Raw genomic sequence first — 115,711 nt, forward strand, 5'->3', positions numbered from 1 at the left:
TCAAATTGAATAAATGCTCGCATTTAATAACGCTGCATTTGTCTGAGGTTGAGTGCAGCTACCGAACATGTGTATCTGGTTTCAGGTCAGAATTAACTGTGCAAGATTTCAAATGGCAACAACTTGTATGCTGCAGCCGGGCAGTGAAAGCATCAAAAGAGCAGCAGCTTCAGGCCTCCATCCGTATCTACATTGGATTTGTTCGGCCACAGTACTCGAGTGCACTCAGTCACTGTAGTTGCGTGCATAATTTCAAGAAAATAGACGGAAAATAAAGATGCAAGTGTGACAGTTTGTATTGATTAAAATTGAAAATGTATCTGTTACATATTCATTTGGGCGTCGCAACTGTATTTCATCATCTGGCACTTGCACCCTGAAAATTGACATTTCAAGTTTTCTCTTTTACTAAATCTGAATTTCAAATATCATCTTGCAATAGAATTAGCTGACTTCATTCAAACCAATACCACCATTGCTGTTGATCGCCGCTTTCTCTGGGATGCTATTAAAGGATCTGTGAACAAATCTATATTATTCTCATCCTATTTAAATAAAACCCAGCATCCAGAAATCCAGACCTTTGAGTTCCAGTTAGCTTCAGTAAAACTTCAACCGTATGTGGAAATCCCTTGTTCTTTTTAAATATGTTTATATGAATATATATATATATGTTTATATGAATATAATACTTAAAATACTTGTGAGACATCTTGCCCATCCCTGTCTATAGGTCAGTACACCCATACAGACATAAACACACATCCCACTTACATATACAGTACATCAGTACACACTGACATACAGTATCACACATGAGCCACACATTTTGCACGTGCACATGCACATAGTATTGTCATGTGAGTTCTGAAGCCAACTGGATGAAGTGCCAAACAGAATGAGAACCAATCAGAGCTCTCCATGCTCAGCCAATGGCAGCTGCTGATACTGAAACCTGAGCCAATAGGAGCTCTCACTGCTGTGAGGTGGACAAGAAACTGTGAACAAAGACCTTCCTTTTAATAAATATACTGCACTGATGATGGCAACGGAGACGAGGAGGACGAAGAGAGGACGAAGAGAACGTTTGCATGTCACTTTGAGTTTTTTCTTTCAAATGAACTTGTCAGCCTGAAGCTTTGTGCCTGGCTGCATTTTAGTGTTTAATAATTATAGTAATAAGAATAATATTAACAATATTAATTGCAGTAATAATGTGGTTCTTGTTATGTATAGTGTATGTTTTTAAGAACTCAAATTTGCTACTTTCTTTCACCAGGGAGCTGTTATTTGTGCTGTTAGTTAGAAGCAAGCCGGTTAGCTTAAAAGCTTCTCCCACAACATGATAAATGCCCAAGACGTGATCAACGTCTGGTTTAAGTTAAGCAGAAAATGTCGTGGGATCTACTTCCTTTTCTTCTCATGGACTCATATCATTTTTGCAATGACCACATGTTGTAATTATCAGAGGTATTTTGATGGTGTTATAATCAAGTGATAAGGGATGGCTCCCAAACATGTCAACCACTGAGAGAAATGTGGGAATCATCACCTTCACTTACAACTTTGCTTCTGGTATAATTTCATTTTCTATTAAACTCATCAATTTTGACCAACATCTTGTTAGTTGCTTTTCAACAGAGCAAATTAAGTATTGGATTAATGGTCACCCACATTTTTTTTTTTTTACAAATATTAACACATAATTTCTGTGTGATATGATCTTTTTCAGTATATATTAAACATGCTTGGGTGGTGAATTTGACATTTTATCTTTCCTTGCACCTTGCATATCCTAAAATTCACGAGAAGTTTTTGTGCCTAAACTTAACCAAACCTTTTACCGGTCTCGCACCAAATGCAAATAGTTTGCGAAAGGCAGTGCATAGAAGGGCAGCATAGAAGTACCACGCAGTTAACCTGGAAGCTACTCAGAATGTTAACAATTGCACGATATATTTTCTCACCTGGTATCCCCTCTCTGATCATTTCTGCCATGCTTCAGATTTTATACCTATCATATATATATATATATATACGCACTGAACTTTTCATCCATTCTTCTCTACTGTAAAATATTTGCTAACATAACTTATAAAGCCTTCAGTCAATGCCACAATCCCCATTAGATGCACTTTGTGACGGTCAGTCTTTGGGGAGACATCTCTGTGCGGATGAATTAGTGGACAGGTCTGTGGTGCATCTGACTCTTATGTAGGAGACTGGCATTCACATCCTGATGAAGACCATCAATTAAAGCTCCGCTGTGGAGTTTTTGTAAACTAATAAAGTTTCTGTTAATCTTAAGTGTCACTCACCAAAAGTATTGTGTGTATCCTTGGGGTCTAACAAATATGTTGAATGTATCTCCGTCATGAAGCAGTTAAAAATCTAATTTTAAATCCTGCATTATTTACTCGCTAGAAGTCTTCTCCTTCCCTGTTGTTGCATTTCTGCATTCTTTGTCACGTTACAGACTCCTGTAGATCAGTGCAATAGTGTTTGGCAGGAATGACCCACATGCTTGTGTGCGTGCGTGTGAGGACCAAATCATAAAGATTGCTCCATAGCACAATAGTGCTCTTTTCCTAATCTTAATAAGTTGCCTAACTTTAACAATAGTGTAAAGGATAAATGTGGAGTTACTCTATATTTGTCTTATTGTCAACAAATTCCCCAATATGGAGCAAAACCAACAATGTTTTGGTCCGTCTTTCAACACCCTCTGACTTCCCGAACCTGTTGGATTCTCTCAGCTCCGAGCACATTGCTTCCAACTGAAGAAACCTTTGAAAATGGTGCACAATTTTACAGTGTTTTAAAGGCGCAGTAATTTACAAACATAGCTGGTTACTGTAATTTTTAATTAAATGTTACTCAAACAGGGGGAAATTTGTTGGGGACTATTTTCAGCAGCGTATTAATACACATTTGGTGCTCTATAGTGAATATTTGGAGCAGCAAGTCTGTATGTGGGATTTAAATAAACTACAGTGTGTTCATGATAATGAAGGAATATGTCTCCCAGTGCAACAGTGTGGCTCATTGATGTGTTGTGGATCATTTAAACAACAATTACAGTTACAACAGTTCTAGGACACACAAGATATATCAGGCACAATTGTTGTTATATGATCAATTGATTCAGTTTCTCTGCACACGGAGTTTGTGGACAAGATGAAAAATATATAGAATATCTTCGGACTGATACTTTAACCAGTGGTCTATGCATTTAAGCCAACTGGTTATAATGTGATGGCAAATTATCAATTTTGAGATTAATACCTTTATTTTATTTTTGAGTGTTTTTGAAAAGCTTTCATGGAAACAATATACTTAGCCTACAACCGCCATGACCTCTTAAGAATCGGCAATACATGCAATCACCTTGTGTTTGACTGAGAGCGGATAACAGCAGAGATCGTCAGGATCAATTTGGGCCACTATCTCAGGAGGAAGACACCGGCGTTGTTGGAGGGAACAGAAGCAGAGAAAGCGAGCAGGCCTAAAGAACCTCTTTATTGTTGTGTCGGCATGCGCAGTTTGTAAGACAGCAGTCGTGTATCAATTCAACTGTCAAGTTAATGTTATGATAACTTTTGAAATATGGATTCGATGTGTTTACATAAAGTGGTTTGGAGCAAATAAATTAGGAAACTGTTTGGAAAAAGACATTTTTTAAAAGGCATTTAAAAAAATTCTCTCTGGTTCTGATGTAATTGATGCCATTGAAGCGTCTACGCTAACCTCTTTAGGAGCCGCCATTGTTGTTTAGAACAAACAGTCGCCTGTAAGAAGTAAAATAAATGTCTGTAAAATAAAACAAAACTTGAATTGGCTGACGAGCTAAACGTTACCTCACGGGCTTCTCAATTTAAACGTTATCCCTGTGTGGTGGGTTTTGCAGCTCTAAAGTTAGTGAATACAGCACCATGTGTAGTGTTGGTGAACACAGCCACAGGCCTGGCTCCTCCCCCCATCAATTCTCTTATTTAGAGCCAGATTCACCTGTTGGCCTATGCTCATCTTTTTGGCCCTTGACCTCTGTCTCTGTCGTGACTGGCAGTGTTTGCTGTTACAGGTGAGTGGCTAAAGTGACCACTTAACATATCAGCCTTTTTACACTGCATACTTAGTTTACTGCCTTCTGTTCTTGACGTGTTTGCTGTGCATATTGTTGTCCTGCCTATCTTTTTCCCATGTGATCCCATATGTAATTTAAGGTTGAGAATGAAGTCACAGAGTAAAATTGTATCTTTTCAGCCTGCAGCATGGTGAGCCCTGTTAACTAATTAATAATGTTCCCTTTTGTAGGTTCACCTAATGGTTACCGTTTTCTTCAGTGAAGCAGAGCAAATTGTTGAGAGGCTAGTTCCCCTGTGGTGAGGTCCCGACACCATTGCATTTTAAAGCACTGGGACATGAACGTAGGCTGCAGCGATGTTGCTTTCAGGATTGCTGTGCTGCACAGAAGGTGAGTGAGTGAGTGGGCTCTCAGTGTAGTCTGGCCCCACCACCACCACCACCATCACCACCACCACTGGCCAAAGCCAGCTAAGATTCTTGAGACCACATTTTTTGGGGTGTAATTCCGCAGGTGGCGTTCGTTCGTTTATTTCCTTCTCCTCGCCGTCGCCACAACTGGATTTCTAGGTCTGCAGGATGGGCTTTGCGCATCTCCATGGTAGTTGGTCCCCACCCCCACTCGCCACCGTACATTGTTGAAAGTAATTCCACATAAAGTCATAACCCTTATGGACACCTGTTGTTTGGCTAGCAAGAAGAGCTGCTCCTTTATCATGTTGGCTTTCATTGGAATTATCTTACTGGATGAGTATTTCTTATTTGAGTTGTGCTAAATATTATTCAGAAATCCACCTCAAAATCATATTACCATTCCCTGAATTGAATAGGTTGTCTTCATTATCAGATACTTCTCCAGAAATGTTGATCCAAGTTGGTGAAGAGTTGCTGTGCGAGCAGCAAAAGAAACATTCTGAGTAAAATGAAAAGTGCCTCATTGTTAGTAAGCCTTGAATTTACAAGCTAACTTGTAGATTCTGATGAAAAAAAATCTTCTGATGCAGTCAGACAATGTTAAAGTGTGTTTTAATTAAGCATTTAACTGTCAGTAACCTGTCATGGTCCTATCAGACTTATCAAAAATGGTGGTGTGATGTATTAGCGGTCAGTCATTTACAAATTCAATTGAAACCTTTTATTTCAGACTTCACTAATTAAAACATTTACTTCAGCAAGTATTAATATATTCCATTTATTAGTGACGCACATTTGTTATCCTCCATGGTATCACAGACTAATACTACACATTGTAATATACACAATATACAAAACAGTCATTAATATTGAACTGTTTTAATTGTTAATGTGAGTTCCAGGTAATTGACCACTTGCAAACTTGAAATGACAAGTATCGCTCAGATGGACAGCAATCCAGCTGTGACTCTGTCTCACCACAGTCCACACTTTGTTACAGACAACTGTCTCCAGCTGTGAAATGAACTGCAATCTTTGTTGAGACCACTACATTCATACAGAGCCCCGTGAACAACAGTAGTGTTTTTAAAAAAATGACACATGCAGTAGGTTGGACAGAAACACTGCAGGATCATTTACAGACCTTGCTGTCAACAGTTGAAAATATAATGGACAATTATACTCAGCCCAGTGAGGTCTGACACAAATGTATTTGTTTCAATGCTGTGAGTAACTCACGCAAACTTCAGATCGCTGATACGTTGTGGCGGCGGCGGTTGACAGCAGATAGCTCGGCAGATACATTTCTTTACATATGATTAGGGTAAAGCCGAGAAGCATGTTTTTTGAATTGGACAAACCAATCGGCCATACTTGTTACTACCACCAGATGGAGTCAAAGTAAGACAATATAAAGCCTTCAATCTTAAAAGAATTATACAATAACTCAACTAATAATACTTCATACATATCCTTTACCACGTTTAACTTTAATAACATGCTTATTATATTATTTTCCATTGAAAATAAACTTTGAATTAAAGCATAGTCATATTCCTCCGGTTTGAGTCTGATCACAGTGGACAGGTCTTTGTTCCTCTGTGACGTTGAGAGTTGTTTCACCGAGTCAATAGGATCTTGATGACTTTGGAGCGTCAGGTTCTCTGTGACCGGACCAACAGATTCCTACATATCAAAATGTTGGCCTTGATGTCTTCCCTAAAGTAATCAGTTTCTTTGAGTTATCAATATTAGTCTCGCGTTCTGCTAACAAATGTTAACATTAGCAGTGTGACAATTAGCAAGCTAGTGTTAAACTTAAACACAAAAAATGTAGTTTTTCACTACGTCTTTGATAAAGTCATTTTTTTTTAGGTTTCTTAAAAAGCTCACTTTTTTATTTCAAAGCTCTTTGGGATGAATTTCTAGTAGGAAAGGTGCCATACACATAAAGCTCGTTAGTCCAGCTCCTTTAGATCAGTCAGAGAAGCACTTGTTGTATTTGTATTAGTTTGTTGCACTTAATATATTCATATTAGTTCGTTGCACTTATTGTATTAGTTTGTTTCTGCACTGTACATTTGCTCTGGTTTATGCTCTTAGATGCTTGTTTAACAAAGGAGATGCACTTATGACTTCTGGTGACTAGTAGTTCTCTTGAATACCGATGTTGAATACACTTATTGTAAGTCGCTTTGGATAAAAGCGTCTGCTAAATGACTGTAATGTAGTGTAATATCTTATTTCACTGTGCAATAAAGCACCGGTTGTCTAAAAACTATTACTAACACAAACAAAGCCCCACTTTTGCACTAGACATGTCCCCTAACTACCATGAGCACACTAGTTTATTTTGTTGTTTTTTGTCGGCTATCGTTTGTTGGTTCTGTTGGTGAGCAACTCAGTTGTGCTTCTTTGTTACACGCAGTCGAACTCTTATCTATTCTCTCATCTAAATAGTCTTCATCTATTGCAATACAGCGGTGTTTCTTCAAGGACTGGGATCGAGTAAACAGTCTCTTGCACTGTGAACACCAGTATGGTTTCTCTCCGGTGTGCACGCGCAGGTGTCGGCTGTAACTATATGAGCTATTGAAAGACTTCCCGCATTGGTCACAGCTGTACGGTTGCTCTCCAGTGTGAATGCGGAGGTGACGCATGTAGTTACTTAGACGACCAAAGCCTTTCCCACATTCTTTACACTTGTACGGCTTCTCTCCAGTGTGCGTACGCACGTGTTGTTTGTACGTTTTCGAAATGGAGAAGCTTTTCTCGCATAGTTCACAGCGGAACGGCTTTTCTCCGGTGTGGATACGCAAATGTGATTTGTAATTACCTAACTGAGAGAAGCTCCTCCCACACTGGTTACAGCAGTATGGTTTCTCTCCCGAGTGAACACGCAGGTGTATCTTGTAACTACTAAGGTCACTGAAGCTCTTGTCACATTGGTCACACTCGTAGGGTTTCTCTCCAGTGTGGTTACGCAGGTGCAGACTGAAATGCCCCGACTGCGTAAAACTCTTTCCACAGAAGTCACACTGGTACGGCTTCTCTCCGCTGTGGCTTAGCTGGTGTCGCTTGTATGAACTTAAAAAACTAAAACTTTTTGGACACTGGTCACAGCAGTATGGCTTTTCTTTAGTGTGGACACGCATGTGTATCTTGTAAATACTGAAGTAACTAAACGTCTTTTCACATTGGTCACACTGGTACGGTCCAGTGTGGTCGCGCAGGTGTTTTCTATATGAACCGTGGTCGCTGAAATGCCTCTCGCACTGTTCACAGCAGTACGTCGTTTCTTCAGCGTGGGTCTGCAAGTGTATATTGTAGGCATTAAGCTGGCTGAAACTGCTACCGCATTGTTCACAGTCGTACAGTTTCTCCGCAGCGTGTGTGAGTTCATGTCTCCTTAGACTGCAAATCCGACTGAAAGATTTCGCACACTTGTGACACTGATGGGGTCTGCTGCTGTCTGTGTCCGTCCGTTTCACCTGAGGAAAAAAAGAGAAATAATAGTCAGAGCGGAGGACTTGATGAAATACTACGTACTATTGGAGTCACATGAATGACAGATTGTAAATACCTTATCTCACTGATTGGCGAGAGAACCGTGCCAAAAGACATGTTTCATGTCCTAAATTAGACGGCAGAGGAGGCGAGGCAGGTGATCAGAGAGGGGAGAGGACGCTCTTGCCAAAAAAGATGTAAAGGGGCTTCTTGTTTTCTTTTAAATGCTTACATTTGTCATGTTTGATACGATTGTCGATTAGAGTAGAAATCCATTTAGTAAATCAGTTAAACTTGTTTAGCTGCTCTTTCTTTTTCCGTCGGCTGACCCTCTTGTCGGATCTTACTCCTTTCTTACTTGCAACGCTCAGCATTGATGAATAATGGTTGATGCTCCTCTCTGACACGTTTGTTGTGGTCACTTTCCTTCCTGGTCTTTTTATGTTTTATGTTGGCTGGAGAACAATGAAGTAATGAAATACCACCGCCCACTGCTATGGTGCGTGTCTTTGCTTTTTCCTCAGAACATTTGTTTAGACCTTGTTTGAGTTGTTGTTAAAGAGAAACTCAGAGCAGCAGATGTGTAAGTAGAAAGTTGTCATTTCCTACTTACTCTGTCTGCATTGTGGAAATCAGTGATAGATATCATAACTTTATACTACTTATACTGCAACACTCCTGCTTTTCCGTTTTATCCAGACCGTCACAATGGAGGAAAAATGTTACATGATCAGACAACATGCAACAGACCTGCAGTTTGCTGCTGACAGAGTGGCTAAAGACACCGCTAGACTAAGCTTTACTTAAGAAAAAGAATAAGTTACTAATTTGTTTGCTTGGGAAGCTTCGTACACCACTGAAACAGCAGGAAGTGTTTAGTTTTGTTGACAGTTTCTTTACACTGATAGAAAGAATGGAAGAGTATAAATATAGCATGGAAACCGTGTCTCTGTTAAATAGAGAAACCGAGCAGCAGAGTATGAAATGAATGTTAAGCTGATTTAATTGGTGCAGCGGCATGATGGCAGACGTGGTTGCTGGGCTTTTAGTCTGTGGTGATGACATAATCCTGAATAATGTTAATTTCTATTTGATCTCACCTCTACTGATGAACTCATTTCACTGGCTTACTGGTGAAAGTCAATGTCCTCCCGATGCTTTTCCTCCCGTCAGCACGTTCCAGTTCTGAAATCATTAAAAAAAACGACAGGCTGGTCAGAGCAGGAACACCCACTATAACGGCAATAATACTGCAGCTAGTGGGGATGTACCAATCCAATCGCAGACTGATGGGTATCGGCTATATTGAGCCCAATCCGATCCTTCGTTTTACGTCAACTGTCACAAAAGTGTTTTTACTCACAAAACTTTTATAAACAGCAACTATGGAGTGCAGCAGTGGTCTACTCTTTAACTCTCTGCCGTCAGTCTCGCCTCCATGTCCCTGTGAAACACCACAGACAACAGCAATACGCAGTGTGAGGCTGTTTATTTGTTATTCACCCAATTTATGTGCAAAAAAAAAAGCCCTGCGAGCAAAAATCCAATAATGCAATCTGTGCAAAACATGTACAGCCAATGAAGACCAACACTCAATGAAATACAGCTCATTCACATAACTCAGGCAAACGCAAACAAGGAGACTTTTAAAAAGGGAGAGAGACAGTGACGAGGCCAAACTAATTACAGAGGATTCTTTATTTTGTAAAAGAAAACAAAAAAATATTGAGGAACTGCTTGGATGGAGGCAACGTTTTTCTTACTGCAATGCAGAGCTATTCCATTTTTATGCATATACACCGGAGTGATTTTGATAGCTTTAATGTACTTGAAGTGTGAACTGAGCAGCTGTATTGAAGTATCGGATTGGTACTCGGTATCGGCAGATACTCTATATTAAATGACGTGAATCGGAGGGTATCGTTTTTTTGAGGCTCAAGCATCAAACCATGCACTTCAATGACCTTTTGTTGTAGATTGTTCCCCGTCTCTCTCTACTCATTTCCTTAACTTTCTCTACAATCAGCTGTCCAATAGAGGCAATAAGATCCTATTAAAACAATTATTTCATACATGTATACATTCTTCATGATGTTTGTTGAGGTGGCTTGCCTTAACTAGAAAACACTGCTAAATCCCTGAGTTACTCACATTAAATGTACCAATGTTGGGCAGAGCCGACAGCTGAACATTGTTTTCATTTATGCAGAAGCGGCCTAAATAAATGACCAGATGTGCACTAAACACATTGAAATGATTGACAACAAGTGTTCTCAGAAGAAAGTGTATTTTTATCAGTTTAGCTCAAATATACTGTCATTCCTCACATAAGCCCAATTCCGTTTGTCATACTAACGACTGAATCTATTTGTTCTTTTCTGCATCAAATTCTGTCTGGATTGTGTGAACGGGGCTCTCCGATTAAAATGCAAAGAGGCGAGAAAATGCCGCGTGATCACCTACAGTGCAGCTGGAAGTTGCCAGAGTAGAGCCATACCTGCTTATTCAGATCTCAAATCCAAAGTGTTCTTGATGATGTTTATGTGGCTCAGTTATTAATCAGTAATCAATAATAAAAATAACAATCAGGGGAAAGGGAGCCGACTGGAACCAGGAGGAGAACCGTGTGTTGCAAGATTAATCTGCAAAAAGAGAAAAGATAATGCAAACATAAATATGATGTCAAAGTAGGGATGTTGGTTTCGGTTAATGTTGAGGCTGAGACAGTTATGCATGTCCTTATATCATGAGGGAAATGTTCACGGCAGAGAGATTGCTCGGAGAAGATTACACTTTTTATTGCCACAACTTTTAACGTTTAGCTAATCTGATATTTGAAAGCCATAACATTTTGTATACGATTAACACGCATGGTGTCAATGTATAGTAAGTTAAATGATAACGCCACAGCTTAAGGGACGTGACGTAACGCAAATTTATGATCACACATTTCTGGCACTTCAATATCAACTTGCACTTTTGCAGTTGCTAGTGAAATTTGCAGGGAGCCAAAGTGTATCCTGTGTAACTTTGGGCTGCGAATTTGACAGTGAGTCCCTATATTGGGACAGTCAGCTGCAGAAGTTGGCCGTAAAACTACTAGTGCGCTCTTCACGGTGCTGCTGACCCCGTGAATTTGGACCGTTTATTTAGTTTGAGTGGGTAAATATGGTGTTGGGCGGCAGGTGATAATTGTGCTCCATTTTGTCGGTTACCACCCAAAAAACGTGAAACGATACATTACTATGAATCAGCGCCTCCCCTCCTTCAGTTATATAAATAGGCAGAAGAGTGTGCAGGGAAGGAAGAGATTAACACTGGGGCTCGACATGTTGTAACGTTACAGGAATGAATCATTAGTAATTAATTAATTAGTAATTATCAACTGATTGCTTTTGTGAAAGTTTAAGTGCATTGGATTCTGTGCAAAAAGATAGTATGCAATACTGAAAATACCAAATCCCCACAATACAGCATTATTTATATTGAAAGTCGCTTTCACATTGTGTTTTGGTTTGTATGTTTGTATAGCAGTGGAAGAACAGAACAATGAAGGCAAAAGCTGTATGGAGAGAAAACCACTCAGAGATAACCAGTTGGGTTGAGAATGGTTGTTTCGGCCTGATGAATATGTAACAAAAGCCATGTACACACACAAAAAGCCTGAAGAAGCATGGACGACATTACCTCTGATGAAAATAACTTGAATCAGGTGTGTAATTATCAGTTTGTTTACAGAATCCATCTGGTATTTTGGGGCAGGCACAATGATTCACGATTGAAGTTTATCTACTTATTTTTCAACTGGTTCTCAATTCTATGAAATTTGTACTTAAAATATTTATTCTATAACACCCGTGTATGATAATGGATTTCAGAGAACAGAAAGGAATGTGAGAACTATGATTTGACAACCACGGATGAATGAAGCTGCTCAGGAGGAGCCCCTAAAGATTCCTTAAAAGAAGCCAAAGAAGACCTACCCAGACCACCACAAATGCATAGGCATCGGTTATTTCCTTAAAAACTCATCTCTGTCCAACCACATGACATATCTAGACTTGGGCGCATGAAAAACTAAATATGGCTTATATGAAACCACTTAGTATCGTATGTTTTTATGTAGAAGTCTAGTCTAGTGGTCCAGTCTTAATCATTCCAGTAGACAGTCTTACTTCATCTGCTCCAAAGTAGAGCTGCACCGAATCGACTAATCAAACTAATATTTCTTGGATTATTCTATACTAGTTTATTCATTTTTAGGATTATTTTTTAAATTCCACCAAAAGAAATATCAAAACTTGTCATTCATTTTTCAATACTTTATTCCGTCATCTTAGTAGTAGATGAATCCTCTCAATGTTGATGATCTATGACCTTTCCTCAAGCACCACCGTCAGACCAAAACATATAATCTCTACTCTGACTACACTGCCACCCCCCTTCAATATGACACGCAAGAGGTTGTGTCATATGTAGATGACATGTTCAGAGGCGGGTGGGGCATGGTACGCCCTCGTTCCACAGCCAGCATGTTCTAACCAAAATACTGCATTCAATAATCTAAACTTAAATATGTTTTTGTTTTTCAAAACTCAGAAAAATGCCATGATGACCAAGATAAGTGTGAAGGAGAAAGGTAAAAAGCTGCCACTTTCCCATGCTCTGCTCTGCTTTTATAAAAACGTACTTTTATAATAGGAGCAGGAGGAAAACTCCTACGGATATTTGTGTCATTTGAGATTGTTTTGTGTGTGAGATAATTCAGGCTGTACTTAACAAAATGACCAGGTAGTCACAACTTTGTTTGTCACCCTTTTCAGCCATGATGAGTTTGTTACATAGCAACAACAAAAATGTTTTTTCTCTCTTTACAAATCAAGAGTTTGCAAACGTTGCATTTCTTAACACACAAAGTCTGATTTTACTTGAACACATTTGATTGCTTTGACTCAGCTTTGGAAAATAGTTTGCAACGAAACAGGATGTTCCGCACGTGCAAAAAATAAATCACCTGCATTTGTGTCAATGATCTAACCTGGGGTTTGTCATCAGCACACAAAAGCAATGGGAGACCATGATGAACCAGCAGAGGATGGACAGTGGCAGCAAGTAATGCAGAAATCTGGCAAGCGGTAGCTGCCATACTACAGAGCAGCTTCTCTCCTCAGGCTGTAGGACTCAACTCATCCTCCATGCTTCATCAAATGTATTTGTCTTATTCAGCAGAAATGGGACTGGGGACTTAATTCTGTTGCGCATTGACAATAAATGAACCTCTAACCTCTCCCTTCAAGGCCCACGCAGATTATCTTTGTCATAATTTGTAACAAGTACCTGGAGTTTACCTTTATTGCTAGTTTTACTGCTGTTGCCCAAACAGATGCTCTTTCTCTCTCTGACTGTCTGGTAAAGAACGTATTTACATCAGAAGATACACTGTAACAGCTGCTTTCCTCGTATGTCTGCATGAAGGAGGTGCTGTTTATAGTCGAGCTTTAACAGTTATTTAGGTTTTTATTTTTTGTGTAAATTGCATATGAATAGTATTTTCAGTTATCAACAGCACGTTGCAAATGTGATCAAAACGTAAACAATTGCATTGACCGCATCGTAACGTTACATCATCCATTTAAACATGAGACACAACGTCCAACGGTGTCGATTATGTTAACGCGAGTTTAAGGTCCGTCAAAAGAAAACACAACGCTAATGAGGTTTATACCAACAAACAACAACCAGGCTCATCCATACGGGGCTAGTTTAGCACAGCAGCGGCCTAGCTTTACGCATCCAAGCTGACGCAAATGAATATGCGCGGAGCAGGAAGCAAGTCGCTCCATTGCATCCAGTGTGCGATCACTAATCACTGACAGTCCCAAACATAGCAAGAAAAACAGTGCAACATGTACCTTTCGCTCTCCCACAGTCTCTCTTCTGCTACCAATTTCTATGATGTTGCCACGCAAATATCGCCATCTTGGATCATCTTCTTCGTTGGTGTTTCACGGTAGCCGGCATTCGTTATGGTTCACTGCTGCCATCTTCTGGAACGTGTCTGTCACTGTGCCACTTTCATTCTAGATCATTTTCACTAACTTTATTCATTTGATTTACCTCCACACTCTGGAATGCTGGTTAATGCTCTTTATGTTGTTCCCATTTTCCCAATTTGAGTTGGCATCACTTCTCTTTAGTGTTTATTGATGGCCGGCAGAGCAGCTTAGAGGTGCATCACCACCATTTAGTGGATGGAGATTAGAGCAGTATTTTGATATTGAAAATTATTTAAACGCATATAATCCTTTGTGATGGTTGTAATTTCTGCATAACTTGACGATATTTGTATGTAAATTAACTGTTTTAATGATTGTTTGTATCTACCTTCTCATTTCCAAAGGAACGAGATATCCAAAGTAGCACATGAACAACTGCACTTTTTCTTTTTCAAAGCATCTCTATAATATTGCTCTCATGTTCTTTCTTTCTCTTTTCCCTGCTATAGAATGTCATAAAAAGTAATTAGTGGTAAGTAGTATGTCAAAAATAAGTCATACTATATAGCATGTTAAAAAATCATAAAAGGTCGTAGCCTATAGTGTGTCTAAATGAAAAAGTCAAAATAGTGAATGTCGAAAAAACATCATATACATTCATTTTTACACTATATTCTTAAAAAGGCCTTCACTGCTGAAATACCACCTTATAACCACATGATGGCGTCACAGCTCCGGTTATTATTCGTTTCTTGGGCTGTAACTATATAACGTTACGTATTTGTATTAAACCGTTTGGTACGAGGCTTACAAACCGAACAATACGTTTGAATAATACTAATGCATTTTGGAAAATACAGAAGCTTAAATTGTAGGAAATATAATGTTTCCTGCGCTTACTAGGAGACAACGGTCTGTGTGACCTCTGACCCGGAACAAAAAGAACCGCAAGAAAAAACAGCTGACGCTCCGCAAGTGTTCCGGGAGGCTAGGCTAACTAGCTTAAAGGAAAAACAACAGCAGTAACACGCATTCTGCTACACACTCAAGGGCCAGTCAGATATTAGATGTAAAAAAACGAACCAGTTGACTTACCAAATGCTGATCACATCCTCTTTTCTTTGTTGACAAAGATTAATCCCACGGTTAAATCCCAACTCACAAATCCATTTCTCCTCCTTCAGCCATTGAGTGTTAAAAAACAAAGCTAGGTAAAAAAAAATTTAAAATCTACACCAAGCAAAATACAAAAAATATCAGAATTTCATTCTTATCTTTCAATATGAACTCTTACTACTCCAACTAAGCCTCTGCTGTAAGTTTCGTTTCACGACAGTCACGTGCTCGCCCACTGACCAATCACAGCACAGAATCTCACTGCAGCGCTGCTGCTAATGCTGACGTAGCTGTAGGCCTGCAGGCCGAGCGTCGTGTTCACACCAAACGCGATGAATGCGGCGAGATTACATAAAAAGTCTATGTACAGACGCGATGAACGCGAATGGCGCGGAGCGATAGACGTGTCAAAACGCCGAAACGCCCCAAACGCAGAAGTTGAAATATTTGAACTTCTGCGAAAAAATCGGGTGACGCTCCAGCGCGATAGCCTATCAGCGTTGAGTTGCTCCCCATGTCATCAGTGAAGTCCTGCTGTTGTTAAATCAGCTGTAGCTGCCTATGGTCACCCAGAGCTCTATGATCCCTCATATCAGTAGAGACCGGACCAAACTATGTGTATACATGTGTGTCTTGCCTTGTGACAATGTGGGCTTTAACGTCAAGAATGCAGTTGCAGTTTATCTCATGCAGTTTAACCACTGTTATTTGTAAGCACTTGTTCATAAAAGTAAAGATTTTTAAACAGAATGTCTTTGTTGCTGGTATCATTGCTAAGCCTAAAGAACCTCACTCTTTCAGTGAATGATGAGAAAGCAAACGACAATCTCCTCATAGAATTTCCTTTATTGATGAATGAGACTCAAAGTTCACTTTCCATTACATTACAGGCTTCATTAATCCAACTGAGATTATTACGAGTGTGTAAATATGTGCACATAATTTAAATAAATTAAAAGACTCGAGACAGAATGTTAACGTGTTTTATGCCCTGTAGCAAAATGATCTTGGAACAACAACAAAAACGACAACATGAAATTCCTTAAGTCAGTAACATTTACAAAGAGAGAAAATGAAGACAACCATTTCTGTTCGGAGGAACCTAATGCACTTTTCTGGAAATTGTAGATATGGAGATGAATATGTACCACAAAAGCAAGGCACCAATATATTATACTTTATGTACTGCACATATTGAGGTCCTTTTACTTCTGATGCAATCAAGTTGAACCATACATAGTGATTTGTCTTAATGACATGGCATTCATTCTCAGTTATAGATTTGTATACGACAACCTTTTCATGCAAAATAAATGTAAATATCTGAAAGAAAGTAAAATCCACTAAGCAAATCCACAAAGCAAACCGACCCCAAGCCTCCTTCACATATACTCTGGTTCTGGATATGGGTCTTTGTTGAGGTACTGCTAGCTAAAGTTGATTATTCACCACTGAGGCTTTGGATGCTTTATTGGTAGTATTTACCTGCCGCTTGTGGTGCTATAATTATTCACCTGATTCTGTACCATGCAACAGGAATACATTCTGCAGCAAGTACACTTCAAGAAAGCAAAAATAATCCCACATTACACTGTATGAAAAAAGCAAACATTGACCATGATTTAAATAATATATCTTCATTTCATGTAAAAACAGGGTGGCAAAAAGCCAAATGCAATACACAGTTAAAATGTCTTAACATTTCTTTCAGTGTATCTGTTTCTGAACCAAAACAAAGTGCTTTGTTTATATTCTGACAAAACATCAAACTGATTATTATGAACCAAGAAATGACATTCAAGATGTGTTTCAATCCATGGCTGTCATCAGCTGGAAAACCAACTGGCTGGTGCATAATTGATGAGAGAATAAGCAACAACTGCTCCTTGTTCCTCTGAACTGTACCCAAGATAGTGCTGGGCGGTGTGACCAAAAATCTGTATCACAGTATTTCTTAAGATTCTGGTAGTATCACTGTTTTTTTCAGGGCATAACTGGGCCTTTATATAGGTTTATGTAGGCTTGTTCTACAGTCAGGAGTAAATAGAATATGTAAAAAATATATATACTGAAGGCTTTAATTATCATAGAATTAGCTTGGCCCCACAAAATTATGCAATATATGAAGAAATCAGAGTGCATGAAACAGTTGCAGAATGTATACTATTCCTATTGTGCAAACTGCAACATTGTAGAAACCAAAATGTTTTAAGATAGTTGTATGAACACTATAAACTGTTGTGGCGACTGTAGGTCGTGTGGTTGGTATAATGTTGGGACAACAGTTTGGCTGAAGTATTTACCCGGCAAAACATACATCGAATCCAGTGTTGTAATCATTGATCCCGTCTTTCTTTACTGTGAACACGGGGCACCTCATACTACAGCAGACAGTTGGCAGAAGTGACAGTGAAGCATCCAAATATTTGGCATTTACAGCAACACCGATAATTTTCTTTTCTGTCTGGTCTTTCCTGCTGTACTCCTCAGTAACAAGTTGTGGTTGTCCAAGAGTTTCAAAATAAGATACCCAACAATTCAGAGTATAACTAGAAAAAAATGAAAGGACCAGTCCTTTATCAGAAATGTGGATGTATTTTGTCTAACGTATTGGGTTTACAGACTTTTCAAACTGGCTTGTTTCAAGTCATTTATGTAACATTGACTTTGCTTTTTGTATTTTAAACCACATAACCACACAATGATTCTTTTACTGCTAAAATGACCTGATGTTCACTGTGACAAATTACACAACTCAAGCAAATGTCAGGAGTCTCACTGATTTACTGTACAAACATTATTGCTAACCTGAAACTGTAGAAAGAATACTTAAAATGTAAAACTGTATTGCCCGTATTCAGAAATTGTCAGCAAAAATACAAGAGCTGTAGCATACGAGCTAAACTTGCATGTACACTGGGTCGTTGTGTGTGGTATTTTTTGAAAAGATAGTGGGCAACCAAAGTCATTGGTTGAGGATAGTAATTCATACGATTTGAGCATAAAAAAAGATTTTCTAAAATAGACTGAATATTATAAAAATAAATAATAACCGAGAATCTAAAGTTTGGCAATGACAATGTAACATTACCTTCAATATGGAAGCCTATCATGTGTTTGGAGAGGCAGGTGGTGGATGTTGTACGGCCACATTTAGGAATGAAGTTCCATTTTTTTCCTTTACTTACAAAATATGCGAGTTGTGTTCTCAAAGCGTTTGATGTCCATGCCTTCCTACTTTAAGTGTAAACCGTTTCTTGCTAGTCTCAGTATCTTTGAATAAAAACATGCAATGCTGATGCTCTGTCCCAAGGTCACATATCAACCAACCGTTCGTCTTTCAGGAAGTTTAGTTGGCTTTGTCTAATAGCAAATTCTCATGTTTTGGGGGTCTTTGTTCCCATTATACAAGTCCTCATCTTTTATCTCAGATTTGTAAATCACACTCTAAAACTAAGAGTAACTCATGCAATGATATGCCATATGATCCGCCTGTATGAAAATACTGTGATTCTTATCAAATGGATCGACATGAAAATAAACAAAAAAGTTCCCACTGTTATAATCCCCCCCCTCCAAAAAGGACAAAAACAGTCTCTGTGAGGTGAGATTTGCGTGCCTTCTGAACAAGTACGCAAGTTTATTTTAGCCGCACGTGCGGCATGTCCAGCAAATCGGTGTTGCCAGCAGAAGGCGAGGATGTGTGACCGCTGGCCAGGCTACGGTTAGAGCCTCGGGACTCTGCCCCTACTCTGCTGTCAGTCTTCAGGAGCTCCGATGAGTAGGTGTGGGCCTCAGTAGTCCCCAGTGACAGGAAGTCAAATTCCTGCGCCTCTAGGTCCCTGTCGCTGATAAAGAGGTCCTCCTCACCCCATCCTCCTCCACCACTCCTTCCGATACCACCACCTCCCCCAGGGTCTTGGCTACAGCTGCGGAAGCCAATGGGGGAGTCACTGCTTGTACTGGGGCTTGGTGATGAGAGGCTGTGGCTGTGGTGGGCATCCTGGACAGTCCCTGGGGTTGACTGCATCAGGTCCTGCACTGACATGGACTTGCCCAAGCAGTCCATCTGGCTGGGACCAGAGCAGCAGCCCAGGGCTGGCGACACCAGGGGCTGCAGCTCCAGGCTCATATGTCTCCTCCAGGAGCCTTCTTCCTCAGTATTAAGCCTGCAATCTCTGTTGGTGCTGCTCTGCAGCTTCTGGCCCAGTCTGCCAGGCACCAACCCAAGGTCCTTCCCAAAACTGCTGCCCTCCATCTGCATTCCTAAACTTCCACAAAAGTCCTCCATGTAAGGGGACACCTCTGTGGAGGTCGCACGTGGCAGGTTGCTTGGGCCCCCACTCCGGCTGGGAGGGGGTGGTGGAGGAAGCCTCGCCAGAAGAGGAAACCCTCCATCTCCAACTCCTCCGCCCCCACCACTGCCGATACTATTTGGGGTGAGGATGGGTGGAGAGCTCCCCACTGCCTCATCAGTGCCACTTTCAGGCGTGGTGGCCTGGGTATGATGATGGTGGAGATGATGAGCGTGACGATGGTGGTGATGATGATGATGTTGAGGCAGCGGTGACGGGCTGAAAGAGGAGGATGCGAGGCCCGTGGATGACGAGGCATTGAGATTGAGGTTTAGCTCGTTGGGAGGCGCCAGGATAAGATGGAGACCTCCCTGGGAGAGGTGGGAGTTGCTACCAGGGGGGAGTGCTCCGCTGCCGCTGGCCTGGGTGGAGCTGGATAGGTCCTTGCCGAAGACAGGGGAGTGGTAGTCAGAGGTTTGCTCCAACTCAAACAGGGGCAGAGAGGAGAGTGTGAGGGCTGAAGACGATCCTTTGCGCAAAACCTGACGATAAATGTCGAGCAGGGAGTCGAGCTTTGACTCAATCGACTGGACCTGTGAGGAGAGAAAGGGAGGATGGGAGATGAGTAAGCAGGGACTTTTATATGTGATTATAACCTTTTCAAACTATTCTGGTGGCATAACGGGTGGGGTTCGGAGACGCGGTATAAAGTGACCGTTTTAGGCAGATTACATGCTACTATTTCTTGTGAAACAACAGCCGCTGCTTTACCCATTTAATCCCCATCAAATCCTTTTTTGGGAATCACACAATGGGCGACGAGATATGTAATTTGCAAACTATTTCAAAGTTACAAAGTATATATCAGTGCAGTATTTAGCAAAGTAATATTGTGATACATAACTTCACAATACATTTCGTAGGCCTCTGGTGTAATTAACTACTGTGACAATCAGTGACTGGCCACTGCCCTTCAATGAGAGGAATGGGTCTGTGCCAAAAACGCGTAGAGTAAATGCATCCTGGTTGTTGGTTATTTAATACATTATTAGAAAACAAGCAGAACACAGACCTGCCGCTCCACCTTACAGACTCGACCCAACATGCTCATGTCCTCTAAGATATCTCCATCAGACAGCAGCTTTTCTCGAATCTTCTTATCCAAAGGTATCTGGCCTCTCCCGAGGATCTGGTCCACTCTGGAATACACACAAACACGCGCACAGACGCACACACACAAGCACACACACAAGCACATGCAAATAGAATAAGACGTTAATGATGGAAAGAAAAAAAGTGACAAAGTAGAAATCCACAAGGCAGCCCACAGAAATGAAGAAAGGTTGAAACTGCAACAGAAAGATAGATTATCATAAGCATATTTTCTTTTTCAACAAATACAGGCAAATTAGAGGTTAGACTTCCTCACTGGATGAGAAAACATTACCAAACATGTAAGGATAGCATGTTACTAAATGTGTTTATTATTTATCAAATAGTCAGAGGTTTTCTTTATCTGTTTCTGATTATAATATCTTATTCATGACAGCACATATTCAGTTTCTTTGTCCATAGAAAGACTATTCCAGCTCAATCCAGTGAGGTTCAGCAGAATATGGTTAATAAAGTCCCTTTGTTAATGAACAAAGTTAAATTCAACAGAGGTCAGGGATAGCCCAAGGCAATGTCATGCAGCTATAATGCCACCAACATTTTGACAAGATCTTCCAACACCAAACCAGACTTGCATCTATAAGTGTGTCTTTGTCGAATGTGTGAATTTATACTTTTTTGAACATGTGTGTTTTTGCCACTTGATGTGGTCATATCAGACACAAGAAATGTCTCAAAAAAGCGTTTGAATCGAACACATAATCATAAAAATCATGCTTTTTGTGATAAGCCAATCACATACTAACGTACTGCATACTCAATCAATATGTACTGCATTTATTATTTATTTCCCAGTATTATTATGATAAGGAAAATTTCAATTATTGAATATTGTAGTGTTAAATATGTTTTCTACAGTACATTATATATATATTACTATATACTTAGTATGTTAGTGTGCAGTTCCAAACAGAGCTTAAGACCACGTGTTAACTGGTATCATCACTTAGGCCATGTGATGACAACTGAACAAACCCCATCTATTGTTGAAGACTGGGAGATGTGGTTGAAAACTCTCACTGTATAAGACACAGTATGAACTGCATGCAGCAGTTTCACCTAAAAGTCAACAACAGCAGGGGTCAGTATTACTGCAGCGATGGCCACTAATAATACACAGTTGTACTTTGAGAGTATAGTTTGTATGTGTGTGGACGACCTGGACGTGTGTTACAGAAGATGTTTCTTCATCACATGTGTTAGTTAGGTTGCAAATGCACCAGTCTGTTTCATCGGATGAAAAAAAAACAGCAAAAGCCCAAACCAAACTCAATATTTTGTTAGTGGATGACTTCATATCCAGGACAGAAGTGTGTGATAAAAGAGCAGTGCATGTGTGAAGAAAGGTTTCACCTCACTTCCAGATCAATCAATTCAAAGAAGAAAGTTCAACTTTGTTTTATAATCCAGATTTCTTTCTGTTTTAGTACTTCTTGAATTGAATGAATGAGAAGCGAACTGAACCCATATGTCATGTGAAGGATGGGGGGCATTCTGACCCCTGGGTGGAGTTCTTTCTGCCCTGGCTGTAATAGACAGGCAGGGAGGGGGAGGAAAAGGTCTTGGCTCGGCTGCTCACGGGCTGTGGGCCTACTATCATGTCCAGCCTGTGAGGGAAGCAAAGGGAACACACACACACACACACACACACACACACACATGCACACACAAAGGTACACATGTGCATACACATACATACAAAATCACAAAATGCAAAGAACAAACATCCGCATAACACACACATATACCCATGCATGTATAAGGTATGAGTGCAGGTGCACGCATCCATGCACACACATGTACATACACACCAAGACACAGATAAATCAGTTACAGTGTGCTCAAACAGCTCTAGATAGACTGCAAAGACTAGAGGAATGAAGTCTGACAGCTGTTGTTGTCATGCAGTGTGTGTAGTCTGTCATCCCACCTGGTCTGCAGGCTCTTGATGCGACACAGCATGTCCAAGTGACCGGCAGAGTACTGTTCAATCACATCCTTGACATCGTAAGGACGCAGGGTCTCCTTAAACTTCTTCTTGGCAACATGGAACTTCATTATCCTGCACAAACAGCAGATAAATTCATAAATCAGCCACAAGGAGGAGCTCTTATACAGTCAGTTTACACATGGCCTGCAGTGACTACCCAGAAGCTGAGAGATATTTAAAAAACTGTAGCAAATGATTATTTTAAAGTGTTTCTTCACACCAATGCAAACAGTCAGAACACCTGAACAATCACTTGAACATTATAAAAACATCCAGTGAGGTTGTGGCTGCTTATTTTAGCTGCGTAAAAGTTAAACTAACGTGCCGAAAAAGCAGCTCTGAATTTATGCACCTGCGGAGCCTCAAGGAAAAATTCAAGAGAATTTGACTGAATGTGTGAGTTTGAGAGGAAGGAATCTGGGTTAGGGTCCTTAAGGACTAAAGAGAAATACAACGAAGCCTGGCTTCAAATATGAAGTATTTCAACATAACATCAAATATTTAGGATTAATTAAGCAACAGTCAAAGTCATAAAAAAACATTAGGTATTATCGGTTAACAGTTTAACTCTTCCACCATAGTGTGTATAATGTAAAATAACCAAATAGTTCCAACTTTGGAAGAAAATGGCAAGAAATTTGCACTTTTTATACATTTATAGTGCTTTATATGAGCATTCACAGTGAATTATAATGCATTCACAATGCTTTGTGACCACACTCATAAACACACATAATGCTTTTTAAAAGAATGAAAGAACAATTAGCACGTTGCTGTTTTCATCCCACAGTAAAAACTTGAAAAAAAAAAAAAAAATTATTTTTCTAACTTTTAATTTATAAAACATAAGTTTGGAGCAGCTCCAGCCTTTATGCTTGATGACATCACAAATGTGAGACTTCTCTGGTCTCTGGCTATAAGAGAGAGAGCACCTCATGTTCACCAATGTTGATTGAACTTTCCTAGACCATGGACAAAACATATTTGAATTCTTAATTTAGGTGGCTCTCCTTTAACTTTAGTTGATCAGTTCTAATATTAAGAAATCCATTTTTTTAAATCAAGTGGGTTTAGCCATATATTACCTGACTGACAGATCAGAACTACCCTTTGATTAAAGTATAAATATAGGTGTTTAAGTCAAACTTAAATTATAATATTATCTCTAAATCAATCTTTTGTTTAGATTTGATCTGGGTCTTTCTTCTTAAAACAGTTGAACCATAATGTAAACATATTTAAGACTTAATTCTTGCTGGTGCATCAACAATGTACACTATTTGTTATTACTGCTCCTGTTTCACATCATGGTTCTGTCACTTTACATAGCTTTTCATTGTTAATGCTCTCACTAACCATATTTCCTGTCGCAACACTGTATCCAATCACATGAACCCGAGATGATCTCTAGAAATAACCATAACAAATACATGTCCTCCGGTCACTTTAATCCCCTGAGCATGTTCAATCAGGAGAGCTGCTAGCAGGGGGTTGCAATCGGGGTTTGTTCGCATGCAAGCTTGGCAGTATAACTAATACAGCATTAGTTGGATTGAAGGAGGCTTTGACTCACCTGACAGCTCTAATGACAGACTTTATGGAGGGCAGCAAGTCCTCTACCGAGATCTCGCAGTGACAGCCTTTCTCATCGTAGCCATCCTCCCCTGCCATGTTGGAGTCTGCTGGGAAAGAGGATACAGAAAAGGAGGATGAATTCAATATTGTTCATTGATCAGACTACATTATGTCCTCAGCAACATTTTACACGAATGCATAAAACAGTTTACTGTGAGGCAGGGACCTAGAGAGTGCATTTACTTGTGTTGCATTAGTCTTACTACTCTGAAACCTCAGTTGACACGCAGTAAGTGATCAGATTCGTGCCACTATTATCAGTCTTCCCTGCGTGGTTGTAGAACAGGGAGGTTTTTACTCTCACAATCATGGCAACATTTCAGGAACTCATTTTTGCCAAAAAAAATCCAACGGAATTCCTTCCCCCATGTCACTTTCAGACGCAACATTATAACAAAATGTTGAGCTGCATTTCACATTTTGTGGGAGGATGGTGGAACAAGCTGAAAACAAAACATTGACATATTGTCACCTTTTAAAATTGATACAGTCAGGCAGACTTGCTAGCATGTTGTGTTTTCATCCACCTGAGGAATGAAAACCTAAATTTGTAATTTTAAGGTGTGTGTTTGGTCTCCACCAACTCCGGAGGGAAATATCTGACTTTAGCTGCTAACCGCTCCCCTATGTGCACCAGCTATAGCTGCTAACTTCACCTGTCTGCCGTTCGGTGCTAAGCGGGGAGCATACAGTGGGTTTACTAGAGATTTTTCATTGAAAACGGCTGCCTGCTGTTGCTGCTGGAGACAAGTTTGATGAGAGCAGAGTTTGTGGGCCAAAAAAACAAAAGCAATGAGCTCAAAGAAGCTAAAATGCTCTGTAGGAGTGCAGCATTGGAGCATCGGTGGGTAATCACTATAAGCTACCACTTTCACATTGGGTATTTGATACACTTAATAAAAAAATAATAATTTGTGAAGCTTTAGGAAACCTGAAGTAAGGGTGTCCCAGAGCAAAAATCGAGCTGCATTACCTGGGTAATTCTTAATTTTTTAAAGTAAAGGTCACATGAACCTTATCAAAGTCTGATTATTGTGATATTAGTGATTAAACAGCAATGCATGCAAACATGCTGAAAATGACTGGACTCAAGTGAACTGAATTGTGAGTGGAAGACACATATATTTTATTTTTATACACTGAAGAGAAACTGTGTTTTGAGCTGCTGTCCAGAACAGCAGACTAGTTGTAAAGAACAGGCCTCTGGTGTGCCTGCAGATATATCGCTAACAATGCAACCTTGTGACAATGCCGCTCTTTTTATGGGCCTTCTGAGTTACGACACCTGGAGGAGGCACGCAGAGGGTTACAGCACAAGAACTGGACTGCAGAGTTGAGCTATTTGCTCAGTTTAATGAAATGCTCTAAAAAGCCTCTTGATATATCACAGCCTGTAGGGTCTGCATGTGCGCAAGTGTTTTAATTTGTGTGTAATACAATGAGTCAAAGCTACTGATTATTAAAAGATAGTGAGGGACCGGGATAGTGTGTCACCTGATGAAAATGTTAAGCAGTGCTGATTAATGATTCTCTCCATTAAACAAAAAACATGAATTATTCAAATACCCCTCTTCTAACATCTCAGTAAGCCAACATGTCGGTGACAGAGAATGATCAGAAGGAGCGTGGCTGACCAGCCAACCAGTTTGGTTTTGTCTAGCTTGGTTATTGATTCCTCTCCACCAGTAGGCCTCAGCCAGCTGGCCGCCTCTGAGGCCCCTTGTGGCTGCTGGAGCTCAACACCCCCACCTTCCATCAATCCATCAGTCCACCCACCACAAACACCAGCTGGCTGTTACCCAGGAGGGCTTGCCAGGCCAGCACAAATAACCATTAGCATTCCCCAACTCATTCGCCTGAATTAGTGGGCACAACCATTTCTTGTGGGTTGGATGGTCAGTAAATACACCTCAATTAAATACATGTAGTGATGCTGGGGGGCTACAGTTATCTCATCATTGGACTTGAAGGAATTGTTTGACATTTTGTATTCTCTCTCTTGCTGAGAGTTCGATGAGAAGGATTTCATTTATGTTTGTTAATATGAAGCTAGAGACACAAAACAGTTAGCTTAGCATAAAAACTGGAAGCACGGGGAAACTTGGCTCAGTCCAAAGAAAAAAAATGGCACCAATATACTGTAGCTATATAATTACCCTCACTGTGACAATAACACTCAGTTTAAAGTGCCCGGTCAACAAAAAGCTCAGCACATAAAACATAAAAACTTGTAGTTTTCACACAAGACTTAAAGTGCTAATTAATGAGCTCTCAGCTAACGCTAGGCAAGAAAGTGAACGATATATAGTTCTATAAACTATTCTTTAAGCTGCATCATTTTTGTTTTATCTCATTCAATGGTAGCTCTGTGCCGAGTAATGAGAGAATGACAATGAATTCTACCTTGAATTTGTAACAAGCGCCACCAAACCTAAAACCGCTAATTAATCCAAAGCTAAGCTAAACCTGGTCAGGAAGTGGAATAATGGGACAGTGTCACTCACCATCAGTGGTGGAGCGCGACTGGCTCTTGAGGCGGAGTGAGGGTCTGAAGCGTGTGCGGTCGTTGAAGCTCCAGCTCTTCTGTACCTTGGCAGGGCTCGTGGCCTCTGGCCCAGCCTCAGCCACCGGAGACCGCCGGTCGTTCACTGAAGACGTCTGCCTGTTTTTGATGCTCTGACCTCGGGGGCTCGCCATCCTCACCCGCTCTTTGAAGCTCAACTTCTGACTGTAGGGTGAAATAGGGATGAATGAACAGTGGTAGGGAGGGGAGATGGAGTGAGGAGAAGAATAAGAAGGCCCGATGTTGTGAAGAGGTGGAATGACATATGAAGATATGTTAATGTCGAAAGTGCAAGAGCAGCAACATAAATCATCCAAGCCTCAAGTCATAATGCCGTTCCTTTACACAATCTCGTCTTATGTAATCATCCAGAACTTTATCTTCTAGTATGAGGCTGAGGGGCTGCAGGACAAGATGGAAAAAGACTAGCATGCATCGCAGCATTGTAGCAGGTGCTTTCCACAAAATGCAAGCTCAGGTTAGGTTTGATGTTTCCACTGTGTTGTGTAGGTTGTGTCTTGATGTGTTTTTATCCACTGCATTAGCTGAAGTATGTCATTTGATATGACCAATTATTTTGCATGTTGCAAAATGAAATGTCACATTGTCATATTAACTTAAATGGATAAATGTTGCTACTTTCATTTGTGCTTGTATCGTAACATGTTTCTTACCATACCCTGCCTACACAAATCACCATTTAAAGCAAAAGGATTTATTGCACATAAGTGCCATGTAACGAGTCATGAAAGGGGAGGTTATGAAAGGAAAGTGATGAAAATTACTTGTGTAAAGGGAAGGAACAGGACAATGAGAAGAAGAGAAAGTAAGGGAGTGGCTGATTCTGTTATTGTGCCGCTTTATATAATGACTGCATGCAAAGGCAGTGCACTAGCATCAGGCATGGCTCATTTAAAAGTGGTATTGTGTATTGTATTGAGCATGAGTAGTTTTACATCAAAGGATAAGGCTTGTGTCTATATGTTTGTTAGTGTCTGCCAATCACATGAGAAGACCAAAACCAACAATGTTTCTGTGTGTCTTTGTGTCCCTCTTTGTGGTTCAGTGGTTCCAACTGAAGCAGTCAATCTTTAAAAACAAGTCACAAATATATTTTTTTGTTTCTAAAAAGGGCTCAGTAATTTCCTAAAACAGCTGGTAGGCTTTATCAAACAATGCTCAAACGGCAGTAAATGGTTCTTTTCAGTACTTTCAGCTGTGGATTAATATACATTTGGTGCTCTAGTCAGGATTTACATCAGCAGGACAGTGAGTCAAAGTAAAAGAGAGTGGTCATGTTCATGATAACATCACCCAGTGCGGCTCATCGATCAGTTTTTAATAGATTATGGACAACAATGGAGCTTTATAGACCCTTCTAGGGCTAGGTAGCAAGAGGTTAAGTCATGATTACGTCACGGTGGATGGAAAACTGCCATACATTTGAGATATCTGGCGATAGCTATGACAAGAGTGTGTGGATGAACTTGTCATGCTTTACTAATTTAGTGGCTGGCCAGTTAGCCAGCTACCTTGCAAATTGCTCAATCCATCGCTGGTTTTAGTCTTCTCACTAGCTTTGTTGACAAGAAAAAATATAAGAATATCACTTGTCTTTGATTGCGGATATAGAGGAACATGACGTGTTTGAGTGAGCAGAAACAGAGTACAAATAATTATAAATTAAAGTTTGTATCTACAGTTCGAGGTGTACAGTGCGATAAGAAGTTGAGATGTAACACCAGGAGCTGCATAAAGAAAAACATGATGTCGGTCTATGACGTGAAATTATTCTTCAGTCAGGAAAAAGCTTACAGTTCATTATTTCACAGAGGATCTGCTACCAACAATGAATCCTGGTTCAAATATTCTGAGAGCAAATGTAGTTAAAACCAAAATCACAACAAGCAGAAGTAGCGCATTGCTCAGGCAAAGATCAAACAAAGGCAGATAGTGTATTACTATGAAGGTGACTGATGTCTCCCTGCAATATTCAATTACTCTGTCCTGTCTGAGGGCGCACAGCCTCCTACAGATACCCATGCACCAAGAATTAGTCAGCATTCCTGAATAAAACGTCATATAACAGGGGAGCAGAACTGCTTTGTACCTATGTTTCCGAGTGGTACGCCTCCTCAGTAGCTTCTGTTTATTACTAAGAATTTTACTAAAAAACCAAGGGGAGACAAACGGTGATGTGTTACATGATGCAGAAACAAAGGAGAGAAAATATTTAACTCTGAATGTTTTGTGAGGTGAAACAAAGAGCTTCTTTACCCTTATTCCCCCTTATTGCCGTTTTTGTATGTGATTCTTGTGCTTCTTACTGTTAATAATTTGTTTCATGCTGCATAAAGCCAACCTGAATGTAAATGCAATGATCCTTTGTAAGACCATGTATGAAGGCTACAAAATATAAAGTAATACCGCAGAGTTTCTGTTGCCGCTTTGATTTGCCGACCATCGACATTTAGAAGCAGCCGAATGGAGGCAATTGAGCTTAGTAGAGGAAAATTGACATCTACAGCACCATTTCAAAAAGGCAGCAATTTGGTGACTCACGCACTTCGTGTTCATATCCCTAATTTAACTATGTGGATTCAGATGGGCCATGGCAACAAGTGCCTGAGTCACCAGTGAGGCCAGTAACCTTTCGACAGACACTTGTGGGTTCTCAGAGGGTATTAAGATGCAGAACTTTGTTCTTATTTTTCATTCTTTTTGTCCTACAGCTGTGTTTTATCACTGCGCGTCTGTGATATATTACCTTGCAGATTAATAAATAAACCTAGCTGATGAATAAAGTAAGGCAGCTCCAGTTGTATGGTACAGTGTAGTATCTGCAGTGGAAAGGTAAATAGGGGTCAGGGGTTTGCAAAAACAAAAACATAGGTGGAGTCTGGTGCTCTTCTGCCTGCCATGTTCTTAATGCAGGCTTAACATTGCGTGGGATAAATTCTGCTCTTGACGTTATTTACTTTTTGCATTCTTTGGCTTCCTCTGCAAGAATATAGAGTGACACCGGGCTCAAAGGAAAAACAGTACGGTTGCTGTGGTTGTTTACAGACAAACGTTTATTCAGTGTTTCATAACAACAAATTACATCACTGAGCCCTCACTGCCCTGCATGCTGTCCTCCCCTTGTGCTATTAGCTAAAATACTTCCATGAGGATATCATTAGAACATTTGGCAATATGAATAAAGACTCAAGCTAAATACAATTTTTTATAAGAATATAATAGATACCTGAGGCAAGAGGATACTTAAAAAAGACAAATATGTGCATGCATGGAAGGATGTGTACGACTGCTTGTATTTGTATTTGAGAGCCTCAGCATGTGCATGTTTTGTATTGGAGAGGAGAACAAGCGATAAAAAAGAAAGATAGATGATAGAACCAATCCGAAAGATAAAACAATGAGTCATACAGAGTGCTAGTGTAAAGGTCGCTATTAGAGGGTCAACGTTTCAATACCGACAGCCTTTAACACCTCCGAACTTAACTCTCTCTCTTGTACTGTCAATAAATGAATGCTAACTTTCAAGTCAAGTCCGCTGGATGTTTAAATAGCAAAGTGTTTGCTCACACGTTCGCCCTAACGCCGCTCAAGGTGACAATTTGTCAATGTTATGCTTATAGCTTGTTGCACTGCCCCTTTAGTGCATATATTGCCAAAAATCTATATATTCAGGTTTAAGTAATATAAACAAAATCCTTTCTTTTGTTAAGAAGCCAAACTTCTCAGATGTTAAGTGTTCTGATACACAAGATCTTTGCTTGAATACAAATTTCAAAAACGAATTAGCAGAAGAACTATCTCGAAATTCAAACTGTACATGTCAGTTTTTCATATTCAGTCTCAAAAAAGTATTCAGTTTTAATAACCAGCCCTATTCAACCTAATAGAAGACAGTGCTTGTTCAGTGAAACAGCAGTTACAAACCTTGTGGTTGACTCTCCCTGCTCCTTCCTGGAGTTGGCAGACGAGAAGAAGAAAAGATATATTAGAAAGCATCTTTTCAAAATACTTCATCATCAATTGTGCTTAAAAGGACCATACTAGTGCTTTTGCATATTTTAGCTGATTTATTACAAATCACAGAGACTTTAAATTACAGCTAAGCATGTTGAAAAACCACGCTGCTGTGTTTCAGACATTTTAATGCATTTTTCCCTTTTATTTTCGAAACAATTTTGTTATGAGTAGAGCAATGGTAGAGTGTGTACAGAAATTATGGAAATCAATGGATGCCCAGATAAAGAAAACATTTTTTATAGCCTGCACTAAAAAAATGTAGGTGTACGTGATTTGTAGTTAAGGAGCTAAAACCTGAAAACACACCGATATGGTCCGCTACATCAGCACAGTAGAAAGATTTTTGCATTAACGACTGCTGCAGAAGATTTGATGGTAGCAACACGTCGATCAATAATAAGCATTCCAGGGGAAATAGACCTCAACAAACAGCAGGCTCACTAAAAACATGCAGACTATCAAAGACAATCTCAGGAAGCACTTGCAACAAGAGATGGGGACTGAGTGACTGAAGATCACCAACAGTAATCACTTTAAGCAGCGTCTCTGAATAACTGTGTGACTACATGATAAATAACTTGCAGATGGTTCTCGCAGTATTTCCAGGCTCCATAGACGTGTTTCTGAGGAACGTCATTGTGATGACACATGGGGGGGGTAGACAACAAACCCGAACGAGTGCTTGATTAGTATTTTATGCCAACTCTTCGATTCACAAAATAGTGGTTGGAAAATGTGTCTGGTATATTTAGATGGAGAACAGCAGAATGTTTATATGCTGCTTAATAATATTGGTAATTTCCAGAATGAGGGGGTTCTCTGCTCTTAACTTGTGATTCAGGCAAACGACAGGAATTTCATATATGCTAACGTAACTTTTTTAATAATAATAATACACTTGTGTAAGGGGGGCTTTTCTACTTGTAACCTGTGCTACCCGTCGATGGTTTGGGACAAGAAATAATTATAAGCTTTGTATAGATATAAATACATTATGTAGATATAACCCAATCTGATGTCAGCCATCCTAACAGCCTTTCCAACACTTCCAAACAAGAGGGAGGATGAGGGGGAGAGGCGAATACGCCATGAACACCCCTGTTTAAGAGACAGGAAGTGTACACCATTTCAAAACACACAGAGTTGTTATAGAGTATCTTTCACTGTGCCTCTAAATTACTCAGGGCATCAGTGCTCAATTTAATGAGACTTAATTGCTGCAAATTCAAAAAAGTTTGATGGCTCATTGGGGCCACAATTGACGTCCCAAAAAAAGATACTGAGATAATGCTAAAGTCACTGCCTCAGACCCTCGATGTCCCCGGCCCATTGAGCGCTTAACTGACTTTAGCTAAATACAGAGAGCCTGACTCAGTGCAGATGTTCTGGATGGATACAATGTTAATTTATATAATAGCAGCAAAAATGAAGGGTTGCTCAGAAATACGTTTTTTTGTTGATTCGAGCAAGCGGAGATTAACGGAGCCTGGAAATGATCTGTGAACCAATTTATCATAAGAAAAGAACATTTGAAAATCAATGCATAAATAATGTAAATAAAGAGGGCAACACAGATACATTTAACAAAACAAAGAAAATTGAAAACGGTTGAATCATTTAAAAAAGATAACTTAAACTGGACAGAACTGAAGTATAGGAAAAGATGGCTTGAGTGGCACAGGCACCGGTTGCCATAGTGGTACCTACTTCGTAGGGCTGCAGGTATGCAACGCCTTCAAGTGAGGCTTCCAGGTAGCAATGGAAACCGAGTTCTCATCAGCCGCATAACTACGCCAAACACACTGCATGCAGAATACACAAAACCAGGAAGAAGAAAAAAAAATCATAAATGGGAGGGATAAAAAGGTTAATAAATACAACAAAAACAAGGCAGAGAAGGGATTAAGAAGTAAAAAGGAAGAAGAGGATGAGGAGGATAGAAAACAAATAAAAGAGCTGATTAGTGAAAACAAAAAAACAGGTGTGTCACACGTTTGTGGCTGGGCGGAGGTCAGGCATGAATACATGCCTGTGGGAGGGCAGGAGGCTCTCATAGTGCCGCCATGTGGCGTTCATGTAGGGCTTGGTGCTGTCGGTGGAGTAATAACGCCACGCAGCCTGGTACAACATGGGGACGGACAGGATGAAGAGGAGGGGGAGACAACAAGAGGTGGAGTACAGGAAAAGGGGGAGATGGGAACATGAGATGGGAGAGATAGGTGGGAGGGGGAAACCAAAGAGGAGGAAAATGAAGACGCATGTAGGAGGAAAGTAGGTGAGAGAGGACAATAAGGAAGCGCACAGAGAAATATATGAGGAGGACAACGTGAGGTCAGCACCAATAAAAGGAAATGTGTGAATCACACGAAGAGAGGGATGGCAAGAATGGGTTTACCAAACTGGTGTTTCTAGGCTTAAAGCCTTAAAGTCTGTAAAGGGCAAAAAAAAACCTCCCAGAGATGAGAGAGCTTACTGCAAATTGAGGATGACGGGGCACAGGGCAGGGCAGAGTGAAGCTACATGCTATGGGCTTTTTATTGGTTGTGTCATGGTTTCGGAGAGTCAACGGAGGAAAACGAGAAACTGAAGAATGATAAAATAATTCAAACACATTTTATATTGCAAGTTTACTTTGATGTTGTGGTGTATTTCTTTTTTTTTTTTAATAACAGCAACAACTCTGAACAATGTTCATATATTCTAGCCCAAAAACAGTTATGTTTGCCAGAGAAACAGAAAGAGAGCAGGCTGTCTGCTTTACCTGGATGAGGTAGGCGGCTGGGTTTCTCCTTTTCTCAAAGTGCTTCTGTCTGTGCTGCTCCTGAACCTTCAGGGCAAAGCCTGAGCCCAGAATACCCTGGTATGATATTAACAGGATTAAATTCTGGATGTGTGTGCACACCGAAGACTGTCAAGTATCACTGATCTGCTCATAAACTGCAATACTGACGAGAACGTCCATTGTGGCTGCATGGAAAATGACAGGGTCATTTGTTTTTAGGTAAACCTCAAAGGCCTGCAGTCAAATATTATCTTGCTATGTAAATAACTTGCAGAGAGTTAAACACAAACTGATCTGTCAGAATAACAGTGAAACATGCATCCTCTCTGACACCTGAAGAATGAAGAATACAGACTTACAGCTGGCAAGGCAAAGAAGGAGATTCCCAGGAGGGCAAACCCTGCGGACAACATCCGTCCTGTCCACGTCTTTGGTGTTTTGTCCCCATAACCAATGGTTGTCAGGGTGATCTGTGAAAACATATGATTTATTATCAGGTCCTGAATGATCATATTAACGTATACAGATGAAGTAGAAGCTTTACTTATACATCATTTAAATATCATCTCAGAAAACAATTTCTTTGATAAAAAAACGAGTTCCCATGAAACAGCTGACAGGAAGTTGTTTCTTAAGACATGCTGCTTTTGGTACCATTTTTTTTAATAGACACTCTTTATCGAGGTTTTATAAGCTGTAACTAATTAATGATTATTAAACTGCTTGCCAGTGTTGTATAGATCAGTTATAAACCATTAATAAGAACAGCTTATGGGTTATCAGTTCATTAATAAGCAGGACCCTTGCTTTATCTTTGTCTTTTTAGCTTGCTTTTGTATTTAGTTTATTAAGAAACATTACCATTAATCATCCTTAATTTCGTCAAGTATCTAAAAAGCATTAATAAATGATTAATTATTAACATTAGATTTATTACTAACATTTCATTGCTTTGTGCATCAAAAACTAAATTCCACTCAGTGATATTACTGAGGTGGTGGCAAATGTTTCTGAAGCATCTATTTAACATTCGTGGCAGACTTGAATGAAAATGCATCTGCTGGTTACACAGTATTCATCTAAGAGGGCTGAACTCGATGCGTCAGTATTCTGTTAAATTACACAAATGATTTAGAATTAGTCAACTAACCTCGTATGTTCAGTATTTGCCTTCTTTGACTACCTTGAGTTATGCGTCTTGGTCTGGTGTTCTAACTGTATTATATTTGCATGCTTTTTCATTTGCATACTGCTTGAGCTTGCCACATAGATGCATGATTTGAAATGATGCCTTCAGGCCGCGCAGTCTGAGTGATTGGATCTGTGTGGAGACTTTATAGGAGAAAGTCTGTCCAGAATGGCCTTGGCTCCAAGAACAATGTTGGAAGCCTGTGGCTGAAATATATTTTGAAGCACTGCATGTCTGTTCTTGCTGTCATTTATGTGTGCAGACTTACTGTACTACAGGCATGGTCTTTGAAGACACAATGAGAAGGCAGTTATATAATATTTACACCTTTGACTGACTGCACTGAACAAAAGAGACGATTAAAATGTCTTAATAAAATTTAGTCAAAGAATCATGTATTAGAGAGGTAAATGTGATAATGATTCTTAGTAATGGGGGCACCTAAATATGAAGAGAGCTATTCAAAGCAGGACCCTGACAAGGGGTATTTAATATATATTAGTGTATTCACTATTTAACGACAGAAGCAAATAAACCTGGCTGTGGCCTAGAATTTGCACTGCTTGCAAAACTGCCTGCCTTCAGTAATATCTGTCTATCCATCTATCTAACCATCCATCTATCTATCCATCTAACCATCCATCTCACCATCCATCTATCTATCTATCTATCTATCCATCTATCCATCTATCTATCTAACCATCTATCTAACCATCCATCTATCTATCCATCCATCCATCCATCTATCCATCTATCTATCTATCTATCTAACCATCCATCTATCTATCTAACCATCCATCTATCTATCTATCTATCTATCTATCCATCCATCCATCCATCTATCCATCCATCTATCCATCTATCTATCCATCTATCTATCTAACCATCCATCTATCTATCTATCTATCTATCTATCTATCTATCCATCTATCCATCTATCCATCTATCTATCCATCTATCTATCCATCTATCTATCTAACCATCCATCTATCTATCTATCTATCTATCTATCTATCCATCCATCCATCCATCTATCCATCCATCTATCCATCTATCTAACCATCCATCTATCTATCTATCTATCTATCTATCTATCTATCCATCTATCCATCTATCCATCTATCTATCTATCTATCCATCTATCCATCTATCCATCTATCTATCCATCTATCTATCTAACCATCCATCTATCTATCTATCTATCTATCTATCTATCTATCCATCTATCCATCTATCTATCTAACCATCTATCTAACCATCCATCTATCTATCCATCCATCCATCCATCTATCCATCCATCCATCCATCCATCCATCCATCCATCCATCCATCCATCCATCTATCTATCTATCCATCTATCGCTCTGTTTTGTCAGACTAATCAGTTGGTATTAGCTTTCATTCAGGCTCTTATTGCTTTGCATGACAAAGGCAGCTGCAACCTTTCATTATCATTATGATTTTTTGAGCCGGTATGAAAATGGTGGTTAATAATGGAGCTATCCGAGGCTAATGTTTATGGAGGAGCTGTCAATGCTGAAGGCAATGGCAAATCGAACAGGAGAAAAATATTACCGTCTAATGCAGGACGTATTTATGTGACGAGGCAACAGTGCCGATTTGTAAGAAGTGTAACTTTGAGATCTCCTGTTGCACAAGAAACGAGACTGTGTCTGTGAAAAGAAATCAATTCTAGAAATTCATAAGATAGTGAAATATATTGGAAGTGGAATGAAACTGGTCTGGCAGCTGTTAAATCTTCATTTCCATATTTTAATGTTAAGGTGTCAGCCATATTGCCCAGAGAATTGATTTGATGCTGCTGCTTTCATTCCTCCTGATGCAAGTTCAAAAGATGCACAGGAATGCACGACAGCTTTTGTTTTGTTGTTTGTCAGGTGTAGAAAACGGTTTACAGCTACATTTCTTTGTGTCACCCTGTGTGGCATAATGACAATAATGTATCCTTGAATTAGGAGATTTTACTGAATCCTGACAAATAGAGCAACAGATATTACTCACCGTGCCCCACCACAAAGCATCAGCGTAGGTAGCAAACTCCTTGTTCAACTTGTTCTCCACAAGGTAGACAAGGAACGAAGAGAAGATGAGAACCAAGAAGCCGATGTACCAGGCGGTTACCAGTTCCTGCAGGCAGAGATCAAAACGGACTTTCAGAGAGTCATTTTGCCAATACACATCCTCTACTCCAGCATTCACCCTCCTGTAGGTTATAGGATTCAAAAATGTTTTGAAATATATCTGTAGACTGTACGAACACCACAGATTAAATTCCGTTTACCCATATTATATTGGAGAAAGATATCTCAAAACAAAAGCTACCTGCGACTGGCTGCATAATTGTTTTTTTTGTGTAATGTTTTCACTCACAATGCACTAGAAACAATGGTTTGGCCAGAAACTTCCATAAATCATCTAAAAAGCACTTACAAAACACATCCTTGCTGCATGCACAGTCTGACAGTATGTGACCCTTTCACCTAAAATGTGATGTTGAGTTTGGTTTAAATGTGCAGCTTTGATATGAGTTAAGAAGAACTATGTCCACAACAATGACCTGTCCTGGCTTCTATGGTAGTCACACTGATCTAAGAGAGAAGCGCCGTATAAAGAAGTTGTTTCATTTGTGTGGGTTGTAAGAGTTGAAGGCGAGTCGAGGTAAGAAAGGCAATAAATGCCTGAAAAGAGTAAATGAGTCAAATCTCTGAATATTTCAACACTAGTGAGTGTAATACTTCAAGTTCTAAAAATATTTTCAGTACCGTTTTATATTAAACGTGAACAGTTTAATTGAATACTTTATGAATATTTGTATACAGTGGATCTGACCAGGTAAGTAACGGCTTTGCCAAAGATGCCAACGGTGTTGATAATGATTTGTACAAACCATTCACATATATCAAATACCTTAGTATACAATATGCCTTGCATATACACAACCACTAACTATAACTTTCAAATTGTCCAGAGTTTGATCAACACCTTAATACGCAGTATTGGGCTTCACTGAGGTAGGATTTATTACAGGGCTGTGCATTGGATTGCATGAGTTTCTTTAGGTGTAGGTACCTATTAATGTGTCTACTTGAAATACAATAAAAATGTCAACATATGTAAACATAGTGTACTATATGTACTTCACACTGGAGCTCACATAAAGTTCCCAGCGATCTTGATCTATGCCTAACAACGTACGTGTGTGTGTGTGCGCGTGCGCATTGGCCATTCCTCTGTGGCAGCTCACCTTGCTGTGAGCGTAAACCACAGAGCCCAGCAGCTTCCAGGTGCCTCCTCTTCGGTCCATACGCACCATGCGAAGGATCTGCAGGAAACGCAGGCTCCGCAGCACCGAGGTGGCAAAGATGTTGCCCTGGCTACCCGCCGAGACCACCGCCACCGACGCAATCAGCACAATGATGTCTGGAGGGCAGAGAAGATGCATGCACAAGGGACAACTATAACTCGTTATGACTCAACCCTGGAAACAAAATACAGCAGATCTGGCATCATGATCATACATTTAAATCTTATAAATTTCATAGTATATTTAACCGAGTGGAAGTAATATTCTGGATCTCGGCTTCCTTTAATGTGCTTTGTTATTTTGTAAAAGTATGATTAAATCTCTCTTCCTGCAATTTGTATTTTAGACATTTTGCCCCCACGCAACGCTTTTTTAAATGATCTTTGTGTTCATTTTGTCCATTTACTTTATATTTCTTGATAAACATTCAAGTCAACTGTGGTCATTACATTTAAACATGGACTCCAATGGTGACTTGCTTAAGATTTTGTGATGCAAAGTCAATATTTGTATCACTATAAATACCGGAAAACGGTTTCATCCAAGATATAAATATATTACACATGCTTTAAAAAAATGTAAAAGACTCATAGGAGCAGAACAACATTCACCCCGATAGCTTAAGAAGTTCGACCTATAGGCAAGTATATCTTACTAATGTTAATCTTAATGTGAAACTGGCCCTTTAAACCAAGCCTGGAGGTCAGAATATCGGGCACTCGCTTGATGTCTATCATGTTGCTGCAATAACAGCAACTCACTGTTGTCACCTCGTTCCCCTCACTGTGGCAAATTATCCCAAGAAAGGCTCCATATTACTGAAGCTCACATAATCTGCCATGGGCATCAACAGTAACAGTAATAACAATACTGTTCCTATATATGCTGTTTGTATACGTCGCCTGGCTACTACATCAATGTTGCTGTGGACACAAACAGGAAAGTGTGGAAGATAAGCTGAAGCTTCTATGAAGAATATTTCCACGCAGAGTAGATCTGAAATGATCAAGACCTCAACACGGCATGTCAGTGAGGTTCTCACGTCTACAAGTTTCAGATGTGTTTCTCATTTAATTGTGTTCCATGTGAAACACCCTTGAGTAGTGTTATCTAGTTCACACTGTGCACGATGTCAGCTCCCGTCCTTTCCGCTAAACCTGTTTCTGAGAGAAAATGCTGACCAAGGTCTGTCTAATGGCTTCTCTTCTAAACCATGAACCAGTGGGCAGACCCAGAGTGGGGAGAGGGAAAAGTCAGCAGCAGCACCATGAAAAATACATTAATGACACCTCGGAGATGAGAGTCTCCGGGGCACCCGCAGGGCTGCAGCGGGTTCACTCCCTTTGACAGAGAGAAAACGTGAGGAAAGTGAATGATAGAAGGGTGAATGTGTGTGTGAATGTTAAGCTTCCAGTTGTACAGCGGTTTGTTCTCCATGTACAAAACAAACCCTTCATACAATATAACATACATTTGTAAAGACAACTTTCTAAAACCTAAAAGCATGAAAGACTATTCAAAAATATAGAGCAGTGCTCTCAGACATCCGCCTGCACCCAATGAAGCTTTTGTGGCATGAGATTTTGAACTTTTGAACTCACTGCCTCAATTTGTTCAAATACAGTACCAAATTCCCATATTGCTTAATGCAGGAAGAGGCACAAATAAGGACGAATAAATCTGTTGGTAGCACTCTAACAGCAATTCGGCCCTCTAATCTCTCAAGCACCCAAATCGATTTTTATGTAGAGGTGCACCGATTTCCCCCGAGCTTCCTCCCGACACACAGTGACATCATTTGTGTAAGGCATTTTATTTCAAATTGAGATAATTCAGCATTTGCAAAAACAGCAACAGCTATGAAATGCGATAACAGAAAATCCCGAGTGTCCCGATGGGGTACGACTGCAGAGGACAAATCCACAGCTTACATCGCTCGTGCAACTTTTAAGATGGAATGTTTTCTTGCATGTTACTCAATGCATGCGTTGACGTTGGGAATCAATCTACACACCTTAAATGTCTCTTAAACTCTGACCATCCCATTTGTTTTCATTGGCTCTCTTGAATGACATACTCTTTAGTGATGACTGGATCTTCAAGCGCTTAAAACGTTAATGAATTTAAAATGGATTATGCAAACTACAACTATTCTATTTCCTCACTTGGAGAAAAAAGGTGGCAGAGCGTCGTTCCAGTGCGCTCCAACAGCACTACACCAATGCGCACAAACGGACACACACACACACACAATTTGTTAAGCAGTGGTCTAGGACACATTTGCATACACACTGCTAACAGAATGTGGCCATATGCGACCTACGACCACCTTTGGATGGTGTCTGAGTGATCGGATGCGTCTTGGGTGCATTCACACCTGTACTTATTAAAGCTGTTACATAACTGTGATCACATAATTTACCCCTGTATTAGATCTTTAAAAATAAAAATTGCCAGGAAACATCTAAACTTGCTATAACAAGGATTATTTTTGTCTGTATGTGTGCATGTCGACTTTAATTACATCACACAGTGTGAGAGGTACAGTTATTTATATATATATATATATATATATATATATATATATAAATATATATCTACGTATAAATATAATCACAGTCACAATGTTTCTCCTTGTAAGGAAGCAAGAGAAAGATAAATGTCAAAGCCACAGACACATGATGGGACTGATCATCATGTCCTCTACTACCACCACATCCCGTACTACTCAGGTCTTCTGAGTTCAACTCATTCCTCACTTTATCCCATTATCTCTCTCATTACTTCATGCTCCCTTTCACACTCAGCCTCCCTGCCTCTGTCTCTATTTTCGCCCTTTTGTTAAAGCTCATATTCCCTCAGTGCTGGTAAACTACAGCACCCACTACAAAGTGTGTCACCCTGGTCTCCCTCCCTCAAGCGCTCTTCTGTAGTTTCCAAGAAGGAGCAGAGAGATCCATGTTTAAACAGTGGAAAGAATACAAGTCAGTTAATGCAACCTCATTACGTAAATGCTCTCTGCTCTTATGAGCTCTGACCACAACTGTAAATGACAGGAGCAAACTATGGTCAATAGCGTGCAGTGGAACAGTGCTTACGTCCATCATCTGACTGCCTTCACAGAGAGCACAACTGAGGTCCAATAGAGGGCAAGTAAAAGGCAACTGAAAGTTGAAACAATGAAGGAGAGGGAATGGTGTTTTGACTGGAAAAGATGACTTTTTGGGGGGGAGGGTTATCTGTATCTGCTTCCCCAAAATAGACTCAATAAAAAGGTGTGCTCCAACAACTCACCTATGACACAGAAAGGCTTCCTGGCGAAGCGGATTCGTCCCTGCCATCCTCTGTAGCGACAGCAGCATCCTGACGACCAGACACGGGCGATGTACTCCAACCCAAACACTACAATCATCACAAACTCCTGTTCAAAAACACAGAAACAATAGTTGTTTTGTCAGCGTGTCAATGGTGGTAACAGAAGATAGTCATGTGGTTCTCCAGGCATCATACTGTATGTTAACCATTACAAATACATTATCAGACATTATTGTACATATCATTAATGCAATGTTTTCATCATTAAAATGGACGGTTGACAAAGTATTGTATCTGGTAATGACTGTGACAGGTCCTTAATGCACACACATTGAGCTCCCATTAGATAACAACTATACAATTTGTGAAATTGTAGCTACTGCTGCAGGTGCGATCATGTACAGTAAATGGTCGACTGAATAAAAACGAGACCTCTCCTTTCAGTGAGAGGATTTTTTTAAAAGCATCTTTGCTCTTGTGCCCACTTTGGATAAAAGTGTCTGCTAAAAAAGTAGAAGTAGCTTGTTTAGTCCGTCTGACTTTCTTTCTAAGGGTAACTTTTAACTACATTTAGTGTTATTTGCACTTAAAGCTTCCAGTTTGAGGGCAGATACCTAAACAAAGGAGGCACTTACTTAGAAGTCTAGGTCTGCTCTCAATTATAGAGGAGTTTCTCTTCATAATACAAAATCAGTACTTAAAATTGACCTTATAAACTGCTAAATCCCAATTAGCATGTATCTCCTAGTACGGGACTCCCTAAAAACTGGGTATTTCACCCGGATTTGCAAGGTTTTGCAGGGCTTAGCAAGTGCACACTTCAGCGAAATCTGTGACTGTCTCAGCCCTCAGCTTTTGGCTCATGGTTTTCCAGTTTCTTACCAGAACGAGGAGACAATAGGAGGAGAAGTCCTGATGAGCTGGGATGGTTGAGAACACAGAGAGGACCAGGCAGTTGAAGACCAAGACGAACCTGAACAGAGCAACAGAAAAACAAAAGGAAAGAATCGTAAATACAACATACGCACAAAATTGGAATCTTTTAGAATGACATCAATGGTCTGACCTCTGAAACGACCACACTGACCAGCAGATCAAATCTCAAACTCCAAAACATAATTTTCACTGGTCACAAATATGCTGTTGATCATAGAAAAGGGCACTAAAGTGGAATCGTCCGCTGTATTTTCCTTTGTGACAAACTCTTGAACCCATTCTGGCACTGAAGTAAGAGCAGAACACGAACAACCTGGCAGCACACTCACAGAACCTATTTCCTCTCTGCAGTTAACCATGAGGCCGACTATTATTCAATTTCCTGAGATATCAAGTTAATCATGCTTGTTTGTGTAACGCGATTTGCAAGAAATAAGCAGTGAAACTGCGGCTATTGGAAAACAAGCAGAATCCAACCATTTCCACACTCCGAATGTCGCTCCCTCCGCCAGGAAACCGTAGCCTGCCATCTTCATAACCATAACATGTTTTTTTTCCATCACAAAAATCTTCCAAAAACACGTCATTGTCTGAAATAGCAGCATGGGGTGTAGAGTTACGGTGGCTCTTGATGCTAAACAGGGAGAGCACATCTGTGTTTTATCATCTGAGATCTGCTCTCAAGCCTGCTGGAGAAAGACCGGTTGACATGCTTTGTGCTTTTAGAGAGCAGACAGGTTTTTTTTAAGTCATGTCCTGCTTCATGTTTGTACAATTACACATTAACTATTCAAACTGCAGAACATTCGCTAAGCTCTAACCTTTATGCATCTAGATTTGTAAAAAAAAACTTTCTGTTAAAAACTTCACTTCCAGGGAACTGGTGTCACGGTAGTATGAGCCAGCCCGATCTCCTAAAAATGACGTTGCCATGCAACAAAACTGCATTGTCAGATACGTTTAGAGGGAAACTCGTTTTTTCCTGGACAAACACTGGACAATCGACCAGGAGACCGCCGTTCGTATCTTGTGTGAAAACAAAAGCCGATGTTGACTTATTTTGATAGTTTAATATCTGTAACATAAATAACATAACGTAGTTATTTTTAGCCAAACAATGTTTTTTTACTGAAACATAACCAAGTAGTTTTGTTGCGTTTTGTTCTGTTTCAAATTACAACAATTCAAAGTTGAAAGGAAATTTTTTCCAAGCTTGAAAATCTGGAGCGATCCGGATTTCATCCAGTGTTTGTGTGTGAAAACGGTGGGTGTGCAGAGTGGGTCAGTGTCCCATAGCCTACAGTACAGCACAGCACAGCATTGTGCTGCTCTGACCCCAGTCAGGCCCTCTTTGACATCCAGAGAGTCAAAATGGAGGTCAACATTTTCCACAGCCATGTGGATGGTTATGTCATTATTTCTCAACCCATACGTTCTTCTCTTGCTCCGTCATATGGCTGAGAGCTACTGAAGGTTCGGAGTGAAGCAAAAGCGTTAAGTATCAAAAGTTTGAGGTTTGCTCTGTTCACAAATACAGGATTTGAATAATGTGAGTTTGATTGGAGGAAAACAACTAGTGACAAGCATTGTGGCGCTGTCATCTGAAAAGCAAGTCCCTTGTCACCGGCACACCTACGCCTCTCGCACTTACAAGGTTGTCAGACCGAAAATTACAGAGTGACAATCAACTCCCTTCATCCATAGCCAACCTCGTGTTACGATTTTGAATATATTTACTTTAAAAGGGAGGGTAGAGAATAACTGAAAAGCACCCTGACAGCATCATTAAGCTCTCAACCAAGTTCACTAATTAATCCCACAAACGAGCGTTCTCAGCCGGCCTTGTGTGTCATCATTCCCTGCGCTCATAGGCGGCAGAATTAATCTGGAGTGTCTCGCTCTGCACTTGCAGCAGAGTGATCGCTCTTAACCTTCCAAACAGCCACGGCTGAAAATTAAACTGGCTTACACACACACACACACACACACACACACATGCACCTTTACAATGGCAACATGGAGACATCTGTCCTTCCACCTACTCATCCAGTTACCTCTTCAAAATACATCCTCCACCCTCCACTCACTTTTAAACAGATCCACTGAACGAGGGGGTAAGTGCTGCTCTAATTTGCATAATCAAATTCACTTATTTGACAGGAACAATGCATGTAGGCATTGTTACATTTAAATAAAGTGCCATGGATGCAATGTTTGTAGCACTTCTAGTCGTAGCTAATTTGCAGATCTTGTCCCTGGTTTTTAAGAAATAAAAAAAATATTTAAATGAATTAAATGTATTTGTTTGGAAAATGGGTTGTAGTTTTAAGACTAACGTTGTCACACAGCATCATTTCAAATTTGATTGGTGGATAAAAAATATATGGCAACTCTGTGTACAGAGGCAGGGCCAGACGGGTGTCGAGAAGTGGAACAGAGTTACAAATAACAGCTATTTATAAATATTATTTCGTAATAGAATATTTAAAGTTGTTTCTAGTTTCAACAGAAAGAGTGTAACATGTAAGGAAACACAACTCTGACTTTGCGGATGAGTGTTCATCGGGTCACAGAGCACTTATAGATTAATAATGCTGCAAAATCATATCTGATTGGGTTTCTTATGTCAGGTTGTTACAGAGGAAGATCTAACTTACATGACCTGCAGACTGATGCTGTCCATGGTCCTGAAACCAAATTCTCTGCTGGTTGTTGATTCATCATTAAGTATTGGTTTCACGGTACTCCTTCGTGGTATTTAATTTGAGTTATGTCTTTTTAGCTCATAGGTATCTTTTCCTATAACCCTGTCTGAGCTGTGCCTTGGTTTCAAACCACATTTTATTTTACAAACAACACTTGAAATAATGAAGGCACTTGAAAATGACTAAGTAGTATACAATGTATACCATGAGAACAGATTTTAAACACATCAAAAACTATTACAAGATATTTAGTCATCTTGTAGAATTAGTCCTTAGCAGTGTCCCTTTCCTGTCCCTTTCCTGCATGCCATCCATTTTTACTTCCCGTTTCCTGTCTAAAAACGATCTAGCTAAACTACTTTACATTTATGTTAGAATAACATTTGTTAGTACTACTCATCCAGGGATAACAGTTGTACAGTGTCATCTGTAGGCCAAGACGGAGATTTCTGCCTCTTTGACTTTGGAAATGTAGAACAGAAAACCATTATTACAAACTACAGCATGTGTTTGAAAGGGCATTTACTAGGCAGGGAAGGTCAAACTAATACATAGTTGAATTATGGGAATTGCTTGTTTGTTTATTGTTTATTTATTTATTTTGCAGGGACAATGCACACCAATCAACAGTTGAACTGTAAGTGAGCCAGAGTTAGCCAGAGAGGCTAATTTCCATCTGCAGTCCACAGCCAGATGTTTCAAGGCAGCCTAAAATAATGCACATACAGGCGAAACAAGCAGGCAGGACAGAGAGCACATCAATGCTTGCATACCTGATAGGCAACAAGCCATTCCTTAAGGTTATGCTTGAATGTTTTGTACGTGTTTCTCCAGTGCTAAGATGGTGAACATGGTATAAACATTATAATTGCACTTTATTAGCATTCTGTCATGCTGACTTTGGCATTTAGCACAAATCACAGCCCCACAGTGCAACTAGCATGGCTGTAACTAACGCCTGTTAATTATCTTAAAAATACTAAATAGTTAAAATGATCTCGAAGAGAACACGCTTTCTCTTTACAATTAAGCAACATGGTCATCAGAATGTATCACTCGGTCCAAAGATTAAAACATCATCCATAAAAACGCCAACATCAGTTCCCACGTTAGTCTGTCTGCCTCCCTTTTGATGACTGTGACCCAGAGAAATGATGACCTTTCCTGTGAGGTCATGCAGTTGCATTCCTCCACAGTCAGACATGCATGTCATCATCTCTCAAAGCATTCTTTACATTCGGTCTGACAAAGTGTTGGTCTCTTCAAACGGCGACAGGCCCTCTCAGTGTACTCAGCTCTTTTTAGAGGCTTACACGATGGAGGACTGGATTTAAGAGACGAGTCAAACACTGTTAGATTGTTATCACTTAAAATACTGCTATTACATGATATGCAACACAGTCACACACATTAAGCACAAACGCACTAAATCTGTGAAGACGGCATGTATGTGCATATTTGTTGCGCATCAGCCACTACGTGTTATAAGCCACAGTGCTGACGGTGAGCTGGAGAAATGAGTGTGACTGTAAAGCTCAGACAGAACAATTTCCATAATGCACCTGGCTCTTTGAAAGGATGAAGCCAGGAATGCACTTTGTATTTTGTCAAGCTGTTGGGGTGTTGGGGTGTATTGTGTTTCTCCTTCCCTATTACGCTGATGTTATGCATCTCAGTCTGCAAGAGGGATTGAAAGAGAGAGCAGAATGAGCAGAATGTGTTCGGGAGATTAGACAAGTGCAAATGAACTTGCAAAGTTGTGCTCAAAGAGGGACCGGGAGCAAGGATTTTCACAACATCTTACTATTGATTCAATGAGGTGTTTAGGAAGAGTCCTGTGGGTTTGTTTGTTGGCGCGTGAAGCTTTCTGCTGTGCACAGTGTTTAAAAGAATATCACCGTTTCGATAAGACAGGCAACAAACACGCACAGTGGAAATAATGCAAGCAGTGTCGGATCTGTTGGTGCACTGTGCATCCACATAACAGGACGCATAGCACAAGGATCTTCATACGGTTGCATTAAGAATAACAAACACACACATACGTATACAACTTGCATAATTCATATTTTCAATGACATCCTGTTTTGTGGCGGGACTGCACTGTTTATGTTTGGGCAAAGGAAAGGAAGGAAAGTTTGAAATATTTGAAAAACACATAACAGGCATGTTCTTGATTGCCGATATTTCCAATTACATTTGCTCGTCTCCTACTTTGTAAACATAGAACTTCCTTTTCACGACATTTAAGTGTATCTTTTGTATGTGCACACAGACTGAACCTCCTGACAGACGCTCCACGTTTTGGGAGTATCTAAGCACGGGGTTGCTACTTCCATTACATCCGCGATACTTGATGCTCTCAGTACCGCTGCTTGGCAAAGTTGATCTCCACTGACATGTTCTGAAAGACTACAGGGAGAGTTGGGCTGGGATAATAAGATTAATTTGCTTCATTCTGCCTGAGGGCGTCACAAGCTTTATGTGTTTCTAGAATTGAGAGCCTTCCCAGGATAGCTTACCATTGCAAAATATAAGCTTACTTTAGAATGAAGATAGAAGCTCTTGCAGCAAGTAAAAACTGTGCTCACAGCATATTCAACCTAAACAGAGTCAATGTACATATTTCACAGTTGAGTTTTGTTGTTAAACCTGCTGTCATACTTAATAACCAACAGTTGCTTATTAACAAAACCAGCAGTTAAGGAGCAACTTTATCCTTTATTTGGCGTAGTGTTGTTTTTGGCCATCTGACGAATGTAGCTCGCATTTTCTTTGGCTTAGTTCTGTTTTTGGACTCAAACTTGGGGGAAATATCTGGCTCTTTAGGTGCTAAATGCTCGAATGCGTTCACCAGCTAGTCGCTAACTCACGTTCTGCTCTTTGGTGCTGAGCAGGTAGTGGAGGCATCTACTTTCCAGGAAACAGCTAGCCTAACGTTAGCGCCTGTTTCTGCACGTTGCAGCAGAAGTCTCCTCTGTTCACACATACTTTAAATCAGGGGATCCCTGGATGACCATTTTTAAAGTACTACTGTATATGATTTAAGTAATGTTACAGAGCACATATTATCCAGTACTGATGTATGACTTTTACCAAACATTAGGTTTGACGAGACTGCGAATTTCTCGCAAGAGTTTGAGATGACAGCTGGAAGCTTGCGTCATTATTTAAGTGCAGACCCCTCTCGCCCCAGCGTCACTTCGCTGATCCGCTTTTAAATATTACAAAGATAATGTCACATAAAACTTTGTCGATACTTTAAATGTATACTTTATGAGCAATGTCTGATACCAACATTTTTATAGACGGCAAAACAGTCCCAGGAAGTGCTGAGAATACAGGATGTGTGTGAAATGGTATATTGTTATGACATTAACATGATTCTAATGAATGACAGGGCGCTAATGTGGTCCGATGACATGTCATGTTAAATGCGAGTACATTATGCAGACATTTTTTTCCTGCCTCAGCCTGCTGCTAGATGCACCCGTCAGCATCTTTTGTGCCCTTACATCCTCCTCCTCATCAATCTTTTAGGTTCGAGTGGTGCACATTCTGCGGGCTTCAGGCGTGGATCCCCTTCATTTATTTATTTTATTCAACTTAATGTCCCCAACATATGAAGCTTTGCTTTGTACAGAGAAGGCAGCAAGAGCTGATGTTCAGGTCTTTATCAATAATATAACAAGAGGCATCTGGACTGAAGAGGTAGAAAATACACAATCACTAGTTCATTTTCATTATTTTGTATTTTTCAGAAGTTTTACGATTCAGTTTGAAGTATAAATGCAGTCTGTGTTTCAAGAAGTGTAACATTTGTATTTGTGCTCTTACTGACAAGATAATAACTATCTTAAAGCGGTACTTTAGGCCCAGCGGAGCTTGCTTTCAAACATCAAGTTTAAACAGTTTAAATATCACCGATCACATCATGTCCTGATGTCCCGGGGAGATACACACAGGGACAATTTGTCCTCTTTTAGCATCTAGTATCTAGAAATATATTGCAACTGTAGACATTTAGTTTCAACCACAGAGGAATGCTCTGTGGTTTTTATAACTTTGATATCTGAATAATTACATGAATATTGTCCTGGTTGGTGTTATTATTATATTATAAAACCAATTACTTCGTCATCTCACTTCATTTTCTACAGAGCCCCAAAAAGATAATTAGTGCAAAAAGCAGTTGGACAGGGTCCATCATCTTGTAATGTCCCCCCCCCCACAGCAGCACTGGAGATAGAGTTAGCTACACAGCTAGGCAGTGATATCACAGATCAACTCCCAAAAAAGAAACACAAGAACAAAACAAGAGGAGCCTGTGTAAGGACACACACAGACTCCTCTGCTGTGGATTGATGTTCTATTACAAAAACAGAATGTGAAGGCCCTATGAGTAATAAAGCCACATAGACCACCCACAGTGCACAGCTATCTCTACATAAGTGTATAATGAGAAGTTAAGGGCCTTTAACACGCTTCGTAGAAAAGGAGGGAAATACATCTGGATAAAACCACAAGTGTGCAAACCCGTAAAGCAGCTTCACTCCAGTTTAATATGTCCTGTTTTCTCATGTTGAGGCACATAAAAGAGGCTGTGCAAATTAAAACTCCATCAGCAGAGCTGTAGGGGGACTTGTAATGGAAAGTGAAGGGGAGGAAGTGAACAATTCTGACTTGATGCAAATGAGCCAGACCCTGATTATGTGGCTTTTCACAGTTCATGACACGATACATTTCTGATTATGCTTAGTAAGTGCATCTTATTTAAAAAAGGTATAATATGTAACATTTCCGCATTAAAATGTCTGAAAACGACTAGACCCACGTTATATATTTTGTTAAGTTGTGTACTCAACATCCCAAATGATTCCAACAATGTTCAAATTCAGAGAAATCTATGATTTTATTCAAGAGAAAGGTGCGTTTCTTTTGGTCGCCTCTCAATGGAGTCATGTCCCCTTTAGCCCCTCTAGTTGCTCCAACTTCTGGGGAACCACCAGATGATACATCAAAAAGTAAATCATACAATGTCACAGAGCAGCATTCATTTTTATTTTGCAAAGCAGTAATCTATTTGAGACACAATTTATATATATGTTAATATTTATATTTTAATATCTATCCAGCTTACTACGATGTGCTACTATGACAAGTGGCTCATGCCGGCCACTAAGATTACAATAAGACTACGAAGCCTCCTTTTGATTTCATCACCTTCATAAGTACAGGTGCAGCTCACAGTCCTCAAGAGCAAATACATTACATAATATATTACCTCATGACATGACTTCTGCCTTAATCACGGCCGACAGATTTTTATCAGCAATCGTGGTTGTTTAACAATGATGTAAGATGCCTTACAAGTTTCCAGAGCCCGAGGTGACATCTTCAAAAATAAAAAACTGAAAAAGGTAATAAAGTCTATTTGAGAAGCTAGAACCTGCAAATGTTTTGCATTTTTGCTTAATAGATGGCTTACACAATCAATTATCAAAACAGCTCCTCATTTGACAAACTGAATGAGTTTTGAATGAGAATTGATCACTTCACTGTAACTTTGACAGTTCGAACTTCTGTCTTTAAAACTAACATGTGATGTGAGGTTGTTTACACCCACTTCAAAGAGCCTCTTTCACATCTGGGGTCTAACCAGAACACATTTCAGAGTCACAGACCTCCTCCTACCAGACAGATACCCATCTGGTAATTTGGCAACTCCAAATCACTGTGAATATTTCATGTACAGTCATGTGCTGGACTGAAACAGAGATAATAGGTACTTGATGGGCAGCATCTTAGAACAGTGTTTGGCAACATGCTGGAACTGATGTAATTATCTTGTCGCAGCACTCATGTAGAGAGAGAGCCGACAGTATAATGTTGACATAATTCAAAAAAATATCTTGAAATATTGCCAAAAAACAGTTTGTATGCTTTACCGAGGTTTAAAAGTCGGTGTATATATAAAAGCAAAATGCAACAAAGTGCAATGTAAACAGAATTAGAAATGTTGACGTACATGAAACGTGACCTTAACTTCCACTGAAGTTTCCTCATTGCTCAACAGAGATCTGTCCTTCCTTACATCATTACATGAAACAGGAGTTTTCAACATTGTTTTTCACCGTATGAGGTCCGACTGAAGCTCTTTTAATTAAATCATCTTCTTGTGTCTTCTTCTATGCTAAAATAATTTATTTTGATTGGATAATTGGCTCCACCTGTGTCCTCTCTCGATGAACCAACTCCTAAAAGCCGCATAACGATAGTGGATCGAAACAAGCTTTCTTTCACATCATCTTTTGCAGATTGTCACTAAATTTGGTTCATTGTTGCGATACATTTGGATGGAAACTGAGCTACTGTCTCACTGTGTATCAATAAGGCTTTTTGATCAATTCCGGTCTCTCATCACTGAGCTACAGAAGAAAACCCGTCTCCAATAAAGACTGATTTGACAGCAAGATAAAAGGGCCCTTTAGGACACGACAGGCACAATGATTCATCCTCAGATTCCTCACTACTTTAATTTGAGTATCTCACACACACTGATCCCATTATCCCTGTTATGAGAGAGGATATTATCCAGAGCAATCATTCTCAGGAATTGATCGGTGTCATTTGCAAGCTTATTGATCCTTTTCCATGGTTGAAAGTGTCCACAGTGACTTTCTCGTACGGTCTCATGTGTTTAGTAAAGTAGAGTCCCACTTCTCAGCGACTCTGTCCATCGATCAACATCGAAGAAAATTGTCTACTTTCGCCAGCCAGTGACGGGTCAATACTTGGACCTTAGGGCTCCACTTCTATCTCCACTCTCGCTCTAGACAAACAAGTATAAATGATGCCAGGTGATGGGATAATGAGGCACCCAGACATAGACTCACCGAGGTCGAGGCGTGGCAGAGACACACAGAGCTCTCATTGTCACACCATAATAACAGGCGAACACGGAAGAGGAGTGAAGCGGTGTCCTGGACTAACCCCCACAGAGTTTAGAAAACGAATGCCTTTATGCAAGACATAAAGGTATCACCTGCCCAGATGGCGCTCAGGCCAAAAGCCCCTGGAACCACCACACCCACGCTCCCCTGTGGTGTGCACAGCCACCTACCCAAAGGTCAAATTCATAGATAAATACACCAACTGTATGTGTGGAAGATGAATCAGCAAAGGGAGAAAAAACAAAAAGTTAGAGGCTTCAATTCATTTAGCTCGACTGCAGCGGAAAACAAGAATCTCAAAAGGTCAGCAGAGTTTAGATGAAGAGTTTCAGCAGAACTGCGCGGCGCTAAAATGAAGGCGATAGGAAAGACAAATTGACCCTGTGCTTCAAACTTCAGAGTCCGCTCAGGTAAACCCCTGTGACCTCAAAATAGCAAGGACATAGCATTAGATTCTTTTTTTTGCCGGTCACATTTACACACGTGTGTCGCCACAACATGACACACAGCTGCACAGCCAGTAATGTCACAGCCACACACGTGGCATTTTTGACAGTTTACACCAATCGGTGAATCTCCTCTTTTCAAAAAGAAAAAACGCACTACAGTGCATATCAATTCAATGCATCTACATATAACCATAATGGCATTAAATACCCTCAGTACAGTTTGTACAGTTTTTGAACATAAACATGTCAGTAAGGAGATGGGGAAAAAACAGCTTGAAGGCGAGCTGGGATTGTCTGTGAAAATCTCAAGATCACAAGGCCAAACACACCAGTGTTTCCCAGTGGAGCAGAAAACCTTGAGCAATAAACCAAAGCAAGCAACAAAAAAAAAAAAGGTTCAGGGGTGCCGATGGGGTTGCAGACAAAACAGCTATCAGAAAAGCAGGAGTTGAAAGTAGGGTTAAAATGGATGAATAACGATCATACTAGAGAGAGATGATGGAGTAAAAAAGGCACAGAAGGGTGGAAAGTGTTTTCTCCGTTTCTAAATCAAACGCTGGGCTTTTATTTCTTGGTTTATCGGACCTAAACCCCCCTCTGACATTCTGGCTATACGTTACATGAATAATCTTCCTCTTTGTTGGAGTGCAACACATTTCTGTCAAGAGACAGATTAGTCTTGCACATGTCTGATGATAGAATGTCTCATAACCTGCCCAGGGATGGAACACATATTTCAGCCGTTTAAACCCGTTTCAGAGAAATACTACCACTTCAATTCCATTTAGTTCCTCAGTGGTAGACAGGGAGTACAATCATTAGAAATGTGATAATGCTGTGATAAATGACCTCTGGATGACATGACAAATGACCTGCAAGGGAGCAATAATGACTTTACAGAGAAGCCATAACCCCAACATTGATACGATAACATATCAACAGCAGATATCTGATCAAACAAGGACAATGATTGAGTGTCAGCGTCTCTAATGGGAGCTGCAATAAAGATTCTTTTGACATGAATTATCCCGTGTATGAATAAAAGCAGTTTCCTTCTTAGATTTTTTCCATCAAAGGATCAACATGTCTGGAAATAGTTAAACCTTTTGTTACTTTTACCACATTTTGAATTAAAACCATTCACATAATCTGGATTCAGTGTTTTTCCCTCCATGTGAGTGAATGAGAACAAAACCATCACATCAACCAGTTATAATCTCATCTGAGATTGTGGCGATAGTGTCACATAAGATTTTCTGAACATAGACTCACAGAAGCAGGCATTGCATGATCCCTAAACCAGTTTGTGTGAAACATGTAAAAAAAAAACTGCCACCAGCATGTCTGCAGACCAGCGTGTAGGCAGTTCAATAGAAACAACCATTTACATGTATGGTATTTACAATCTCATCTTTTTTATTTCCATTCTAAAATAGATGCTGGGCGGGTTTTTGGTGGAGCATCTGTGGCTAAAAAAAAGTTTGTTTAAGTAAATATACAAGAAGATGTCAAACTTCTGTTTTGGAAAGAAAGTAAAAGGAATTAAAAGGATTCCAAGGTTGAATTAAAAAAATAGCAACAATCACAGATTATTCACTTTCTCTGTTACTCAAGTGCAACACAAACATTTCACATCACTTAAGAGTCATCATCATTAGGTGCCCGTCACTTGACGGCCGTATCACAAACACACTATTTTGTGCAGACGAAAAGTCTGCACAAAATAGAATGTTTCGATTTAGAGAACGAAGGTAATAAAATTACTGCTTTTCTTAAAGGTTGATGTGCTTTGATGCTGGAAAATTGGACATTGGCGGTGATGTGCCTCAACACGCAATGATGCGCATCACGATGCTGCTGGTGTGCATAAAAACATGACCAAGAGTCCACAGCTACAGCCTGTGAGGCTGCAGAGCTCGTGAGGTTTTATTTTGTTGAACTCTCTGCGACTGTAATTTTGTACTGCGATGTAGATATTTTCATTACACTTATTTTACTCTACTACGTGACAAAATAACACAATTGCCAAAGAATTCATCTTCTGCTGTCAATTAAAGGACTGTGTGTGTGTGTGTGTGTGTGTGTGTGTGTGTGTGTGTGTGTGTGTGTGTGTGTGTGTGTGTGTGTGTGTGTGAGAAGGTTTGATTCGTTTTTACAGAGTACATTAAAAACATGTGAATCTTGCGTTATCCACAAAGCTTTGTATTATAAATGCACACAAACGTAGTGGAAAAAAAGCATTGCAATGTTGACAGGTTGATGTATAAACACATTTAGAACATATTTGCCGGCTGTGCAAATGGACTGATGGTGTCGGTACACAAGAAACATCAGAACATAAAAATGCAGCTGAAGAAAAACACAACCTCCAACTTCAACTTACATTTCTCGTTTTGTCAACAGCAGCACAATCAGCTACCGTTTGTTTCCTCATGATGATTTACACCACTTTCTACAACAAACAAGATCTACACACGCACAGTCATCCAAACACTTGTATCACAGACATGCGGTGTCTATTAAGGGGGTGGTTGGAAACTGCAAATCAGCACATTTCCACTTGCGTCACTGTGAACATTTATTTTCTCTCTTTATATTTAGCTTCATGATAAAACACAATTACCGAACAAAGCTCCCAACGAGGGACTTGGGAGTGTTTTCTATATACTGTACTATAGTTCTCTCATCATTTCATTACATTGTGTGGGTCCTTGTAAACTGCATGCGTAGGCTCTTTCATTATAATTCACTGCAGAAGAAGAAAGACATCTACACAATGGCTTTCTAAAGCATATTCAGCGCCGAGCTATAATATCAGGCTCGGGTTTTACATTATTATGTCGCAAAATGATGAGGAGACCCAGCCCCTGGTTCATCCCTTTGATCTTGGTTCATAAGGATGAATGCAAATGTCAATAAAAGCAATTACAACAAACAACGTCTGAAAAAGATGAATAGGCAGAGAAAACAGAGTGAGGCTGCAGCGAAGTAATGACTGTGTATTCTCAGTGTCTGATGCATACGTTCCCGCCATCACTAACCTTCCAGCATCATCACTGCACAAAGGTGGAGGGCAGACATTGTTAAAGCGGACTATTTGCTCTGCTAATTTGGTTACAGCAACAACACGCAACGCGGTTTTCGGGCACCGTTCTACCTCTTGCACCATTGAGACGATGAGAAGGATGACAAATGATTGATTGGGAGTCCAACTCATCCCCGACGCTGCTCTATTGATCTCTCTGGCTCGACTGACAGCAGATATTGCGACCAAGAAAACACATGCACCTGATTGCATGCCACCACTCATGGGAAAACAATTTTCTGCGGAGTCCTGTGGAAAAGCAGTACACTTCCTGTTCAGTCGCAGAGTGGTGAACAGCACATTCTTTGGCGGGTGCTCAGTGTCTCTGTTAAAGGGATTTGTTCTGCTGTTTTTACAGAGTGGGTACGCTTCAGACCAATGCGTGCGACTGAGAGAGCTGCTCAGTTTTTTGAGAAAACAATAATTGAGGTGCAATATAATCTTGCTCACTGTTGTCTGGAAAAACGTTTTACTTCTCTGGTCAAGGTAATTTGAACTTCAAGCCACCGCGGCACAACACAGGAATCAGAAATCCAAAACAGAAATCAATTAGCAAATAAAAAGGCATTTCCAATATTTCAGAGTGACAGGAAAGACACAGCAAGACATTTTTCTATTGGTTTTCAATAGCCACGCTTGTGTTTCAAATGAGGGGCATTCCCAGGATGAGGAAGATAAAACACACAAATACAGGAGCCGGATGGCTGTTTATGTTACAGTAACGATAACAACCTCACCGTAAATTACAACCGGGCTCAAGCCGTGGCCATGATGTGAGACAGCCCGAGGAAGCCAAATGGAAAGATGATATAAATCTGAGATGCTAAATCTATTCACTTTAGAATGCACAAGTTGGAAATTATGAGAAGTTTTCTGGTTAAAGGGTGTGGGGAGGATGAGGTCGGAGATGGAGGTATTTTCCATCCATTAGAGGCGTAGCATGAGATACACACATAATTCACTTTCCACATCTTCACCTAATTAAGTAATCGCATCATAATTGAGAGAGCTCTGGCTGAATGTTTCACATCAGTGAGAAGTAATCAAACCCCGAAAGCTAAGCAAAGCGTTTCTCCCTCTAACACACACACACACACACACACACACACACACACAACAGGGAGCTAAATCGTGTGCTCTAAAATGATATGAATGATCACAGCTGACGCAACCAAATTAACCCTTTTCAAACACATTTTGGCAGACGTTAGCTTTTCAGCTGAAGTATTTTTAAAAGCCAAAAATTAGAATTAATGTGTGGTGCGGATGTTACTGGCTTTGGTAGCTGCAGTGGCTAGCATTGCAAATTCTTAGTGAAATCGATACTATGTTCATAAAATGTCCATAAAATACTGAAGATAAGACTAGAAACCAGGAGCCACAAAAGCACATTGCAAAGAGGGGAAAGACAGACGCAGGTGTGAAAAAACATGTTCACATTCAGGCATTCAATTCACAAAAGCGATTGACATTAACCACGGGACCAAAAAGATTTAAGTCAGAGAAGTATAGCAGCAATTCGAGATTTATGTTTTTCATGAGTGACATATGTTGCACTTCACCTTATACAGAAAATCTGTAAAGAGATGAACCATTATTGAGAAGGCAACCGTCTTCTTCATCTTCTATCATTCGAGGCCTTATCAGAACGGATACAGATGGGTGACAAATTAAAACCAACATAAAGTGTCATTGTGAGGCGCACGACATAACAAACGGCTTCTTGCAGCCACATTTCCGTTGACTCAAAATGACATTGATGGGACAAATACATCAGTCCCTACTAATTAGCTGTAAATGAAATGAAAAGAGCACAATGCCTGACAAGGTAGCAACGAAAAAATGAAATGGCATTTCAATTTCATTTGAACATTTGTCACATTTGCTATAACAAATGATGCTGTGATTATTCTTGGGAGGACAGTCTTTCCAAAGAACATGCGTTTCTTCTGCTCGTTTCTCTGTCCACAGTAAGTTGTAGGGCTGCACAAGATAATTATGATCAATAATTGGATCACGATTATTCATCATTTTTATTCATTGATTTTAGGAACAATTAAAATTATTTCCATTGCATTTTCCCTTGTTGAGCTACATTCCTGCTATTGTACAATTGTATGCATCAACATAAGATGTATTCACAGTACATCTCCTGGAAGCAAAATGAATGCATACCAATATGTTTTACCCAGTATATTATTAACAAAGCAGTGCTTTCACTGTCCTGTTGTGCTACATTCCTGACAATTTAAAAATCGTGCATTTTTGTTTTGCCCATAAAGTATACAGTACGTCATTATTCTACTCATTCAGGGAACACCTGCCGCCGTAAGGTGTGCCTACAGCAGCATGACAGCTCCCCAAAAGTGAAGCCAAAACATCTCCATCTCCCCTGATGGCTGGCTGTTAGTTTAGGATGCTTGATTTGATACGCAGCGGAGTTTGCTATAGGTGGAGCACGCACTTTAAACATCAATATCATAGTTGATTATGTTGATTTAATTGCATGATGCCAAAATCGTGATCGCAATTAATGTTTGAATAATTGTGCAGCTCTAATAAGTTGGTGATTTTCGTATATTTGTTTTTCTTTTGTTCTTGAGGCTTTTTCAACCTCCGTCTCTGTTTAGCTCAGACTCTGGTCAATTTGGTGTCTTATTATCCTTGAAGCTGAACAAAGTGCTTGGTCCCACAAAACCATAGAGGTGAAATGTCGTCAGTGTGATCAAACTAATCACATCAAAGAAGGTAAAAAGTACAAAGAGGACGCAGAGTCTAGATGAATCTATAACAAGCTGTATCTGGGAGACGGCAGCCCAGCAGAGAGACATTTCGAGCAGCAACAGAGAGGAAATCAACAATGGCAGTGAAAAAAAACATGCAATGACCAAGGCTGCTTAGCTTAATGCTTACTACTATAGTAATTATAGTATTCAGTGATACAGAATGGCCTACAGGTCTTTGTCCCTGTGACAAAGACATTCTCGTTTCCATCTCCTGCATCATTGACCTTAAATCAAAAATCAGACATCCATACAGCCAGTCTCTTAGTTTCAAAGCCAAACAGCCCTCAGAGCAGACATTTGACAACAATGTTCACTAATAGACATATTTGCAGAAGAACAATACAGATAATAAGCCTTTTTCCCCCCACGTCTGGATGGGCAGTAATGCAACGGGTACAAAAGGTACATACAGATTTCTTTTCTTCAATTTCACTTTCAGAGGTATCAGAGTTAAAAAAAAAAAAAGGAAAAATCTGTTTGTGAATAAAACAATTAGCAATGATTGCTTTCAGCAAACAGAGAGCAATAAAGTTGTGTGTTCGTGCAAACGCAAAAGTAGACAGAACAAATGGATTGGCCTACAGTGCTTTGACGTATCTGAGGGTCTCCTGATAGATGGGACTGGCTCCGTTCTATCGCGCCTAAACCTAAAGCATCTATTAGAAAGGTTACTCAGCTGACACGTGTGTGTGTTTAGAGGATCAATGACACAAACTCTTGTTTCTTACCTTTCCTCTCTGTTTTCCTTTTCATCTCTGATGTTTCCCTGCTGCAGTTTGAAACACTGAATCACAACAGCAAAGATTTGGATTTGTCTGAAGACCGCTTATTATGTTTAATTACTCCCACTGATGTTCCCTGTCAGGCCCTGGGACTGCATGATGGTGTGTATATATATGTGTGTACTGTATGCAAAAACAACTTTAAGCAAACATTATGCCATGCCACACTGCATTCAAGTTTTACTTTATGTAACCACATGCTGTTATTTCAAGGTGGATATAGATTTCCACAACACCAGAATGCCGAAACAAACAGCACGGAGAGTTATATAAATATCCTCGTCCCTAGCTGGCCGTGAGTTCAACGTTATTCTCTGTTGCATTATTCATGCTCAAATTGTTAATCTTTATCCCAGTTTAGCTGTTAACGTGAGTCTGTTTCAAACGATCAATTTAAATCTATACCAGTTGACACACATTTGCGCATTGTTGTCCTTCTATCTGATTTGTATAGCATGATTGCTGTTTTCTTTTCTTTGACCTTTTACTACAGCAGGTGTTAAAGCACCTGTATCCAACTGGTGGCTCCTTGGCTCGGGCCTGTGGCAGCTCAGCTCCTTCACACTACAGTACAAGTGCAGGAGAGTTTACATCTGGAAGCCATTGCTTCACAATCTCATTATCAAATTACCGGGCTGAAAACACACTCGAGGCTGGAGAGTGAGAAGTTGCCAGCATTACTCTCAACTACTGTATCAGACCATAGACTGTATATATATATAAATGGACGACGCGTCTCCATTTCCTCCCATTATGCAAAAGTGAGGCCAAAAAGAAAATGGATACCTGCCATCTTGCGCTTTTGACGTGATATTGGAGTCAGAGTCCTAGCTGCTATGTCAACACTATGGTTGCTTTGGCTAGAAAGACATAACAACTAACTATAATAGCTCAAATAATAATCTCCCAAATAATATATATCTATATAAATTAGGGATGCTAATCGCGATCGTTAACAGACAAAATTGATGTCTTGCATGCAGTGGTGCTGTGGTTAAAGTGCTAAAAAGCCACCCAAACAAGTTGAATCCATCGTTTTAACACCAGCAGGAGTGTGTGCGCAAACCAGGCAACCTTGTCTTCAGTTAACCAGTTCAGTCCAGGAGAGTTAAGCCAAAGTGTTGCATGCGTTGGACACATGCAGCCACTTTCCCAGTAAGTCTCCACAGTCAGGCTCACTTGACCTTAGAAGGGCTATTTTCCTTTTATAGATATATTTATTTTAACTGTTCTACTTATAGATTTATTTGGTCAAAATTCTTATTGCCAGTTAACATTTAATTATTAACATCCCTACTATAGACACATTTATGATAAAATTGATGCATATTCTATTATACAGACTTGTGAATTGTGTTTCAGAAGCGTTATCAGCCAATGGATATGAACACACAAGGCGGTCAGACAGATAGAATTTGATAAAGTACTTTGGTAAAGTGTTCTGGTTAACACTGATAAAAACATGTTTGGGACCTGCAGTTATGCTTTGAAGAGATTCTGTCCGTCTGCACTTTTTAATCTAAAGGCTTGAACATATTGTACATGATCTACCATAACAGAAAGGCATGCTGTGTTACAAAAGACTGCTGAACCAGCTCGGATTCAGCTCGAAAAATATGTCGAAAGCAAAAACAGCGTATGCAAGGATAAGGTTTTTTACAACTTGGGTCTTATTTTTTCAATTTGTTTTCTCTCAGCACTTGATGGAAAAACATTACATCTGCATGTTTGTTGTGCACCAATGTGTCGGAGTATATAAGTTATATTGTCATGGGAATATTGTATGATTTCCAAAACAAAGAGACACTCACATAGACTCAGAAATAGGTTTTTGCTTTACTTTCAGGTCAGCAATGATTTAAAAGCTGACAACAGAAGAGTCTGTGATGCCTGATCTCATTTTGCTTGCGGCTTTTGTAGAAATTGCTGACTGTCAAACTCATCCTAACCCCCAAGTGGCTACACAATGGCCAAAGACTTCACTTGCCGATGTCAAATCTCTTTGTTTCTCAAACTAGCAACAGTGCCATTAAAAGCTGACAAACAGCTCGCTCCTATAGCCTTGAGATCGTTGAGACACAGGAAATGATACAGCGCTTGTCAGCTCATGACTTCTGCACAAACAATGTTAACGGTGCACTTTATGATGTTGCTGTATGCCGATGGTCGTCTGATGATCAAGTACCATAATGATGCTCTACATAACGTTCACTAGACTGGTATGTATGGGGTGTCCTCCAACGTCTAGAAGGCAAAAGTATTGCCAGGCACATTCCTAAGAGGGGCAAAAAGCCTGTTGCCGTGCCCTCGATCACACTTGCTGCCTTTCCCAGGACTGTGAACTTTGAATAGGGCTGGCCAATATCTCTACATTATATCAACACCGTGATATGAGCCTTGACATACATATTTTGGATATTGTAATATGGCAAAATAGTTTACCTTGTTTTAAAGGCTGCATTACAATTAAGGAATGTCATTTTCTCAACTCACCAGACTAACCGTTCTATCATTTACCATTACCCACTCAGTCATTATATCTACATTATTGATGATTATTTATCAAAAATGTCATTGTGTTAATATTTTGTGAAAGCACTAATAGTGCTGCCTCTCAGGTTTAAGAATTGCACCTGTAAACACTGGTTTACTCTTCACATAGTTGGTTTAAAATAAGGTCACAGCATTTAGGCGCATCACTGAAGTCATGGTTCATGGGACCAAGAATAACGACCAAATTTTCTGGGAAACCCACAAATAATTGGTGAGTTTTTTCACTCCGGAGCAAAGTGGTGGAATGACAATGCCAACTCTGGAGTCAATCCTCCAGCAGAGCTTAAAACAAAACACATTATTTCACTGTTATTACACTTTTCACATTTATTCATTGTGAATATATCTTGAAGAAGAACTGACAGAATGAAATAAGAAAACTTGCCATCTGCTGTTAGTTTGAGAAGTGGGCTTTTAAATTGTTTTCATTCATGTGAGTTATTGCATTGTGTCTGTAACTGTAAGGAAGATGCCGGACTGAATCAGTACCGTAGATGCTTTGGGAATAAATTACGTCTGTAGGCTACTTTGTAAAATATGAAATAAACCTTCACTAAAAACAGACAAACTTGCACATAAACTCACAAACACATTAAAATGTATCCACTCACAAATACATACTGTCACAACAAGCTGCATGAAGAGGAACTCTAAGAAAAAAGTATTAAAAAGTTGATTTAGGATAAAGATATGCGTGAGGTCTGCATCCGTGGGGAAGCCACTCTGTTAAACAATCCCATCTGCTCTATAGGCAGACAGGTCAGAAACACAATTAGCTGAATGTCTGTCTCAGAGCCAATGGACACACAGCACTCGCATTTGCATTCAGTAAGGCTCAACGCGAGACATCAAAATGGACCCGAAACAAACAACGGAGACAAGAGGGTGAAATCCCTAAACTCCCACAGGCTGTGGAAATCAATCGCTATGAAAAATTGCCTCTAGCCAAGAGCGCAGACAGACATCTCCTCTCCTCTTTTTGCCTCTGCTTCATCAGTCCTCCTCAATCTGCCGTATCAGGACTCCCTCTGCTTTTCTCAGCATTACCCTGTCTCCGTCTTTTTTCGGCTTTTCTCTCTCAGTTTTCTCTGGCTCATTTCCAAGGGTTTTTCTTATCCCTTGGCGCTGTCTGCAGCTAGCACAGTAGTGGTAGTTTGTCATGCTTATTAACACATACAGCTCATAGAGGCAACTAAGGCTCTTTAAATCCCGTAATCCAATTGTCTGTACATCCAAGGATACCTTGGAAACAGAAACCACTTATAGCTAATTCAGCATACTTTTATGGGGCTATTTTGCCAAAGTATGAGTATCAGTTATAAAAACGGGGCTCAGGTTGTATAGCTTACAGCATTCGAGCATGCGAGCAAGCAGATTGACTTGGTTGCTTAATTGCAGAACAGTTTCTGATATAAAAGGTCTTATTTGATACTTACGATCTACCTCTATCTTTCCCACACACACTCAAACAGAGACAGATTTAATGGGAGCAAACTCAGTTACAAAGCTACTACAAGATAACTAAAGCTAGGTCTTGATCTCTCTTTCACACACGCTAAATTTACTTAAAAAAAGTGACAAATCAAACTTTTACTATATTATTGGACAAATAATTGGGTTTAAACGGGATTTGCAGCACTTTCAAACATCCTTTATACGTGTGGAATCTAGGCACGAACGTAGCAAAACTTATGCATTTATAAAAACAAAACCATATTAGCATGGTTAGATTGATTGTAATGGGAAAAGGATATTAAGAAACTTCAGCATTGAATAGTTCAGAATATAAAAGGAGACATTACGATAAATGAAAATGGGTCCTAGGTGGTAAAAGCTTTTATTGTCTGTCTGTTTGTGTACACATTCGAGCCTACCGACCAGTGTGGCTGTGAGAAACATGTTAAATAATTCAGGAGCAGCTGAAATGCTTGCCAACATTAAACTGTTATTGTCTCTGCAAAATTACACAAAGGTGTCTTTTTGAAAAGTGCATCAGTGCCATAGAGAGATAGCAACGTTTTTTTTTTAAAGTAGGGGCTTTATATTTTTAATGAACATCTATCATAATGTCATCGTAATATAAAGACAGAAGCTGGCCATTTCCTAACAGCACACTGGTGTAGAAAAGATGGAGGAACCAGCATACTTTCCGTTTAGAAATAAAGATTTGGCATGACAGTAGATCAGGCTGACGAGCCAAATAGCTTTCTGCTGTAAGACAATTCTTGTTGTCATTCATCAGGAAATTAAAAGACTGTTAAAGGAAACATATCGTTTTAGACAGAACAAATTGCACTTTGGGTGAAAAGCTCTATCGTCAAATGTTATCTTAAATGAAGAAACACAACACTAAACTTTACCACAAGAGCCAGCAGATGTTTAAAGGAGAATCAGCGGAATACAAAGGGAACAAAAAGATCTATTCAGCTTCTTTCATTAGTTCTTACTTCACTTTTCAGTCCTTGAATTATTAGTCTAAAATCTATCAACCAATACACTTATCATATCTCAGCCTCAGATTGGTATGGATAATAAGGTTGTCAGTTAAAAGTCAGGTCCTGTCCCTCCACATCGCTGCTCCAGAAGGCATAAACTCACCAGAACAGCATGGTAAGCTCATGAGATGCAGGCCATGGTGGCTTTGGAAACCCTATCCCCTGACATTTTCCATTCATAAAACTCCTGGAATTGAGATGAAGGAGGGAAAATAAATCAGGCTGCAGCCTGGTGTCTGCGTTTTTTCATATACGTTTTTTTTCATGTTGCTGTGATTGGCAGAATGAGGGTTTAGCCATATGTTTCCTCCTGCTACCATTCTCCACAGCCTCCTTTTGTTTTTCCTATTGACATTAAATAGACATAAAGGAGAGATTTGCTGAGTGTGCCTTCCAAGTGAAGTGGTTAGAAATGAGAGGCTTTTACGACATGGAAAAGTCTTCATTCCTCTGCATATTACCAAGAGCCATCTATTGATGGAAATTTCCGCATCCCCTCATTTAAAACCCCCCCCCCCAAAAAAAACACAACTATAATTTTAAAAATGCCTTTTTAATCTGTCCCCCAAATACCCTTGGCTTTGTTTTAGTTCTTAAACACTCAGTCTCTAAGATGTACAGTATGTGTACCACATTGTGGCTTATTTGGTTTTCATATTTATTGAACTAAATTGGTGAGCAGGATTGAATGAGGCAATTCAATTCCCTTTTCTAATCTGCAATCCTTAGAGGTGGTTTTTCATCCGTTTTTAAGGGCCCTCCCGCTAACATACCACCCCTGCTGCACTGTAAAGATAAAAGGATCAACTTTGAAATACATGAAAAAGAGCAATTTGTCATTTCATCAAGCAGACAGAATCAATCCTTTCTTCTCGTCCCTTTCAACACAGACTCATCGGACTAATACTAAAAAGCTGATGAACTTTCTTGTCACTACCGACATCACACTGAGCACAAAGCAGTTGACCTGGGTCAAGGTTGGAAAACACAATTGGAAGACGAATCCAAGCATTTGGATCCCATTATGTGTAAGTGTCCATTGTTTTTCCTTTACATGGCTGATTTGTGCTTGGAACGCTGAGCCAATCTTATAAATATAAATAGCCGGTCATTACCTCTGGATAGAGCTGATGAACCTTGTTCATTAGTTTATTCATCAGTTCATGCAGCAACTTTGCGTCATAAAGTCCCCCTCTCATCCCTTGACTTATTTATTTTAGTACATTACTGATACGGTGCCAAAAGGGGGAAGCGTTGGGTCACAGGAGGGAAATTAAATGCAAATCCAGATGCAAAAAATCAGAGCGGTGGTTAAATGTGCACGCCTACAAAAAAGAACACAGAGATATTCATACATTCAGGCCGACACATCAGTCCGCCATATAAATACACCATGTTGTGCTCAATATTGAAGCAATATACTGAGTTCATTTGAGGCACGAAATATAGTGAACCTATAAATCATTGCTGTCCATGATGGAGCATGGGTCAAACTAAGTGAGCCGTTCATTTCATAACAAAAGAAATACAATCTATTCGAGTCCAGAACCAGTTAAACCAAAGTCCTCCACAGGGAACATTAAAAACTGGGCTCAATTGATTCTGACTGCTTTGATACCATGCCCTGAATTTAAAATTGGCATTTATAAATGTAAGTGTTTTGTAATTTAGTTACATTTATTCTTGAGGCTGCAAGTAAAATTCAATTGTATTGGTATTAAACTAGTATTATTATATTCTCAGAAACAGCTAAGTAGTCTCAGCTGCAAATTAAAAAGAAATAAACTTCCTGTGAGCCTTTACTGTATTGGCCTCCAGTACGACCACATACTGATCAAATCAAATCATTTGTCCTTTTTGTTCCTTGCTACTCGCTAAAAATAAAAAACTGAACTTGGTTTCCAATTGTTGTGATGCCTTAAAGGAGCAGTGTGTAGGATTAAGGGGGAATTATTGGCAGAAATGCAATACAATATACAAAACGATGTTTTCATTCGTGTATAAACGCCTGAAACGAAGAATTGTTGTGTTTTGTATCTACATACCGAGCAGGTCCTCTTCACAGAGTCTGCAGTGTTACACTGGAATGTGTGTACAGCAGCACAGAACAGACAAAACAAACACTCTCTGCCCATTATGAGTGCCCGCTGGCTCTGGCACCTCCTGCAAATCCTATCATGGCACAGATATGGAGCAGTGGCTAGCGTGGGGCTAGTGGATGGCTAATCACAGTGTTTGGACTAGCCGATTAGCACTCCTCACTGATCCTTAATGCCCAAGGATTAAATCCAAACAGCAGCAGAGCCTGAGTGTACAGGGCAAAATAGAAACACACAAGAATGTCTGTCCTCACGCATGCACGCTTTTTTTTTTTTATATCTCGTGCTTTTATTCTGTTTATTGTGTTTAATTGTCCTTTTATTGTGTGCTTTATTGTGCACTTTTATTGTGAAGTGTCTCCAAACCAAATTTCCCTCATGGGACAGTAAAGTTAGAATTTGAATGTGTTTTGTATTTGATCCACAGAGCATCTTTCTGCGAGACTCGAATGGGAAGCAGAACACAAGACAAATAAAGACATGACACTACTGTGGCCAAAGCAGTGGGACACACTGTCTCTTTTCTAGAAGCCACTTCTTAAACATATAAAGTTCGAACGAATGAGAAATATGTCATTATTTTTCAAAATAATTTCAGACAACAGCGCGGTCCTAAACTCTGTCAAAGAATTGACGTGGTTCTGTGAATTTGCACTGCCTCACTTCAGTGACAAGCTAAAGCAACTATAAAGCAGGTGCACTTAACAAAGTCCGCTTAAAGCCAACCGTTAGCCACAATTTGAATGGTGATGAATGCAAATTGTTTTCTAAAATCACTTCCCAGATGCTTTAGTGTCATTATTATCCATACAGCACAGCTTCCCAGTTTTTCATTTTGCATTAGCAAAGATAACAACAATAGCCTAGTTAGCTGAGACCAACTGTGCGCTGCAATAGATCAGTGGTTTTAACATCCAACGCTGGAGTAGAAGGCACAGTTTGTAACACTGTAAATCTGTGAATCCCTACAGATTACAGATTCAATATTTAATGTTTCCCTTGTTTGAAAGGTAGTCCTACTACGCACTGCTCAGATTTCTTCCAGTGTATCATCACCCCTTCGATGTTCAGAATTTTAGCAGAATAATGCAAAATCAGGCTATTGGTAACCTATCAAGAGTATACGACGACACTTTGGTGCTGCTGGCTGGTTGCCCTCAAACAATGAAAAGCCCTCCTCCTGGTACTGCTGGAAGGCTGCATGTTCTCATAAACTCTGCACGAGTCCAATGTGAGTCTGATGCAGGGAAAATCACGCAATAATGACATACATAACAGAATATGCATTGTCAAACAATTAAAGTGCTGCACAGTAGAAAGCAAAAGAGCTCATTACTTCTTTTTTATCGCCATCAGAGAAAGTAAAAACCTGCAGCTATGACAACATGAAAACACAGAAAATATACATACCGTACATAATGGCATGCATGCATATGAATCATACTGAATGTGCATATCTGTGAGTAAGGATGGGATATTTATGTGCTTGACTGTATATTCTTGTACCAATATGGAAATTAACACTATGTTCAGGCACCCAAACACTGGAGGCGTTAGCTGTTACTCATGATGGAATGAAGAAAGAATATTTATTGCTGTATCTTCATGGTTGATGTTTCGACTACAGTAAGGAAGTCCCTCAGCTGATTGAGAACATGGTCGAATTAGCATTATTATTGCACTCCTCATCAAAGATAAAGAAGAGTAGGTCTGCAATACATGGGGGACAGACAGTAAATCTGTGTGCAGCATTAACTATTTCCCTCTGGTTCTACAAACGGTTTCAAGATGGGTCAATATCGCTGTAAAGCTGTTCAAACCTGTTAGCTGCTGGTGAAATGCATTAAATTGCTTGAGGCAGAATAGGCTGGTATCTCTGCTGAATATGTACCAGGTAATAAGTGCACCAGACCGGCCTTTCCATTTATCTGGCTCAAGATTCCGATGGTATCCATGGTCTGTCTTGCTGTTAGGGAGGAGAACGTCAAAGCACACGAGTCAAGGCCTCGAGCCCTATTTACCATAGAGAGAAAAAATGAGGAGTGAAGGAAAAAAGACTCTATGAGTAATGATAACCAATGGTTACTGATCAAAACCAAGGATTTCATCAAGGGCACACTTAAGGGGATGTTGGTGGAGTTACGGCTCCCATTCTATACTCCACTATCGAAAAAAACTGATGCAACATGAGAGGCTAAAGAAGGGAATGATGACCTGAGTAGTAATTGTCAGACATCAAAGCTTTATTGTAATATAGTTATATAGCTTTATTATTGCTTTGTTCCTGCCTGCCAAGTAGACAATTGTTTTTCTTGTATGAAAATTGACATGCAGAGACTAAAAACGTACTGCACTGTTTGAATGAAAGTTGCACTATTATGTGCTGGTTGAAAAGATGATATCTGGCTTCACTTGAGGTTTTTAGAACATCGTACTCAGATTAGAATTAAGATATTGTGTATTAAGTATTAAGCGTAGGCTACTATTAACTGTCTTTCACACCAAATGCGTAAGATCACTTAGTTTGCTCAAGGTAGAGCGTAGGATGAAGAGCATTCTGAAAACGAACCCATCCATGGAAGTAGCTAACCAAAGTGGTAAAGATAACATCTGAATTTGATCAATCACAATGGGGCATATTTTAAGTCCCGGGAAAATCAGAGAGAGTTACATAGCGCCAGTGTCTCTCCTCCATTATTCTCTAAAGTGAAATTGGCACCATCCTAACCTTTATCTTTTCAATTTAGTTGCCTGGACAACAAAGACAATGCGCACTACATGGTTTACACAGTTTAGAAAAATACTGCTGCACTCTTCATTGAAAATAAGGCCTTGCTCTTGGTGTGAATGCAGGGTTATCCTAATATAAGTAATATTTTAACATGAACAAATACTATTAACGTGCAAGACTTCAGCACATTTTGGTGTCCCACCCGAAGACTTTCACGAGACAAATCTGCTTAACAGGGGCCAAAGGCCACAACTAGAAAGACGGGAATGCTAGCAGTAATCAAACTCTACCTAACTTGCCACCCTGTAGAAGCCCTCAGATCATTCACTTCAAGGTCTTGTCAATAATAAGTTATTGATAGACTGTGTACAGTCAGGTCAGACATAATGCAGTATCTTTACATGGCAAGGCATCTCCACTCTTGTATAAGAGCATCGTGTTGATCCAGTCCACTATCAGCCATGCTTTATTGGCCCCGAATCATTTCGTCAGAAGACTTTGTAAAAGCTTTGAGCCTGTGTACATCAGTAAATGGTGAATTTACTGAAAATACTGAAAAACAAACAAACAGCACCACAAAAAAAAAAAAACGTATACTTGTCATATCCAAGCCAGACCCTGTAAACGGTTGGCGAGTGATGAGCGGGGAGAAAACACTACATGGCTCAGGGGCAGAGATCCATCTGTCCATTTTCAACTCTTTCAATCACTGAAGTCATCCCACAGGACTGATGGCAAGTTGCTTTTCTGTTCTGGCGAGCAGAATGTTCAAGCATGTGGAGTTTTGGGAACATAAGGAGATTTCTTGGATTTGACACAAACTGTGCAGTCAGTGGCACCACTTTGGGTAGACAGTATCTTTGTTTAGAAACAACGTTGGCCTTTCAAACAAATTAAATCTATGTAGAGGACATAAAATGCTGATACAACTACATGCACAGAATAATGAGACCCTGACGTGATGCTGGGTAAACTGCAGGATTAAAAAGGTCACACATGGTGTATAGTAACATGAAATAACATTAGTCAGTTCTAAATTTAAAATAAATGACAGCCCAGTAATGACCTCATTACTCACTTTCAGTCAATTTTGTGGCAAATTAATCTGGACACTCCCCTGTTTCCGGGCTACTCCGGCTACAGACAGGACTGTAAATAGCATCACACCCTGCTGTCTATGATGGAAGAGGAAAGGTACAGGAAGGAGCCAAGGAAATGAGGCCAATTTCCCTGTGGGGCCCCAGTAACCAGGAGTACCAGGTTCCACATAGACTACAGTCTTATGGCAAACAAGACCCACCCACTTCCTGCCAGGTGTTCAACAAGGGTGTGTTCCTGAACCTTTGAGTTTCTGTCTGGGTGTCTTTCTGCACGTCATTGCATTTAATGTGGCTTAAAGCGGCTGTTTGCGATTGCTTACATACTCAAAGTGAATGCTTAGACAAAACCTTAACTTTTGTAACCATGCCTTAAAACACAGGCACCAAAAGTAAAAATAATTTTCTGTTTTGCACTTTTTTTGCAATTCTGCAACACACTTCTTACAAAACACTACTCCCTGTTTCTTACGTTAGACACAAGTTTAAGAATTACCTATCTTGGGAAAACACACGTACCTGAATTTGGCAACACACACACACACACATGACAACACTTATGCACTAATTTAACACCAATCAATCTAAACCTTGGCATTACAAATAAACCTCATGTAAGGTCACAGAGGACAAGAACAAAGAAGGGGACCAGGGCTGACTTTGCTTGTGACGTGGATGAGGTAATTCGGCCAGAATCCAATAATCCAGCACCATCCAACATCCCTTAAAATAGCTTCTTTTTTTTTACCGTTGCATTGGAATTTTACTTCAATTATTTTTGTTTTAGTGAGTTGACACTAATTCTACTTTTCCTTGTGTTTTTGTTGTTGTAAAACCTGCAATGGCAAAAAAAATAATCTATTCTGAGGCCTCATTTTTTTAAATGTACTGTGCTGTAAAAATCTTTCACAGAAGCCTGTATTTGAAAAGGTAAAAAGGATACAAATTTGTAGTGTTTTGCCGTCTTTTGTCTAATGCACATCAGTGATGTTTTTACTGCTTTGTAAGAGTATTTCAAATGGTGGATGTGTGTAAAATGTTATTGTAAAAATGCCATTTTTTTAAGGTTTTGATTGCAGAGTTTCATTTTAAAATAGAAGCAGAGCACAATTAAGTCCCGCCCACACTGGATCGGAAAACAGTGAATCGCTCTCCAATGACTTTGTATTGTGTGAAGGTGTCTCCTTGTAAATTTCATCTGCTAGCAAATGAAAGAAAAATGTTATGTTGTGTGATTGGATGCACAACAGGGTAAAGAAACTAAGACTAAGTTTCAATAAGTTGCCGAATCGAAAAACTGAGGATGCAAGCAAAAAGATATAAGGCATCAGCAGGAAGAACCCGAACTACACGTTATGTGTGCAGGAAGTATTTCATCCAAATATAAATTTTAGGATAACTATATTTCTCTTAGTTACCCTAAAGCATTTTGACAGTATGCTACTTGTTTTATAGTGGAATGTGGATATCAGAAAACTATACAGTATCCTATTTGCAAGTGCCTTAGCCAACTACTGTAACTTGCTTACACACAGTTTACATAGCTTGCTAACAGCTTACTTTGCTGAAATCCAATGTTTTTAGCTTGCTACAGGCATTTTATTAGCGTTTCAGCCCTTGCTTACATATTGTTGCGTCGATTATTTCGTTTTCAGAGTATGATGCGCTCTGTCTCTATGGAGATGAAATGTTTATCTCCAAGTGATGCGTTGTATTTGGCATGTGTGTAAAGTTTTGCAACAATGTGAGTAAGTGTGTAAGTAATCCCGAAAAACTGTAAAGGCTAAACAAACAATACTGTAACGGACAGGAGTTGAACTCAGACTGGAAAAAAAAAAGAAAGAAATTGGAAGTGAAATTTCACAGAACGGCTACTGTGTAAGAAGAGAGGATGCTTTGGCCAGACGACTGGGGCCACTGAGGGAGTCTCAGTGTATTTCCAGAGGCAGTAAAAGAGAGCAGGCCAGAGCTGCAAGCACAAAGTGTGCAGGGCAGACTGGAAGTTGAAGAATTTCCGTCCCAGCGTGAGTGTGAGAGAAAGAGAGTGGGGCTTGTGTCTGCCAGCAAGAGCAGCACTCTTTTTCCACAAGGGAGAAGTTATGGTGTGATTTGCATGTCATCCAAACCACTCCATTTGGCGGGGAATTGGTGTGTGTGTGTGTGTGTGTGTGTCTGCATGTGTGTGAGGCCACATCTAGTTAGTAAGATCTACCCAACTGACTGACTGCACACACACACAAGTACACGCACATCATTCAATTTACCACCTAAACAAGTGTGCCATCATGCCAGGCACAGTGGAGGGAAGGCTGGACGCAGCACGGCAACTCAAAAATCAGCACTTGACATATCCAGCCGCAGAATCACAAAAGTGCCACAGAATTCAAGCACACACCACGGCAAATCGAACACAAATAATAGCTTTGCCTCGGTTCAAAATTACAGTCGGGCAGGGTAATTTTGTGTCAGTCAACTCCGATGTCTATATTTCCTATCTGCATAGCTCACAAGTGCATCTGCAATCTTATTGGTTGTATTTTCACATCACAGCTGCCGTCACAATGCAGGGGTGCAGGGTCGCACTGGTGATCGGGTAAGTGCATACAGTGTCAGGACAGCAAAATAAAAACCGTGTCTGAGGTCCATCATCATGCGCCTACATTCTATTAGCTACTCTAATATGACCGCTAATGAGAAGGCATTACAGAGGCCAAAAATAACCTAGCAAAGTGGTGAGGCTTCATCCCAGCCCTGGGTGTTGTCGGTTATAAGAATATATGGACTGTGGCTGTGGCCAGCTCAGCTCTCCCACTCCTGTTCACCGGGCCTCGTTATCGCACAATCATGCCTCACTAGCTTCGAAGCTGCATCGGTCTGCCTGCCCGTCTGTCCAGACAGGTGGGAGGGAAAAGAGGGAATATGTGGTACAAGGGGGAGATTAAGGGAACGCAGGTCACATTACGGAGAAGGTGGCAAAAGACAAGAGGAAAGTGAGACAAAAGAGGTTCAATTCACGGGTAGAAAGAAAATAAAAAATGCTGAAAAACCAAGGGAGAAGGTAAAACGAGAGGGTAACTAAGACAGAGGCCAAGAAAGTGAGGGAGTGCAAGAGTTCGTGGATGACTGTGGCAATGTTTTCCTTTTTCCTCCCCCTCCTTATTTTCCGTCTGAGTAACACGGTCATTTGGCGGCACTGGCTGAGACCACCAGTGTGTTTCCACTTCGCCGTTTAGTCGTCTGCTGGCCTGTCTGTCTGTCTGTCTGTCTGTCTGTCTGTCTGTCTGTCTGTCTGTCTGTCTGTCTGTCTCTGTCTGTCTGTCTGTCCTCACTGTTTATCTGGTCGTCCACTCAATTTCTCTTCCTGCCTGTCTTTCATCCAGTCCAACTGTTGTCAGTCTGTTTGACTGGCTGACAGTTTCTCATTGTGGTCAACATAGGAAAGCAAAGCCCAAATTTCCCCTCCACCATAGAGTTAGGACCTCTAGGAGACTGAGCTGAGTGAAGTAATGAACACACACACGGGTTAATTGAAACAGCCTGACATATGAAATGCATACAGAATATTGCTGTGAATTTTCCTGTGATTTCCTGAGATGCAGACAATGTCTCCGTCTCCTTTCTTTCACGAATATTTCTGTGTTTCTTCTCTGAGACATCTGCTAAAAGGAAAACACTTTTTGAACAGTGTATCTGCAACGGACGATGAGGTTCAATGTCATTTTAAATAATCTCAATCCAGCATTACATTCTGGAGGCTTTGATAAGTGTCAATTATTAACGCCTAAAAGTCAAAGTGGAAGATTGCACTGAAATTGCAATGATGGAATCAGCAAGATCATTTCTCTACGGAAGAATCACCACTCAGTCCACTAATTATAATGCTATGAAGTTATGCCTTATTCTAACAAACCTAGTGACCAGCTTGCAGGTAGCACATTAACCAGGTGACAGCTAAGTTTAATTTTGGTCTTTCGGCAAGTTATGTTAAGCCGACAAGGCAATCTAAAAGAGCAAAATCTGCTAACTGAATGTTTTGGACAGAGCAAGGAAGTATTAGCATTTGTTATTTTCTACATATGTTCTGAGGAACACTTGTGTTAACTATCAGATTTGTTAGCCTCAGAACATATCTCATTTGTTAACATCAAAACATAGAAAATGTGTTAGCCGCAGTATCATCAGAATGCAGCCGTAACTGCAACAACTACTTTTTAGAGACACTTTAAATGACAGTCAAGTGGAGCAAACAACACACAAATGTCTGACTTGTGATAGAAAAAAGTGGGTGAAAGTTGGCATCCACCAGGAGCAGGCTTTGCTGTGTCTCCATTGATAGTTATGTTTCGGATTTTGGGAAGGAGGGAGACAGATTTCAGGTCAATACACACATGTTTCCATACTTTGCTCTCAACACTCAAAACTCTTAAGCATCTGGAAACACCACCCGAATTCCAAATTTAGCTCATTATAGCCTCATTACCATCACAAACAGAAGAAATGTGGACTCCAGACAGAACAGCTGGATTTTGTGAATAGTTAACCATGCATTGCATTGGTTTTATTAAAACCAAGCATCCATTCAAAAGTGTCGAGGCCAATTTTTAAGGTATTTCTTTCTGTATGAATAGTGGAGACATCATTCTGGATCGCACGCGACAGAGCAACAGCAACACGTTTTACAGTAGCATCTGTGCATTATACTGTACTTGGCATCAGATGCAGTGTAATGCGATTTCTTTGGTTCAGCATTTCCATTAGCCAAAACTCCGGCTGAGCGGAAAATGAGAGAGGGAGAGAGACACGCAAAAGAAAAATCTGCTGCTGATCTTTCTGTTGTTTTTATAGTGGAAAACAACAAAAGCACCCAAAATCTACCACAGAGGATACAATTTTACAACCAAAAGAGAGGAGGGTCAAAAAGCTAACGAGGACCAGGTCAACAGTCCTCTGGACACGTGGAGGACTGTGATTCAGATGTGGTTAAAAGGCTGATAATATAAAAACATACCTTTTCAAACTTTTCAAATTTTCAAGGTTCTTTCCCTTTAAGTCTTCTCTCCTCGCCCACTCCACTCCTTGCCATTTGTGTTTCCCTTCTCCACATTCTCCAGCAACCTGATTTTTTTTCCATTTCCCCAATCTGTCAAAAGGCTCTTAGCAGATGATGGAGGGAACATAATAAGTGAGAAAGATCGCATTGATGGGAGCAGGAGGTGATTAGCACAGTGGACACTGTGGCTTCCAGGTGTGGTTAGAGCTGACAGCTCACCAGGCTATTCCTTGCACCCCACGGTTAGCCAATATAGAAACTGCAACACTGCATTCATCCTGCTTTAGTACCACAATAGTCACTAATTTGTCCTTTATGATACCGAACTGGCAAACGAAAAATATTTATGGATGATCAGAAATAAACGGGGGACAAAAAAGAGAAAACAAAGCAGATGGAGATGTCAAGAATGATTTCATGGTTCGAACCGGATTAATTTGCATCGGGTGCAGCTTGTTTAATTTAGTCATGAGAGCAGAATTGACATCGGTGATTGGCTGGTCCAGGAAGTTGATCACTGGGCTCTTTTGGTTGTGTGCTTTGGTTTAAACAGATATGGTACTGCAATAACAGCAACAGCGGTAGCAGAGAACAGCTTGTTTTAATTGTCTCTGAAGTGGAACAGCTGGCTGCGACAACTGAGCCTCGCAGCATAACACACAGAGAGAGAGGAGGGGGGAGAGAGAGAGACACAGAGAAAAAGAGAGAGAAGGATTGGCGCCCATGGCCAAGGATTGAGCCGCAGGCCAAAAATGTCATTCTGCTATTCAGAAGTTAAGAATTTGACATTAAGATGACTTGGCCTCCATAACAAACGTAATACAGATTCCACTTGATGTGTAATTCAATGAAAAATACAGCTGAAAACACTTACGCTAAACATAAAAAGTGTTTACCAGTTTCAAGTAACAAACATATTTTAATACCTTGAACACAGCTACTGAAAAATGAAGTTGTCGTATAAGGCCCGTCATAATTAAACTCACCACGCTGTGTGTCTATGTTAGCTCCGTTAGCCATTAACACATTGTTGATACCGGAAACTGTTATCCCCCACTGTGAGCGCAGAGCAGCTGATGGGGGGGGATCGGAGATGCACTCAGCTTTGTTATCCCCAGCGGCTCCTACCGGCCGGGGAGCCAATTAAGAGTGGTGAGTGAGGAGTCAGCAGGCAGTCAATGGCAATACAAAACAGGCAATAAAAGGTGAGTCACCGAAAACCATGAGAAGTTCTTGAGCATGCAGCCATTACTGTCTGCCTAAAATATTATGCAGTTTGCTGCAGCAGAATGAGAGGTTGGCTGTAGGCACACAGAGGTGCACACTCACTCATTCACAAACATACAGACGCACATACACGACCAATTGCATGATCCACTATTAAAGCTGATAAGGGAGCAGTGATTGCACAGATACTGCTTTAATTATCTGTAGCTTAATTATTATCTCCGGAGATAATTAAAGCTTTAATAGTGCTCATAAACTCTTTAAGAATTGGTTATGGAGTGTAGTTTTGCAGAACGTAGCAGTGCACACCATTTCCACCTGTGCTTTAAGTGCACATTCAATATATGATAACCTGCGTGCACCTTTGTAAGAATGCAGAAAAAAATCCTGAATTATTTTGGTTTGATGAAAATAAGTTGGTGGGTTGTATGGGCTAGTTTCAAAAGCTTGGAGAATTAGGCAAACTAGCTGAATACACACACACACACACAATATGAGATCACTTTATCTGATGCATATTAAGCTCACAACACTGCTGCTGTATGTTTTCACTTCCTGTTCTCATAAAATGATGCTGGAAAGTAACAATGGATCCATCAAGACATGTTATCTTCTATGTAATGCAGCAATACATAGTGTGCATTTGCATGTGTTGTGATCCTCAGCATATATCTGTGTATTAAGGTTGGTGGCAATTAGCGCTGCTGCCAATGGGACGTGGCATTTGAAAACCTTATGAAAGAGAAAATAAAAATACAAACTCAACTTAGTTTGCTTCCTGCTATTAATCTAAATGTTTTCAATGTCTTGGAAACTAAGTGATAAAACTCTGCCGGGTATAAACCAGCAGAAAACTAATTATGTTCTTGCAACAAGGCACTTCTACGGAGTATTTTACTTGATATATTGCACCAAGATGCTTGCGAGACCAAAGGCCTCTCTGTTCCCCAGTCATGAATATTCAAATGAGATGTTCAATTTGTGTTGTGGAGATTATTGGAAAGCTACAGAACCATGCGAGATTCTCCCTAAAGCCTGGTTGAAACCACGTTATGCACAAGATTGAATGACTCTCTGAAATTAAAGTGGGATCTCCTCCCTGTTCCCTTAGAAAAAAAAATATCCAAGTCAGCCTGTTGGCATTTTAAACCTTTGACAAAATCCAATATGTCTGCTGAGTAAGACCTTCTGAATTGTGCTCAGCATGACAGAGCTTTACACAACTGCTGAAGTCTGAACTTTCTAAAGAAAATAAAAACTGCAGACTAGAAACTCAAGGGGAACTTGAAGATAGAAAAAATAACTTGGCCTTTTTAAGCGTGCGTTATGTTTATCCAAAGAAAAAACTAAAATCAAGTGATCTTTGAGGGGGAGCAGCACTGAGGTAAAGTTATCAATCCACAAAATCTAAAATCTTTGTGCTCCATCACTGATTTAAAGAAGAAAAAGAAAAAAAGGAAAAAGAAACACACAAATTATACAACAGTTCTAAAAGCATCGGAATATATTCCATACATTTATTAAAGAGCCTTGCTTCAAAATAATTTGTGTTATCTTTGTGCCTCAGCCTGCCCGCCCAGCCTCAACGATCTAAACAGGTTGTTGAAGAAAAACTGTAAAATAACTAGTATCAAACTGCACAGCCCATCAAATGAATTCATAAACCCATTCCAGTCACATGAACAATGACAAGCCTATTTAAGAATGCGTAGCTTTAAGAGGGTCAAGGCCGAGTCCATTGTGACCAACGTGGGTTTTCTGGAAACTTCACACATTGAAATTGTGACATTCAGGTACATGAAAGCCTTCCCCCGCATATTCAGACTACAGCACTTACTGAGTGAGCATGCTCATAACCTGTGTCGTGACTCACCAGCACCTAAGACATGCTGTGTTTCAATATGAGAGACTATTAAAAAGGCAACAACAGCCGTTCCCTGCACCCGGGAAGACAATTATTACATATTACGTGTGGCTGCTGGTTCGTATGGTTATTTAGTGTGTGTACATTTGGCAGTCACTTAAAGGTCCCCCCCCCCTCCTCCTCACACCCCTTCAGCCATCACTTCACACAGAGCACTGCTGAAAGGACACACGCATCTATCTCGCGCTTGTAGCCATTCGGTGTGTCACTGCATTATGGCCAAAGCAAAGGGTCTTGTGCATGCATTATCAGTTGTATAGCACGCATACACTCTGACTGAAGAGCAGGATTGAGGGCAAGATATCCAGAGAGATTAAAGACAAAGAAGAAAAGAGAGGAGGAAAATAAATATAGTGGTGAATACACTGGCTCAGTCCATGTTAAATGAACTTAAACGTATTATTTGTACATCAATTACTCACCCCGTGTTATCTTTAATTTATGAGGAAAACTTGGTTTTTCATGCATGCACAGTAGAGATGCACCGATTGAAATTTTCTTGTGCAATTCCAATTTAAGATTTTTTTTAAGGTCTGACCTGACGATTTTTCTTTTCTTTCTGAGAACTATAATTGACAGCACATAGTAGCATAGTAACTTACACCTGTGTAAGCGTGAGACTGTTTATGCGGAAGTGTTTTAAATAGTAAGGTTTTAGCAAAGATGCATGTGTTTGAGAAGTAGTGAGCATATCACTGGATAAACGACACTTGGATTATACTGCAGAAAATGTGAACGTTTTTATATGCTTTTGCTGTTGTTAAACGTGGGCCGATTTACTCCAATTCATCAAGATTTCTTCTAGAAATCAAGGTAACACAGGGTAAGTAATTCATATACAGTCACTTTCACTGTATTCGAAGACAAATCAATGTAATAGGTGTACAGTGTTAAAGCCCTGTCTGTAAGATGCACCAGCAGCAGTTCAGCGGAGGTAAACCTCATTTCTGAGAGCTGGAGAACAAGAACGAAGAGTAGGCTCAGAGGCAACTCTCAGAAAAAGATTTGTGCGGTGGCATCACAGTGAATAGAAAAGCTAATTTGCTGAAATGAAGCGATGCCCTGGAGCCAGACCATTACGCTGAACAATGCTACTGTGCACGAAGCAGGAAGGAGCAAGGGCCAACATGGCACAATGCTGCAGTTATGTTAAATACTGTAGTACATGCAGAGTGACGACGTCACCCACCTACATGTACAGAGACATAAATCAAAAGGAGATCAGGGCGACATGTGGGAGGCAGACACATTGTAATTCTGGCCTGAGTGTGATGAGGTGGTTTGTATCGAGAATAGGCAATCAATACCTCATTATAAAATGTGTTCTCGGATGAGGGCATCAGGATTAGGTACTAACACATACACTTCATATAATGCTGGCGGCTGCCCACATGTTTCTGCTGGTACTTGTCATTTGGAGGTTTTGTGTTTTGATAAACAAACAATGCTGTCCAACAGTTCAAGTGTATCAGAGATTACAATAGTGGATGTCCCATTTTGTCAAATAATAACTACTCTATGTACCAGCTGTATATTATGATTAGATTGATTTCTTGTCTGTTCGGGAAAGTTATCACCAAGACCTTCAAGTCGTCATCATGATATCGTGGTAGGGCTCCAGTCAAACTGTATACTTTCGGTCACTGTAAGGTTTTCTTTGGTCCCACATGAAGCTATGCTTGTAGTTGTCCAGTAACTAAAGTTAGATCTTTACCATCCTTTTGGTGGTATCTGACACTTTGAAGAGATGAAAACCTTGCATAACCTCATAACCCACTTGCTTGATTGGATGCTCTGGCTCAGAGTAACAGTGCAGCTCAGGTTGTCTTACAGACAGAGGAACGGCGTTCGATACCCAGGTCCTCCACGGAGACTACTGAAATAACCAAACAAAGAGTCTCTGGCCGTGGTTCCATTTGTCTTCTCAATGCGACTTTTGTGATTGGATGCGCCTGATCGCAACTCAGCTGTGTCTGCATATGTGTGTCCACACTTGACACTTCAATGTGACTTGCCTGATCTGATAGCGATTAGATATATTTCACACATAAGTGTGGTTGTGAAACGGTGGATTAACATATTTCATTTCCTACAAAGTCTTCAAAATATAAGTCCCCTGTTATTTTTGCTGCTTACTCTTCCTCCCTGCAGGAGACTTGTTTTATTGAAAAGTAGCTGCTAACAAAGCTTTGTTTATTTGCTGGTAAACACACATTTTCCTGTGAATTATTCATTATAAAAGTCCCCCATTATTTTGTCATTTAAAGCCTTTATTTTGAAAAAGCAAAATCAGGAAATGTTGGATTTTTATCAGTCAGGTCTCAGCTATACTCCAGCCCCGGTCGTCCTTGTCTCTTCCTTTTGCTCTTGCTCTGGAGAGGAAATTCTGTGTGGGGGAAAAATGATGAGACCTACTTTAAATATGATAACATAAAATCCACATTGTGCCCACATGCTGTCCACACCTCACTCAATGAGAGCAAGAGCTGATCTCAGAGCGTACAGTAAATGCATCCTGGCACAATCGGACGACAAGAGTCGCATTGAAGAGACAAGGGTGACCACGGCCTCTGTTGGTGCTGGCACTTTGCATTAAAATCAGATTGAGAGACTTCAGTAAAAAGAGTTTTCATGATGCCTTGTGCTCAGTGGCTGCACCATAGAGGCTATGTTTGTCTGCTATTTAGCAAGTTATCTCAGAATTGATTTAATAGCGTTCAGTTAAATTGTTTGCATAGTTAGAAAACCAAAAAGACAATAAATTCTGAGATTTTAGTGCGATTTAATAGCAATACTGCAACCCTGTGACCATTTATGAGGTACTACAGCATTTGTATCAGTATAGGCTTATCTACCACTTAATTCTTGCAAAAACTTGGTTTCTTCTATTAAATAGTTTGTTATATATTTCATATAATTTATATAATATAATTCGTTGAAAGCATTGTGCAATTTCAGCCAAATGTGGATAACATGCACATGTCCACTCTGAGTGATTGTCCATGTACAAATCCTTCAGAGATTAAAGTAATCAAACAATGTTTACCATAAATTGTTGTCGTTACAATACAAGTTGTTCATGGGTACATTTAATCTCTTGGTACCCTGTACCATTTGTAATGTGTTTTTGTGGCGTATTTTATTCTTTAACTTGCTGCCTTCTTAGCCAGATTACCACTGAAAAATATGTTTTATCCCAACTGACTTTCACAACTATTTCTTACAAAAACCTGATCTATACATAAGCAGTCAAAGTAAAAAGAGTTCACTGAGCTGCCGCCACTTTGAGACCTTCCACTGGCTGCTCTTAAAACACACACACACACACACACAACAAGCACAACACATCTCTGGCCCTTGTTCCTCAAATCAAAGATTGTATTTGTATCATTATTAGATTCTTTCCCAATCAGCGTTGGAATTCCACTGACAAAATACAGACAAAGTGCAGCTGCTTTGAAAAGAAGGCCCTTTCTGTAGTACAGTGGACGGTGCATGACCGAGTGTAATCATATATCAAAGGTGCATCACACCTATCAAATAATTCTGAGACTACTTCACTTGCAGTAGTACAGTTTATGGCTGTCAAATGGCAAGCGTCAAATAACGCCGCTGTGCTGCAACGTGTTCTCAGCCTTCCCATCTAATTGAATCCACTCCGGGAACTGCGGGTTATAAGTCGCCAACAATTGAAGTCAACTATGGTAAAACAATTACTCAATTAAGCCAACCCAACAAGCCAACAAACAAGCTCACTTTAATAAACTGAATTACACTCCAGAGATATTGCCATCACATCTAGGCAACTGCAGGCCACCAAATGACTCCTCAGATGGTTACCACTTTAACACAAAGAATCCCGCAGTGAAAAACTCTCTCATTCCCTCACTCTTTTATACACTAGTCCCGATTAAAACACTCAATAAATTGCTCAATAGTGAGCAGGAAAATGAGATTTCAGACACCTATTATTCATCATCATTTTGCTTGATCGCCGATAGGTGTAGATATGTACATTGATTACAATAATTTGCCTAATGGAGCACATTGCATGGTGGGATTGTTATCAGAAAGCAGTGTATATGCCTTATGTGAGACGCCCCCTCTGCTTTAGCGGGACCTGCTGTGTGCATTTTCCCTTGTATCCGTAGGTCCCTGGTAGGCAAAGTCAATCAGTGCAAGTGGGAGCACCAGGTCAGTCTCCCAAGAGTATTTAAGATCTGATCTGGTCCGATCCGATCCAATCATACACTCTAGTCTTGCATCTCAAGTTGCCAATCGGACTGCAAACAATGAGAAGGGCACGGAAAAGGAAGTCTTGGCTCGGATATCCGCTGGCTGCACAGGAACCCCAGAAATATAGCCCCTTGCCCTCAGAGGCTTGTCTATCGTCAGACACAGAGATCTCTGTTGCTGCTGAATCATTTGCTATTATTCACATAAGAAAACACGAAAAGCCAAGAGCTACTTTATGAATAAACAGAGCCATTCTGAAACCAGTTAACACAAACTGCGCCCTCACCTAAATCCCTTTCACCATTACTCATTATTCTCACTAATGATTTAATCCTTAAATGTGTCTAGAACCACCAGACTTCAGCCTCCACAAGCCGCTTGACTGTAAATTTGGATTTATAGCACTAGTGTTGACAGTGTATACAGAAGCCCAGCAGCCTTGGTTCAGGGTTAACAAGGTTTATCCATGTGGGCTGAATGTTAGAAACAGTCAAAGTGGTCCGGTAAACAAACAAAAAGCCTCTGTTGGTGCTGGCACTAAAATACAGATTGAGTGACTTGAGTAAATCTTGCTAAAAGTATATAAACGGTGTGCTTTCAAGACATTCACATGATGAAGTGCAGCGCTGTTAAAAACTGCTGCGTGACTATGATGCTCACTCTTCTCCAACAAGAACACAAACTAGGTTTAAAAGCTCACTTGTTACAGGGAGATTGACATTTTCCCGTCTTGACTTTAGTTTGTTTTTTTTAATTGTAAGATATGCAAACACTACTTTACACACATACACACTTTTACTCATTCAATGCTCCTTTATAGTCTCCGTCTTGAGACCACACACACACACACACACACACACACTTTGTATTGTGATACACACTCTGCCCCTTCCGTTTCCACCACTGTCATATCATCTATTTGTCCAGCTCGGCTCCATCTCTCTTTCCCTCCCTCTGTTTCTCTGCTCTTTCTCTCCGTTTGCTGAACTCTGCTCCAATTAGTTTGGCCTCACAAGGCAGCAGTGAGGACACTTTATAAGGACATCTCCACACACATTCACACACACACACACACACACACACTGCTTTATTAACCTTTGGTTATACTGACCACCTTATTCTTGAACACAATGAGAACATATTATATAATTAACACCACATATGTGAATATTTGTTCTTCACTGCCACAAGAACAATTTCTATGATTATGAAAGAGCAGTAGTTTTACTTTTTCATTGATAATATAATGTATAAATTCATAAAAACTAAGAAATCTTATATATTTAATTAGAACTACTATATGACACGGCTTTTATATCCAGCACTATTATCATACAATATTAAATAATTAACTATATAACCATTACTGCTATTATTATGCCCCACTATAAACTTTAGAAAAAGTTTTATCAAAAAGGCGTCGGTCATCACGTAGCCTATTTTCAGATCAACATAAATAGGACATAATCCTGGTTTAGTCGTTATAGATTACATAACCATCTTTTCATTCCACTGAAAAACATAGTGTGTTATGAATGTGACTCATATGTCAAATCCTCGGTGCCACTGACATTGTCATTGTTTTCGGTTTCCTCAGCATAATGAGGTATCCCTACATTGGCACAACAACACACTTTGATAATGCCATTGTAAAAAATAAAAATAAAAAAACAACAACGTACGACGTCACTACTGTTGTCATATTGTTCTTCATAACTCATTCGGTAGTCAAATACCATAAGGAAGTTCTCAACACCACCATTGTTGGGTTGAGTAAAGTGGATCATTACTCTGCAAAAATGCAATGACAATACGTTATTCATTACTCAGTCCAAAAAAAAATCTTTTAACTCATATATCCTAAAAATCATACCCATTCACATTTCTCTACTATTGCAATCGGTGCATTAGCAGCATGTGCCCACAATACAGCCAACTGTCCGGTACTAGCCGGGACGACCCGTACATTGGGCTGAATTGTATATTACTGTTCTTATCTTTCACGGGGAGTGTTTCGCTGTCGGGTGATCGCGCAGCGGCATGACAGCTCCCTAAAAGTCAAGCCAAAACATCGCCCCCCGGTGGCTGGCTGTTAGTTTAGGAAGCGCTAGATTTGATATGCAGCTGAGTTTTCTAAGAGCAGATCACGCACTTTGGCCGTCACTATCACAGTTGATCACGTTTATTTCATTGTTGAAAGCCAAATGTATTGTTCTGCCTCACTAATTACTAATGCGAGTTGGAATTAGAGTTGTGACGCTGTCGACACAGGTTGGTGATGTAGGCTACTTTTTAATTTGCCAGAACATGTCAAATGACAGTTCAGCCGGATTGCTTAAAAAATAAAAATGCTGTGAGCTTGTGCACTAAACCATAAATCAACCCAACTCTAATAGCAGAGTAAATCCACAATAGCTGCTAGCATAGACAACAAGGCCAGTAACGCCTGTAATCCGTTATCCATGTTGAAAAGAATCACTGGTCTGTTGGCTTTCTTCTGGAAAAGGGTCATGTGGTAGGGACGAATCAGGGAAAGACAAGTTGTGACTGCGAAGACGCAATCAAGTAGTAAACGTGGGTGTCTACATCTTCGTTTCCAAACTTATGCGGTTTGGCCTGTCCACACTACGAGGTAACCTCGGAGTTTCCAAATTTATCTGGCCTATACCTCCGGAGTAGTGTGGATGCTCAGTGTAAATGTAGCAAAAGATATGCGTTTTAAAATGGAAACGTAGTAGTGTGGCCTTAATCTTCCAGGGAAATATTGTCTTGTTTAAAGCCGTCTTAGCTGCTGTATGCTCAGCAGTTAGGATATCAGTAAGCTAGGAGACAGCAGAGGGGTAAACCCCATTTTTGATATTCAAATGAAAATGTCAATGAGCTGAGAATAAGAGAGCATCCATTTGCTGCCTGGATTAAAACTGAAGCAGAAAACCCATCCAAACTGAGGTCTAACAGCACATCAGGAGGTGTGAAAGGTCCTCTTTTAGAAACTCAGATGTTGTGTGACATAGTAGCATCTATCCTCACACAGAATTTCAATTGCTATTCAATAGTAGTTCTCTCTCAGGTCCAATCTAGCAGGCTGAAAGGCTGCAGAGAGGCTGCATTTAAGCAAATCCACGTTTGCTGAGTGGTACACACAATGCATGCATCTTGCTCTCTTACACGCTCACTGACACCTTCCATTTTGCTCCCTCATCTTACTGAATAGTACCAATTACTGAGCAGTAAGGAGAGATGATGTGGTGATGAGGATGAAAAGACAAATCGCAGCATAAGGACTAAAAGGTTTGCATGGTCATTTGCAAGTAAATCAGGCATCCATGTCCATCTTTGCTATATCATGTCTTTGATCATGTTAATAGAGCGCCAACTATAGGTGAAAAGCCATCAAATTGAACTGCAATTTAAGTGCGCATTATGAGTTGTGGCACTTTATTGAAATAAATGCTGTTGCAACCAGACCTTAAATCTGACATCTGTAAAACAGGACACAGCGGATGGCACAAAATACCAATTTATACTATTAATGTTTGATATTGTTAAATTTCTTTGGAGCATAGCAAATCTATCTATGTGTATGACATTTGTCTTAGTATAAAGTAAATGGTAAGACACACTAATGTGCATGTGCAGTGAACAGCACAACCAAGAAGAGAAAAACCTTTTTGGCTGATATACTGGGTGAGCAACGTTTATTGGAATAAATTTACACCATCTTGGAACGTGATATGCAATTCTTTTAATAAATACATGTTTATGAGCCAAAAAGTAAGTTGGTTTCTAAATGGCGGTGGCACTATCAAACGTGTGAGTTCTTATTTGGCCCAAAACTTCTCACCAGATTTCATTGAAATGTGTTCACCAGATTTTGAGAAATTCTGCTAACCAACCAACAGATCGAACCAAACGATAACTTTCATTATGAAGAAAGTTAAACTGCTCTGACTGGCTCTCCCTGTAATCACCTTTCCAGATTAACTGGGGACGATTATGCATGTTTGCACAATTAATCGAAGAAAGCAATAGAGTCTACTGCCATTTTCAAATCGCAGGAGAAGCAATATTTGTTAAAGGCAACATGTGCGTTAAAATAGCACTCAAATATTGTCATGCTGCAGGGAAGTCCTGACCAACACATCATATTCTACAGACTCAAGAAAATATCTTTGTTAGGTACAGATCCCCGCAAAAACCACACCAAAATCATTTAATATGTTTTGCAAAGAAAATGAGAATAATGATGTAAAAATAATTATTCCATCTAATATTGCAAATCATATCACAATTGCAATATAAATAAAAAACAATTCGATATTTTTTCACAATGTTTCAGCCCTACGATAACGCTCAAGGTCGTCTAATCCTCCATGACAGATCGAAAATGCACCAGTGCATAAAACTCCCTGCAATCTGTCTTTTAATAAAGCACTCTAAACAAACCATTGTAGACTGAATGAGACTAAATTCCCCAAATGACTGTAAATGATGTAAATGAAATGTCCAAAATAACATTTAACTGCGTGTAACGTTTTGCATTGGTGAAATGTTAAAACATGTTTCTCACAGGTGCACAGTGACAACGCAAATGAAATCCTGAATCACCTGTTAGTCTGCCTGAGCAGTTCTAGTCAGGGGATAACAGCGTTGAAAATAATTTTCTTTCTGCACTTTCTGTTTTAGAGCCTAGAGTGAGCTGAGACCGAAGCTTTCAGCCGCACAGCAGTAGCTCTGGCTGTCAGACGCAGCAGCACACAAAGACTGGGAGGGGGTTATCACTCAACACCTCGTTAGTCACAAATGAGACATTTCCAGCAAAAATAATCCTCCATTGTTGTGCTTCCATACAGACGTTTTTTTGGCATTCCTTAGCATGTTGTAAGCTAGAGGAGAGAAGCAGGGGGTTTTGGTAGGTGTGTGTACAGTCCGCTAAATTGAATGAAGATTAAGTACAGCACCAACTATAGTTCCACTCAATTACAAATTGTGCTAGTTTACATGTACTACAAATCATTTTGCTCCCAGTTTTTGATAATTGTTCAAGGATTTCAGTCAATTTGAGTTTGGCGATTGTTTGGGGATTGGGGATCTGACCAACAGTAGCATCATGTTCACAGCAGCAACAGGAATGACCAACATGTTGGGAGATATCGCTGACACCGCTGTTAGCGCCCTCAGATGGACACACACGTGGTGGGCCACATATGGGAACGACGAGGACATGTCAGGCTTTTGAGGCACGAGACCCGAAGCCTCCATTAAGGTCCATGTTAATAATTAAGAGTAAGACTGCTTTGGGAAAATAGCTTGGCTGTGCAAATGAGAGGAGAACGAGAGAGGAAAGGGCGTGGGAAGGGAGACGGGGTGAGAGAACTGGAAACCTGCAACAGTGACAGTTTTGAAGAGAGGGTGAAGAAGTGAGAAAGGGACCGAGAGAGAGAAGATACTGTGTGAGTAGACATATGTTACATCTAAGAAACAAAGAGAGTAAGTGTAAGAGCAGGGGTGTAATTTCCACGAGGGAAGGGGGAGGGGCATGTCCCTCTCACTTTTCAAAATCTACTTTTTTTTTTCCCCCTCACTATAATGGTTTTAGTGGTCATTATCCCAAGTACATCATTATTCTAAGTATTGATTAGTTTATTGCCGCTTTAACTTTATAGGTGACAATAAGTAAAAGTCATGTTTTACAGTTTGCTTTGATGGCCACAAGAGACCAAACAAAGCTTCCTCTCCTGTCCAGTTTTGTTGATCTACTCTTTCCTTCATCCCTCCATCATATACTCATCCATCTTCATACCCATTCATCCTCTCCTCCCTCATTTTGTCCTCCTCCCTCTCAAAGTTGGCTATGCAATGCCCGAGACAGATCCCCCACAGATCCTTTTCAGCCTCCTACACATCCCAGACCCTACAACCTCCTCTTCTCCATCAACGTATTACATCTATTCATCCTCAACATCTAAAAACTCCTTACATCACCAAGTCCTTTAATCACATCCTGGTGTGACTCGTCAACCTCTTGGTATCGAGCTGCAGAGCTTGCAGATAGTTTCAGTTTGCTGTGCTGAGGCTTTGAGGTATCTGAGATTTCTGCCACCACGACCAATACAGAGGAGATGAATGAAATGTTAGTACTCAATGCATTGAAACATTACATCGGAAAAATTCAAAAAGTAACTTGTCTCTCAAGAAACAATTTCCCAGTTACTCTGAAAACCAACAGACTTCTGTGGACTACGATGGACAGCAAATATAACACTGTCCCTGGAAATTCATAGGTAAAGGTACAGAATTCATGGCAAAAAGAAGCTACATTATACTGTATATCTCAGGAGATACAAGAGACAAGGAGAGCATTTAACAGCAACTGAGTTTGCGGCAGCGGCGGCCATGATGGGTACCTAACTTGGAATGGAGGGGGCTCCTAAGGGAGGTTGACTCAGGCGTGTGGGCTGGCTTCAGCAGCCTGTGCAGCTGCTGTGTTTTGGTCCCTTGGCAGGTCACATGGTGCAGATGACGGGATGTTTGGTGTTGGTGGGGGGGATTTAGAGGGCAGGGGTCTATTTTTGAGCACTGCCACCACCACCTCCATCTCTCCTCATTTCACCTCCTCTATCCCTCTCTCTTTTCTCCCCTAGCATCCTATTTCCCTGTGTAATTAGGCTTCTAATTAAGGCTGTAGATGTTTAGAGGATGGATGCCCAATGTTGGCTCTGCCTCTTTCTCTCTGCATGGAGCATGCATACTGTAGCATAAGTCTGCAACACAAAGGCCCAGCGCTTGCTTCTCTGACAAATTCTGCTTTTGTGTATTTAATACTGAGCTGGGTTTTGGTATATTCAGCCTGCTCATGAAATGATAATGTCGTAAAATGCAAATATGTGCTCCGTGCATCAAAAAGGAGAGGAATACAGTATATCTCCCCACCAGCAAAGGATAACATGGAGCAGGCACAACTAGAAACTGGCAGCAGTGGTATTAACATAGCACAATGAAAAGATTATGGAGGTCGCTGTAGTGGATGGAAGCTTTGGTTTGCCTTCCAGTCCAGCAGCCACGAGTTCAAGTCTCAAATAATTTCGAGAGGCTCTCTAGTGCATTATTTTTAGATGGAATTTAAACATAATGAAATCAGTTAAACAGTTACTGCCTTTACCACAATCCTATCTTTTAATTCAGCGATGCTTTACCACGGCTATCCTTTCACATGACAGGTACAAATGGTCAATTCTAGATAGTGTCACATATCACCTATCTTTAAATCATTCATGTCCACAACATGTAAAATATATTTTAGAAATTATGCTTATGTCAGAAATGTCATGTGACACAACAGTTATGTCATTTTTTTGTGAGATGCACATTAGTGCCCAGTCCACATGGACTTATAAAACAAGTATTGTTACAGTGGTGAAACGTTTGTCAGAAAGGAACAGCAGCAACAACAATTCTTACATTTAACATCAAAAACAGGAGGTTAATATTACATGGCCAGCCCCTTAATTAAACCTCTAGGCAATGAGGTCGCCCTGTTTTGCATGACGGACAGGTAAAAATGGCCTGGCCCAACATTGTCCAAGGTGGACAAATGTCACATATCATCACACATCATTCATGTCTGCAACATATAAACTGCTTTTCAAAGTATCTGCATGTGTGACTAAATGTATGTGATGCTGGTTGATGTGACTGAACCAGTTGGTAGAACGCATCCCGACATACAAATACTAAGGAGGAGGCGTCAACAGCGGAAAGCCACCGTCTGTCATATGAGAGCTGACCTGTTTGACCAGTGACAACACACAGAGGGAGTATGCATGCAGAGTGGATGCTTATGTATATTCTGTGATTGTGATGGAGTGTGAACAGATGTGCATATGGATTAAATGATGTGTGGGCTTCAAGTGTGTGTGTGAGTGTTTTTGTGCCTGGTGGGTGTAATGTAAGCATGAGCGGTCACTGGGTAAGTATTTGTGTTGATGTATTAGATGATACATTTATGTGTGCGTGTGTGTATTGATGCAGCGCAGGGTGCGAAACAGCTGATGGGTTCAAATTTAAAGCGTGACAGTGAATGTGTGGGAGAAGCAAAGAAGGCTAAGTGGCTTGCCAACACAGGCAGCTGCCTTTCACATTCAAATGGGATAAATCACTCTCTTAACATGATCCACTCCTTTATTTCATACTGAGAGAAGGAAGCGTGTTCCCTTTTTGTTTTCTTCTGGTTTTTCCACTGCTGGTGTTTTCATATTAAAGAGCAAATATATTACATCATCAAAGCATTTCAGTCTCGTCTATAGCTCGCGAGGCAGTGACCAGAAGAAAAAGTACTACTCATAGTATAACAGTACAGAAGGCAAGTGTTAAATTAAAGTGTTCAAGTAAAAGCCAATTCACACGTTTGTTCTCTCTTGCCCTGTGTATTCACTGCCCGTCTCTTTCACTTCGCATCATAGCCAAAATGTCTATTATGTCTATCTTTACATTACAGAATCAGATTTATTTGTTTTAAAATAAGAAATAACCCACCTATACAAAAAGTAAGTGTTCAGAAGGTTGAGACAAGGGTTAGTTCCATTGTAAAGGGCAAAAACATGAAAATGCTAAATACTCTACTGAGAAAAACCCGTTGATGGCTTAAGGGGGATGTCTGACAACACTACCAAGGGAGGCAGGGTTTGTGTACAACTAGAGAGGAAGTTAGTCGAAGAGCAGAGAAGTGCCCTCTGACGACTTCTTGCTTTATCTTCTTGAGAAAAGGGGTGCAGTTCTATGGCGAGAATAGGAAACCACTCCCATATTAACCACTGTCTTGATTATTTAATTTAACCTTATTTTACAGAATTAATACTAGTTACTTACTATTGGTGCAACGGATCCTAAAAGTCAAGGTTCAAATCGTATCAGATTGGATCAGCACAAAAGAAAAATGGGAGTGTATATACATTTTGTTATCTAAATGTTATCATTTTACTTTGTTATAGTCATCTATGGTGTTTTAAAAGATTCTAATTTTATTGATTAAAGTGAATCTTGTCATTATAATCACCTTAGAGCTAGTGTGAACAGGTCATGATTCCCTCTCTAATATCTATTTTATGTTGCTATGAAAACATCTCCTTCAAACAATTTAGTTTAGTTAACTCATCAAAACTACATTTTACAAGCTTACATGTGAACACATCATAACATTGCAATTTACCTTCGCCCATTACTCATTTTAACAGAGCCTGAACGTATCATAATGTAACTGAACAGAATCATCGTTCTCCTCGTGTCAATTTAAACACGGATTGGTTGTTTACGATATAACATCATCAGAGATCTGCGACTAGAGAAGCATAAATGATGTCCTGATCACATATTTGACTGAATATTGGCGGATAACGATCGTCAGTAAATCTTTATTTCACACTGTGCTGGTTAACGTTAAACTGTGTAATTAATCCGTGGGTTCACATGCGTGCCGAACTGTGAGGTGTGATCTGTACGGATCACGGATCAACAATGGTCCGTTACACCACTATTACTTATGCATTCTATTTAATTCTTCCATATTTGAAATCTAGGCTTTCTCAGCTGCAAAACGGTACCAAATAGTTTAGTATAAATCACTGAATAAAACCTGGTAAATAGAGAATGAATTAAACAATCATACAACATAGATAGACCTTGGTATCATGACACAGACAGACCTATGTATATATGTGCATGTGTATCTATATGCGTAATAAATGAAGGGATAGGATTAAATGCAACATTTCAGCACAAATCAGTGTCCTAGGTGAGAGGCAAGACGTCCCTTCCCCCTCTTGGAGAGACAGGCTGGAAGTCTGTGTTATGTTGAATTAAAAGTTGCAGGCAGAACAATCAACATCCAGTTTATATGGCAGGAAACTAAAAGAATTTTAAACAGAGATGTCTATCATGAACTTAACTATACATAACTTATGAACTTAGATGTTTACACTGTTCGAGATTTGGTAAACGTCAAGCTTGCATAATAATGTATAGAGACACACTATAAAGAGTCAGTAATGTAAGAGGAGTTCTGTATGACTCGATTAGAACAAATTCAGAGAAAACAGTCGAAAAAAAGTGAATGGTTTACAAATAAAGTGAGTTTGTTTCTCTGAGGTATATTATATATATATATAACATATCAAACATATAAATTCAGGTACAGGTTATTTTGCATCAAGTTTCTTTGAGTAGTTTATTCACAATTGGATGTGTCTGTGTGTCTTACTGCTCCTCAGGAATGTAGATGCTCGTAAAATTGGAAAAGTTATTATATAAAACCTTTTAGGGTCGGCCTTAACGAAGGTCTGTTCATAAATCGGTTTGAGTCATTGACATTTCAGTTTCATCATTTTTCCGTGGATGTTCCCTACACCTTGGTGTGGCTGTGTTCTCTCAGCTACCTGTCATATAATAAAATACAAGGAAGGCTGGTCTGAATAATAGATCCATCAGTTTAAAGACTTATAAGACGCTAAAACATTTTTAACTTGTGAAAAACTGCCATTACTCAGAAGGTTGAGAGCACTGTATGACTCAACATACTAGATGCTACACAGCCTGTTTCCACATCTTGGAGTGGTGACACTTGACTTGAGACAATACGTCAAGTCAAGTGTCATTTACCCCTTGAAAAAATAACTGCACCAGTGAGCACACAAGGATGCCACGGACACCACGGGGCAAGGTGAGTTATATAGCCGAGCAGCAACCTCCGATGCTGAGAAATTAAGCCAACGCAGAAGTGCCAAAAACTGCAGTTCTTCAAATGGCCTCTTGAGGTTGGTTTCAAATGCAATTCAATCCCCATAGACCCCCAATGTTAAAATGCCCAACTTTACAACAGAAATAAACGTGATAACGGTCTGGTACGAAAAACGTTTTTGTTCTTTTTTCAATCAGAAGATTGGTGGTTCAATCCCCGGCTCCTCCAGTCCATGTCGATGTGTCCTTGAGCAAGACACTTGCCCAGCAAAAGGATCGGGAGCAACAAAATGACTCCCTGTGCGTGCTGTGTATGGATGGGTGTAAATGGGTGAATGACATGTAGTGTAAAAGCGTTTTTAATGGTCGAATGAATAGAAAGGCTAGCTCCTCTGACGATCCACCTATTGCACATTTTTAGAGTCACGCTTTGTTACTGCCAAGATGGCGACAGCTGCAGCAACCCACTTTGAGCTTAACAAGGGATCTTCAGCAATCTCTGGTAATGTCATGGAAACTAGGTCCACATTTTATACAGTGTAGAGTTAAACCAGTGTGTAGGCATTACTATTATCATCTAATCAATCAAACACTGCCATGAAACACCCGTGTCGCTGTTTTCTTCCACCAATCAGTCCACAATAACAGAAAGGACAATGCAGAGCATAAAGAAATTAGTTTGGTCTGTTGCTATGTGTCTCAAGGCAATAGCAGCAGTGGAGCTGCTGCCACCCTCTATGATTTACCATGGCCCTACATAATGATCATGTGGAGCAGATGCAAATGGAGCCCAGCTGAGCCTTCGGAGGCACACACTGCAGGTGGACAAGGTACTTATGCTCTAAACCCTCGAAATACTCCCAGCAGAACGATCAATTGAATTCAAACAGACATGGCAATGTAATCTTAAAGAATAAATATATATATATATATATATACACACACGCATTTGTTCTTTTGATATTTCTGCACTTAAGTTTGTGTGATTTGTGTGACTGAAAGTGACTGGAGATCTGTAAGATTCATGTATAATGTTCATATTTTCAATTCAATAGCCAAATAAAGATATGTTGTTCTCATCATTTCATCTCATTTCATAAAAGCAAGTAGAACAAGCCGACATAAAACAGCAGTTTATATGTTGATTGTATCCAATGCTGCGTTGGTCATACTATATAATAAATAATGTCTTACTTGTGCATAATGAATAATACAGAAGGTAAGGAACGTTTGTTTGATTTTTAAATTGCGTATATCAATTGAAATATTTGTCCAAAAAAATAATCGCAAATAGATTATTTTCTCATATCGTTCAGCCCTACCATCAACCATGACATTTAGGTTAAATATATCTACAAATATTAGCTAAAGACTGAAGATATATTTCATGGCATTTCCACACACTCCTCACTTCATATTCATTAGAATTGTTGTGCTAGTATTTGCCGTCAATGCTACTCAAACTGAAAACATGTCTTCTCCAAGAAAGAAACCTTGTCACATTTGTCATGGAACAATAACATGGCTGTTGTCTGTAGAGCCTGCCTGACCACATATGAGTGCTGTTTTTAACTAGTCCTCCGCTTTACCAGTTTAATTAGAGATAAGCCAATAAGCATGCAACTTCAAACCGTGTTTACGGTACCATAACAAACAAGGCCTTTTTCTCTCCGTCACTGATGGGTTCAGTTGTAATGAGTCTTGCTCCACAATTGAATCACCATTACACACTCATAAGACACATTTTCTCCAAAATTATTTAACCAAACCTAAGTTCTAAAGAAACAGCAGACACCAAAACAATGTAAAAGTTTACAACAGCAAATTAGTTATCCGTAAAAAAAAAGCAAGTCTATAGGTCTTGAATACATGTAAGAGGAAAACAGTGTGTAAAACAGTGAATTTAACAGCTCTCAGTGGTAGTTTTACTGCTCGAAATGCCGAAGACAGACAAGTCTTCTAGACGCTTGCCCACAAAGACGCGGTGCTTCAATGCTTGTAAACGCCTGTAAGAACAGTGGGTGGGCCCAGTTAAGAAGGCTACAGCGTTGCACACGTGTGATAGAGCATGGAGCATCATTAAGTTACATTGGAGTGAGCATGATATGATGCAATTTTAGTCATTAGTGGTCTGGTGGGTGTTTAGCTGCCTGTGATTAAGAGGGGTAAACAGCAGCTGTTCACTGGAGTGAAAGTTGTTCCGCCGGGGAAGGTCATAACTCTGTCGACACGGAGGAAAAATAGAGGCTGCAGCTCAGGACAGGATACAGCTCTTTCATGGATACAAAATGCCGTCCAACTGCCTGAGCGGAATAGATGCATTAGCGCAGTGATTCCCAACCAGGGGTACTTGTACCCCAGATGGTAATTCTGCAGTTGCCATTGATTTAATATAAAGTAATGGAAGAATTTGAAATTACAATTTGACTAAAAAGAAGATATCAATATACTGAGTCCATTGTAACACCTCGACACTATATATTTAATCTGAGAGTGCATGAAAACCAGAGATGCACCAATCGATCAGTGAATAAACCGATCGTTTTTCGGCTGACGGGTCATGACCAGTGATCGCACGTCAGATTGACATTTTCTATTTTTGTCGGTCACATTTACAGTGTGACATGATATGTGTACCATGCACACAGCGGCACAGACAATAACGTCACAGACACAACATGGGTTGAGTGAAGAAGACATAAAGCTCACAATGTTTCCAAAAGTCCAAAATAAGTGGTGGAGGAACAATCTAATCAATGAAGGTGCTAAGGAAGGGGTACTTGAGGTCATCTGCCAAACAAAAAATAAATTGGGAACCACTGCATTGGTGGTTTGATCATACGTTTGATTGATCCCAGCTCCTTTACAGCTTTGTAGGGATTCTGAGCTTGATCTGGTGATAGAAATGCTGAACTTTGCACTAAACGGTCCAAGCATGTTCAGGTTACTGTAAAGGTTAGGTCGCTGCCTGAAGTCCTGGAGGGAAGACAGGTAAGTAGTTAAAGCAGACTGAGCATAAGGCCGAGGATCAGAGGCCTTTCAGGATGAAGCAGCAGATGGTTGAGGAGGAAGCTGCTTGGCATGCATTAACATTCATCCAGGTGCACAAAGAGAGAAAGAGACAGAGAGCAAGAGCGACACTAATGCATAAGCAGTGCAATCTGTTCAAAAGTCAAAATACAAGATTACAGAGTCTCAGGTTGAAAGAATATATTCATTATGACAGAGACGGTATGGTCTCTATATCTCGCGTGTTCCTGAACAGTTGTGCAAGATGCAAAATATATTTACCATTGTTAAACCTTCTCAGACCTGACTACTGTGTTTTTGGGAAACTTTGTTTTTATCAGGCATTTTATAAGTATAGCTAACCGGATTCAGTAATAAGGGAAATAAACTGAGAAAAACAATGTAGTGCCAAAGTTAGAATATGAATCAATGCAGTGCAACATGCATAGTGCCAAAAAAATCAATAACATGTATTTTCACAATTGGATAGAGTATATAAATACTATGACAGTAATACCTACTTACAGCTGCGTAATTGGTAGAAACTATTCAGAGTGTATTCAGTCATAAACGTAAAACATAAAATTTGCACCAAAACAAGACACTGGCTCCAAGCATGATTATAGGCAGAACAACAAGTTATGCCACACTTTGGCAAATGCACTTGCCAAAGTCACAAAGGAACAGAGCTAGTCAAAACAACCTAACCCTGTAAGAATTCCTCTGTAATCCCATTTCAAAAAAAGGCCAGGGAAAAATTGACTCAATTAGCAACAACGACAACAAAAAATAGGTTTTGAAAGAAAGAACTGGGACGATGTGGGATTTGATACGTGCCAGCTGGGTGGGAGCTTTTTCTATTTTCCACTGTGTGAAGGATTCATTTGGCTCAATTAGTGTTTTTCAAAAGGCAAACGGCCATTCTAAAACCAGAATAGACCAGTGAAGATAGTATGTTTTGGGTATAGTAAAGACTTGCCTCCGACACATCTGACAACATCATTCCATGATGTTACATAAAGGGCATGCTGACCATATTTGAAGTCACACGCCACTGTTTCTTAAAAAGTTATTCTGAGGGACAACAGGCTGGTTCCTGAAAGCAGGATGAATTATGAACAATAATACTTTGGGTGATGCTAAACATGACCAGTGGTTGTGTGTAGAGGTGTCCCACCGTGTCTTTGCTGATGACAGCACTTATCAGGGAACCTTTATATGTCAGGGAAGTTAGGACAATACATTTAAAAAAATATTTCTGTACAGTAAAATTCCACCAAATGAACCAATTTCTCAAAAAATTCAGCCTAACATATCTGGCAGCACTTGGCATAATAAAGTTATTATTTTTGTTTGACAGCTGTTTTTTTATGTTTTTCTTTTTCTTTTGTAAGAGAGTGCAGGAATGATTTAGCACGTTTGCACTTCCTGTTCTCTAGTCTCAAAGTCGATGAGTTTTTTCAAATAGGTTTTGGGTTAGATGCCTGAAATAAGTTCTGCACTTCACACAAATATAAGAGATTTTAAAGTTTTGCTTTACGATATAAAATATGTCAGTAATACTAAATACACCTCTTGTGTCTTAAAAAAGGCGGTTGCTAACAAGTGGCTATGACGGCTCATGCGCCTTTACAGCCTTGTTGTGTATACTTGCGCTCATGCGACCGCGGTATATTCGTTAATATCAATCAATCAATCAAACTTTATTTCAGACTCAGGGTCCATATAAGACAAATACAGCCTAATTATAGCCTAACAAGAGCTTTTTACTTCACCCGATTGCATTCACGCTTCAAAAATCAGAAAAGTGGTGTTCATTTGTGAAGATTATCTTGCTGAACAAAACATGTAAGCATCATAAACTTGTGTTTGCCACATTCGCTTTGCAGAGTTTATTCTCCGCAATAATCGGCTTTTTGTTGAGGGAACCAGTGTGATGAGAACATCCGGGGTTAGCTTACAAAAATGTCAACCCTGTAGCACTCTATGACCGACCCACCGGCAGACGTAAGTAAGTATTAAGGATTTACAAGCATACTGGTAAAAAAATATGCAGGGACGAAAAATATCCTAAAACTTTATTATTTTAAATCCTCTATAATTTTACTGTACGATTACTTTAGCATCTAAAAAGTATCAGATCGGGCATAGTGTCTTTGGAGTTATCCTATTGCAAAAAGGTTTTATTTTCAACATCACTATAAAATTGCTAAATGTTCAGAGGAACGCAAAATGGTATTCGTTCATCAGTAATGACCGATTTTATCAATGTTTTCATACTTTTACACCTGAATTTATATTAAATGTATACTTGATATTATATTTGTCAACTGGTATCACTACACTCGTGTGGGACTGTTTGATTTGTTTAGTAGCGTATCCTCCTTGCATTTATTGCTTCACTTATTCACCAACTTCGATCTACAGTCCACCACATAATAGGAAAAGGGATTTGTTTGCCACTTGACTGTCACAAGTGGTAATGCACCAGTCAAACTGTCAGAGGAATATTCATTAAACACACACACACACACACACACACAAACACAAACGTAATGGAATAGTATTAGACAGATGGCAAAGGTAGTAATGAGAATACAGAGAAATACTGTACGTAGACATGCAGCTCGCTTACAGTAATTTATGATTTACTTTAACAATTTAAAGTGAGATTATATTGAAATGCCTGTGGTTTTGGGGTAGTTACAAAGTACACTCGTGCTTAATCTTGACAGGAAATTGGCAAGAGCTGAGGGTGTGCTTAACAATTGGCTGTGTCTTTAATGTCAATTTTCCGCAAAGGAGAAAACGGACAAAGCCACGAGAGCACATGCAAGCTGCGGGGAACAAATATGCAGAACTTATAGTTTGAGGATTAGATCTAAATACAAGTCATTAAAATATATTTAATTCTCCTATAAAACCAATAATGACGTTTGGTTTTTCCATCTCCCTGCAAACTGCCAAGAGCAATAATTCTATTTCACAATCCTCACCACCACAGCCAGTCTAAAATATAAATGACTTTGACAAATATTTTTCCAAAAACCACAGTAGCCATATGTAGAATCGAGGTCCAGTGGAGCAAGAGCATGACTTAATCGCTGCGACAAAACAGTCTGATGGAGATTCCAACAGAGAGCTGAAACCCAGAGAATTTTATCAATGAACTATCAATATTAGGAAATTTCTTAGAAATAAAATGATTTGGGGGAGAACATGTCTGGAAAAGTGCTTCGTCCAAAGCTTCTCAGTTTACAACAAACCTTTACAAAGAACACACTAAGGTCGATTTGTTCCTCTGTCAACACACCTTTTGAAATGCTTCATCGATGATATGTGATCGGGCTACTGTACGCCATACTAATCTTTTCTCTCTGCAGTCAAGCTCGCCTATTAAGAGTCCGGCTGGGTAACATGACCCATGTGGTGCAGTCATTTCAGCCACTCTGTTATTCCAACAAGCAGCTGTTCTGTGTTCCTGCTCAGCTTGATTCCAAAAATCGAACCCGCCCCCCCCCCCCCCCCCCGACACACGAGCTGCCGTGCTGTGGGGTCAAGCTTATTTTGCAAAGACAAACGCATATGAGTTGATTTGTCGAGCAACAGGCAGACATGACTTGGCAAACAAAAGCAATGGGCAGCAGCTCAAAGTCAATTGAACAGACTTATGTTGGGATAGTAACTGACATTCAAGCTGCTGTCTGGGATTCATCGTGAATTAGGGCCTGGATACGAGGTTTCTGCACGCACAGATTGTAACAAAATCAACATTGGTTATGCTGGATTTAGAGTGGACATGATTTGACCCTGGCATTCAGAACATCAAGTACGGCGCAGTTGAGATATTGTATCGTCTGTAAAAATACTAATGTTGAAAGAAACACAGTACACACAGATAGCCATGCTCTCACTGCTCTCTCCATCATACACACACACACACACACACACATTCACTTCTTTATAACCTTCAAAGCAGCAACTGTCTGTAATACTAGAACACAAATACACACACACTGGTCACCCTTAAGCTTTGATCAAGAGGTGAGAATACAAGTATCATTTCACCATGAGGTACAAGAATAATCTGTCCTGGTGATAAATGAAGCATATCACAAATGTGAAAATAATTAGAGGCATTTCAAAAAGTTCAGTCATAAGGCAATCCTGGGTAAAGGCCATTTTCATTTCCCTTATGAAACCCAGAGTAGCTGCAGACTTAAATCTTCAGTTGATATGCGTTACAATTAAAGAATAGTTTGATAAAATATGATATAGTTTGGGAAATACTCTTATTCGCCTTCTTGCTAAGAATTAGATTGATACCACTCTCATAACTGTCCAATATATGAACTACAGCCAAAAGCCAGTTAGCTTAGCTTAGCACATAGACTATTGCTGCCTTTAAATGGGGTCATGTATATCGTGTTCACGAGAAGATTTTGTGGAGAGAAAACTGGCATGACGAGGTCCTTTGACCTCTCCCCTCGAGATGTCTGAATAAAAATAGGATATATGCATACACACGAGTCTCCCTTTACAGACAGAGCTTTTTTGCATGCAGTATAAATGTGTTATTTTCGCCAATTATAGAAATAGTGTATTTTAATATTTATGCACATTGGTGCCCCTAAACAGACTTGGAATTGCAGAAATTGGGTATGACTGGAAAGCTGAGCCCAATTGTATTTATGTACGGTGATGTTAGTCCCCAAAGAAGCAATTTTATCGTAGTGAGACCATTTTTTAAAACTTGACGTCACTGTATAAAATACCTGTTGTGACCTCTAGGATAATCACTGAAACTTTATAAGCACCAAACTAGAGACCTTGGACATTCAGAGGATCTATGGCGTTACAAGGTATATTGACAATAAGGGGGTTTCTGAGAAGTTGCCAGAACAGAAGTGCTCGCCATCCAATCGGGAAAAATACAATTCTTACAGAAATCTTAAAATGGCAGACAAAGTGAGGAAATGAAACTTGATGTAATTAGCAAGCTGAAGACCCACATTAATGTTCTTCTTTGTCACAGCAGTTTGCCTGCGTTTGGAATAATTATCCTCATTATTTCAGGGACCATCTTCTCAAAGGCACATTCAATTATCTTTGCCTTTTCTGATGCACCTGTAATATGGGCCTAGGTGATTTTAGCCTTTATGAAGCTCTTTCATTCATCTCATATTGTTATGGGAACTCATTGCAGCTATAGAGGAGCTCTGGTGATATATGTTGAGCTAACCGTCATTCTAATATTAGCTACCATCGTGATGTTTCCTTTTACAATAGATGCCGACATTATGTGTGCTCATCACATTTCAAATATAACATACAGTACATACAATAGCATTAAGAAAGGCAGAGTTGCTGCAGCTGTAGGAGCTGACATAACACTACTGATGGAAACACGTTGCGCACACACACACACACACACACACACACACACAGATTGCCAGAGGCCTTAAAAAAAGTTTTAAAAAGTGGAGGCACATGAAGACTTCTTTATGTCAGCAGCATGTGCGCTCCTTCAGCCCCCAACCCCCCCTCCTGAAATAAAAAACCCACACGCACACAACACTCTGTATCTAGATGACAGAAGACTTTGCCTGAGGTGACCTCGGGGCCAAACTCACCACTAATATGTTCTGACAAGTGAGCTACAAGAAAGTGCTAACAGAAAAATGTAATGGTTTAAACCATCCCGGCGCTCATCCATACCTCAGCAGTTTAACCTCAGTCCTGTAAACCCTGCTGACCATTTTCCAGTACATTTTGTCTTTTTTTTTTTCAAAGACAAACGGGTCGTGTATGTGGGACTGTAAGCCTTGGCATAGTTCTGTAGACTCTCACTGGTTCAAAACGCCTGGGGGAGGGGGCATAACTATGGGAAAAAATTGTAGTTGACCAGAAAATATGGCTTCCTCTCACAGAATTCAGACTCAGAAATGAGTTGACCCCTGACGCTTGTGACTTTGAGTCATAAAACACTAACCTGGCGATGGCAAAATCCCAGAAGATCACAAAATGACCGATTTCAAAAGGATAATTTGACAAGACATCTCGAGACCACCTGAGTACTCTGCATTACCTGGTGATCTCGACAAACACATACTGTATTATCCAAGCTGGCTGTTGGTTTTGGAGTTGAGTGAGGTTGCCCTTCACGGAGGTTCCCACACTGAGCTTTTTATGTTTCCAAACAGAGGGGATGTGTATGGGCTCACCGCTACATTGGGTAACAGGGAGAGGACTGATATTTATTTTTTTGTATGTCTGAGACTAGAGGAGCAAGAGTAAAGAGGAGAGGGAAATAAAGGCCACAGAGCTGTAGTGTATTTGCAGAAGGGGCTAGAAGAGGGGACAAGAGGGGCAAACCCATGAGTTTTTGTGCAAACAAGCCTCACAAAGAGACTATTTTGTTGTCACAGTGGAGGAAAAAAGGCTTCTTTGATGGGCATTTGGGATTAAATTCAATATTGGAAAACAGCTAAAGATTTCTCGAAAAAGTGCTGTAATGCAACAGGAAACAGGAAGCAATGACAGCATCACAGGCAGACAGAAACCAGAAAAAGGTTCAACTGTCTTAACATCCCCCTTTTCCGTTTTCAGTCATTCATTGTTTGTCTGCCTCCATTTTCCTTTAACCTTCTTATTTTCACTTCTTCCTAGCGTGGACACACATGGGCTTTTAACAGACGACATTGTGACATGTCATAATAGGAAAAGCACCGGTGTATTAAATAATATTTATAGCTGCATTCTACTTTTTGTGCATGCTGGCTTACTGGAATAGCTTACTGGGACACGTAATGGTACTCAGCCATCGTTAATGTCATCAATTTCTTTTGAGCTTTTTAAAACAATGACGTGACAAAATTCCTGCTGTGAAAAATGTCTATTACACACTGAGTTGTGGGGGCGGTGAGTTGGGGTCAGCACTGCTATCCAGCTGCAGTGGTGCCCCTCTGGGTAAGACAGGGAGGTCAGAGGGCCTCTGGCATGTCACCAACTACACGGCAGCGTTATCAGGCTTGTGCCAAGCAGAATGCCTTGGAGCAATGCCCGGACCTGTATCCCCCTGATGTGCTGCCCCTACCCCCACCCCGGTAAGGGCCAATATTCAGCATGCATGCTCACAATGGCTGTGAGTGTAGATGGTGGTAAATCCTTTGTCCTTGCATAGAACCCCCAACCCCTTCACATAATGACTACTGTAGTGCGCAGCCTACGTCACACTAGAACAAGCCACAGTGGTGCTATTTTTGGACCAAGGGTGCCTTTTGATACTGCGGGTCTTTTTATTGTTAGCTGCAATATCAGTTTAAGTTGTGTCGTCTTTACAATGTGGTGATATATGTGTTTGATTGAGTTTTACTCTATGCAAAATAGACACAGGATATAAAAGTGGGAATGGTCACATTTTGCTTCCAAATAATAACTCAAATCACAGAAAGTTGAAACCCAGAAACACACGCAATGTTAAATTAATAGACCTGAAGACCTACATCAGGTATCAGATTGGTGCGGTAAGGGGTGTCCAGGGGTAGCTGTGTTGTTCCCACAGGGACATGACAGGCCCACGGACCCACGAACATTAAACTGGTTGCTGCATGTCTAAATATAGTATCGTAGCAGTGGCTAGCGCATGGCTTGTATCAGCCATAATGAGCTTGCCACGGTGAAACAGCAGTGACAGCATGGCCAGTAGGGCCGGCACCATCAGTGGATGACAGATATGCACACAAAAGGCAGGAGCGCTCTCTGATTTATTTGATCAATTTCTTATTGTAACACTCACAAGATGTATTTTTTTTCCCCTAGTGTTTAGCAATCTCAAGATGGCAGCATCAATTGTTATAGTAACATGAAAGCACTCAAAATGTAATATTATACTTCAGGATTTCTCAGACGCTTTGAGGGATTGCTGCTGTTGCTTGCACAAAAACATATTAGGAGGCTGGCTGGTTGTGTAGGTGCGAGTTTTACTTGGGGGTCTTCTGAAGCACCTCAGCGGTCATCAGATAAACCCAGTTATTAGGCCTCAATCTGCCTGTGTAACACTCCATATCTGATGAACTACAACACTCAGATTTCCAAATTAGTCAAGCGGCCTGACTCCCTCCGTATCTCTTCCCTCCAGGCAAGCATCTGCCAGCACATTTGTGATTAAGGCTCAGACACGAGGAAAGACTTAAACAACAATTAGAAAAAGGCTACGAAGAGAGGTTAGAGCGCACATTTTGCTACTCTCTTTGTTTTACAGACTAGCTTCTGCCACAGTGCTAACATAAGCACAATGTTGATGGAAATGCAAACAAGCGGCACTGTCTGCACAGGCCACAGGGGGAGAGAGATGAAGGGAAAACAAGAGGGAAGAGGTGTTAAAGACTCTGCAGAGATGTACGGATGAAACTTTTCTTGGGAGAGAAAGAAGACTCGATGAGAGGACTGCCAAGAATGACGTGAAATATCTGGAGGAGGCATTGCAGTAAATATGAAGGGGTGAGAGAAAAGAGAGTCAATAAGGAGAAATGGTATGATTGAATGAGATGATTGCACTCTGTGTGGCAAAACACATCTCAACAAACTGTAAAAGGACTTGCTGGGACAACAAGCCACAAAACCTCCATATTAGGCAGTGAGCCAGGTGAAAAAAAAAAAAAAAAAAACTCCCAGCACTGGGAGAATGCTGCAACCAGTTTTGATGCCCACTGGTTCGTCATGGGACTTGTTGGAGACAAAAATGTGTCTACACTATCAAGTAGGCATCTGGGCATTCAAGATTTGGAGGAAAATGTGAATATAAAGCTGTGAAAATGAGCATTTGTATTTAATACAAGTGAATAAACTCCTTGCCATCTTGCTGTGGGAGGCACTGATGCGCAGCAGCCTGTCAAAGGAGGCAAACAGGTGCTGTTTAGGTCAATTATGTTTCTCTTAGCTGAAGCACAATGCCCACAATGCATGTGTACAGGCTTGTACTGTACCAAGGCCTTGTCTTTGTGTTTACAGAAAGGACATCTCTGAAAGCAAAGCGAGGGGAACTCCCTCTGAGTAAACGCAAGACTGAAACATGACCCTACAGCAGGCGAGCCCAATGAGCTGTGACTGTCCTCTGATTGGATTCAAACTTGCAAAGTGATTTGCATATCCATCCATCCATCCATCCAATAAATGCATGTGATCGGTTGGTTTTAATCACTTACATCAAGATTGGAACTTAATTTGTTCATGTTTCAAATAATGAAAATAATCACCAACAAGAAGACCCGTTGTGAGTTATTTGTTCTGATTGAGCTGAAAAGTAAGTAAGGAACCATATCAGAATTGTTACAGACGATCATAACTTTGAGAATTGAGTTTTAAATTTCAGATTATTGAGTTTTCTGCATCGAGTCACAATCGTTCATGTGAGAAAAGCGATGGATCTAAAAAACAACTGAAATGCAGGAACTTCATCTCTAAAAATGATGGTATGCTGGAAATCAGTAGTGTAAAATATACATTGCAGCTAAGGGAATAACATATGGAAACCAAAATAATTGAAGACATGCCTAAACACATATTGACTTAAAGCATCACATAACCATAACTAAATGCATACACTATAGAAACCAGTTACATTAAACGGACAAATACTGCCCTTCCACATCTGAACCAGACTTCCACTTCCTCTTATAAAGCAGTCACTGACAAATTTACACCACATGTATGCAACACCCATGACCATCTTGACACAGCTTCTTGCTGGCCCCCCTTTCACTGACACAGTGTCAAGCAACCACCATTTGGACAAAGACATCACACCACTGCTTTATGTCTTTAATGTGCTGATCAAACCAGACAGTTTCTCTTCGTAAACTCTCGCTGTTCATAAGAAGCTTCTCTTTTCTTTGAGTCACACTCTCAAAAGACGAAAGTATGGGCCCCGACTGTGTGCTGACACAAAAAGCCCTTGTGTTTCACACAGGTTAAGAACATCGCTAGGTGAATGGAAAATAGCCATGTATATAGACGCCAGCACCTACACAGAGGGCTTTCTAAATTCAGTACTGAGACTTCTACCACACCAGAGGGCATACGCTTCTCACAGAGATAATGAAGACAGGATTTACAGTGAAAACAGATATTTCAAAGTGACAGAATGTCAATGGCTGGACTATAAACGATAGTTTCAAATATAATACATAACAGCACTGAGATTCCGAGCAGTGTCATGAGTCATTCAGATGTCTACTGAACATTTTATTGTGTCTGTTGGCTTCAAATACCCAACAATGTCTACCAAACAGCTTTTAGGACGTGCCAGCATCCTTTACTGCAGCCTATAAATTCAAGTATTCCTAACAATAAAGCGACTGATAGTTATTTAACAAGTGAGAGCAGCGAGTTCATGTCACCACTCCGGTAGTTCAGCGTGCCAGTTCAGAAACCTGAGGTGAAGGAACACCTTTTCCTCCCGCATTTGCCTGCCCCCGAACATACTTGCAAGGATAAGAGCTTGTTAATCCAGAGGTGAGATGAATGGCAGCACTGTGTATGTGTGTGTGCAGGCAGGAAGGAGGGCAGGCTGGGACCCCAGGCACAACTCAACTCAGCACAAAGACTGGCTCAGTCCTGCTGCTGTCACACATTGGGAAAGGATAAAAATATATGTTTGCCATAGCGATACAGTATATAGGAAAATGCAACAGCAGAGAAGATACAGTGCACACCTGAGCAAGATATTTGCATTTATTTAGCTATCAATGCATAGAATAAAAGGTTACAGGGTCAAATGGGGCGGCAGTATCTCTGTAGTCCTTCTTAAATGCTAACATTGCATTTCCTGCTGGCTTGTGTTTCGAAAAATCAAATAATAACCATACAGCTAACATACACGTCAAAATTGATCCTGATGTTGTAAATCCCTTATGTTAAAACTTTCAAGAAGTAACTTCACCTGGAGGCATTTGTGTTAGAAAGGCAAACACAGTTGAAGGTGAAATATCTCTTTGAGCATCAAAGCCAATGAGGATATGCTGTGCGGGCATGTCAAACAGAGGATAACTGGATGCTGCGAGGCCAAGCTCGTGAGCGTATTTGCTCCTCTGACCTGTTCCTAATGTGTCGGCTCAGACAAGGTAGATAAGGAAGGAAAAGAGCGTTTTTTTATTGCCTCCTGAAAGCAGTGGATGGTGAAATTGAACTTCTGTGAGTTATCCAAACGGCGCTTCAGCTGTCCAGGCACAACAGCTGGGCCAATTTAGTATCATTCACATGATCCTCATGAGGAAGAAATGACAATATTGCATTTTCACCACATGGAGACTTTTTTACTACAGAAGCTTTGATTAATTAACTGATTTATGAGATACAGTTGATAAAAAAGGGCGATGGACATGGAGGTATAAAAGAGGATTATATTTGAGGATTATTAAATGTGTCCGGCCATAAACCTGTTTTAGAGTACTGTCCCTAGATAATGACATATTCAAAGTGTACTATACACAAAATAAGACTCCAGAATATGATGATCATGTTATGTCACGTTATGTACCAGCACTGAATCCAAAGTTATGTACCAGCATGTGTGCTTAACATATCAGCTGATGCTGGCCTGCCATGTGCCGTATATTGGAATTAACTCTACCCATATTGATGAGAATAAAAATACATTTGGGCAATTTAAAAAACATGTAAACATACACCTGTGGACAAAGCATACATATCACATAAATGGAATCAATACATGTTGGCAAGAAATATGAACAAGCCTTGGTTTACATATGGATTACAGTCATAGTTTAGAGCTGTATTAATCGTTTTTTTAGCCACTTGGGGTGGGGGAAACAATATGTAAACACAAAACAAACTATATTATCATCTCTAGAGTTGATATGACGAATGAGTTAGCAAAAAGTTGCATATTTACAGTAATTTTTACGGTAAAGCAGAGCAGGATTCATTTGGAGTTGTGTTTCTGGCCACGTAACAAATCCAATATTCACTCTCTTTTTAGGTCTGTTTTGGTCTTCTCCAGCTCATTTGAAAAAACACTCACTTTAGCTGCTAAATAATCCCCTATGTTCACCAGCTAATCACAAACTTGATCTGGGTACTGTGGGATAACCATAAAACTTTCAGCTCATTGTTTAGCTGTCTGGGCCACAACTTTACAGTTTTGGTCCACTACCATTACTCTCATAGCATTGTTTTTAGCTTCAAAAAGCATCTGTGTTGTCATCGAAAAAGCTCTAAAAACTGCCAACTCAGCACAAACACATTTTGCAACTAGCGGGTTAAGAGCCAGATATTTCCCTCAGGATTTGGTAGAGACTAAAACAAACTAAGCTAAGAGAGGGTGAATATTGGGTTCACATTCCTCAGGTGGATACACACAGGACCCAAGGTTTGACATATCAACCTAAAAGGTGATTATATGCCAATACTGCTTTCACAACTTGTTTCTGCTGCCATTAAGTGGCCAAAAAACTCGAAAGTCGTTGCAGGTTTAAGGATCTTTTACCTATGTTTGTATTCTGATTCTAGCTTGTACACTAAAAACAGTAAGTACAGCAGCAGACTAGATTATGTTCTAAAAACCTTGGTGTAACAATAAATCAATGCATACATATGCTTTTTAATGTTCAGAAATCACAAAACTACTGTACTTTTAATTACACTGTATTAAGTTTATCTCACTAACTGCCAGCCTACCTCCGATGCCAAAATTCTGAAAACGTCACAGTAGTCATTTTTCTATTCAGAATTGAAAATGTGTCAGGGAACAGCCGGTCAGGGACTGCAGTTAACTTTGGGGGTATCACCAAACAAGGCAACCCAATGGCAGCACCCTTCCATTGGAGTCCCTAACACACAGCACATCTATTCTCATATTAGTAGGTTTTTAAACATTTTAAAACCACCTATGTATGTTAAAGACTTACGTGGTTAAAATGTAAAGAGACAAAACAAAACATCCCCTTGGGCCTTGAAGAGATAAGGCTTGCACTACTGTGGGGTATAGTTACTTTTCTGAATTCCAGTCAATTTCAATTTGTTCCTTCCTTTGTGCAAACTGGCTGGTAAACAGCAGTTATTGAGTGCACCAAAAGAAACATTGATAAATGTGATGTTTTTTTATTGCAGTAAATTCAATTCAATTCAATTGATTTTGTATTGCCCAAAATCACAGATTTGCCTCAGAGGGCATTACAATCTGTACACGTGCGACATCTTCTGTCCCAAAAATTTAAACCGCAACTAGCTTCACCATCAGCTGGCCCTGGATATCATCTTATTCTATTGTTGCAAACAATGACAGTGAGACTCTCAACTGCAACAATTGTCATATCATCAGACCAGTGAAACTTTCAAGACCACTGACCACAGCAGCATTCATCACAGGAGAGAGAGCGAAGGCCTGAGTGGGAGTTCAGTACCACCATTGCTCCAGTTCAAGCTCGCTGCCACAGGAATGGAAGACAAATCATTCACCAAATTGCCAGCCACCCATCCGTGAATTCCTAACGTTCATGAGCGCTCATGTGAAGAGAAAATTAGTGCAAGTCTGAGGACGCTTGTGGGTGTGCGTGAGTCAACACTTTCATAAGGTATGTAAATTAGCCTTTTTGACTCAACATTTAAGCAAAGGTGTAGACCAAAGTGGAGCTGCAATGGTGTCTCTATGATGGCCCTAATAACAGAGGATAAGGGAGGTCATCATTGAACTGGTTGACCCCTATGGTGCTCATTGACATCATTGCAAAACCTCTTCGCCTCATAAAGGACTGGGACTGAATTGATGTCCGAAACACTTTCACACCCAAAAAAAGTAATCCTCCTGTGTACGGAATTATGACACGACAGTAAAATACAAAGGAGAGACTATATATTATCTTTAACAGCTAGGACGTTGTGTAAAAAGTTAATTTAAAGGATATCCATATATATATATAATAATATAATGCCCAGTCACACATTCCACATAGTACAGCATTTAAAAATAGCTCAATGTTGTTGTACGGTCAATCGGAATTACTGCAATCAGTGGATTCACTCACAAGAGTTGAATAAATGTGTCCATATCTCTGCGTGGAATGCAACTTTGTGGAACTTTGACACACAAATTATCACTGTTGACCAATAGCCCTGAGTCACCCTAAACTCTTGACCTTAGTCGGCACTGTTAAGACAGAGCCGGAAGTCAAGACTGAAGGATGCCATGCAGCTTAATTGCTTTGTTGTGCCATCCACTTTTATGTAGCACTAAGCCTGCTCTGCTGGAGTATTAACTGCTCCATTAAAGAGACAGTTTTTAGACAGTCAATAGTCCAAATAAGTCTTTTAAATTAAAAGGAATAAACATATTGTCCCCCTGAAAAAAACGGTATTGAATTAAAAAGATGTACAATCCTGAGAGCTAAAAGCCAGAGGGAGTAGACAGTGCAGGGTAAATAAAAAGAAGCTCAGACCAGCGCTAGCTTTTTCTTGACTTGCTTGTGTGTTTAGCCATTAGCTTGCCGGCTACTGTAGTTACATCACTAACCTTCCAGCACTTCCACTTTTCACTATTAATTTGGCTGTGCCACAGTGACTGCGTCTCTAGTATGAATCTGCCTGTAAAGAGGTGCACGTTTTGCAACAGTGGATTACAGTAGCACACGTGTCAGGCACACACACGTGGTGTTGTTCATTTTATACAAGCTGCTTCTTCAATGATGCTTTCAATATCAAGTCATCAGCTTCATGAGTATGTTACTCATGAAACTGATTAAGTGCAATAGCTCAAGCAGCACACCATCACTCTTTCCAACCACTCCTCCTAGTGCACAGACACACACATTAACCCACACCCACACACCAGAAAAGATGGTGCTCTAGTCTACAGTCGCCATGTGTTTCAACTTCCTTCCTCTCAGAGACAGTCATGGTGCCACAAACACAAGTTGCACGCGGGAAATGAAATGCAGCTGCAAGAATGATGGAGAGCAGACAGAAGGCTGAAAATGTTCTTGATTCTTAAACTTCAGGAGCAAACAGACCCTGAGTTCAGTTGTTTTAGTGTTAGATGTGAAAGTTACTTTATTTATGCAGAAGCCAATGAAGAAAACACCAGTCTTTGATGTTTACTACAACATATTCATAATCTAGTGAAACTGCAATTGCACTAAACCCAGAGTTGAGTGTGTTCAACATACAATTTAAGATCCACTGCAAAAACAAAGACTCCTGTACAGTCATCAAGGGACATAATGTGCAGTTCGGATATCTTTGCATCACGGCACATGGATTTCAATGGGTTCATTCAAACAGCACAGTGGGGATTTTCTATGCAAGCTGTGAAGCCCCTGTGGTGAAGGGGTGCTCATCCAGTAACATAGGCCTATATTGTTAAAGATGAGCTGTGCATTCATGACACCTACCGTTTTATCACCAGTCACATGTCAGCCAACATGTCGGCCAAAAAAGTGACAAAGTGATGTGTAAAAACATATGTGAAACAGGATTCACGCAGCGATCTTACTGTTAGATAAACCCAGGCTGCATTTGTGTCATTTTCAGTGTTTCCGTGCGAAACAAGTTCCTGCAGAGTGGGTGGAACAACATCAACAGGTGTGCGACTCCAGAGTTTAACAGACTACCCGACATGCAAATGATGACAATAAACTTACACAAAGGCATGGTAGATGAACGCCCAGGCTCTCGGTCTCTCCAGCACGTTGTACAGGTAGTTTTGGATCCGCCGGTAGTGCACGTTTCTCCGGCCGCTCTGCGCGCTGTATATGAGCGGCTTCCCCAGGAGGCTCAGCCGGGCTCCCTGCTTCCCCCTCAGGCTCTCCGACCCGGCAGCACCTGCTGACAGCAAACCGTCTCCCGCGTTGTTCATCATCTTTCGTCCAGCCTCAACATCTTTCAAGCCGTAGCCTTCGGTACGGTTACCCGGCGATGTCCTCATCCAGAGCCCGGTGCCGCCTTCGTCTCCGCTGTGGTTGCGGGGCATGGCATCACCAAAGCGGGCATCAAGTGCGCGGAGGTCTTTTCAAGCATGCGGGTGGTGGGAGCTGTGCCCTGGACTAACAATACCTTCCACGTGCGAGGCGCAGTCGAATAGGCGCTGGGAGTGAAACCGTTGTCAGAGCAAGGCACTCTGTTTACCGTCACACTTTGACCGCCCTCTTTCCTCTTGCATCAACCTCTTCTCAAGCATTCACACCACCGCCGCCGCGCGTAAAGGTATCCACGTGCACGATGCTGCAATGTGACAAAATAACAAGTGGTTGTTAGAGTTTGTGTCCGGCGGAGCTGGAGGGAAGATATTTTTAGCATTAATTTTCAGCTCTCCTCTTCCAGTGCGCTTTATCGCCTGTTGCTTCAATACAAAGCTGCGCGTCCACGACAGAAGCACATCAGTGCGAGCGAGGATAATGAGTTTGATTTTTATCTCACCTCCACATTACTTAAGAATAAATCTTTCACCCTCCAGGAGTTTCTTTTATGTGGTGGTGTTGCGCCGAGCAGAAATGCAAATGGGAAACCGTCGCTCAATTGTGTAATTTAATTTCCCGAAAAAGTTCCAAATTACACCACGTTTCTGAAAAACCTATCAGGTGACATGGATTCTGATGATTTTTCCATTTGGTCGGCTCACTGAACATCTGCAGAAAAAATTATGCCGTAACCAAATTCAAAGAAGAGTATATACGTAAATAGCCTACAGTTTCATCAAGCTTTGCAATCAGTTTTAAGACTGCTCCGTCACCTGCAGTCGCTTACACCAGCATGTGTGAAATACACATTTCTGATGTCTCATGATTCAGCTGTAATATTGCTAATATATTAGAAACGATGCACAGTGAAGACACGTGTCAGTCTGTTCACAGTAAACTGGCTTGTTGGTCAAGAAGTGAAAGTGGTTCGACAAATGCCATATCAGTTATGCCTGCGCGTGGACTTCTGCTGCAGGCGCACATGTAGGCTACACAGACTCTTCTAGACTTTTTTGGTGCGCTTTGTAATTGTCGACCGGATGCATCAAAGCGCTGAATACTGTCCACCACAGAAAACACTTGATGAACACATTGTTGGGCCAAGCGGACTCGCTCGGTATTTGTGACTGACAGCCTTATCAGCATTAGTCAGCATCGTGTCTCAAATATTAAGTATATAACAGACGGCCAGAGACCACGGTGTATTCTCATATTTAGAAGCTGTGAGAGTGCGGGACTCTCCCTTCAGAGCATTGACTGACTGAACGAGTCCCACTGTCTTCCAACAAAACTACTCCATCTACTGGAGGCCGCAGCACCATGCAGCCTTTGTAGACACGACAATCTCTCAGGGTTTGGATGCAAAACTTTTTTTTTGCTCTCAGTTCTGATTCTCAGTTTGCTCTTTAAGTATATGACACTACACAGTAACGGGAAGACCTTCGGGGCAGTTAGCATCACACAGTTTGATGGAGGTTGCGTGTAATATTGGTGATCTAGGGAGTGATGCATATTCTTGTTGCACTAAGTGACCATGCTATTTGCCTGGTAATTACTTTCCTCCTTAGTACTTTTAAATACTGCATCCTCTGCTCTGAAATTGTTGTGGGTATCCCAAAGTTTCCAAAGATACTAAATATGTCTGGCTAGAAAACGGGGAAATGTAATGAAAGCATAAAAAGACTATTCTTGACCTTCCAAATAACTGTTCTCGACTCAAGGGTCCACTTACTTACTTTTTTTCCAGGGTTTTCAACCACATCACAGAACGAAGTTCACTCAGTTGTCATATAGTCAAATCTTATGACATGTTGACATGACACAAGAAGACTTAAACAAGTGCTGTGGATGAAATCATAAAAACAACAACGGATCCATCTTTAAAACACCATAACACCCATCTTTATAAAGATCACATTGTCACACAACGGTTAATTGTGTCAACAAAATATCACATTTTTTGTCTTCCCAATTAACATTCATGGGGGGAGCAGAATATAAGAAATACAAGAGTAGAAACTCATGTAAATTGTAAATTGTGACTACTTGAAAAAATGAACTGAGGGCAAAACTGCTGAAATGTATTGTAACTGTACATGTTCAAGTGGGACTCAACCTTTCCTTTCGTTCCTTCTAAGAGAAAGCTGTGATGATTTTGCGAACGGTGCAGTTATCATCTAATCTGGCCACGTGATGAGTTGGCTTCCTGCAACCAGCGCATGCCGACTGTCGTGCATTTTCAACAAGACATTAGAATGGAGAAGAAAAGCCTCACGTTGAACACTTCTCAAAGTAAACAGTCTTTCTTCATGTCTGGAGACATGATTCGGCTCAGATGTACTTTTTCTCAAAGTTTTTGTTTGTTTACTTTATTTTTGCCCAGTTTCTTTTGAAAGGTCATCTCAATGGATAATATTAAATATGAAGTTCCAGTCATGGTCCCCGTTTCCATCGATGTGTGTGACCTTTGACCTGATTAGAAAGATTAACCCATTTCCTGGGAGCAGCATGGAAATTTCATCATGGCCTCTGACATGTATGATCTGTGGTTCTCTTTTCCACCATAATCCGTATCCATGCTTTGTACATGGAGGTCGTGACCCCTGATGCTTTGACAGGGGGGGGAACCGGGAGCAGAGCCTGGCTGCCATGGCGGGGCTGGTGGGAGGGTTAGTCGAGATTGCATGCAGATGTTGTTTCGGGGGGCCCTCTGCTTATTTAACGAGAGGATGTGGAACATAAATCTCCCAAGCCCTCTGCTGCACTGTATTATATGTGAGGTCACACATGAGGCCGCTTTGGTTCAACTTCCTCTTCAGTGAGACGCACTGTAGCAGCAACCGAGGCATAGAGTTTTGGTGTTATATTGGTACACGGCTGTCATGTGCTTTAATCAACCACTAGATAATAAAACGTTTGCTGTCCAGAAATGTACCTCTCCTATATGAGATACTATTTTTTCTTGGCATTTTCTTTCGCCAAGAAAAAACAAAACCCTGCTGATAAAAGATTAAGAAAATTAACTTTAATTACATGCTTTGTATATATATCATGAAGGAAAAACTATTCATATCACATATAGTAAAAGCATGCAACTCAATATATTACTTTAAAATAGGACACTTTAGTAGTGAAATTGTTCTGCAAGCTGCTTTTTCAGAATTTATTTTTTTTGCAGATGGGAGCAGGGGTGCAGACGGGGAGTTAAATTAGGATGATTCAAAGGGCCTGTGACTGACAGGGGCCTTACAAATATTGGAAGAGTAGGGTTTATTATCCAATAGAAAATTATATCATCATCATTATTATAATATTTTATTTACAATGGACTAATAAAACTAATGCGTTCTTTATTATTTGTATTTATCTATACAATCATTTACTACATATATCTATACAATTGATCGCTGGAGCAAACACGTTTCAAAATGCACAACTTTTACTTTGAAGGCGAGCTGAGCTGTCTCTGTTT

At 40.2% G+C, this 115,711-nt stretch overlaps 2 protein-coding genes across 3 annotated transcripts; both read right to left on the reverse strand.

Annotated features, from left to right (window-relative positions):
- Positions 1–5,265: 5,265 nt before the first annotated feature.
- Positions 5,266–13,984, reverse strand: LOC306696728 (uncharacterized protein). 2 transcript variants are annotated; one of them, XM_079160407.1, is made up of 4 exons: positions 13,917–13,984; positions 10,502–10,646; positions 9,105–9,189; positions 5,266–7,988 (listed from the first exon to the last, which is right to left on the reverse strand). In XM_079160407.1, the coding sequence occupies exons 3-4, from the start codon at positions 9,120–9,122 to the stop codon at positions 6,846–6,848; spliced, it is 1,161 nt and encodes a 386-aa protein (XP_079016533.1). In that variant the 5' UTR covers positions 9,123–9,189; positions 10,502–10,646; positions 13,917–13,984; the 3' UTR covers positions 5,266–6,845. The 2 variants fall into 2 exon arrangements, with proteins under 2 accessions (XP_079016533.1, XP_079016532.1); XM_079160406.1 differs by lacking the exon at positions 10,502–10,646 and adding an exon at positions 9,368–9,448 and having other exon boundaries at positions 13,917–13,971.
- Positions 13,985–18,756: 4,772 nt separating this feature from the next.
- LOC306696419 (potassium voltage-gated channel subfamily KQT member 5-like) lies at positions 18,757–112,253 on the reverse strand (the record flags this gene model as incomplete). The annotated part of the gene is made up of 16 exons (XM_079160023.1): positions 18,757–20,004; positions 20,484–20,610; positions 22,084–22,191; positions 22,515–22,646; positions 24,148–24,256; positions 26,714–26,937; positions 28,883–28,939; positions 30,718–30,744; positions 32,518–32,612; positions 33,572–33,667; positions 33,952–34,062; positions 36,803–36,928; positions 38,046–38,221; positions 41,400–41,526; positions 42,303–42,393; positions 111,925–112,253. The coding sequence occupies 16 exons, from the start codon at positions 112,251–112,253 to the stop codon at positions 18,757–18,759; spliced, it is 3,183 nt and encodes a 1,060-aa protein (XP_079016149.1).
- Positions 112,254–115,711: the final 3,458 nt, after the last annotated feature.

This window comes from Pholis gunnellus (genome assembly GCF_910591455.1).
Source record: "Pholis gunnellus genome assembly, chromosome: 5".
Lineage (NCBI taxonomy): Eukaryota > Metazoa > Chordata > Actinopteri > Perciformes > Pholidae > Pholis > Pholis gunnellus.